The sequence below is a fragment of the Chionomys nivalis genome, chromosome 12, assembly GCF_950005125.1.
Source record: "Chionomys nivalis chromosome 12, mChiNiv1.1, whole genome shotgun sequence".
NCBI classification, from domain to species: Eukaryota; Metazoa; Chordata; class Mammalia; order Rodentia; family Cricetidae; genus Chionomys; species Chionomys nivalis.
The window spans coordinates 46200755-46328424 of record NC_080097.1 but is presented as its reverse complement, the minus strand read 5'-3'; the positions used below and the strand labels follow the sequence as shown (position 1 = coordinate 46328424).

The following is a 127670-nucleotide window of genomic DNA, read 5'->3' as shown; positions in this document are numbered from 1 at the left end:
TGTGGGGATGTACACTGGTGCAGGTACTGTGGAAGTCAGAGACATCAATGGGATTCACCTTGAACCGTAGTTAAAAGTGGCTTGTGATCATACCTCGTTATGTGTGCTGGGACCACAACTCATGTCCTCTGCAAGAAGGGCCGCTGCAAGAGTGGTATGCACTCCGCCATTGAGCCATCTCTCCGCCCCCTTTTAGATGCTTCCTTTAAAAAGTTTAAAGTGTTTTTAAAAGTTTTGTTTTTTACTATCCACTGAACTACCAAACCATGATTTTCAAGTGTTAAAAAAAATACTTTATTTTGATCAGAGGACATATACACAGATCAATTCTATTCTATTGGAGCTTTTCCTACCATTTTAGTGTTCTGTGTAAATGTTCTGTGTGAGGACTTGGCTTTTTGTAGAAAGAAAAGTGGGGATGGAACGAGAGTGAGCTTTCTCTTTCTTAGATACACAAGGCTGAATACGACACTCCAGCTTACCCTCACCACTTAGTTCTTCACTATTTGAGATAATTCCATTACTAAGTAAAGTAGTGTACAACAATTCAATTTAGATAAGAAAGCAAAGTATCACCAGGTATGGTGGCACACACCTTTAATTCCAGAAACTAAGAAGCACAGGCAGGTAGATCTCTGTGAGTTCGAGGCCATCCTGGTCAATATAGTGAGTTCCAGGAAAGCTAGAGTTACATAGTGAGACCCTGTCTCAAAGCAAATAAAACATTATTTGCATGAAGACAATCATAGATTTGTTCCTCAGCGTTGTGGGAAAAAAAAACCTCAAAATAATGCTAATATAATTTTTTTAAAGCTGTGTATAGAAATATTTAAAGAAACCTACACAGTTGGATACTTTTCTGAGTGCCTCTCTCTTTGGTGCCTATGCCTAAATCTACTGAAACCTCTGTTTTAAAAATGATGACTATATATGCATATCTGAATATGGGTTTGCGCATGTAAAAGCAGTACCTGTGAGAGCCAGAAGGCATCAGATGCCTTGGATCTGGAATTACAGGCAGCTTCAAGCCATCCCATCTGGGTGTTGATAACTGAACATGGTCCCCTACAAAAACAATCAGTGTGCTCAACTTCTGAACCCTTTCTCTAGCCTCCATGAAAAAAAAATTATGAACCACCTCCAAATCGGCAAAGAAAAATAAAGCATAAAATAGCAAAACAATTTTTAAAAAAAATATTCATAAATATTTTATTTCAAGATTTATTTACTACAGTAATCAAGACAATATAGTGTTGGGGAAAACATAGACCTATCTATATATTAATGGAATATTTCAAGCGGTCTCACAGGTGGATAGTTAATTGAATTTCAAAACATTGTGAAGAAAAATTATCCTCTACCACTTTTCTCAACTTTCATGTTTTCAACAACATATCAAAAAAAAAAAAAAAAAAGAATCTCAAATGAGTCATAGACCTAAATGTAAAACCTAGTCTTTCAAATTTTGAATTCGGCAAAAAATTTAAGACATTAAAAAATAGTCCATATGAGGAAAAAACAAATGAACCATGAGATTTAAGAACTCCTTTTCAGGACCTGGCGGGACGGTTCAGGAGTTAAGCAGGCTAGATGATCTTGTAGAGGACTCAGATAAACATCCACACAATGGCTCACAGAGGAGTCAATGCTGTCTTCTGGCCTTGGGGATGAGACACCCACACGGTACACAGACAAATATGCAGACAAACACTTATGTGCATTTAAAGACAAACATCTTCCTCTGGTGAGATGCCTGCACTTACTACCTGAGTCCAGGCCCCAGGGCCAACATGGTAAAAGGAGAGAACCCACTCCCACAGCATGTCCTCAGACCTACACACACACACACACACACACACACAATGCAATAAACATCAACTTCTAGGTCTTTTTTCTAGATAGTGTTATATTTATAAAGGAATACAAGCATAAGAACATTTCTCTAGTTTTTCTCATTGTTTTTCTCACTGTTTAAATTGTTTATGCATTTGAGACTTAGCATATATTTCAGGACACTTGCATCTTGTACAGGCATGCCTATTTTTTATAAATAAATATAAAATTAGCATAAAGGCCCATTTTTCTTCTTTTATTTTTATTTATTTATTTTGGTGTTTCGAGACAGGGTTTCTCTGTGTAGCTTTGAAATGAAGCCTATCCTGGCACTAGGCTGACCTCAAACTCACGGAGATCCGCCTGCCTCTTCCTTCCAAGTGCTGAGATTAAAGGTGTGCACCACCACCACCCGGCTAAGGTCCATTTTTAAAAATTTATCTATCTAAATGTCTATTTACTTATTTATTTATTTTGTATATGCTGTCTGCTTGTATGTCTGCAGGCCAGAAGAGGGCACCAGACTTCATTACAGATGGTTGTGAGCCACCATGTGGTTGCTGGGAACTGACCTCAGGACCTTTGGAAGAGCAGGCAATGCTCTTAACCTCTGAGCCATCTCTCCAGCCCACTAAGGTCCATTTTTTTCAAAAGACCCCATAGGAATGAAAAGAATCAAATCTCATACTTAGAGAATGTACTTTATGAAGCACATCTTATAAAGGTCTATCCAACACACAAGAGTTACATTGTTTTTTTTCTGCCTTCTTACGATTTTTTTTGTGAACAAGTGTTTTGTTTATATGTATGTGTACCATGTGCATGCTGTCTCAAAGGCAAGAGGACATTGGCTCCTCTACAACTGGGATCACAGATGGCTAGATCCACCATGTAGGAAGCTGCACCAGGTCCTCTGCAACAGCAACAAATACTCTACAGCTGAGCCATCATTCCAGCCTTCGCCCAACCTTTTTGATAGTGGCTCATGGAGTCCAGGCTGGTCTGAAACCTACATACCTGAGAATGACTGATCCTGATTCTTCCTCTTTCCAAGGCTACTGTGATTATAGGTGTGCACCACTATACTGAATTTGTCACTATTTTCTCAAATTGATAAAAATGAAAACACAGGTGTGTGCAGTTAATGGGTATGAAAACATGGGTGATATAATTATGGTCCAAATTTTGGTATCTTGAAAAGTATTTTTAACATGTTCCAGATCTTAAATGGCTGTTTCTTGTAAGGTACTAATTCCGTCTCTAGCACCGTAGACTAATTTAACATTTAATTTCAACACTGAGACTGGCATACATATTATTCTAGTGTTTTTTACTTGCAAAATAAAAACAAAAATCAATTAACAGGAACTGGCCATGGAGCATGCACACAAGTGAGGTTATGTAGACAAGAAAAATCTGTTTACAGAAAGTACTTGAAAGTCAGGCATGATGGCACACACCTGTAATTCGAGCACTTGGAAGACAAAGAAACAAGATCATGAGTTCAAAACAAAATTCTCAGCATGGGAATCTGCTCAAGAGGTCAGGTGGAGAAATAAGAAGACAATATGATTACATTGGAGGATTCCAGTTCCTATACAAGGACAAGTCTAAGAACATGTGAGTGAATGGCCTCTCTGCTAAGGGATCATAACTATCCAGGGAAATCATATTGACACATATTGCTACTAACACAGGGCAAGGACAAATGCTAAATTCTTTCCCCGTGAGGCTGGTACATTCCAGCTATCAGATGGCTTCAGGGTCTCCACTCACTACAGGGTGGCAGTGAAGAGGGCATTCATCTGGACACAAGCACCCTTTAGATTTGCCCTTCATTTCCTCTGACTTGTGATTTGTTTTAATGGGTCTCTCCTAGATCAGAAACCTAACTCTCCTATAGTTTCAAAAGCATACCACAAAGACAGGTCAAAATTTAACTATTGCCCCCTAGTGGGAAATTACCCAAATAACCTGTTGCTGGTCATATTTCTTAAGTCTTTTTATGCTTGGAGAATTCTTTGTAGAATTCGAAGTTTTGTGGTTTAATATTTGAGAAGTGAGGTGTTATGGAGGGACATTTTATGTTAACTTCAAGTCTATAAAGTGTCTAATTCAAACACAGACAGGGCTAGTGGGTCACACAGCCTAATACCACCATTAGAAACACTGAAACCCAAATTACTTGGTATCTTGAGAACACCGCCAGGCTCTATGGATTCACTAGACACCGCACCTAACTGCTCAGTGCAATGTTTCTTTTTTTTTTTTTTTTTTTTAGTTTTTCGAGACAGGGTTTCTCTGTAGCTTTGGAGCCTGTCCTGGAACTAGCTCTTGTAGACCAGGCTGGCCTCGAACTCCCAGAGATCCGCCTGCCTCTGCCTCCCGAGTGCTGGGATTAAAGGCATGCGCCACCACCGCCCGGCCTCAGTGCAATGTTTCTATTCACATGCACAGATATAAGATGAAGTAGGGCAGTTGCCAAGAGTTGACTCAGTGCTATATAAGAAACTCGGTTACATGGTTTCAACTCTCAATGTTGACAGATCATTAAGGCACCTGAAACAGATTCTCAAATAGTGAGGAAAACTTGTAAGATTCATTACTTAGAACACACTTCATTTAAAAAACTAAAAAAAGAGGGTCTCCATATGTAGCTCTGGAACCTGCTATGTAGACCAAGTAGACCTTGAATCGAGAGATTACCTAGTGTCTTTCACGTAGTGGAACTGAAGGTGTGCACCACATCAGACCCAATATATATGTTAATGTGTATGAAGGAGTGGACATGCAGGTGTGGAGGTCATAGGACAAGCGAGTCACTTGTCTGTTCCTAGCTGGAATGAATGCAAATCATCACGTTTGGTTCTGAATGCCTTTACCCACTGAGACAGCAGGGAATTTTCTTTATGGGGGCCAGGGTGACAGTGGATATTATTTTCATTTGAAATCATGTTGGGTAGAAAAGATGGATATTTCTAAATAACCAAATGGTTTAAATTGCTTTTGTCAGTAGTACTTAGCTCTACAGGCACACAATTTTCTAAAAAGAAAGTCATAAAAGTTACAAATGATCGTTCTGCCTTTCTCTAGGTTTGGTGGGATGGTCTGTGAAAGCCTGATGACCTGCAGTTTGGTCCCAAAATGCAGTGGAATGAGAGCTAATTCCAGCAAGCTGTCCTGTGACCTCCACACGTATTCTGTGCCAAATGTGCACCCACATTCATACATAAAATTAAAACAAAAAACTCTAGCCATGATTAAGTCTCATATATAAGAAAGATTTAGGGATTAAAAAAGCCTTAACAGAAATTTAATTTTAAGAAGGGTTATACCACTTAATACCTAGAAGTTAGTTATCTAAGTATACTGTAGGTTTATAAACTACCTCTTCTTACTGCCCAGCCACCACGTGAATTGTCATAACAGAACAAGCTCTCCCATTCTAGCATCAAAAACACTGAAAGAGGATAAAATATGTCTTGGTTTTAAAAGAGCAGGAAAATACAAACAAGTTGACAAGACTAGGTTTATTCTGTAATTTTTATTAATAAAAGTTGATGATATAAAATGAGTGGCTGGGCTTATAGTTTGCTACACCAAAGAAATTAAAAAGCCACTTAAGATGTTACAATAGTTTATGATAGCAATCCTGATAGAGGCATCTTAAGTTTGGCAAGTAGGTTTCCTTTGACTATATAAAACTAACCCTTATAGTTATGAATGAGAATCACAAAACTACCATTTGAATAATAAAAAAAAAGTTCCTAAGAACTGCTTGATGGTTTCAAGGCCAAACTGTAGGGAAACCGCCATCCCGAAAGATCCGGAAAGTTGCCCAACCAAAAATGAGTAAAGCTGATCCTTCTGGGTGGACAACTATCTACTTGAAAGCCAAAGGAATAAATAACAAGACTAGGAGTGCACCCAAGATCCCAAAATAAATTAGTAAAAGTGCCATTAAGAATCATCAGACATATCATCATTGTTTAAATACAAATTCAAATTTAAGTCCAAAAGATACAGTAACTTTATTACATAAAATTTCTCCTGTGTGCTAAAAATGTTAACGTACAAGACATATTTGTGTAAGTGTAGAGGGAACTGTGGTGAAGTTGTTTAATCATTTTTCATTACCGAAGAACAATAGGCAGTGGAAATATATAAGCACGCAGAGTCCTCTGAATTCAACATTGTTATATTACTGTTCAACCAAAATATACTACCATTCTCATATAAACGCCTGCTCATTCATCTTTTAAAAATAAAGTCCATTCTCTCTCCATAAAGCTTCCTGCAGGACTGACCAAGGGCAGTTCCACACTAACTGGGGCACTCTCCATTTTTGGCTAGGGCCTCAGCACTGGGACAATGTGGGTAGACACACATCTGGTACTATGCAGCTGTTGCAGTCCGTGCAGCACTGTACCTTTAAAAGCTTGTCCCGAGTATACCTTTGGAAAACCAAAAGAAAAGGTGTATCTATGGCAAAGTACAATTCCTTCTGATTCCATAGCAAGCAGTACAAAACAGCTCTTCAGTGCAGCATGGGGTTTCATCTACCAAGTTACTTTCAGATGGAATTCCACTCTGCTGTGCCACAACAGCGAGAAAAGTCAGCTTGTCTACTTGGTATTTCCTAAGGCAAAATGAAATTAAGCGCTGGAAGAAGACTTCAAAGTGAAGCTCTACAACCGTGGTTCTCATTTACAGCAACTTCATAAACAGAAGAATTAAGCAGACACAAAACACAGAATCCTCCAGCATCTCTAGACTGTGAACCCTTAACAATAATGTATGTTCAACATATGGGTGAACAGAACCACACCTCTCTCGGAGGCTCCATGGAAAAGAACACTTGTTAAAAATAGTTCATAAAAATACCAAGGAGACAATAGAAACCCATTTCATTTCACTGCACCCAAGGATATGACACAAAATATTGGTGGTTTAAAGAGGTAGAAGAAAAAGAAAAAGAAAACCAGATTCTCCATTCTTTGTCACTTTTATTCAGTAGTAGGTTTTTTTCCTTATTTTCAGTGCCAGACATGGCAAGGAGTGATTACAGCCAACTGTTATTAAAACATTTGTTCGCAACATATACCCCCATTACCACTGACCCCAGACTGACTCATTTTGTGTGCTTTCTTTAGTTCTTCCTTTTTTTGATATGCCACCACCGAGACCAGGTGGAAAGGGCAAGGGTAAAAGATGGAGGGGGAAGAGTCCAGGAGGCCAGAGAGGAGGAATGCTACAAGCCACAGTAAGAATGAGCTGTATTTAATTTAAAAAAGAGGGGTGTACCCCACAAATGATACAGTAATGAGGATACACAAATCCCATAGCATGACTGAAGGCGTTCACTGTGTTTGACGTCATCACAATGGAAGGCATAAAAAGTGGAGTACAACAATGCTGACACAGTCCAGTCCAGTCCACCAGGCAAGATGGTGCAAGAAGTCATTAAATTAAAAGTGCCCTTCCCTTCCCTAAATGGCTAGCAGACATGGAGAACAGCCCGGGACGCATCCACACAGCTTTCTCCATGAGGCTATCAAATGTGTTGTCGAATGGCACACTGTCAAACACTGGAAAGGGGCACCACAATGGACCGCTCTCTTATAGGTATGAATGCTAGATTCAACTATCTCACTAAGCAGGAAGTGGCTCCCTCTGCTAGGAATGCCAGCCTAATTCACTTTGTCTTGAAATATGTACAGATTGTTTGTAGTCGCTACGGCAATGATGTTCTCCTTGGGGTGCCAAGCTGTATGAAGGATTTTCTTGTTGAAATCTAGGCTGTCAACACTTATTTCATCTTTCTTTCGTTTGCCGCTTGCACAGACTTTGCGTGGCTTCAAAACTGTGCGAGGCTTATTGTTTTCTCGTGATGCTTCTAGAGTTATATCCCGCTTTGTGTTCCGGTCGAACATTCTGAAGAAATTATTGTAGGATCCAGTCATGACAACGCTGTAAAGGTAGAATACCCAACCAAACTGTTAACAAGAGATTGTTTACTTTAACAAATCAGTGAGCAGAGTGGACTAGCAACTTCTTTAAACTTATCTGAATTAAGACAATCAATCAAATTCAGGATGGTGCATGTCACTGACAACCCTAAAACTGTCTTTTTTTTTTTTAATTCTTTTTAAAAATATTTATTATGTATACAATATTCTGTCTGCGTGTATGCCTGTAGTCCAGAAGAGGGCACCAGACCTCATTACAGATGGCTGTGAGCCACGATGTGGTTGCTGGGAATTGAACTCAGGACCTTTGGAAGTGCAGGCAATGCTCCTAACCTCTGAGCCATCTCTCCAGTCCAACTGTTTTTCTTTAAAATTGATTCACACTAAGTTGGTGGTGGCCCATCGGTCCAGGTTTGTAAAGTTTTTTTTTTTTTTGTTTTTTCGAGACAGGGTTTCTCTGTGGCTTTGGAGCCTGTCCTGGAACTAGCTCTGTAGACCAGGCTGGTCTCGAACTCACAGAGATCCGCCTGCCTCTGCCTCCCAAGTGCTGGGATTAAAGGCGTGCGCCACCATCGCCCGGCCAGGTTTGTAAAGTTTGTATATAATCTTTATTTAATGAGCAAATGCAATGCTCACACTGAGAAAACAACCTATAAAATAACTGTTATTTTGTAACACAAAATGCCCAGATTATGAAAATCAAGAAACTGAAGAACTCTTTTAGAATAAAGAGAACAAGTTATGACGCCATGTCACTTTAAGACAAGAGCAGGTTTTACTCTGCCACAAAAGGACTGAGAGCACTTGCTGAGTCTCTGAGCTCTGGACAGCACTGACCAAAGCTGTCTGTGAAGCCATGGTTGTGGCGGATGGGGGTCTCTGTCCTTTAGGAAGTGGTGAGGGAGTTGGGAAGGGTTTAGTAATTAAGGACACTTTCTTCTTATATAGATGCCCAGGTATCTGTTCCCAGCAACCTTTGGTTGCTCACGACCATCGATTACTCCAGTTCCAGTAAAGTTCCTGCCCTGTTTTGGCCTCCATGGGCACCAAGCACAAACATGCTACAAAGACATGCAGGCAAACATTCATACACATAAAATTAAGATAAACATCAGAAGAAATAGTTTGAAAAATAATTTTTCAATACGTAATTTGATAGGAATTAATCCAAAAGCCTTTCGTGTGAGTGTGTGTGACACATGGAGTCAGAAGACAACCTGTACAAGCTGGTTCTTCCTTCTACTATGAGCACCAGGAATCCAACTCAGGTCGTTGTTTGGAAGCCTTTCTGCTACATCCATCACCCTATCTGCCCTCAGAAAGTATTCTTAATGTTGAGAATCACCATACAGCTACCAGACATGGGGAAAACTGGTTGTATAAAATGCCATACCTACACATCACTACGTTTTCTTGACATCTGTCCTTACTGGCCTCACATTTAGCAATGACATCACAGGTGCTTACCCTGCAGCAGGCATCTGAGTAGTGCAGCGTGACCAGCCTATTATTGGGACTCATGTAAAACTCGGGTACTTATAACTTAAAAACCAGATAAAAGACAAGCATCCCAAGTTCCAGGGCTCTCTGTAACATCTAACACCAAGAAATCTGAATCATATCAAGTGTTTTAATTTCAACTAGTGCCAAATAAAGCACCTGTAATTGCTTTAGATATGGCCTATAGTAATTTCAAAACTATGCTTTGCTTTAATCGGAATACAGGAAGGAGTAAGTGCTTACAATAACACTTGCAATAACTTCTGTGAAGTGAGCGGAGGGGTAAGAGACACTGAAGTACAACACTGCATGAAGTATCTGCTGCCCAAACAGTTCTCCGAACACTAGAGTAGTAATCAAAAACAAAATCCACCATTTAATTGACTGCTGGCATATCAGAGTTGTGATTTTTGATTTAAATGTTTCTTTTTTTTTTTTTTGGTTTGTTTTTTTGTTTTTCAAGACAGGGTTTCTCTGTGGCTTTGGAGCCTGTCCTGGAACTAGCTCTGTAGACCAGGCTGGTCTCGAACTCACAGAGATCCACCTGCCTCTGCCTCCCGAGTGCTGGGATTAAAGGCGTGCGCCACCACCGCCCGGCTTAAATGTTTCTTGAAACATGGTCTGAGTTACTCAGGCTGGCCTTGGACTCCTGAGTGCAAACATTCCTCCTGCCTCAGCCAGGACTACAGGCACACACTGTCCTAGCTAGCAATGTCGTTTATCTGGTTCATAAAAATTGGGGAAAGATTTTAAAATGATAACCCCGGTATTGACTTCTTATGATTTACATTTACTTTGAAAATCAATACTTTGTTTTTGTCATTTTAGCTCTATCCATGATTACTATGTTTATTTTACAAGTACCTGGGTGAGAATGACTTATAAATTCTGTTTTTTAAAAAAGGTCATATTTTTACCTAGTGTGACAAGAGGGTGAACACATAACGAAGTTTCTTTCCTTACCTGTCAGACCCATTCCAACAACATTCAAATTTGTCAAATATGCAGTCATTTTCATACAGTGAGCAAAGTTTACTTCTGAGGTATTCATGTACCTGGGGAGAAAACATACTTAGTTTATTTCAATCTCTTTTCAAATAAGGAAAATAACTAAAGCTCCATTTAGAGAGTGTGTATACAGAATCACACACCCTCTAATCTTACTTCTAGTCCTTACATACTCTTAGGCAGTCATATTTTCCATGGCACAACTAAGGAAAACCACCTTTCCAAGTACTGTAATATACCCTGACAATCTAAACTAAAGAATCTGTGATTATTCAAATAAGAACGTATACCCCACCACAGGCTCATATATCTGATGTTTGGTCCAGAATTGGTGCCTATTTGGGAAGGATTAGGTGGTATTGCCTTTATTTGTTTGTTTATTGTGGCTACTGTTCCAACACCATGCCTGACTGCTTGCTGCCCATATTCCCCACCATGAAATTGTAAGCAAGACCCCAATTAAATGCCCTCCTCCATTTTTCCCCCAGGGACAGGGTTTGCTCTGTGTAGCTCTGGCTGTCCTAGGACTCCCTCTGTAAACCGGTTTGCCCTCAAACTCAAGACATCTATCTGCCACTGCCTCCCAAATACTGGGATTAAAGGAGTGTGCAACCACGACCTGTTTTAAATGCTCTCTTTTGTAAATTGCCTTGGTCATGGTGTCTCTTCACATGAATCAAACAGTAACTGAGACATCTAAGTCAGAAGGTATTTGAAAATAGCAGATAAGACATTAACAAAAGAATGTTGCAGAGGAATTTTCACTTCTTGACACTCATTACATTACTGCTGACCTGCTTCCTTCCCTTTAAGTACTATTTTATTTTAAATTGAATATACAGCACAGCGAGGCTTTGGCTTAATGACACACTGATTTCTCTTGGCTGTCTGTCCCCATCTCCTCACTCTCACTTACCAATGTCATTTAAAAACTCAATAATGGGCTATGAGGGGTATGCTTGTCATCAAGCCCGAGTCTGAATCCCAGCATATGCACATTAAAGAGAACTGAATCCTCAAAGTTATTCTGACTCCCACATGTGCGCTCTGCATGCACACACCACTCATGCACACACATGATAAAACATTGAGAGTCACTTCCTATTTTTATTCAATAAAAATGTATCTCTTTTTTGAGTTATAGTATTTCACGAAAGGGCAATTTTGGAAACTCTGATGGCTAAACTACAAAGTAAATCTGCTAGTTAAAAGGCAATCAGAAAGCATAGTACATCTCCACAAGATGGTACCAACAACAAAGACATTTCCCAGTGTTTGCTGAGATCAGAGGAAAAACGTGTTCATCGGCCATTCCTTTTGCAGAATGAGAACCTTAAGAAGTGACAGTCACCAGGTTGGTATCAAACTTGGGGACTCTATAACAAACCTCTGCATCATGTTCCAGAGTTCTGGGATTTTATGTGTATATTAGCACACTCGGATCTAAGTTCATTGCAAATGTCCACTTTACTTGAGTATTGATAGATTTGAGTGATGTCTATGACATTAAGTATTTTAACACTCAGGAATTGAAACTGATGAAGGGCCAGGACAGGATTAGTAGACAGAAAGCAATCAGAAATAGCCTCCAGTCTCAGAGGCCAGCAAGATGCCCATACAAATTCAAATGATCTGTTATAGTGTGAATTCATCCTCAATAGTTAATCCAATTCTATAGGCAGAACAACAAGTCAAGTAATATGTAAGGTAGGAACCAAATCGAGCATTCACAATGGTGCAGGGTCTCTCCCCCAAACAAAGGGAGACTGTGAAACTAGCATCTCAGTGTCAGGCACGGGGCAAACAACCAGTAGTTCTCGTGGATATCGCCAACACTTTGAAAACAAAATAAATGTGAGTTGAAAAATCAGACTCGTGAGGTGTGTGTTTGCCCTACTTTTGTAAGCACCACACATTTCCTAAGGCTGCTCCAAAGCACTGCTTTCTATACCCTGGTCCACAGGCTCTGCTGGCCTGTGCTGAATTGTGTACCTCAGTCCCACCTATCTCTGACACTGGAGACATGGGTCACGGATAGTAGCTCTCTGACAAGGAGAGAATACTGAACTTACATTCTGCACTGAAGAAACAAATCCAAAAGCCATCGGTCAAGAATTCAGGCCTTTTTTTTTTGTTGTTGTTGTTGTTTTTGAATTTTTCGAGACAGGGTTTCTCCGTAGTTTTTGGTTCCTCTCCTGGAACTAGCTCTTCTAGACCAGGCTGGCCTCGAACTCACAGAGATCCGCCTGCCTCTGCCTAGTGCTGGGATTAAAGGTGTGCGCCACCACCGCCCGGCAAGAATTCAGGCCTTTTTAAACTTGAAAATGAGCCAGGAGGTAGATGAGTCATGTTTGGTGGGTCAAATTTAAGCTCTGGTTCACTGTCATTCTACACTACACACTATCTGGAGTACATTCTCTGCTGAGAGTGTTCGCTAGCTCTGTTCCAGCCCACACTTCTTCTGAATACAAAGCAGCATACCAAGTGGCCAGTATTAAAATTAAGTAACAAAATTAAGTTCCCCTGCAATCCTAAACGGACAACATACACTTTACACAGGCAGGAAGAGTAACACATCCATACACTTAACACAGGAAACAGTAACATGTTCATGGCTCTCTGAGAGAAATGTACCACTCCAAACAACCTGCAAGAAGCACCTCTATACACTGCCCACAGACACACCCTTCAAAAGAAACAAACTGAATACCTGGTATGTCTCCACAGGCCTGTCTTCCATATTCAAGTCCCAAATTTTGACTGACAAATAGTCTCTAGTCATCATATAGCGACCACTATGGCTGAATTTTACATCAGAAATAGAGGAGATGATTTCAGAAAAAAATGACCTGTTGCTGGGATCTTCAGGTTCTTCAAACACTGAAAACCAAAAAGGAAAAGGTTTAATATTTGAGATTGGATAAAATCATTTTCTAAAATAATCATTCAAGAGAGGGGAAAATAAAAATCACAGGCTAATTTAAAAAAATTCTGTCAGCTTTGCGGACACATTTCCTTGCAAGATTTCTTAAGAAAATGAATGATTACTACAAAGTGCAGAACCCTGATGATGTAGGGTCTGATTTTGCACAAGAAGACTCATGTGGGACATTTTACCTCAGTGCATAATCTGCCTCACTGTCTCTATTGTAGTCACTCTTGAAAACCACCTCCCACCTCACCCATCCAAACTTCCAGTTGCCTTATAAAAGGATTTTATTGACTGGTATATATATCTGAGCTTTTTTTTTTTTTTTAATGTAACCAAAGACAAAAAAATAATTCTATAACTCCATCCCTTTTTATTTTACGTGTATGGTGTTTGTATATATATGCCTGTATCTAAGTGTATCATGTGTGTGCAGTGTCAAAGAAAGCCAGAAAAGGATGTTGGAGCAGGGCGATGGTGGCGCACGCCTTTAATCCCAGCACTCGGGAGGCAGAGGCAGGCGGATCTCTCTGAGTTCGAGGCCAGACTGGTCTACAGAGCTAGTTCCAGGACAGGCTCCAAAGCCACAGAGAAACCCTGTCTTGAAAAAACAAAAAACCAAAAACAAAAAAAAAAAGAAAACAAAAAAAAAAGGATGTTGGATTCCCTAGAACTGGGGCAAACATTTAGACAGTTGTGAGCTGCCATGCTCTTAACTGCTTGAGCCATCTCTCCAGCTTTACCCATTTTAATGTCACTGTTTTCCTAACATTTTATAAAGAGAACCTTTCATGAGGGGAAGGGGCTTCCTAATAAGTTCCAAAGGTTGAGGAAAGAGGGATGAGAAAGGAGGGAAAAAAGAAAGCAAGCTCTGCTTGAATACACAGTTGGAGAACTTAGCCACACCTCCACCTCCAGATACTCCAACCCTGTGTGCTTCCTGTAGAATAAGTCTCATGGGTCGGGAAGCTACCCACAGACACACAAGCCTGGCAGAGTCTGAGCAGACCACTTTAAAGAAAGGGCAGACACAGACTTACATTTAGAATGCCTGTCACAGAGTGCAGAGGCCCTCATGTCACATAACCGAATAGTTCCTTTACTGCTGCTGTACACGAATGTATTACAGCTGTTGGGATGGAATTCTGCTGCTGTGATCACCTCTGTGAGCTCTTCCATATTGGCAGGCTTGATATCCACAATATCTACACAGCATTTCATTAAGGAATCTCCACTCAGAAAAGAGCAAATAACTAAGATCAAGTATTTCTTCTTAACGACACTCTACTCCTATAGAAGCAAACCCAAAAATGTTAAAAAGTGTTTTGTATTTTTATTTTTATTGAGAGGTCTCATCAATTATATAGCCTAGGGTTGGCCTGGAACTCCTGGTCTGCCAGCCTCAGTCTGCTTAATGTTGAGACTGTTAAATAGTACTATCGCACACAAGCAGTAACAAATCTTTAGATCAGTTTCAGGTTTCAACGTTAATATTTTTATAATTAAAGCCTTAAACAGAGCCGGGCGGTGGTGGCGCATGCCTTTAATCCCAGCACTCGGGAGGCAGAGGCAGGCGGATCTCTGTGAGCTCGAGGCCAGCCTGGTCTAGAAGAGCTAGTTCCAGGAGAGGAACCAAAAAAAAAAAGCTATGGAGAAACCCTGTCCCAGAATAAATAAATAAATAAATAGCCTTAAACATCTTACAAGTATAGCAAAACACCCAGATTCAATATTCAGGGCACAAAAGAAATTCCCTAGAATTCCATAAATCTATTTTGAGGTCAGCTCATATAATACTTATTTCTCTTTTCTCATGAAGATAACTTTTTCTCAGTTTTAATTACTTAAATTAAGAGGGACTGGGGAGATGCCACAAAGATGGAGAGATATTATAATAAAGCAAAGAACTCAAATACATTAAGGAGAGAGAAGATAAATCTAACAGGACATAATATGATTTCTTTACCGAACACCAAACTAAACAAGTCAAATGGATACTAAAACTCCTGTCTGTAATTTCCAGATGCCAGAGATTAATCCGCAAATCATCCGCTGACAAGTAGGTTTCATAATCACTATTGATAGAAATTGAGTTGATGTGGTAGGTATGGGCATTGGCAAATATTCTCCGTGGACTGGCCTCCACCATTAGATCCATGGGTCTAAACACTGGCACCTGTCAACAAAATATGAAAAACCAGATTCACAAGAAAACAAAACGTAGGGGAATAGATTAAGAATGAGTTTTTTAAAGCCACTGATGTTGGTTCTGTGTAAGCACCAATCTGAACTCCCCTATATCCAAAACCAAACAAACAGTACTAGGTTATAGGCAGTATTTCTGGTATAAACGAGTACATTTATGGTTTGAATTAACAAGGCTAAGAAGGAAATGAAAACCCAGTTTCTTATTCTTAGCATCTTTAGCATAAAACTGTAAGATTCTGTCCATTTCTACTCTCTGAGCTCCAAAGAAAATTACTTTGCAATGACTAAGGATTCCAATTCTGAAAGTCAAAACCAGTGATAGAATAGTGTTAAACAGTCTATGTGTGTCCTAGCTCTCTGCCTCTAGTAGTGGTAAGACCTCGGCAGAGCTATTTCAATGAGAAAAATGCAATGTCCCATAAGGAACTGTCCACCAGTGGGGCCGGGAACAGAGGCCATAATGGTATCTGTTTGGAAGCCAGGTTATACAAATACTGACAAAAATCCCATCAAAGGCATTTTCCTTTTTTCAAAGTCAGGCTGTCCTCAAACACACACCATGTAGATCAGGTTGGACTCAAACTCACAGAGATCCACCTTCCTCTGCCCTGCTGTGCAATAGGATTGAGAGTCGTTTTTATTAAGTGCTTACCCGTAATGTAGTGACTGTAGTAGGATCTCTATACCTTCCATCTTCCTCTTTCAAGTTATAGCCTTCTGGTCTTTTGTCTCTTTCACTGATTTTCCATAATTTTATTGTTTTATCTGGGAAAAGAATTAAGAAAGTCTTCAAAAATCCAGAAATTAATTCTGATAGAAAAGCTATTTTAAGTATGCTATTTAATAATTCACATAAAGGAATTTTTAACTTTCCTACCTATCCCCTTTCTTTGGTGAGACAAGGTTTCAGTAGGTACCCCTGACCATCCCAGAACTTGCTATACAGATCAAGCTGGCTTCAAACTCAAAATGCTTTTCCTATCTCTGTCTCCCAGCTGCTGGAATTAAAGGCATGGGTCATCGTGGCAGGCTCTTTTATTTTGTTTGTAAACAGGGTTTCACTCTGTACACCAGATTTCCAAGAACTCTTATGAGGTTCGGGTGCTCAGATTAAAAGAGCTACCCCCCCAACACACACCAACTACTCTCAACAACACCAAAAAGAATCCATGTGCCTTTTCATCTTCATCAAGTTGAAGTCAAGTCTCTCAAAATAGAACGGTTTCATTTGTAAAATAAAGCATGCATGTGCATACTTGCCCAATATTCAATGTTAAATCTAGAAAATACACAATGGACTCAGCACTGTCTATTCCTGAGCTCCCTGGATCTCAACCCAATATATCTTATGGAAGACCAGAATCCCTGATGGCATGGAATGATTTCTTTAAATTTGCCTTTTCTCCTCTTTAATCAGTGATTACCAAAATACAAATGGAGGCCTGGAAAACAGTGTTTAAATGCAAATCCTCACCAAGTAACAGTGCGATAATCCCAGCTCTTGGGAGGCAGAAACAAGCATATCTCTGTGTGTTTGAGGCCAGCCTGGTCTACAAAGCTAATTCCAGGACAGCCAGAGCTTCACAGAAAAACCCTGCCTTGGTATATGTGTGCGTGCAAATCCTCTACCCCTTCAAGACAAAAATTCCTATAATTCAAGGATGTATACAATAGCCCACTTAAAATTTTTTTTCATCTTGGAATTAAGTTTAGACATAAAGTTTCAAAGATAGGTGTATTCTCATATACACTTTACCCAGTCTCTCTAATGTCAACGTCTTAAGCAACAATGACATACTTAGATTTAACTAAGTTTCCTACTGACTCCCTTTTTCTGTTCTAGGATTCAAACACCACACAGCATTTAGTCATCAAGCCTCCTCAGTATTTAAATTTGCCCCTTAATTTTGATCATTTGTCTTTATCTAGATAGTTGTGAGCAGTGGTCCCTCAATGTTCCTCTTTGGGTGTTTGGAAGAACACAATGGTAAGCTCTTATACAAAGGTCTTAATAGACTCTGTCAGCATAACTTATGGTTGGTAGCTCATGTTGCCAAGCTTCTTCTCCATGGCACAGTGGCACACCTGCTCACTATATTCTTTGGAAATAAAATCTACCCATGTATTATTTGTAATTATTTACTATGGATTCAGTATGATTATACTTTGTTATAATTCTAAAATCATATTTTTATTCAAAAGCAAGACATCTCTAATGTTCTTACATAAGCAAAATTGAATATCCTAGCATTAAAATAGCTCAGAAGCCATTTAAAAGCAGTGCAAGTCAATTGCTAAAGGGAGATATCAGTGACAGTGTGGCCATTTCTACTGCCTGCTTATAACTCGATACGAAATGAAATGTAAATAGAAACTGCTAACTTCAGTAACCTACAATCCTAAGCTCTAGTGTAGATCTTGTTTGCAATTCTCTTGTATCTGTTATGTGTCCCAATGTACTATTTAGTTCATAAACTGACAGTTAAGAAATAGATGCTCAGATACAAGTCATATATATATATATATATATATATATATATATATATATATATATATACACACATACTTTCTTTTCTTTAGAAGATGTAGACATCTGCTTAGAAATCCCCTTCTGAAGATGAGGATGACAAATCTGCCCCACCCCCTCAGCTGTCTTCCGCCTATTGAAATCCATCAACTGTATAAAAGGTCCAGAAAGGAAACTTGCCAAACTTTCAGATGAGATGAATTAGTTAGTGTTCTTTTTTTACATTTACAAGGGAAAACAAAACAATATGAAAAAGCCCTCTAAAGCAAACAAACCACCCTGAAAAAGTTGGATATTCATTTTAGGCATATTTTTTCTTAACTGTGAAGCTTGTGACTCAGAATATAACTATTTTTATTGTCTCAGTAAAAAGACACACAAAACTGAAGTCCTATGGTATGGGACAATTGGGCAGGAAGTATAGGTGGGACAACCAAACAGGAAGTAGAGGTGGGTCAATGAGAATAGGAGAATTCTGGGAAGAGGGAAGCTCCCTCTGCAGTCCTGTCCAGACACAGAGGCAAGATTTGACTTCACCACTGAAAAAGGTACTGAGCCATGTGGCTAACACAGATAAGAATAATGAGCTAATGTAAGTTATAAGAGTTAATAAGAAGCCTGAGCTAATGGGCCAATCAGCTTATGATTAATGTAGACCTCTGTGATTTCTTTGGGACTCAACAACTACGGGAATCGGGCAGGACAGAACCTCAGGCAACAGTCCTAGGATAACTACATGGTCTCAGTGTAGTGCTCCGGGGAGCAGGCAGACAGAAAAGAAATCACCACAGAAAATCCACTTTTACCTAGCATTTCTGCCCCACAGCAGGTGTTGTGTGAGAAGGACCAAGTCCACAGAAGTACACAATGGAGCGTGATGTTATAGCTCTTAGCATATGACCATTCATCTCTCAAGCTCTTACCACTCATCTCTCAAGCTCTTTTCTTTCTAAAATGTCTCCTCTTGCTATTTCCCTAAACTGCCAACAAATAACTCAATGTCTCTATAACTTTCCTGCTACAAGCAGAGGGTCAGAATAAGGAAAACCATGTGGCAAAGTTCCTTTTGTGGAAATGTAGCTTTATCTGCAGTTTAAAACTTCATTCTTGCCAAAGGCTATGAGAGCAACCTATCTACTAGTGGCTCTTGTTCAACATGGTAATCAGGTACCCTGGGTATAGAAGAATTAGCAAGACTCAGTAGAGGCAAACAAAGTTTGCTTTTAAATTTATGCTTCATTTTATGTGTATGGGCTTTGTTTGCACACTTATTAGGTGCACTGTGTATAGGCCGGATGCCCATAAAATTCAGAAGAGGGTGTTGGATCCCCTGGGACTGGAGTTAGAGATGGTGAGACACCATGTGGGTGCTAGGAATCAAACAGTGGTGCTCTTTAATCACCGAGCCATCTTTCAGACTCAAGGATTTTTTTTTTTTTTAAGAACACTCGAAGAATATAAACAAAATGCAGTTATCCCAAGTAATGTCTTTTTATTGGTATAAAGACCCATGTTGGGCGAGGGTTAATGTTGTATGCCACAAGGACCATACAATGTATGGATACTGACATCTTCAAAGCATTGGATGTAACTCTTTCTATACCTCCCTATCCCTTCATACTCAAGCACAAACATTTATAAAATGCTAACCTTTTTAATACTGTCATATTGAACCCTATTTTTAAAAATAAACATTTAACTCCCTGAGGTTATCTTAGTTCTCTTAGAAATCAGCAGTAATGCCCCCCCCACCAACAAACACAAATAAACTGTTCTATATAGTGGTTCAGGCCTATAGTGGTCTGAACTGAATAATCATGGCCCCATAGGCTCGTATATTTGAATGCTTAATCACTAGGAAATGGCAGTGTTTGAAAGGATTAGAAAGTGTGGCCTTCTTGGGGGAAGTGTTTTGCTGGAGGTAAGCTCTAAAGTTTCAAAATCCCATGCTCAGTCAGTTTCTCTTCCATTCGCCCACAAACCCCAGCTTGCTGATCAGGGTGTAACTCTCAAATACTTCTCCAGCACCATACCTGCTGCCACGCTTCCCACCATGGTAACAGACTAAACCTCTGAAACTATAAACAAATTAAATGCTGTTTTGTAAGAATTACCTTGGTCTTGGCATCTCTTCACACAATAGAACAGTGACTAAAAAGGCCCTTAAATAATATGTAAAAGAAGTATTTTCAAATGTAGGCATCCAATATTTAGAGATATTCTCCACTGTCTACAGATACAGAATACAGACCCCTGGCCAAGCCACGGGAGTTCCTATTAGCCTCAACCTCAAATGGTCCCCTAAATTAAGGGTCATCACAGTTGAGCATAGTGACTACACCTATAACCCTCATCTCAAAGCCAAACAAAGGAAATGCTTATTCGGTGACACTTTTGCTAGAAGAGCAAAAAAGGCAGTCTATGGAAGCTGCGTGTGGACACAGTGAATGATAACTAATAATCTGCAATGAGGTAGGGAGGGAGTCCTGAGCACTCACTGCGCCCCATTACACTACCCTCTCTGCTTGAACTCTTGAAGGCCTGTACTTGATCCCTAACTTTAGAAAAAGTAAAAAATCCAAACTGTCATGAGATAGGCCTTGTGGCCCAAGCTTGCAACCCCAGCCTGGGGAAGCTAAGCCTAACCTAGGCTAAAATGCAAGACTGTCTCATTATCTCCCTTGTCTTGTACGTGCAAAGAACCATTCATATGAAAAGACAGGGAAACCGGTGTGTGTGTGTGTGTGTGTGTGTGTGTGTGTGTGTGTGTGTGTGTGTGTTGAACTGGGAGAAAAATAGGTTTCCAAGGACACAAATGGAATCAGGAGTGGTAGTATTTTATGTGCTTCATTCCACAAAATTAATATAGTAGACTACAGGGTATAATGTGGATAATTTAAATCATCACTAATGATCTAAATATTTCCCACTGTGTTATCCTAAGAAGTCATGAGTCTACACTCCACAAATAGAAAGGTATAAGTGCTAAGGTTTGCTTCTATTAATAGTTAGATGAGAAAACATGAGATTTCTGCTAACGTGTGTCAGTCTCAAAAAAAAGTTTTAATCTAAATTTTTATAGGCCATGCTACCCAGATCTCCAACCACGATCCTCATCTCTTTAATCCGAAGGTCTTAGTATAAACCAACTCACATTTTAAGTGGTGGAGGGGGGGAGAATTGCTCGACTTTAACTTGTCATACAGGACTTCAAATTTTTGCCTCCATTTCACTTAACTCTAACCCCCATTAACAACTTTCCTTGCAGTTAATATGAAAAGATACATCTTCCAGGCATGTGGTTTTGTGAGAAGTGATATGCTAATGTAAGCAAGGAAAGAAACTCTCCCAGAGATCATCCTGGCACAGAAACCGTCCTCTGCTCAGTTTAGCAATGAAGAGTAAGGAAATGAACATTTTCTGAACCCTGGTTCTGCGTGCCAAGGTACCACATTACTATGTATTCGTAACAGTACTGCAACAGACACTGCTGTCTCTACTCTACAGGTAAGGAATAGTCAATTCAGTATTCTGGATCAGTCCAAGGCCACAAGGCTGAAAGGAGGCAGAAAACAAAACAACAAAAAAACTAACAGGCTAAATAAAAATTGGTACTCTAGAATCTAAAACTTGCCAGTAAACAATAAAAGAACCTAACATAGACTTTACGTTCTGTACAGGGAAGGGTTCTGCTAGTGTTTCTTCACAAAGATCTCAAGCAGAAGTCTTCTTGGAAGGGCCTGTATCCTCTACAGGACATGGCCACATGAGTGCCTAAAAACAAAAGATGCACACTTACCATTGGTAGACAATAAAAACTGGGCAGCATTTTTCTGGGGTAACCACCTAATTTTGTTGATCTTCTCTTCTATTTCTAAGCTTTTCAAGTAGTCAAATTCTGGCTCATGGCTCTGGAAGGTGCTGTAAACATTGTATTCTCCTCTGCTATGAGACTGGATTTTGTTCTACAACAGAAAGAAAAATATTTGGACTATATTGAGAAATATATTTAACCATAATCAACTCCAACAGACTCTGAAATTGTTAATTAGTTTACTAGGCGGCTCTATCTTATACGTTATTACACCACTTTCTGCATTTAAAATCCTTTAAGAAATAAAAAGGCTTTACAAAGAAAAGAAACACTTCATAAGTTCATTCAATAGGCAAAGAGTGACCAAATAAATATAGACTGGTTTGATTAACTTGCCTACTAAATAGCACAGTTATACTATTAAGAAATATGAACCCCCACAATAATGGATCCCATGTAAAATGTAAAAATTAGGGAGACAATGCTCAAAAACAGTTGGCTGAAGCACATTTTGTCTGTTACCTAATGTGATAATTGGTCTTGTCTTTTCTGAAGCCTCCTTTCTGTATTTCAGTGCTGAAAAACCCTTTAAAAAAGATGCTCTCATAAATCCACAATGTGACCCTTACATAATGCCTAACCTAAGAACACTGTTAGGGACAAATCTGCTACCAATCGTGTCTGTCTGTATCAGTACCCTGGCAATGCCTGCCTGAACCTTTACTACACAGCCTACTCTCCTGATCTCATCACAGGAACCCTACACCCTGACACTTAAAGTTCACTTAGTGTCAATCTTTGCTGGCATATCAACCGAAGAGATTAATATGAATACTACTTGAGAAGGGCTTCAGTTAACACCAGCAATCCAGCAAAAGTGAAAATTATAACCACACAATTAGAAACACTTTCATGAAAACCTTTTTTTTTTTAAAAAAAAATCTTATTCAAAACAGAACTACTGGAAACATATAATTTTACAAACAGACAATCATTTTAATGAAAACCAAGTTATCAACTGAAATGTCTGCAGCTATAATCTGTTCCCCATACATATCAGAAGAAAACTGTTAGACTATCTTCAAAGTCTACTCTTTGGTTTGTTTTCTCTAGTAGAGTAACCAGGACTACTTAGTTATTTTTGCACACATCAATTATTAGTGAGTGGGCTGACCAATGTTAAGAATGCAGAGCATACCACTAACATACCCAGCTCTGGAAGTATGTTGATATAAAAGTCAATTTTAGTGTTTGCCCCACTGTCATACTCATATGCCAAATTCCATAAGGTAAATCATTTATTTTGTATACTCAAATACCATGTTAGAAAGAATGCTGTCACACTTCCACCTAAATTTATCCAACCAGCATCATACGAAATAAACGAGACTATAATTACAGTAGTGAATATTGTTTTAGTTTTTATATCATATTTAAAAAAGAAACAGTGGCATATAATACTATGACTATCAAAACTTAAAGGGAATAGTTAGCAGAATCCGGAGTGTTGGAAGTATACACTTCAAGTACACAATGTACAGAATAAGGAGAAACTACAAACTGCATTAAAAAAATGCAAACCTATGAAATCAAAATTATCAGAAACAGAACCAAAATACTATTCTACAGATTGTTCAAGAATCACACAAGGTCCACAGAGAAGACCCTGTCCTAACAAGACTCAGAGTGGAGTAAGGAAGGAGGTGGCACACTGAACAAGGACAAGAATAGATGCAAACAAGGCACATATGCCAGGAGGCAGGCTTGAACTCTGACCATAGCAGCCTTGCTGTGTAGCTCCAGGTCTACAGGCAATTCAGTCCCTATCACGAGTCATAAGACATATTGCAGAGACAAAAATAAGCAAGTATACCATAATTATAGGTTTTCTACCTGCCACACGTTAACCACTGGCCTCACACTGAGCACCTACAATACAGCTATTAAAATCAAAGGGAAATTCATTCACTCACTTCTTCATTCACTCCTGTTTTGCTAATATAAACCAGGAGAGCCTCAAACCTGTAATTCTCCCACACCAGCCTTCCATGTGGTGGATTACAGGTTTGCACTTCAACTCTTGGATGGGATTAATGTCTTGCTAGTTCATTCATTCATTCATTTTCTAGCTTTTTAAAATGGATTTATTGTTTACTTGCATGAACAACTACACCACTGAAAAATCCAAGCCCATCCACTTCTACATCTTACATACTCGAGCACTTCTAAGACCACATCCCCACTGGAGCAAAAGAACATAGTGCTGAGAATCTCAGGAAGAGGCCTTGGGAATATTAGCAGCCTCATTACCACAGCCCTAGCTATCATGTTATTTTCACTTTATTTCATTGCCATGACAACAGGGAACTTATCTATTCTTTAATAAACTTAACTGAAAATGGCCACATAACCAGTGACTATATACTGAATACAGCCATACTTAGAGAAGAATCTTGTTCTAAAGGCACAGAAAATATTCTCAAAAGATGAGAAAAATTTTCAGTTAGGAAGAGATGATACAGGAGACATTCACAACAGACAGAACCAGAAAAGAAAATCCCTCACCAAACCATAATTCAAATACCAAATAAAGAAAATAAAGAATCTCAGTAGCAAGATCAAAAACATAAAGTCACTTATGGAGGCAGGCCCATCAGAGTAACAGCAGAACAGCAACCGACACTTGCAAAGCCAGGTCTCAGTTCTGAAAGTGACAAATGCCAACCAGACTGCTACATCCAGCAAAACAATCTGTCATAACAGAAGGAAAAATAAAATTTTTCCCACAATTAAAATAAACTAAGCTGAGCTGGAGAGATGGGGTTATGAGCACTTCTAGAGGTCCTGAGTTCTAGTTTCAGTAACCACATGGTGGCTCACAACCATCTATGAGATCTGGGACCTTCTTCTGGTGTGCAGGCATACACACAGACAGAAGGAAAAAAGGGAAGGAGGAAAGGAAGGAGGAACAAGGGAAAGAGGGAGGGAGGCAAGCTAAAGCAATGTAGGACCACAAGGTCAGCTTTACAGAAGATATCTAAAGGGAGAGAAAAAGCACACCCATCTACAAGGCCACAGGAAGAATAAGCAACACTAGAGTAACAGTTAAAACAAGATGAAAAAAGCACCACACACACCAAAATACATGCATTTTCATAATGATTTTGAATATTAATGATCTCAATTCTCCCATCAAAAGCCACAGATTATGACTGAATCAAAAAAAAAAAATCAGGTGCCATCTATTTGTTGACCCCAAGAAATCAAACTCACTACAAAAAAAAAAAAAAAAAAAAAAATCACCTTAAGGTGAAACAATGGTAAAAGGTATTCCAAGCAAGTACAAGCAGGTGTCACTAAAGCTGATAAAAACGGGCTTCAAGCCAGGTGGTGGTGGTGGCATATGACTTTAATCCCAGCACTTTGGAGGCAGGGGAAGGCAGATATCTGAGTTCGAAGCCAGCCTGGTTTACAAGAGCTAGTTCTAGGAGAGGCTTCAAAGTTACAGAGAAACCATGTCTCGAAAAACAAACAAAAAAGCCAGGCTTCAAACCACACCTACTGAGAAAAAAGGCCACTTCACATTGACTGGGAGACAATCCATCAAGTAGACAGTATGATTCTAAAATCATATGCCCAAACACAATTGCACACCCAACTTCCTAAAACTACTGACGTGAAGTCACAGACTAACTCCAGCACAACAGTCACTACTTCAATGCCCCACTTTCCCCAACTGAAAACAGAAAAACAGCACAGATCAAATGAACTCAATAGACACCTATAGAACATTCAGTCCATACAAACACTGTAGGATATAGTTTCTTAAGAGCTGATCACCTCTCCGTTTCAGACAGGAAGCAAGTCTTAACAAACACAGGGAAACAAAAACAACTCATTGCTTTCTATTTAATCACAATGGAGTAAGGTACAAAGTTAACAGCAAAAGAAACTCATGAGCATAGACAATCTCATGAAAATTAAGTAGCACACAAAAATCAAGAAGAAAAGCATTTCTAGGGTCAAATAAAAATTGTGGCAGAGAGATGGCAAACAACCTCCACTAGCCATGAAACCCCACTAGGCCACATCTGGAGTTAGCCTTATATAAGCCTTAATCCATCATTTGTGTTACAGATACCTTTCGTTCCCTCTGTGAATCTTGTCTGGATACAAAGCCAATGCAAAACTTGGTTTAGAGGGAACCAGGAAAACCGTGTTACCTCATGAATCAAGTATTTGCACTTGGCATTGTATTTTTTGTAAGCTTCATTCAGTATGTTTGGAGATATGGAAATCTACTAGTTAAAGTGTAAACACAAAGAAAAATAGGAATTCCAAAGGGCTAGGGAAAGTGCTTCCGTTCGCCAAGACTAAGCCCCCTATAGCTGCAGAAGCTAATTCTCAAGAGTCTGAGTCTTCATTTCATGGACCCGCATGAACCCACACCCCCACACCACAATACCCATGGCAAAAAAAAATGAAAACATTAACACATCCAAACTTATGTGATATGACGAAGATGGTCTCAGGAAGTTAAGTTTAGAGATCTAGGCACCTGCATTAACAAGTGGAGAAATGGCTCAATAATGCTGGAAAAAGAACAAGTCAGCAGGTGGAAAGAAATGGTGACGATCAGAGCATAAATCAGCAAAATGAAAAGAACCAATCAACTAAAGAGCTAGTTCTTTAAAAGATAGACAGACATACCCCTAGCCAAACTAACCAAAAGAAGACCCAAATTAATAAAGTTAGAAATGAAAAAGGAATCCATTACAGTGATACCAATGAAATTCAGAAACCTTTTAAGTCTTACCTTATAGTAAAACATATAGTTAATAACTTAGAAAAGTCTCAAAGAAATTATTAGATGACTGACTGTTCTACCAAATAGATGAGATAAATTTAAACACATCTACGAGGAGCAGTGAGACTGAAGCAGTAATTGAAAATCCCAATGAGGGACTAGGAGAGAACTTTCAAGTTGTCCCTTGACCTCCACAAGTACATACGGCATATGTACACACACAACCAGAAACATATATAAACGAACGTAAAATATCTGTCAAGATTGTTGGCACATACCTTTCAGTAGGTAGAGATAGCCAGATTACATAGTGATACCCATTTTGTGTCAAGGTGCTTTAAAAAAAAAAAAGTCTCCCAACCAAAATATGCCCAGGGCCAGATGGACTCATTGGAGAATTTTGCTTCTCTAACTATTCCATAAAATAGAAAAAAGGAAGGCACAGTACCTAAATCTTTTTATTATATTAGTATCACCTTGACACCAAAACTGTAACTCAGACCAACTACCCTGATGATATAAATCAATAAATGTTATTAACTGGATTAAAGGACAGAAATCATAAGGCCATCAAAAGAGATACAGAAAGGGCGTTTGACAAATTCAACAACCCTTCATTCTAAAAGTCCTGAAGATAACTGGAATAGAAAAAATCTATCTCAACATAATACAGGCTATATAATACACACCTATAACCAACATTAAATGGGGGAAAACCTCAAAGTATTTACAATAAAATCAGGAATAAGACACTCCTATTCAATACAGAGATGGAATTCTTAGCTAGGGCAGTATGACAGGAGAACCTGGGGCTCAGTGGTTAAAAGCACTGGCTGCTCTTCTAAAGGATCCACATCCAGTGCCCAGCTCTGTAACTCCAGATCCAGAAGATCTAATGCCCTCTTCTAAGCTCCACAGGCAACACACACACACACACACACATATATATGATGCATAGATAGACAAACCACCCATAAACAGGGGCTGGTGAGATGACTCAGTGGTTAAGAGCACTGGCTGTTCTTCCAGAAGTCTCGAGTTCAATTCCCAGCAACCACATGGTGGTTCACAACCACCTGTAATGGGATCTGGTGCCGTGCAGGTATACTTGCAGACAGAGTACTCATAAATAAATAAATGAATGAAACTCCAAAGAAAAGTAGAAAAAAAGTATTAAAACAAAAAAGACAAGAGAACCAAATAAAAGGAATATAAAGGGACAGAAAAAGTCAAAGTATCTCCATTTGCCGAAGATTCTATATCTAAGAGACTCAAAAATCTCCCCTAGAATTCTCAGATCTGATAAACACTTTGTGCAAAGTGGCAGGATACTAAATTAACACATACAAAGCAAGGAGAAGCGTACTGAGAAAGAAAGCAACAACCCCCCTTAATTTCTAACACCAAAGATGTATGAAAAAGTTCCAGGACTACCTTGCAAGCTAATTTAAAAATGTAATTTTAATCAAGAATGAGTTTGAAGGATAGTGCCATGCATAAATGGACAATGTTGCTTCCAGAAAATATAAGTTATGAAATGAAAATCTCAATTCAAGGACTGGGTTATCTCCCTACAAGTCATTAGTTGGGGAATTCCCAGAAGCACCCAAAACAACACGGGCAATGGTCACTGCTCTTCATTATCCACCATAACTAGATGGAAAGATCTTATTGCCAAAACACCACTGACTAATTGCAGGACACATAAATGAACAGGAACTGATAGAGAAACTTTCCTGCTTCCATTACAGGAGAGGTACTACACAGGTTGCTGGGGAATAAAAGATATCAGTGTTTTTTTTTTTGGTTGCTGTTGTTGTTTTTGATTTTTGAGACAAGGTTTCTCTGTAGTGTTGGTGACTGTCCTGGAACTAGCTCTTGTAGACCAGGCCTGCCTCTGCCTCCTGAGTGCTGGGATTAAAGGCATGAGCCACCAGCACCCGGGGACATCAATGTTCTTAACCAGCACTGGGCCTTGCATGCTATATCACCAACCTTAACAAACAAGATATGCCTACTTACCACAATGTCATGGCTGTTACACAGGTATCTAACTACTTTGCAGTTGAATTTAAGGTCTGTGCCACAGGAGGTAATTCATGCCTGGTGCTGTAAACTTGGCCAGAGGCCCATAGTTTGGAAGGTTATAGGTTGAAGGTGGGAGGTCAGGAGGTAGTTCTACTATGCTAAATGCTCATGCTGACAAACAGCCTTCTAAATGTTTGTGCTTACACCCATAGATCTGTTACACTCTCAACTTTGGTCAGAGAAGCTTTTTGCAGTGGGCAGAATATAGACTAGCTGTTGTAAAATATTATTTTAAGATGTGTTACATTTGTTTATGCTGTGGAACATATTTAATAATGCAAAGATGTGTTGCATTCTTTTATACTGCATTTGTTTAACTCGATTAGTCCAATACAGAGCTAAATGGCCAATACCTTGGCAGGAAACGATAGGTGGGGCTGGCAGGCAGAGAGAAATCTGAAAGAGGAAGAAGGGAGGAGGATTCAAGAGTCCATCACCCAGCTACACAGCCAGCCATGGAGTAAGAAGTAAAGAAAGGTATACAGAAACAAAGTAAGATAAAAGCCCAGAGGCAAAAGGTACATGGGATAATTTAAGTTAAGAAAAGTTGGCAAGACACAAGCTAAGCTAAGGCCAGGCATTAATAAGTAAGAATTAGACTCCATGTGTGATTTATTTGGGAGCTGTATAGCGGGTCCCAAGAGAAAAGAGTAAAAGAACAACTTATTACAATAACTGATTAAAGGGACTGTGAGTTTCAGCCATAAATATATTAACTCCCCACACCTACCCTCGCCTTAATAAACATCCCAGAAAAGATGGAAAAAAATGTAAGAGCCAGAAATTGGGGAAGAATGCCATGAAATGTTTTCTGGACATGATCAGACCACTGTACCAAGTAAATTCACTGCAGAAGTGGTGGTTACCTGCACAAGATTTAAACAAAGCAATCAGCATTCCAGCACAGATGAGAGAGGACACCTCTCTCCACCTCTAGCTGAAGATCTACTGGCAGCTGGTGAATGCTGGGGGAGGGAGGAATCAGTTTTCTTTCTGGATATAGCTAGTGGTAGGTTGCACAGAATTCAGTGGATGGCCCCACGCACTAACAGGACTTTGGGCTTATAAAATAAGAAGGAAGAGAAAGAAGGAGACAGACAGGTCAGAAAGAGCTTGAGGGAAGGGTGCAAAGTAGAAATGCTCAAAAACGCAAGAATGAAATTCAAGAAATAAACAAAAAACATTGGTTAAAAAGAAAGAAAGAAACCAATAAGGTGTAGTGGTGCACACCTTTAATCCCAGCACTTGGGATGCAGAGGCAGGAGAATCTGTGACTTCAAGGCCAGCCTGGTCTACAGCTAGGTCAGCTAGAGTGTCAGTTAAGACGAGACCCTGTCTCAAAAGAAAACAAGGAACCCAGTTACTCCAACTGCTCACCACCTCACCTGAGCATCCATGGAAACAACAAACCCATTACAAACCAAAAGGCAGTTAGCTGTCCAATCTTCTAAACCTAGACTGTTAGCATCAGGAAAGGAAACTTTCAGATATCTTCTTTGATGGCAAAACCTATTTAAACTTGTAAAAACAGATTAGGAAGATGGGTCATCTATTTCAGGATACACTCAAGAATTTGTTGAACACACCATGGCTGTGATTGCTTCAAGGAAAGCTCTTTACTTTTGTGTCTCAATTTCCCTACTAAAATAAGCAATATGACCTTTTTACAGAACTTTTGAGGATTTAACTTAAAAATTAGGAAAAGATTATCTTACTTTATATGAATCCCTCAGATCTTGCACATACTCATAAACAGAGACCCAAATTTATCCTTTAAGACACAGCTTAAAGTATGCATAATTAATTAGCAGAAGTATCTCGATTAATACCAACAAGATAAAGTTTCAGATGGAAAATCACCAGTTACGTAACCTATAACTTAAAAACATGTTTCATACTAAGTAATTCTGAAAATGCATATTAACCAATAAATTATTTTCTTATCATGGGGTCATTACCAAAAGTTAGCAATTCTGCTTATTTATTTGTACAACAGTACTTAATTTCAAAAAGCACTTTAGAATCTTGACAGAATTTTTAGAAAATTTCTTTTCTTAAAAGAACATTATAGTCAGCTTGGCAGTGGCAGCACACATCTTTAATCCCAGCACTCAGATCTCCGTAAGTTCAAGGCCTGCCAGGTCTACAAGAGCTAACTAGGACAGGCTCCAAAAACTCCAGAGAAACCCTGTCTCAAAAATAAAAAAAAAAAAAAAAAAAGTCATTTCTTTCTATTGTGGGTGTGCCACATAAAAAACCTAGAGGAACCTGTCTGTGTCTGTCTTCTCCTCCTGTCGTGTGAGTCCTGAGGATCAAGCTCTCAGTCAACAAGCTTGGCTGAAGGATCTCTACTCACTAAGCTGTCTCACCAGGCTGAAACTACTCTCTAATATGGATTTCTGGGCCATTTCCTAACATACTTAGACTATTTAAACAATTTCCTGTTAAGTATGTCGTGTTTTCAACACCTATCACCATCACTGGGGCTGTTAGAAAGATTTTACAATACTTTGAAAACTAACGAACTCACATAAAAGCAATCATTTGCCCCACTTTGTCCTAAATTCTCACCATTTTATATCTGATTTGACTTCTATAACAATTTAACACTTACAGAAGGTGGAAATGACTTCATGCAAAATATTTCCCAGTTAGCTTTTAGCTGACAACTTCCACTTTAAAATAGCAGCGACACAGTGACCTCAGTGAGGAACCTAAACCCCAGAAAAGCCTATATACATTACCCTTTGCCATCTAGATCAAATATAGTAATCATAATTGATTTTGAAGTTTCTCTTTAGACTGGCTGTAGTGGCACACATCCATAATCCCAGGACTTAGAAACTTAGAAAAGTCAGAATTCTCTGCCAAATTAATCTTTGACCTCAGCTGTATGATATACCATCTCATTAATAATAATAATAATAATAATAATAATAACAATAATAGTTTCTTAAGGGCAAAGAATGCCTACTATAAAGTCTTAAAGTAATAAAAGTAACATTCACATTTTGGGGGATCTACCACAAAAGGCAAAGGAGGGGGGGATGAAAAGATATGCCAGAAGTACTGGACACTGGATATTCTATTTCTAACTTGACATTTTTATTTGTGAAAAAAAAAGAAGCAAGTTCCATTACACCTCAGTATTTAAGATAAGTATGGTCAAATCTCTAGCTGTTTGTAAGTATAACAATGGGCTGGGGGGGGGGGTGTGTGGCTCAGTTGGCACACTGCTTGCCTAACATAAAGTCCTGGGTTCAATCCCCACTACAAATAGAACTGGGCATGGTGGCATAGACCTATAATCCCAGCACCCCAGAAGTGCAGGCAAGGTCATCAGAAGTTCTTAGTCATCGTTGGATAACTTTAAGGCCAGTCAGAGCTATCTGACACACGGCCTCAAAACAAAACCAGAAACAGAAAATTGATTAAGCCTCCCTTCCCACCAAAATCACACTCTCTGTCAGGCAAAGGCTCGAGTCTCATTTTTCTTACTTTCTTCCAACCAAGAAAAAAAAGATTAAATTTAAAAATAAATAAAAGGAGACATTTAGTGTTTGTGCATCTTCTATTCAGACACTATTAATCATTTCTTTTAAAATTAAATTACCTACCTCACGGGGGTGGTTGTGAGGATTAATTCATTAGTGTTTCTAAAGCACTTTGAGATCCTCAGGTCAAAGGCGCTATAGAAGTGCAAAGTAGTAGTATTATTACTAGATTCTTTGCTTATTTAAGGAATTTCACAATCCTTTAAAACCTTACCCTGAGTTTTGATTTAGACATTTGTAAAATCCTGTAATTTATCAACATTAAATTCTTTGAGTATGTTATAGACAGACAGGGACGGATGTTTCAAAGCCAATTTTCTTAAATGTTACACCTTGACCTAAAATGGCTGGAGCAAGCTTGGAAATACCCAGTATGACAAACTATGAGAAACCCTGTCAGGAAGATTTACAAGTGTGCATAAGTTGTGAGAAAAACAAAACTGAAATGTACTTAACTACAGAGTCTGTTTTAAATTTTCATTTATAAAAGAGAAAAGGAAACAGTATCCAACTTTTAAAAGCTAGCACTGTGATGATACATTAATTACATTCACATATGTGGAAGTGCAATGCAGACATTTAAGAACCAGTAACAGTTTTTCTATGAACTGAGTAAAATAATTTGGCTCAATTTCTTCCAGTCAACCTCACTCTCAATTACACAGAACAGCTAATCCTTGAGAGAAGGTCGATTTATCACTGAGGGTAAAGCCTTCAAATCTAGTTCAATCTTGGAATAATGAACCACTTCCTACCTTTCTGTTCTCTAACCAAAGGTTTTTTACAATTAAAGTGGGTTTTCAAATAAAAGCAACAAAGACATACATACACACACACACACACACACACAAAAAAAAAAAAGCTAAGAGACACCATGAGCTATGTGCACACAGAATATTTACTCAGGGTTTTAAAGTGTCACTACCCTGAGGGATTTATTTCTACAACACAAACTCCAGTCTCAAGATCCAACTGAAAAGGGGACAGTGAACTTTCACCACTTACCTCCTGCTCTTGTTGAAAGATGACAACTCTCCCACCTTTATCTCCTGTCGCTAGCAATTCTCCAGAATGATTAAACTCTACTGTAGAAATTATATCTGCTGTATAATTGAAACAAAACAAAAAGACATCAGTTTTTGTCCCCCAACTCGCTGAGGGTGTTCCTAACAACACTCTAGATCTATGCATCAGCCTGGTATCACCAAAAATGAGATCCGAGGTCCTTTTGTAACCACTTTCATTTTGGGGGAAAAAATCCCCAAAATAAACCAACACAAAACCATTCCACCAATCAAGAACACATTAATAAATGCCAGATTTATAACTATTTCTCTTAATTTGTGAATACAAAGAATCAACCACATATTTGTGGGATTGTGTTTTGTTGGTCGGGTTTATTATCACCATGTGTTTGGTGACTTGTAGAGGAATGAACATGCCAAATTGTGCATGTGGAAGTCAGAGGATAACTTTGTGGAACAGGTTCTCGCCTTCCATCTTCACACGGGTTCCAGAGACTGGATTTAGGTTTCCAGGCTTGCACTACAAGTGCTCTTCCCACCGAGCCATCTTGAAAGTCCAGTTAGAGAGGTTTTTTTTTAGTGGTGGTGGTTTTTTTCTTGTTCTTCTTCTCCTTCTTTTTCTTCTTCTTCTTTTTTTTTTTTTTTGGTTAACACCATTTGAACAATGATTATTTTGTGACAAAATATTATATTATTGTTGGTTTTGTCAAGACTAGACAAGCAGCTCAAGCTGGCCTCAAACTTGCTATCCTACTCCCTGAGCCTCTTGAATGCTGAAGTTACAGATATGTGTCCTCACATATGGCTTATTTAAATGTTTTTGATGAGCACGAGAACTTTTTTTTTGTTTGTTTGAGACAGGGTTTCTCAGTATAGCCTTGACTGTTCTGGAACTTGTTCTGTAGACCAGACTGGCCTTGAACTCACAGAGATCCACCTGACTCTGCCTCCCAAAAGAGTACTGGAATTAAAGGTGAGCGTCACCATCTTTTTTTTTTCTTTTTTATTTATTATATATAGTGTTCTGCCTGCAGGCCAGAAGAGGGCACCAGATCTCATTACAGAGGGTTGTAAACCACGATGTGGTTGCTGGGAATTGAGCTCAGGATCTCTAGAAGAGCAGTCAATGCTCTTAACCCCTGAGCCATCTCTCCAGCACCCCATTTTTGCTGTTATGTTGGAGGGGTTACTATGGATCAAACTTTCAAGACTCAAGTATGCTAGGCAAGTGCCTATCTCTGCTGCTAGGCTTGTTTATACAAATCCAAAGCCTCCAAAATTAAGGCAGAAAGAGGTCAATGTGGCCTACATGTCTCAAAAACAAAGAACCAACAAAAATCTAAGATACACATGGGGGAGGGAACATTTTCAATGCAAAATTAATTTCAGATGGAATTCTAAAAGACATAAATGCAAATAGTATTCTCAAATATCAGCAATACACTCTTGGATACAAAGAAAATAAACATGTTTATTAAAATACACAACATTATGACAAAAAATTAGATCATAAAAGCTACCAACATGAGGAAAACCTTCAAAATTTTTAAACTATTTCATGTTTTATAAAAACAAAAACAATGACAGCATTGTCAGAATCATTACATTAAATGTGATATATGGTCCAGCACAGAACATTGAGTTATGTTCTCATAAATAAGAAATGGCAACGACCATAATACTCTTTTTAAAGGGAAGGAATCTAAGGACAATAAAAATGTCACTTTACAACAAAGACTGTCTTACTAATCTTAGAACATTCTAATATGGTTAAAGGTGAGTCCCCAAAACATTCATTAACACACAGAAAATTTTAGACAGTGATTTTCAAATTATGCAACCGAAGAAGTCTTTAAAAGAAATCATTGGGTGAGAGGAGGTGAAAGGAATCGAGGGGGGGAAGAAGTGGGAACTGAGATTTGATATCTTTTTTTTTTAAAAAAAAAAAAAGGAAGGAAGGAAGGAAAGAAAGAAAGAAAGAAAGAAAGAAAGAAAGAAAGAAAGAAAGAAAGAAAGAAAGAAAAAAGGCATCATCAGTTTGTACACCAACTCAAACTGAGGAGTTTATATTCTATGAACACAACAACTCCTTTCTAAACTCATCATCCAGGTTTGCCCTTTGCAAACGGAATAGTCACTTTTTTGAGGGTGGCATGCAGATGGTGAGACTGACAGCAGCCGTAGTTGCTATATTAGTGGCCTGTTTTGACCTTCCTGTTCTTGCTTTGTCATCTACTTCTCTGAAGGTCTTATGTGGCATAATAAACAAAATACAATGATCAGATAGCCAAGAATTCAAAATTTTAACGCTTGGTTTAAAACCCAAGGGGAAACACCCACTTGTAGCATATGTAAACTATAATAGTGACAACTGCTGCACAGTAATGGACCAAATTATCAGCCTTATCATTTTTTTAGTATTTCAGTTCTGAGTTGTGAGGCAATACAGGTTTTATAATTTTAAATGAGGATGACTTTCCAAAGAAGTAATTTGAAAGAAACCAACAAGTACAGACATGTAAGATTTCTGAAATGGAAGAAAGCTGAACATATTTTAAATACCCAATACCTAAGAGATGAAGAAGACACTTCTATAGTCACAGATTGGAAAGCATGGCCTACCAATGTCTTTATAAACATATATAAAAACTGGAGTCCAGCAGCAAATTAAAACCAAAAGCTATTTACTAGTTAGCCATTTTCAGAGAATGTCTGACAACTCTAGTTCTTGTATAAAAATAACTGGATACGTATTAACTCAATAAAATAAACAGCTTGTTGATACAAAATGATATTAAGCACATTAATAGACAATGATGTGGAACTACCATGTGCCAAGTGAGCATGAAATATGTCCATTTCCTATTCATAGCACCACTGTATTTTTTATTTTCCATGTACAGATAACAATGGGAAACTCTAGAGATAATTAAGTTAGGGAGTGGTGCTATATACAAGCATCAAGTGTCAAAGCCAGGATTCAAATTTAGCAGCCATATGGTTACAGTAGCAGCATAGGATTCTGTAAATCATGGAATGAAGGTAAAAGAATACTGGGTATTTATTCAATTGTTGCCTCCCCTCACACTAGAGTGCCTGTATTCAAAGCACCTAGAACCAAACAAATCAACTTTGTACCTTCGTAATGACTAAGTAATAACTAAGCACTCAATGTAGCACTGCTACAGAGTCAAGGTACTGAGGGCACTGAGTACTTAAACATCCTAAATTCTACTTCTGCAAGAAAGTAGAACACAAGAATGTATCCACAAAGAAGAAAACAAAGAGAGGCAGGCAGGTGCGCGTGCACACACAAACACACCAACCAAAGAGTTAGATAGACAGCTCAGTGGGTCAAGTGCCAGTATAAATGAGGTCAAGGTTCAGTGAGAAGTCCCATCTCAAAAAAGATAGAGTGACAAGACTAACAGCATTGACTTTTGGCTTACACATGCACATGCCACATATATACACACACACCACATACATGAGTACACACAAATAAATATAGCACACACAAAATAGGAGCCACGCATGGTAGAACAAGTCTATGATTCCAGCCCTCAGAAAGTAAAGGCAGGAGGACTGTCCTGTTTGAGGTCAGCTTGGTCTACCACAGGAAGCTCTAGGCTAGCAAGTTAAACGGCTACCCTGCTAAAAATACATAAATGAAGTCAAAGGAGAAATATAAAAGGCAAAATGAATCCTATCACATGAAGACCAACAGGGGCAGAGCACATTCATAACACACAGGAGCCTGTGACCCCCAAAAGCAACAGGTAAAAAGTACAAATGGCCAGGCAATAGTGGCACACACCTTTAGTCCCAGCACTCAGGAGGCAGAAGCAGGTGGATCTCTTCTGAGTTCGAGTACAGCCTGGTCTACAGAGTTCCAGAACAGATAGGGCTGCATAAGAGAAAACCTGTCTTGAACACCTAAATATTAAAAAGTACAAATAAAAGGAAGAAAACTCAACTTGGATAAATTGCTGAAGTGTCTAACCATCTGGGTTGTAGGGTCCCACAAACTGCACTTCAAAGTAGAAAATAAGGCCAAGCTCATGTTGAGCTATGTTTCCAGCTATTTTTGCTTCTTTAATTGTACTTTTAAATCTCATAAACTTCAGGGAAGATAATTTTTAATCCTACTTCTGAGAACTATTATTATTTTAGTATCTCAGCAAAGGACACTGTGTGATGGTGTACACTCAATACCAAAAGGCAGATATATACCCTAACCCTGCCTATAATACCAGTTGGTCTAAAAAGCTACAAAGCAGGTTTGATGCTTTTTCGACAAAATAAAGACAATCAGGAAACTGGAAACAAATGACCAGAGCTTAGACAAGGAGTTAGGTAATAGATATGAAAGCCATTACTATACCATTTCCATGGAAACACCAGAATACCTCTACATACTACTCAAATGACCAAAATGAGAAAGAAATCAAAAAGTTCTCTGTTGACAAAGCAATCAGAACTTATAGATACTGCACTGATGCACAACACTGCAAACCCAGAGGGGTACAGCATTTTTGGCACAGTGATTGTGAACCTTCAGTGTTAACCTGACCAAATTTGGAAACATTTAGGAAACATTACCTCCCAATGTCTGTGTTTTCAGATTAGTTTAACTGAAGAGGTAAAACCCACAAGTGACAACCATCTCAGGGGCTGTGGTCCCAAGCTAAATAAAACCAAGGGAGAGGAAATGTGGACTTTGATTCCTGCCTGTGGACACAGGATTAACTGTCACCATTGCCTTCCCCAGCCGGAGACTATACACCATAAACCAAAGCAAGCAAGTCAATAACCAATAGGAATGACACGACACTGAGGATATGGTCACTCTTCTGCTCTACCAATAGGCAATGTTTCAGTGTTCAGGACTGAATCTTTCACAGAGCATGCGCTTTGATAAGCACAAAGAGGTAATTTGATCCATCTAGGAGAAACAAGAATATAATGACTAGAGAAAAACATCATTTCATTAAGAAACTTCTAATATAGAAAATTAAAGTCTTAAAAGACCACACATCTGCAAAACTGCCCAATTTTTCCTAGGACCACGGCCTTCAGCTAGAGAGGCTGGAGTTTAACTACACTGATCTAGGGTCTCACATGACCTTGGTTAGCCTCTTCCAAGAGTGTGACAATAATGACCCATACACCAAGGTCCTCTTTTCACACAGTCATACTTGAGCACCATGTAGCCAGAGCATGAACCCCTGGAAGACAAACTATATTCAAACTACCACAGGCTTTCTCCCACGTTGCTACAGAGCAGCCTGCTGTTGTTGCTCCACTGTAAGTAATAATATAAAGACTTCTAATAGCAGCGATTCACTCTTCAAACATTTAACAATAACTAATCACATAAAGCCTCTTCAGAAACTGCTTCCAGTTTTGAATGTACAGAAGGTCACAGATGCTATGTGGAGAGATCCTGGAAACACCTTACCAAGCTCCCACCACTGCACTGCTAGGGTGGAGTTGTCATCAATAAGGAAGCAGCTTGGCACATTTCAAATGAACTTGATAGTGCTGTTATTCAGAATTTCCCTCTTGTGCCTTTTCAGTTCAATACATCCTTCGGGTTACCCTATTACAGTGTCATGTCTCCCTAGCTTCCTCGACCTACGAGTTTCTCAAACTACACACTGTCTTTGATGAACTTGACAATTCCTTGGCAGTATACAACAGGTACCCCTCAATCTAAAATTGAAATGTATTTTTTTTTTCATGGCAAGGCTACAATTGTGGGTTTCTGGCATGAAGATCAGAGATGTTAGTATACCATTCATGCCACAGTGTTACTATGGTACATCCTCTTTGTGGTCAGAAAATGTCCCTAACAAGTATTTGAACATATAGTCCCCAATTGGTAGCACTGTTTAGTAAGGGGGTATATTTTGTTGGACAAAGTATGCCACTGTGGGTGGGATTTGACAGCTTACAGTCTCGTATCACTTCATTCTCTCTACTGGAGGTAGTATTGGAAGCATATGAGGACATGCATTTGATACCATGCCTCCCACACCATTACAACTCTCCCTTTGGAAATGAGATCAAAAATAAACTTTTCTTCCTCTAAGTTAAATTGTATGGTGTTTATCACAACAACAGAAAAGGTACCAACCCAATCCTATTAGCATGAATTACTGATGATAGTTCATGTGAACTATTATCAAGTGAACATGAATAATAGACACCTTCTGGGGACTCACTGGACAGCCAGTCCAGCCAAATTGGGAAACTCTACATCAAAAACTAAGGCGGGGAGCAACAGATGAGGATACTTGACCTCAATCACTGGCCTTCCTAAGCATAAGCATGCACATACAAACACAAGCATGTACACATGGCATATACACACAGTTTTGTAAGAGACTGTTCTTTCCTGTTACCCAGACTCGAAATAACCACACAGAAGCTGTATTAATTAAATCACTGCTTGGCCTATTAGCTCTAACTTCTTATTGACTAGCTCTTACATCTTAATTTCACCCATTTCTATTAATCTGTGTATCACCACATGGCTGTGGCTTACTGATGTCTGTCCCCAAGGGGCTACATGGCTTCTCCCTGACTCCACCTTCTTTCTCCCAGCATTCAGTTTAGTTTTCCCTGCCTAGCTCTGTTCTGCCCTGCTATAGCAGTTTCCTTACTCATTAACCATTAAAAGCAACACATATATAGAACTTCCCACACCAACAGTAAATTTTTTATTCAACCATCAGTACAAAATTAACTTCATTTTATAGCTGCATTTTTAAAGAACTGAATCCATAAAAGTTCAGCAAAGAAGAATAGAAAACGAATAAAAAGGTAGACTACAATAAAAACTATAAAGCTATGCACCTCAGAACATCTGACCATTGCTAACACTTCTGTACTGGAACAACAGCTCAGTAGTCAGCTAGGCTCTAAAGCTTAGGCAGGTAAGTGTCAGCTCATTCACATGTTAGACATAAGCCTATACCTTGCTCATCGTCTTTTAATCTTCCAGTACTTGTTCTTTCCAGATGTTGGAAAGATGGAATGAAAACATCGGGTGAACAAATGATCTGTTTCTCTGTTCATTTTTACTAGGTCCACTTAAAACACAAATCTGATTCTTGATCTCCTGTTACATACTTATATTCACCAGCTTTTCATTGGCCCCACATAACTATTTAGACAGGATTAACCCAAAATTTTTCAGAACAACTCCTTTCTCCCTAATGTAAGCAAACACTCAGGGGGTGAAGTTATCATTTGTGATGCTTTTTGTCCTGTTTGCTTCCTAACACCAGAAGGGGAGGATAATATAATTATAAAACAGTAGCTTCTTACCTAAAGGGAAGGCTAATCAGGTTCTTTCCCTAAAGAACTTTAGGAGGCTCTATTTTGACTGTTGTCCTCTAGAGGGAGCTCAAAGTCCTCAATAATTTTTACAAGGTAGGCAATGTCTCCTCGGAGAGCAAATTAAATACTGTCCTTTGGAAAACTCCTTCAAAAATGAAAAGGCTAGACCTACTCAGAGATCTTCACCCCCACCCCCCACCCCGAGAAACAGGCCACAGCATTTCTTTTTTCCTCTTTCTTTTCCCTGCTTGGCACTGACTAGAACATTCCTCTTATACTTGAGAGGCTGAGGGAAGACTGTGGTAGTAATCAAATAGGAGATAACTGACTCCCCCACAGATGACCCCCTGTTGTATCCAGGGAAGCATAAGCCACTGTGTTCCCATTGTCTTCATGTCAAGGCATGGACAGGATGAGATGGTTGGCATACTTTTCCAAGACAAAGTTGTTCCTGTCTTCCTAGGAAACCACTCAAGGGATGAGATATCCTCATCTGTAACATCTTCTCAGGTTCACTCATAGGGAGCATATGCCTTGGGGCATAGGAAATACTGCCAAAGTAAGACTAATTCCTACTTTGCCATTATCTGAATGACCTAGAGGACCTGGTAGCTTAACCTCTTAGAGACTCTTTAACCTCAGCACTCACGAGATAAGGCAGGCAGGCAGACAAGAGTTCCAGTCCAGCTTGCTCTACCCAGAGAATTCCAGGCCAGTCAAGGTTACACAGTGAGACCTTTTATAAAATAGTAAAATAAAGCAAAATATAACTGTTCCTAGGGTGTTAAGGTCTACTTTAGCTCACTAAAATAAAGTCTGAGAGAGCCTAAAGCCCAAGCAAGTAACATTATTAAAACTGCCTTTAAAAACAAAAACAAAAACAAAACACAACTGCCTTGTCTGCTGCCTCTTGGTATACATGCACAAGATTGGGGCTATACCAAGACGGTCATGGTTGGGATTCCAACTATCTTTTGGCTAAAATATCACCCCCTGTGATTTCCAACTAGATTATACAGAACAACATGTCCAGAGCTTTCCTCAACTCAACTTAGTGAAAAGGACTGTTTTATTATAAGCGCAACAAAAACCACTGGCTGTCTACGCTCAGAGAAAACCTACATTGTAATGTTCCCATGAAAATTAGGGTCCAGACTGTCTCTTCCAGAGATGTAAACTGGAACCAGTCTCCCTTTATAACTTGTTCCTGCATAATCAGGTATCATGTTTGGATAAACAAAATGCAACTACATATCCTCCTGCAACAGAGAGACATAAACAATAGTTAGTCTCTGGGTATGATTTTTAACAGGCACCCTTCAGTGTGAAATTGTTGTATAAGTTACAAATTGACCATTCTAAACCTAAAATTAGATACTATCTTCACTAGATGCCTAGTAACTTTTAACTGGTCCATAATTAGTTCCACACATTAAATTAGTCCAGTTGTCTAACGCAAAACTGTAAGTGATGGTTCATACCTTAATCTCAGCACCAAAAATGAGAGCTGCAAGTTGGCATCCAGCCTGGTCTACAAAACAAATCCCAGGTCAGCAAGGGCTACTAAGTAAGACCCAGTCCCAAATCACCAGTAATATCGATGATGGTTGTGCAAACAGTTCTGGTATCTATGCAAACAAACCACACTCCACATTTATGGCTATCTTAGCCACCAGTCAAGAACTTTTCCACTTTCACTTTTGATAGGGTCTCGGTGTGCAGTCCTGGTTGGCCTGGAACTCACTAAACAGACCAGACTGGTATTGAGCACAAGAAATCTGCTTGCCTCTGCCAGGATTAAAGCCACATGCCACCACATCTCGCAGGTTTTACATTTTTAAATGCTTTAAAACTCAAATAACATTTCATGACACTAAAACACATCTATACAAGTTTAAAATTTGAAATTAAAAATAGGAAGCTCTTTTAAGGCTGGAGAGATGACTCTGAGGACCTATAACCATGCATAACTCGTCGATTCCAAGGGATACAACACTCAATTTAGACTTCCACAAGCATTTGAAAGCTTGTGGTGCACACATATACACTCAAGCACACACATAAAATAGTTTTTTCTTTTGGGGGGGGGGGGGATTCGAGACAGGATTTCTCTGTTGCTTTGGAGCCTCTCCTGGAACCAGGTTGGCCTCGAACTCACAAAGATACAACGGCCTCTGCCTCCCGAGTGCTGGGATTAAAGGCGTGCTATGGGCAATGGTGTTACATGCCTTTAATCCTAGCAGATCTCCGAGTTTGCAGCCAAACTGATATATAGAGTGAGTTCCACAACAATGAAGGCTACACAGAGAAAACTGGGTGTGTGTGTGTGTGTGACATTATTTTCAAAGTCTTTTTTATTCAGAATTGATTTTTACTGATGTCTATATAGAAGCTTTACGAACTACAGATCGTCATATCCATGCCATAGGAATCAGAACACAATACACTACCCAGTTGTCTTGATGGTTATTTATAATTCAAATTTTATTTTTCATAGGTTACAGACAAGATATTTAGATGAAAACACTAAAGAGATTTTTAGACATGCTATAAAAATTTTACAGGTCTTATTCTAATGCCCAAAGACAGCTCATTGAGTTTTAACTAAAAAACAACCCAGTCAGTTGTGAGCCTGGGATTACTCAAGCTGCAGCACAAAAGATTGGGAATAAGGAAGAAGGTGAACAGATAGGAAAATTGGAGACCAAAGCAGAGATGCTTAAGAAATCCTGGTAAGCAACCCTGGAGTCGGAACCAGAGCAGTGCAGTGCAGTACTGGTGCTGCTGTAAACCACATGCAATGTACTAGCATTTAGTTCTCACCACAAACACGTAAACTTGTTTACATTAACACACAGGCTCAACAGATGAGAAAACTAAAGCCAAGAGGGCAGAACAAATCTTCAATCAAACATAAAAATAAAGATAAATGTCAAGAAAAATGTCCAGGTCTACCTGTAGGTTCAGTGGACCTCATCACTAATAGGCAGGTATGTTAATCTCCACTTAACAGCATCTAAAGGGAAAACTTGAAAGGGAAAAAAAAATCTATTGGATAGCTAATCCAAAAGATTACACCACTCATTTCCTCAAAACCCCTTAACTAAAAAGAACACCACACATACTTTTATAGAAAGAACAATTTAAGAATAACAAAGTGGTAGTCTACAATCCCAACACTTAGAGAGGTGGAGGCAGGGGATCAGATCAACATGAACTTTAAAGGAGTGTAAGGGATGTTCTAGGCTAGTCTGAGACATTCAAGAGCCAAATGTTAAGGGGAAAATAGCAAATCACATTCATTCTGTGAATTCTTTCTGCTTATATCTTTTATAAAATCCCCCTTCTTCCCAATTTTGGTAGACAAAACATCAGGTAGTCATTTCCTGGTCTGTTCTACAGCCATATTTAAATTCAATTCCTCATCTCCATAACACTTCTTTCAAGGGATGATAAACTGTAAATGTGTTCTTACTAAACAAGTGATGAGAAGGGTCAGAGCTGGCTGGCAGTAAAGGCAGCACTACCAGAAACAGAATGAATGGATGGACCAAAGTCAGTACGAAGACAGTAAAAACATACCCAGCAGGAGAAAAACAAAAAACCAAAACAACTGTAATCCATTGTACATCTTTGATTGGACATTCGAGTAGAATGTCATGTAAGCAGTTAGACTGATTTGGCAGCAAGAATTTTCAGAAGAAGACATTTAAAGTCATGTAATATTTCAAGGTGATGTCCTTGTGGGTAAGCACAAAGAAAATCAGGGTTGTGGACTGAAAGCCTATCCTTGGATCTCCTATCCTTGGCAGCTAAGCAGAAACCATGTAAAAAATAAGATGAAGGGCTGCTGATGAAGTGGGATGTTTTTCCAGGAGCCAGACAGCGTTTGAAAAAGCAGTAGTGATAGATTGCATTTAAAAGAACGTAAAAAGGTATGAGTGAGGGGTGTAAATAACTGTAGGCTTAGTGGTATCTTCAAAATAAAAAGTGTTGTTTTCTGCAGCTCTATTTATTTATTTATTTATTTATTTACTTATTTACTTATTTATTTATTTGTTTGTTTGTTTATTTGGTTATCAGGTGAGAGGATGCTCCAGAGGTAAAACTATGCAGATGTCAGCACAGACTCACTCCCATGGCTACTATCAGACTTCAGTTTTCCTGGAAGCTGGCCTGAGATACCAGTTTTTTGCCACATCAATTCCAGAAAAGTTCACAATAGTGGTAGCTGGTTTCCCTCAAAGAAAACGAAAGAGAGCAGCCCAAACCTTTTTGGTAGTCTCATTTCCAAGTGTGTATCGTCACTTCTGCCATGCCTGTAAGAGCCAGTTGCTAGGTCTGTCATATTCAAGGGGAGGAGCTTACACAAGGACAAGAACACCAGCGAACAGTATTCATTGAAGCCATTTTAGGGGCTGCCCAGTACAGTTCCTTTGTCAGTACAGAAAAATTGAAAAAACTGCCTGGCCAGGTGGTAATGTTATGAGCAAAAGAGAGAAGCCTAGAACAGTTTCAGCTGAGCTTCAAGGTTAAGATTCTCTCCTAGCTGTCTCTGCAGTCCTCACCCCTGACCCCCAGGCAGTGTGTGCACACACACATGTATGTGCAAGTGTGCGGAGGGGCAGACTTGCGTATGTATTGCTGCTGTCTGTAGTACTGAAGAGCTAACACAGGACCTGTAAGGCAGGCATGCTATCATCCTTTAGTTAAAGCTTCACATCTCAAGCTATTTAGTTTTTTCTCCCTGCTTCATAATATGAAATACCTCATTAACCTAACTACCTGCCACTAGTCATTTCTACTCAAGCCACTCAATACAGGTTCCTTCTCTTACTCTCCAGGGGGCTCTCAATCCTGTAAACAAACACTAAGGCAGTCAGCAATGTCATCTCTAGCAACTGCTGGTTTGTACCTGCTTGTTTCCTGCCAAGTGCTTCTCACAGCTTAGTTAGGGCACTCTTCCAGGGTTTCCATGGATACTGAACTCCCCCCATTATGCTTGCTGGACATTTCAGAGTGTTTGTCTGTTTGTTTTAACACCTGAGTTTAGATCACCATTCACCATGGCAAGTCAACACAGCTATTTGCTCAAGTAAGGTACTTTGCACATTCTTTCAAAGCCTCTTTTGATAAAAAGTGATAGAAATGTGTATTGGCTTCCTACCTGGATCATCTAATCCTACTGTCAACAAAACACCAATATTCTCACCTACACCAATAATTCTCAGGAAACTTACCTTCTATGGTACTACTGCTACTGAATTCTAAAAAAAACCTTCAACGTCAAACTCAATTTAAAACATTAGTTTAGGCCAGATGTGGCAGCACACAGGTATAACCTTAGTACCCAACAGTCTAAGGCAGAATTACAAAACACAGGCAGCCTAGGTAGCTACATAGTTACTTCTATCTAGCCTACAAAACTACCAGAAAAAAAACTACAAAACAATTTCAACTTGGTTTGTTTTTTATTTTAGGGTTTTTTGTATATTTTTTTTTCTGAGACAGAGTTTTACATTGTAGCCCAGGCTGGACTGTACTAACTCCCCATATAACCTTGAACTTCGCAGCAATCCTACTGTCCAGGACTCTTGAGTACTGAATTTTATTGTTGTTTTTTAATTTAAAAAAAAAAATTGTAGCCGGGCGGTGGTGGCGCACACCTTTAATCCCAGTACTCCCAGCACTCAGAGTGCAGAGGCAAGTGGATCTTTGTGAGTTCAAGGCCAGCCTGGTCTACAAGAGCTAGTTCTAGGACAGGCTCCAAAGCTACAGAAAAACCCGGTCTTGAAAAAAAATAAAAATAAAAAAATTTTTAAAAAATTGTGAGCCAGGCCTACACTGTGAAACTTTGTCTCGGGGAAAAATAATGATGATGGTGATGATAATAGTGTGTATGAGTATGTTGCCTGCATGTACGTACGTCTGTGCTCCTCACGTATGCAGTTCCTTCCCTCGGAAGTCAGAAAAGGACATCAAATCCCTGGGACTGGAGTTTCAGATTGTTGCATGCTACACTGCTGATACTGGGTAGGGATCCAATGCTCCTAACCACTGAGCCATCACTCTAGCCATCATAAACTGAATTGTAAAACTGCAAACTACAAAACTCAGTAAGCTCAGTCACACTCACAATATAGCCTCAGTCATAGAGACAAAAGTGCTCAGCAAGGGCATAAATCACCTATTGCTGTACACAAGTCCTAGCAATGATATGCTCAGTAATGAGCACACCTAGTGCTATACAGTGGACAAATACTTACCAGAGACAAATCTTTACCAACAGTATTCTAGTTTACAAAACATTTAGGGTTTAATAAATGAAAAGCTTCCCTATAGTATATATAATTCCTCTACCTCAGGCCTCACTATCCTAAAGATAATTTAGATACACATTCCACCTTCTGAGAAAAGAGATTAAGAAGTGAAGGTGAGGCATGGTATGGTGGTACACACCTGTGAGTTCAAGGCCAGCCTGGTCTAAAAAGTGAGTTCTAGGAAAGCCGCCACTGAGATCCTGCTTCAAATAAAAGGAAGGTCCTGCAGTGGTGTGGGGATGTGGGGGTGTTCCACTGAAAGTCAGAGTCAATCAAGTGATAGGTACAAATGTACCACCTATTGGGTAACAAGTTTTAGATTCTTTGTCTTCTGAAGGTGAATATTTAGGAAACAGAATTAAGAAGGATGTTAATACAGAGACACTAAGCTCGAACAGAGCTAACAACCTAACTCCACAAGCACCTACCCTGTACAGTACAGTACCAAAGAGATCAGTTTCATCACTTGAGCCCTGGGTTCTTAAAGGAATTTTCAAATATCCTAACATAACACTTAAGCAGCAATAGTGCTGCTCCATGAAGTTACAGAATACAAAATTAACACACAAAAAAATTTGGCATGTTCCTACAAGGTAACAATGAACAACCAGAAAAGGACATTAGAACAATTCCATTCACAACAGCACAAAAAGAAAATAAGAACTTAGGAAAGAGCTTGTGCAAGGAAGTAGACAATTTCAACACCAACAGCTATAAAATGTATAAAGGGAAGACAGTCAGACATAGGAGCACATGTCTTTAATCCCAGCACTCAGAAAGCAGAGGCAGGGGGATATCTACAGCCTGGTCCACACATTAAGTTCCAGGAAAGTCAAAGTTACATAGTAAAAAAAAAAAGTCAAAAACAAACAAACAAACCTCATACACATTTTTACCTCACATTAAAAAAAAAAAAACCCAAAGTAAATGCAGGCTACTTCACTAGCTTCACATTAACAAATATCCAGATTCTGTTTACATTCTAACAAAGACAGCACAGAGCTGATAGGCATTTCTAGAAGAGAAAGCTATAAACACAGACTAGGAAGGGAAAGGTAGGACCATGTGAATCTGAATCTAACTGAATCAGCATAAACTTCTATTTTAAATTTTGTATTAAAGAGCACTTCAACTACTTGAAAAAGCAGGAAGAGGAGCAGAGAACAAGGAATCCCTATGTAGTTGTGTCAGTTGAGTTTTGTCAGCTTGACACAAATCTAGAGATCTACAAAGTGCACTCAACAACCACACACAACAAAAATCTCTGTGGTGGGGTCCCATTCACAGCTGAAGACCCTGAGAACTACAGACTGGACATGACTGGCTAGCTTCCAGTTTAGTGTGGTACACAGCCAGGCTTGGCTTGTTACCTTTCCCTGGCTTCTTGAAGACACTGCTTTTGACCGCATACTGCTGCAATGCATTTGAGGATCTGGGGATCTTGGTGGTATTCTGCTGCTGGTTTCTTCCTTTCTGAGGGGTATGCCTTAGTTATTCTGTGTAATTTATTGAGATGGTGGTCCATGTTGGACCGTCTCAACTTGTAAGGTGAATCAATCGTCTGTTTTCTCCTTTTGTTCACACTTCTTTCTGGAGCCCCTCTGACATGGCTGTTATATCTGATCCCCCTCCCACTTCCCCTTTTCCTGTTCTACGTTTTGGAAGCTTTTTTTTTTAAAAAATTTATTTATTATGTATACAATATTCTGTCTGTGTGCATGTCTGCAGGCCGGAAGAGGGCACCAGATCTCTTTACAGATGGTTGTGAGCCACCATGTGGTTGCCGGGAATTGAACTCAGGACCTTTGGAAGAGCAGGCAATGCTCTTAACCACTTAGCCATCTCTCCAGCCCTGGAAGAATTCTTAAAACTTAGTCAGAACTATTAATTCATCTGGTGTTTGCTTCCTGCTTCTGCAAATAGAGTGGATTAATAATATAAATAATACAATTAATGTATTTATTATTCATACTATGTTTAATATAATTACTTATATTAATTCACACTATTCAAACAAAAATATTATTATGTGAAACAATCAGGAATTTGACTTTCAACTTGAATATGTTCATGAAGAGTCCTTTAGTAGTAGTCCCCATGAAGAATTACAGTCTTATAAATGAAAGACTTTAAAATGAAAGAGTTTAAAATGTTAAAAGATCCTTTCTTTGCAATGGCACAGGAGACCACTTCCTAAACATAATTCCAGTAGCAGACACTAAGAGCAACAGTTAATAAATGGGACCTCCTGAAACTGAAAAGCTTCAGTAAAGCAAAGGACACAGTCAACAAAACAAACCGGCAGCCTATATAGAATGAAAAAAGAGCTTCACCAATCCCACATCTGACAGAGGACTGATCTCCAAAATATACAAAAAAACTCAAGAAACTAGACATCAAAAGAATAAATAATCCAATTTTTTTTAAAAAAAAAAAAAAGGGGGTACAGACCTAAAAAGAGAATTCTTAAAAGAGAAATCTCAAAATGGCCGAAAGACTCTTAAGGAAATGCTCCAACATTCTTAGCCATCAGAGAAATGCCAATCAAAACAACTCTGAGATTCCATCTTACACCTGTAAAAATGGCCAAGATCAAAAACACCAATGATAACTTATGCTGGAGAGGATGTGGAGTAAGAGGAACACTACCCCATTGCTGGTGGGAGTGCAAACTTGTACAGCTGCTTTGGAAATCAATATGGCAATTTCTCAGAAAATTAGGAATCAATCTACCTCAAGACCCAGCAATACCATTGTTGGGCATATACCCAAAGGATGCTCAATCATACCACAAAGACATTTGTTCAACTATGCTCAGAGCAGCATTATTCATAACAGCCAGAACCTGGAAACAACTAAGATGACTCTCAACCAAAGAATGGATAAGGAAAATGTGGTACGTTTACACAAGGGAGTACTACTCAGTGGTAAAAAATGACATCTTGAAATTCGCAAGCAAAAGGATGGAACTAGAAAAAAAAAAAAACATATTGAGTGAAATAACACAGATCCAGAAAGTCAACTACAATATGTACTCACTCATAAAAATAGCTTTTAGACATAAAGCAAAGGATAACCACCCTATATAGTCCATAAACCCAGAGAACATAGACAACAAAGAAAACCCTAAGAAACACAGAAATGAATCCGCGTAGGAAGGAGAAAAAGACAAGATCTCCTAAGGAAATTAGAAGTATGGGGGACAGGGAGAGAGAATGAAAGGGGAGAGTGGAGAAAGGAAGACAAGTGGGGGAAAATGTATAGCTGAATTAAAAAGTACAAAGTATAAAAAAGACTGAAAAAAGTTCCTATTTTACTTTATTCAATAACATACCATCACTGATTGTGAAAGAGTTGTTATGGCACATACTTCACAAATATGAAAACAAAGAAGCAAACACTTTAAAAATATGAGGACATTCAAAATAAGGAGAAGTCAAAACCAGAAAATTTCTTTTTTTTTTTTTTTTTTGGTTTCTCTGTGGTTTTGGAGCCTGTCCTGGAACTAGCTCTTGTAGACCAGGCTGGTCTCGAACTCACAGAGATTCACCTGCCTCTGCCTCCCAAGTGCTGGGATTAAAGGCGTGAGCCACCACCGCCAGGCTAAAACCAGAAAATTTCATTTCAAACTATGTACAACAACAACAACAACAACAACAAAACCAACCAAAACTAAATCCAAAATTAAAAGCTCTGAGAGAGAAACCCTGATCAAAGAAAGAGAGAGTTCCTAATTAACAAAGCAACTGAAAATCATCAAGATGCAAATAAACCAGGCATTGTGGCTTATATCTGTAATTCCAGGACTTAAGATGCGGAGGAAGGAAGACTGCCAAAAGAGCCAGAACAACCTGAGTAAGTTCCAGGCTACACTGGGCTACAAGGAAATTCAGTCTTTTCTTTTGTTTTGGTTTTCAAGACTGGGTTTGTGTGATAGTCCTAGCTGTCCTGGAACTCGCTCTATAGACCAGACTGGTGTCGAACTCACAGGTATCCTCATGACTCTGCCTCCCAAGTGCTGGGATTAAAGGCGTATGTACCACCCAGCAAATAAAAATTCTTACTCTAAATGTCTAAATTACATATACTAGCTAGACATACAAGTATAGCTACTTTATCACTTCAGACATAACTAGAAAAAGCATAGTACAAAGCATACGTTTTATGAAATAAGTCTCCATAGCAGAAAGACCCAGACCCATACATTAATGGATGTGTCTAAAAATAGTGAGATTCCATTTCTGGTTTTCCTCAACTATAAAATGAAGGTATCAAGTTATCCTCAGAGGTTGGCTGAGTGGATTATAGAAGCTCATACATAAAAGTGCTATTGGAAGACAGGCTAAAGTTAGCAGTTTCCTCGACACAGCATGCATTTTATGCTTATTAAATTTTATTTATTTAGTGTGCATATATGTGACACTTGTGTGCCACAGATTGAGTGGAGGCCAAAGGACAACCTTCCAGAGTCTGTTCTCTCTCCCTACCAGGTCCCAGGATTGAAGTATGGTCTTCATGCATGGTGATAAGAGCCTTTACTAACCAACCCATTCAGTAGTCCTATTTTATTCTTACAGGAGAGCATGGCCCACAGACATTAACTAAGCAGGGCTCACATAGACTGAAGCAACAATCACAGACCCTAAATGGGTCTGAGTTAGGTCCTCTATATGTTATGGTTGAGTAACTTAGTGGGGATCCTAACAGTGGGAATGGAGTGTGTGGGGGTGTGTCTGATTCTTTTGCCTGCTCTTGGAACCCCTTTTCTCCTACTGGGTTGCCCTACCCAGCCTTGATATGCAGGTATGTGCCTAGTATTATTTTAACTTGTTGTGCTGATTGGGGGTGATGAGTGAGGACTAAGAGAAGTGGAGGAAGGGGAAGTTCAATCGGGGTATAATATATGAAAGAAGACTAATAAATCAGAAAATTATTTTTCTTTTTAGGTAAAGTGGCACACGCCTTTATTTCCAGTACTCTCCAAGATAAGGAAAGAGGATCCTGAGTCCACGAACCTGTGCTCAAAATAATATAAGGAAGAAAGGAGATTGTTTTCCTTCTGTTTCATGTTTTGGGGTCAGGGTCTCATTATGAAAGTTGACCTCAAACCTGAAGAGATTTTCCTGCCTCTGCCTCTACTTCAAGACACTGCCTCAAAAAATAAATCACAAAGAAAAAGTGTTTTTTAAAAGATTTATTTTCTTTTACATTTGAGTGTTTTGTACATGTGTACCACATGTGTGCTACTGCACAAGGAGGTCAAACAAAAGTGTTGGATCTCCTGAAATTTGAGTTACAGATGGTCATGAACCACCTTGTGGGTACTGAGAACTGAACTCTAGTTCAAGAACTACTGCTCTTAATTCCGGAGCCATCTATCTCTCTAGCCTCACTCACGAGGAAAAAAAATTATTAGTATTAACGAATTACTATGTGGTGAGAATTTAATGTAGATTTATGCTCAGCTACCCAAGAAGTATATACATTTCAGCATTTTTAACAATGCTTTAGAAACTGACCAAAGCCAGGCCGTGGCGCACACCTTTAACCCCAGCACTTGTGAGGCAGAGGCAGGTGGATCTCTGTGAGTTCGAGGCCAACCTGGTCTACAAGAGCTAGTTCCAGAACAAGCTCCAAAGCTACAGAGAAACCCTGTCTTGAAAAATGAAAAATGCTGGAATGATGGCTCAACCATTAACAGAATATAACTCTTCCTGCAGAGGTTGCAAGCACCCACAAGGCAGCTCACAACTATCCGGACTCCAATTTCAGGGCATCTGACAACCTCTTCTGACCTCCACAGGCACCAACGCATATGCTTGCTGTGCAGGCAAAACATTTATAAATATTTAGGATAAGTTTAATGATATAGAAATGAAGAAGATATCATGATGATTTGGACATGTTAGTCCATGTCTATAATCCCAGAATTTAGAGGTACAAAAACAGGAGGACCATGAATTGAAGGCCAACCTGATCTAAGTTTAGTACTGGAGAGTGAAGCTGGAGTCTTAATGCTTGCTAGGCACTTGTACTGAGTTTAAGCATAGCACCATGACAGTTTTAAATGTGTAACGTCCAAATTCCATGCGAGACCCTAAGAGTAAAGTAGATTGATTCTGAATACCTTTAAGCCCATCTCTTGGATGGCAATGAGAAGCAGGAAGGTCTCTTGCTTTGCAGGCCAACCTGATCAGAATAAAGCATTGTGAGACCTGTATCTAAGTAAGTAACTAAATAAATGATAAAAATAAGGTGGAGGGTGACTGAGCCAAACAAACAAAGAAGCAAACATACACAACAACAACAAAAAACATCACCAAGCTATGAAGCTCAGGTCTCTATGCATACAGGCACAGGTTCCTGCGTACACTCATTATACATACTCCACCTTAAGAGACTAAGCAAATGCTGGGCAAATTTTATGGGCAGCAGTTTCCTTTATAGTATCTGCGACCAAAAAAGCTTCACATTTTAAAGTATTTTTTTCATGGTAATAAGCTCTACATAGTAACAAAAATGTTATGGAGACTCTACAGGGCTGAGGACGTAGCTCAGTTGGCAGAGTGCCTGCCTAGCAAACATGAAACCCTGGGTTCAATACCCAGCATGTCATAAACAAGGTATGGTGGAACACACCTGTAATACTAATATTTGGTAGTTTGAAGCAAGAGGATCAAGAGTTCATGACCAGTCTCAAAAAGAAAAAAAGGAGGGAGGGAGACTAATTTTAGGGGTGATATATACTGCTGCAAAACTCTCTGATGCCTGCCCTAACAAGATTCTCTTAACAAGACATGACAAATCAGCATTGAGGCTAAAGGGGAGGAGAATATTTAATAGTTTTGAAGCAGTAAAACTTGACAGCCCGTAGTTTCTTAAAGCTCTGCAACCCGTACAGAGAGCAGTGGTTTGAACCTTCAGTTCCAAAGTTCTTGCTTACACTTGCTCCAACAGTTTCTATAACATCTCATGCACTGGTCATCTGTACAGCACAGCACCACTTCAGGGACTGATTTCCCAAAATGTCGACACAGTTATTACACAGCACAAAATCTACATTCATTAGTGCTACTGATTTCATCTAAAAGACCTTTGAAAACCCGGAACTGTTGAGTCCACTAATAGCATACAAGTCTAGAATTACAGACCTGCACCATTAATCAGCTCTTTACCTATTTACGAAACCAGATCTTACTATGTAGCCCTGACCGGTATAAAACTCACTATGTAGACCAGGCAAGATTCAAACTCAGAGATCCAAATGTCTGCCTCCTGAGTTTTGGAAATAAAGTATGTACTAACACACCTGGCCTCATCTGTCAGTTCTTGAAATGAAATGAAGAGAGTAGCTAGCTCAGTAAACAGCCTTACAAAAGTTCTTCCTTAAAAAACAAAAAACAAGCCAGGCGGCTATGGTACACACCTTTAATCCCAGCACTTGGGAGACAGAGGCAGGTGGATCTCTGTGAGTTTGAGGCCGACCTGTTCTACAAGAGCTAGTTCCAGGACAGGTTCCAAAGTTACAGAGAAACCCTGTCTCGAAAAACACACAATACAAATTTACAGACATTAAAACCTTTATAAAGCATTCTAACCCATCTATAGTTCATATCTCAGCTTCAAAATGGCATTTTCTGAAAATCCAGTAAAATCTCCAAACTGAAATAATATCAAAACAAAAATTAGGGCTAGTGGGTCAGCAGTAGAATGCTTGCCTAGTACATGCAAGGTCCTTGATTCTAGGTTCCCTTACTGGCACCATCTTCTCCTAAATTAAACCATATTGTAAACATAAGCAAAAAGACCAGTTGTGGTCATGGTGGCCTATAAATCCCAGTATTTGATGGACTTCAAAGTCTACCTCTTCCTTGACAAAAAAAAAAAAAAAAAATGCGAAATACTTTCTGAATTAAAACAAGATCAACTTATCTTTTTTTGAAATAGGATCTTACTCTGTATCCCACACTGGCATCAAACTCATGGTCCTCTTGTCTCAGCCTCTAGGATGCTATGATTACAGGTAGAGCCAGAGCTCAGGTTGGAGATCAACATTTGAAATAAAATTACATTAGGAAAATGAAGGCAAGATAAGCATCTTAGTAGTTCTACTTGCACAAGATTACAGCTAATACATTAACCTTTTCAACAAGGTCTGCTTACTTCACAGGGGTTTGAGAAGATTAATGAACAAACACACACAAAGTAATGAACCAGGAGTAGTGGCTCTTTGGGAGGCTGAGGCAGGAGGCAGACTTTTCTGAGTTCTAGGCCAGCCTGGGAAGCACAGTAAGACAGTATCCCTACATACAAGAAAAGTAAGACAGACTAGTGAGATGGCTTAGCGGTTAAGATTTCTGACTGATAATGTGTGTTCAATCCCCAGGGACCCACAAAGAAGGACACTGACTCAAAGTTCTCTGATCTCCACCATGTGGGTCATCACACAATATACACATAAATGTAATTTCTTAAAATTTATTTATTTTTACTTTATGTTAATTGGTGTTTTGACATGGATGTCAGTTCCCCTGGAACTGGAGTTACAGAGTTGTGGGCTGCTATGTGGGTGCAGGGAATTCAACCCGGGTCCTCTGGAAGAACAGTCAGTGTGCTCTTAACTGCTGAGCCTTTTCTCCAGCCCACATAAATGTAATTTTAAAAATAAAAAGTAAAATGAAACAAAGTACATACATGAAAGAGTATGTATTATATAAATGCTCAATAATGCTAGCAGCTGTTATTACTTAACAGCCAGGCCAACTCTTCTACACACTTGGCATAGAAAACTCTAATCTATGTCCAGATTTTTATTTCTTTCCTTCTATTAAGGAAGCAACTTGGGACTCCTTAATGACTCAATTATAATCTCTGTCTTCACCTCAGGTAAGACATAGGAAACAACAAAACTGAGGATATTAGCCAAATATCTTCAATATTTTAATTTCCCATTAAAGAGCTAACTTTCAACAGTTATCTTCTTGTAACTCAACCTGAAAATGAACCAGACAAGCACACACTGGAAAATAAGGAAATTTGTCTACTCATTCAAGCAATTTTTCATCTCTCACCATTCTAATTACTCCACTATTTTCAAGGACTTGACTGATTTTAAATTGATTATAAAATTACTATTAGAGTATTAAATAATGTTTAATTTCCAATTTATTTTCAAAGCTTGAGACAAATGCCAGTTAACTCACTTAATAGTCATTACTTCTTATAGGTTTTTATCACTAAATGTATAAAAGAAAACAACATATCATCTTAAAACACAACAAAGAAATTGTCTGATACCAGACACCACCGAGACTATTTACTGGGCAAATCTACACTGTGACAGTGACAGCACTTCCCATGAATCCAGTCAGTAGCAAAGTTAGTGCCGAAAGGTATCTCATGTCAAATGAAAAACGCCAAATAAGACCATTTTGTTATTGGTTATCTGGTTTTAGAATATGGCCCATTTGTCAATCGATGCTTTGAAACCTGCAAAACAGGCTTCTACCATTTTTTATCTAACTTACCTTCAAGCCTAAACCTAAACACATACACTACTCTAAGGAACAGAGACTATATTAAATTTGGTTTATATTCTACCATTAACCATATAGAATAGATTTTTAAAATACGTTTTGGTATACTCTAAAGATTTTGGTTATTTCTCAAAAGATTTTTTTATGTCCTTATTTGCAATATATTTAGACTACCATTTAAGAAATATTTCCCAAGAACCAGCCCACAAGTCTAAACCCTACCAAAACAGGAAGCAAAGAACTGAAAAGATGCAATGCTTTTGATTCAGGTTTCATAAAATTAAATGTTAGTAACAAAATCCTATCCTAAAATAATTTCCTATGAAACAAAACTTAAGACTGTCAAATATGCAAATCAGAAAAATACACTTAAGGAAAGTGAAAACTTACATTTAAAAAATAAATAAGTATGGTGTAGTAGTGCACTCCTGAGGTCCTACCACTTGTGAGGCTGAAACCATCGGATCACAAGTTCCTAGGGAGTCTCTGATGCACAGGGAGTTTGGGATTTTGAGTTTAGGAGTGCTACAAGGCATTTGAGGCCAGCCTGAGCTACATGAGATCTTGTCTCATAGAATGACTGGAAGGAGGGGAATCCCTGTTGCCTCATTTTTTTTCTGTTTTGTAGAATTCATACTTTAAAAGCAATAGATGGGAAAAGATATTGTGGTGGGAGTATAAAAATGGACAGCTTGTGGCCCTCTGTTGATGCCATGGGTGGTACAAGCTCATCATACTACTCCATACACTTTCTATAGAGCTCAGAAGCTCTGTAATCACATTTTAAGATGCAAAAAGATGCAGACAGAGACACAAAAATGGGTAGTCAATAATTAGGGAAAATAAAGCCAGTGATAGCATAGAGCCCCCCCCCCACACACACACACTGGTTCAACAGTAAACATGAACAAGCTGCTAACAATCCAAGCAGATGTCCCAACGAACCAGATGTGCTATAACATCATGGCACTATCATGGCACTAAGGGCAAAGAGATGAGGCTGATGATAATGTAAACAGCTTAGTCTTCATCTGCTGCAGAGAACTGAGTTGGAAGCATGCAAAATTAATATAGATCTATCATTTTACTATACATACCTATTATTTTACTCCTCCCCAAATAAGAACAAGGAACATAGAAGTACTAGCAAGAAGAGTTAACACTTGACTTCAGGATCACAGACCAGGAAGAGGCCGGTATTACATTTCATCCTAAAGCCATTAGCAGGACACTGGTTTCAAAAATAAACAAAGAAACCTGTATGTACATGCCACCTTCCCCAAAACACTATGTTTTAAGTTTTAAAAATCAAAACAAAAATGTCCAAGTTAATAAAAAATGACAAACATCTATCTATATACCTACCATCCAGGTCAAGATGCTTGAGGCACCCTGACCTCTTAAGAACTCCCTCCCACCTGCTTAGAGGGCTGCTTTTATGCCAATTAGTACCTTCCTTTTGCGATCTTACCAACTTCATATTTTTCTCTAAGCTACAGTTCACTTTTCTGTTTGTTTAGACTTTGCTAGTGCACTCAAAGAATGTGTATAGTGAGAGGAGCAAATAAAAACAAAGTACAATGTTACATACATTGAAGATGTCATAAACTCATTATACTAAAGACTTTTTAAAAAGCCCAAGCATGGTGGCATTGGCCTATAATCCCAGCATTCAGGAGGTGGAAGCAAAAGGATCAGAAGTTTAAGACCATCCACAGCTGTATAGAGTTTGAGGTTCCACACATAATATTCACCATGCCTTCATTTTGGCCAGCAAAGCTTTAGTAGCTATTTTAAAGACTATACATTCTCTATGAGCTATAGAGATAGCTCAGGAGATACGAACACTAGCTACTCTTCCAGAGAACCCCAGTCCAATTACCAGCACCCACATAGCAACTCACAACTGTCTACGACTACAAGTCTAGATTGTCTGGCCTTCATTGACTAAAAGCACACACATAGTACAAAGACATATGTGCAGGCAAAACAGTCACACACATAATCAAATAGTAAGACAATCCCCCAGTTTCCTTACACTCTAATTATGCCTTACTCGTACAAGCACTGAAGTAACAATAAATCTTTACAAGGCTCTCAAGAAGGGCACGTTCATGGACACCTGTAATACCAGCAATACTAGCACTGAGGTAGGAAGATCTTGAGTCCCACTCCTGCATAGACTATACCACAGAAGAATTTAAAGTCACAAGAGACCCCAGTCTCAAAACAAACAGGCCAGTAGGTAGAGGTGGATGTCTGTAAATTCAAGGCCAGCAAGCAAGTTCCAGGTCAGCCAGATCTGCATGTGAGATCACATCTCAAAAACAAAACAAGTTTGCCTATTCTTATAGGCCAAGATAGTGTTCTGTTTTATAGGTATAAGCTCATTTACATATCAAAATAGCCCCAAGGCAGGGTTTACAGTAAGTCTTTTTATAATGGAGGAAGAAGCACAGGTGAACTGATGTGCCCAACACCACAGTGGTGTTACAGGTCAAGGAAAATCAAAGACTTAATAAAGTGCAGTAGTGTTATAGTGACCTTAAAGACTACCAAAAATCCACAGCACGAGAAAACCAGAACAGAGTTTAGTGCCTCAACTGCCTCTCAAACAAGGAGCTATTCCAAATGTAAAACACGTACACTGCATGCCTGCACATCGATGTAGACAGAACAGTATTGTAGCATGGGTGTCCTGCCTTGAAGACCTAAGTGGGCCAAAGATAGCAAGAGCCTGTGGATGAGTGTCAAGCTCTGTTCTGTACTAAAATTCCTGGGCCTCGAGAAGTCAGTCCAGTTAGAACTTATTAATTAAGGTCCCTATCGAGTCAGCATCTTAAGACTTATCAGTAGTAATAATATGGGGCTACCTCTTTTCAGACATTGTTGGAAACTAACAAGAGCAGAAAGAAAACAGCAGGAATCACTTCATCCAGTCCTTGTCTTTTTAATGTCTAAGTACAGGCCCTGATCCAGAGCAACAGACTCCTGACTTCTCTGTATTACAAAGCTGTAAACCAGAAACAGAAAGGCTGCCAAGTAAATAAAATGTTCACTCCCAACTATCCTATATTCTACACCTCTTCTTTTCCTCTCAAAAACCTAGCAAAAGTAGCTGGGCAGTGGTGGTGCACACCTTTAATCCCAGCACTTGAAGGCAGAGACAGGCAGGTCTGTGAGTTTGAGGCCAGCCTGGGTTACAGAGCAAGTTCCAGGACAGGCACCAAATCTACACAGAGAAACCCTGTTTCGAAAAACAAACAAACAGGGCTGGAGAGATGGCTCAGAGGTTAAGAGAACTGACTGCTGTTCCAGAGGTCCTCGGTTCAATTCCTAGCAACCACATGATGGCTCACACCCATCTATAATGAGATCTGGTGCCCACAACACTATATACATAATAAATAAATTTTAAAAAAGAAAAAAAAAACTAGCAAAAGTGACACTGACTTTTACTCAAGATAGTCAATCCCTACTGTGTGCCAGGCAATGTTCTAAGCAGAGCAGTTTAAATAGGACATTTGCAGAGAAGCAAAGATCAGTCTAGATCTAGGCTTACAGTGTAACAGTAGAGGTTCAAGGCACTAAATATAGTATTTACTTAACAAAGTGCTGTAAAAGAGATCTTAAAAAATGATTTCCGCAAGAGGTAATTAAAAGGTTATAGGTGTGACTGAGGATGAGTAGGATTCTGATAAGAGAACAACTGTAGGAGGATGTCAGACACATCAGTATGGGATCAGCCCAGCAAGCTGGGGATGTACCTGGGTGGTACAGCAACTGCCTAACATGCACAAGGCTCTGGTTCAATCCCCAGAACAGCAAAAACAATCACAAGTACAGTGCATAGGGTTTGCTTATACAGTATCAGTTCAGTGGAGTCTTTAGCTTAAGAGAAACCATACTGAAGAAATGTCACATTTTACCAGCCGAAATTTAGTTTCTAATCCAATGGATTCAATGATCCACTAAAGATTTCTGAGAAAAATGACAAAAAGGATTGTGTTTCAAATTAACTTAGAAGTAAAACACATGAAGAAAATGAGACTTATTTAAGAGTATGACCGTGGGCATGGTAGCCACACCTTTAATCCCAGCTCTAGGGAGGAAAAAGCAAGTAGATCTGTGTACAAAGACAGCCTGGTCTATGGAGATAGTTCAAGGACAACCAGGACAACGGCAAAACCTAGTCTCAAAAAACAAACTAGCTGGGCGGTGGTGGCGCACGCCTTTAATCCCAGCACTCGGGAGGCAGAGGCAGGCGGATCTCTGTGAGACCAGCCTGGTCTACAAGAGCTAGTTCCAGGACAGGCTCCAAAACCACAGAGAAACCCTGTTTCAAAAAACCAAAACTACAATCCACCCAGAGTGGATCAAAACTGGACAAAGGTGAAGGCAGGTATATAAGATGAAACATTACAGGTAAATCAGCATGCCCTGGCAGATGCCTGGCTGCAAGGGGACAGTCACTCATCATAAGCCACTGACAGCTAAGACATTAGAAGGTATTGTTAGTAGAAAGAGGCTATCTAAAGGTGGAGCTAGAGGCAGTCATTTAAAGATTATAATCTAGATCTATGGGCCCTGTATAATGATCATATTCTATGTTAGAAAAGCAAAACTTCTTTTTGATAAACATAGTAGACAAAGACATACAAACTACAGTTTCCAAGAATCTGCAAATCAAAGCAGAATAACTTGAAACAATGCTTGTTAAGTACTTGTTAAGACATGGTACTAAAACAAGTCCTGTTCTTCCCGAAGCACACACTCCAAGTCTTGACATTTTAAGATATTAAGAATGTGTTGTCATTACTGCTGTTCTTTTGGAGACAAGGCCACGCATGCGCAGAAAATACAGTCTCCAAGTGGACTACAAACCCCAATGGTACAGTGGAAAACCACGCACGCGAAGGACATTTCCTCCCAGAATGCCCAGAGCCCTTTAAAAATGGGCGGTCCAACCCGCCCGCTCTCTCCCCTTTTCCCTTCCGTCTCTTCACTCCCGCTCCTTGTATGTTACCCTCCCCCATTAAAGTTTACCCACGTGGGACCCCGCGTGTCTCGTCTCTCCCTCCCGAACAACAACCCCGCATAAAAAATAATAACAATTACAGTATGTAACTTAGAAAGCTACTTAATGAATCAAGATAAGTACTAACAAACAAGAATTAAAACTGATCTGTCATATATATTGTGTGTACGATCACAAACTATCACTTGTTTCAGTTAGGCGACTGATGTTCAGCTTAGAAAATCAATTTGTGCTGATTAAGTGAGGTCTTCCGCCCCATGATTAACAAGCAAACCGAGTTTCTTAAGGGTAGACAGCACACACCCCAGCTCTCAGTATTCAAGAGACCTTTGATAAGGGGAATAAACAATGCAACCAAGGACTGTTTTCCAAGTACGAAGCACTTTCATAATGTGGTGAGTATTACACAACACAGAATTGAAGATCCAATATCTGAGTGCCTACTCCTCAATAGGTAATGGAGTTACAAAATCAGTAATACTCGACTCCTCCCTTCAACATGGGATTTATTTCTTTAAATGAGTTCAAAAGAAAACCAGCACACAGATTGTTGTGACCATCACTGAGTCACTCTATCAAATTCCTTAATTTTTCCAAGTTTCTGGTTTCTCATGTGATAAAGGAATGAGGAACCACCAAAAAAACAAAGGTGGAGACTCCGTAAAATATGATAAGTACGCCAGTGACTTTCTATAGGACTCACAGCAGTGAGCACACACCAGTGACAAATGTCACCACACAAACATCTGGTTAGTCAACAGTCTTCGCCCTACCACCACCTAAAAAAAAAAATCTTCATACAATCTAGAGAAACAGTCATACATTTTCATAGACAACCTTCTAAAACCAGAAGTCCAGCTTTAACTTTTCTGACTTCTGTTTAGAAAAATTCCACAACTGGCAGCATCTTCAAGGCCAATCAGGGACACTGTCACTCTGTCTCTCACACACACACTCCAATCCTATAAACTTCATAAATATTTCTGAAGAAATAATGTAACCATTGTTTTGCAGATTATCTGTCTCTACCACAAAAGATCATCTCAAAACGAGAGCAAGACCTTCACACTCCAAAACTTCAGAGAAGTTCTGAAATAAATTAGTAAGCTTCTATCTCAAAAAGTCTCCTAGAAAAGTGATTTTCTATTCTATCTTATCGATCTTAACCACACATACAATCCCTGCAAGATAATAAAGTGAATAATTTGAGCCAGCATTTTCTCAGCAAACATGTAACCAACATTACAATCCCAAAGTATTTAAGTTCAAAAGAACCTCAGTCTCCCCACAGAATAAAGGATGCTGTCGGAATATTTCTGAGCTAAGTGTTGTTGGCATCTATTTCTACTTAATTATCTAGAGACACAACACAAACATGAAAGTCAGTTATCTGCACGTACAATTTATGTAGCAGGGAAACCTTAATTACACGAACCTCGGAGCACTTAATGCACACCATTTACTTCATTAACTCAATGAAAAAAATAAATAAAACGAAATAAAAAGATAAAGACTTTTCCAAAAAGGTGATTTTTTTAAAAGTGTTGTCCCACCTCTTGGACAACAAACAGAAAACATTCTTCCAGTGTAACAAGCTCAGTTTAGTTCGTGTTCCTTCAGTACCCAGAATGCCCAAGTGAGTACTTAGCTGTCATTGTTAAACTTTCTTACCTTCTGCTACATCATCATCTACGGCTCCTTTCACCTGAGAAAAACACCACTGAATGTCGTTCCCTCCTCCAGCTCCTGAAGAAGAAAACACAGCAATTAAAGCCGAGTTCTGTTCTGTTTACTCTCGTTAAGCACAGAGATGGCACCTGAAGCTAGCACGACACTCCCCACATACACAGCCACCAAGGAACCCACGGAGTTGGAACCAAATTAGGCTCCGATAGTCGGCAGAGCATTAAAAACAGCACGGCAGGTATGAAATATTCAAAGACGGTCTATCAAACATCATCGGACAGATATTCAAAACCTCACTTTCTCTGCCCCTTTAAGACAGTCAGAGCCTTTTAAGTAAGACCCACCAGAAAAAACTAAACACCAAAAGTTAGATTTCCTTCTAAATGTACAAAAGGCCTACAGAAGAGTTATAAGGCTAAGCTACCATGAAAAATAGAACGAAGAGAAAACTTCAGGAACATTACTGCCTGAGAGGAAGAATGATTCATGTGAACCCTACCACCGCAGCACACACACAGCAAACACAACACCCATTTCTTTACATTCATTAGGAGCAAATCACTGGCTGCACACACAGGAAAAGGGGTGGCAATGAAGGCTTAGGAAGAGCTGGTCAGAGGAGCTGCTTCAGCCTCCCTTCACCTAGCAGACAACCCAAAGGGCCCGGAAAAACCAACTTTGGCCATTTGTCATCTCCTACAAAACAGTTCCAATTTTCATTTCATTGTTCAGCAAGGTCAAAGGGCAACTTGTTTGTTTGGCAAACTGTAAATCAGCCCAACATAACTTCTTTAAAAATCCTAATATCTAAGTAAGTATTGAAAAGACGGGGAAGATTGGTTTAATCTCAGAGACTGTCCATGACTGAAGAGGAAATGAAATGGGGGGGGGAATACTTCTGGATGTCTAGAAAAAAAAACCTGAATCTCAATCTAGAATTACTCTACTAGGTGAAGGACTTCAAGACAAAAACGCACAAAGATAACTGCCTCTCAAAGGCCATTAACCCTCACTTTTCCTTTACCTAGTCCTTGCAAAATTATTCCTAACCGGGTAGTCTCCATGCTTTTTCTCCCCTGCAAGCTTTTATGAAATCCCTCTCTCTTTGGCTATTTATATCACTGAACTCCACAACTATTTTAACTCCGAGCAACCCTTCTGGGAAAAGGACGTCTGTACAAACGATCCCGTGCAAAATGCAAAGTTTAAATTACCTGTTTGCCCCCACCCCACCCCAATCCTTACAACTTCTATTAAAGGCCTAGCACACGGGAGTGGCAGCGAGGAAGTCATGGAAGGGAACACAATCGTCACGAAATTCAGGCTTACACCCTCAAAACCTCACCTACCCAGAATGGGGAGGGGGGGTGAGTAGGGGAAGGAAGCCGTATGCCTCCATTGTATTTTAACTTGCAAAGCGCTCTTACCAGCGCCGAATGTGCTTCTACGGGAAGGCACGCAGCAGACGGGGGACGAGGGGAACGGGTGTGTGCGGAGGAGCGGAGGGAGCAGGGTGCAGAGGGGATCCATCTGCACGCCGGCACCCGCCCCACCCACGCAGGCCCCCACCCCCACCACACCCGTGCCCGGCTTCGTGCGGTGCCAGGCCCCGGGCCCAGCCCCCAGGCCCCACCGTCCCAGCCCAGTGCCAGGCCCGCCCGCCCGCCCCGCACTCGGCCAGCGCCCCAGGCCAAGGCCCCAGCCGCCACGGTCGCTAGGGGGTGACGGAGAGCGCGCAGAGGAAGCGGCACCCTGTCAGCCGGCCGAGGGCCGTTTCTTCTTTACCTGCCATGTCGCGCTGCAAATGATGACCCTGCCGGGCTCCTCGGGGTCTCCGCGACCGGGGCTCAGCCCCCTCACCTGGGGATGGGGGGATCGAGGGCGCGGATGGAGGCGGATGGCACCTGAGGGGGGAGGGGACGGGGACCGGGACCGGGACGAAAGGGAAGCGGCCCGGGTGGAGAGGCCGGCAGGATGGTGGCTTTCACTCGGGGGCGTCCCCTCTCGTGCTCCTTCTCCCGCGGTGTTGGCGGCAGCAGTAGCGGCGGTGGCGGCGGCTACGGCAGCGACGGCGGCCGCGGCGGCAGGGGCAGGCGACTCCACTTTCAAAATGGCGCCCGCTGGCAGGCCGGTGACGTCACTCCAGGGGGCGGAGCGCCTTTGGGACGGGCCGCGTTGTATTGGCCACACCTCCTTCCTGCCGCGCTCCCGCCCCGCCCTGCCTGCTGAGACCCTGCGGAGAGCCCTGCGCTAAGCCTGGGCGGTGGTTAGTTGCTCTGGCGGTGGGCTGTGCCAGCTTGGCCCACGGTGCCCACGTGGGCCACGGCCTGGCCTGTCTGCTCCTCACTTTGTCCCAAGCCCTTGCACCAGGGCCGGGACTCGGGGATGGTCTCATCTCTCCACTTATTCTCACCCACGGGGTGAGCTCTCTCTGGAGAATACCCCTTTTGATGGCTCCAGTGATACTGTCGGTGAGCCCCAGGGACTCACCCACAAAATAAAGGGACAGCGATGCATACTCGCTGCCTGGCCAAGGTGAGAGTTCACAGAGCCCAGAAGGACCCAACTGGGCTGGTTCCATCTGGGTGAATTAGGTTACCTTCCCATGGATGAGAGTTCTTGGCTGCTGCAAGCAGTTAAGAATGGCTCCAGACAGGAAGCTGAATGTGTTGTGAATGGCGCAAAAAAGGCAGCCCGGGTTTGTTTAGATAAAAGTGGTAAAATCAATGATTAAGAAGCTATGTTCTGCTGACTGTGGTGATACATGACTACAATCTCAGCTGCGCTTGAGAGGTGAATGTAAGAGGCTCCAAATGTCAAGGATGGCTGACCTGTGTAATGAGTTTGAGGCTAGCCTAGGCTATCTATATGAGACCCTGCCTCACATACAATCATCAAACAAAAAACATTAAACTAAATCTATTTAAATGTAGCCTCTTCCAATCGGATTTCTCTGACAGTTTCTCCCATTTCCTACTCATCGTTAACTAGGTTGGATGCCCTCGTTTGATGCTGTCAGGGTGGTGGTGGTGCGCTCCTTTCACAGAGCTCAGGAGGCAGAAGCAGGCGGATCTCTGTGAGTTTGAGGCCAGCCTGGTCTATGGAACGAGTTCCAGGACAGTCAAAAGTACACAGACACCCTGTCTTATCTGGAGGTGATGAGTTGGGGGGGGGGGACAGAGGGAGGGGAGAGACTGTCAGGTCCAAAGGAAACTCCAATTCCCCAAAGTTCAAAAGACAGTCCAGCCGGGCGATGGTGGCGCACGCCTTTAATCCCAGCACTCGGGAGGCAGAGGCAGGCGGATCTCTGTGAGTTCGAGACCAGCCTGGTCTACAGAGCTAGTTCCAGGACAGGCTCCAAAGCCACAGAGAAACCCTGTCTCGAAAAACCAAAAAAAAAAAAAAAAAAAAAAAAAAAGACAGTCCAAATATCCAGAAATGAGCTTAACCTGTACTATAGGAGGATTTCTGACAGTTTAATAAAAAAAAAAAATCAAACAGACAGCATTCCTAAGGAACTTATAAAGTCAGTTCCCCTCTACCAAAAAAAGTCATTTTCCTCACCTCTGGCAGAAAAGACATATGGCTACCTGTGGTGCATATCAGCATAGCAGGGCGCATGCTGGTATCACGGGTACATCTTACCCAATTTCAGAGTCCATGCTAGCAACCTAGCCCTTCTCACCTCTCCCCTACCCTCAATCCCTCCGGCGCCCAGGGCCTCCTGCCTGACTACTCCCTCTCCTCATAACCCTGCTATTCTTACCAGGCTTTCTCTAATCTCTATCCCTGTTCTCCCCTCTCTGACCTTGTTCAGTCTACTTCTTTCTCCTTCCGCTCCGGGGTTCTTCCAGATGCTCTGGCTTCGCGCTCTCTCTCTCTCTCTCATCTACAATAAAACCCTCCCCTTAACCATACTGTGAGGTGGTCATGTTGTCAGTTTATACAGATAGTCTCATAAAGTATACTGCGCTTTTCTGTTTTTGTAAACCACATTAAAATGATCTCAGTCTGTGTCTGTTATTGCACTGAATACTTTGAGGCTAGGAAGTATGTTCTTCGCCTCCCTATCACCAGCCACATAATTCGTGGGATTAATGGATGAATAAATAAAGTCTTTATGACTTGGGAAGAAAAACCACTTAAATGTCAGCTCCTTGAGGTTTACTATATTGTGAAAGTTTTCACTCACTCATCTTTTTTTAATTTGTTTAAGATTTTATATGTCTGAGTGTTTTTCCCTCATGTATGCATGCACACCTTGTACATGCCTGGTGCCCTCAGAAGTCAGAAGGGAGGGTCAGATTCCCTGGAACTGGAGTTACCGACAGTTGTGAACTGCCATGGGGATGCTGGAAACCGAGTCCTGTTCCTCTGCAAGAGCAGTAATTGCTCTTTTCTGCTGAGCCAATTCTCACTCCTAACTCTGGAAGGAAGAGCTATATTTTAAATCATCTTGGTGATCTCACCTACATTTATATGTTTTGAGGGGGTTGTTGGTGGTGATGGTTTGTTTTGTTGGTTTTTCGAGACAGGGTTTCTCTGTATAGCTTTGGAGCCTGTCTTGGAACTCGCTCTGTAGATCAGGCTGGCCTTGTACTCACCTGCCTCTGCCTCCGGAGTACTGAAATTAAGGGCTTGTGCCATCATGCAGACCTTTTAAGAGACTCCAGTCTCTTAATCGTGACTAATTTCTCAGCTAGAGCTGACAAACCCCTGTAGGGCCAGGGTCTACCCCTGCTCCGGGGGTTACTTGAGGACAGTTTCTGGTCAGCCAGCTAAAACATTCTGTTTGTTCTTGTGCTCCCTCTGCCCCGCCTGGTGATTAGCTGTAGGGCATTGTTTACTCCATCTTGGGTGGGGCAATTTCCCACCTGCCTGGGGGTAATTCCTTGTGCAGCAGCTAGGTATATAAGGATTTCCCTAAGGTTGAATAAAGGGCCTTTGGCTGCTCTCCTTTAGAATGACCCAGGTCTCTTGTGTGTTCTTTCTCCAGGCCCTTGCCCGACGCGCATACGGTCCAGTGGCATGTGAACTGTACCAAGAGGGTAACACAGACTCGGGTGTTACAGGCCCCAAGTACTCCAACAAAACAAAGGTTTCACTTTAGCGGTTCTTGCTAAGCACAGCTGATTCTTCAGCCCCAGAAGAATTCGGTTCCCAAAGAAACCAGAACCACAGATTCTTCACAAAATGGCAGTAGAGCCTTTGCTTCCCTCTGAAATGTCACAAGCCAGCTCTCCATCATCTGCACCGCTCTCAACGCTTGTATCTTCCAGGCTCCTACACAACAGCTCCCTGAGCTCTCAACACACAATGGCTTTTTCCAAAACTCAAAGTCCTTCTACAATTCTCCCCGCACGATCAGGTCTGCCCCAGCAATACCCCCACTATGCTGCCACCAGTTTGTTTAGTTGGGGTTTTAATTGCTGTAACAAAAAAAACATGATAACTAAAAAGCAAGTTGGAGAGACAAAGGTTTATTTGGCTTACACTTCCCACATCACAGTTCATGACCAAGGGAAGTCGGGACAGGAACTCAAGCAGGGCAAGATAAATAAAAGAGGCAGGAACTAATAAAGAGGCCACGGAGGGGTGCTGCTTACTGACTTGCTCCATATGGCTGGCTCAGCCTGCTTTCTTATAGAACCCAGAACTGCCAGTTCAAGGGTGGCACTGCCCACAATGGGCTGGACCCTCCCCCATCAATCACTAATTAAGAAAATGCCCTACAAGCTTGCCTACACCCTAATTCTTTTTTTAAAAAATATTTATTTATTATGTATACAATATTCTGTCTGTATGTATGCCTGCAGGCCAGAAGAGGGCACCAGACCCCATTACAGATGGTTGTGAGCCACCATGTGGTTGCTGGGAATTGAACTCAGGACCTTTGGAAAAGCAGGCAGTGCTCTTAACCTCAGCCATCTCTCCAGCTCCTACAACCTAATTTTTATGAAGGCCTTTTCTCAATTGAGGGTCCCTCCTCGGTGATGACTCTAGCTTGTGTCAAGTTCACATAAAACTATCCAGCATATATGACCAGAGGAGAATCACTTAAGAGTTATTACTTTACCTGATGAAACAGATTTGGATTGGAATTAATGCAAACTGTTCTTCATTTAAAAAAAAAAAGTCAGGGTGGGACTGAAGAGATGGCTTGATTTAGAACACTGACTGCTCTTCCAGAAGACCTGGGTTCAATTCCCAGCACCCACATGGCAACTCACAACTGTCTGTAACTCCCACACCCAGCAGATCGGACACCATCACACTGGCATACATGAAGGCAAAACACCAATACACATAAATAAAATATCAAAAAAAGAGAGAGAGAGAGAGAGAAAGAGAGAAGTGGTATCCTCTGAAGGCTTCTGTTCTCCTGGTGGTTACATAAAGGGTGTTCAAGTAAGACCGTGAATGTAAGGCTAACAGCTGACATCCCAGACAGCTACTAGGACAATCTTGAGCTCCAGACCAGCCTAAGCAACGTGTAAAAGCCTCCATCTCAAAAATAAAAATAAAAATAAACCAATAGAAAATAAAGACATTAATCTGTTTTAAAGCCAAACACAGCAGGGCATACTTGTAATCCTAATACTTGGTAGGTGGAAGCGGGAGGATCAGAAGTTCAGAATCATCTTTGACTACACAGTGAGTTAGAAGCCAACATAGACTCCATGAGATCCTGTCTATTAGAAAAATAAATTTAAAGAGAGGGTGAGGGGGAAAAGGAAAAAAAAAGAAGAGGAAAGAGGGAGGGAGGGAGGGAGGGAGGGAGGGAGGGAGGGAGGGAGGGAGGGAGGGAGGAAAGGATGAGAAGAAAGACAAGGGGAAGGGTGGGGAGTGAAGAAATTACCAGAACCAGGGAGACGGCTCAGTGAATAAAGTGTTTGTCAAGCAGGTATGACAACCTGAGCCTACATCCCCAGCATCTACCTTTACAAAAGCCAGGCCTGGCAGCAGCTTGCATGTATCTATAACTGAGCACTGGAGGAGAGAAACAGAAGCTTACTGGCCAGCCTGTCTAGCTGTATTGGTGAGCCTAGGTTCAGTGAGGAAAGCCGGTCCCAAAAAAGAGAGGGAAAGCCGGTCCCAAAAAAGAGAGGACAATTGAGAAAGATACCCAGTGTCTACTAGGGGTCATTGTCCCTCCCTCCCTCCATTCCTCCCTTCCTCCTTTTTTCCCCTCTCTCCTCCACAGGCACACAAATTAACAAAGCTCAGAATGCTGGCCAAGCCAAACTTAATGCTTTGAAGGCCTGAAACAGTTGCTAGGTCTTTACAGCAAACAGTATCAACTTTTCACATCTTTGTTACAAACTTGGCCTGGAAGCTGCTCTCCTAAAGCTAGGAGGAGTCTGCACTGTAACAGTAATCCATAAAGAGGTATTCAAAACATAGGATTTGCTTTTTCAAAATCACTGGTATTCTACCCAGAAAAGTGTTTCACAAAAACAACAGTGAATCTACCAGGTTATAGTCAAATGCTTGTTTAAAAAAACAAATAAGGAAGTTGCTGAGACTCAGAAACAGGATACAGAACTCGTATACAATATGACTTCCCCAGTATGCACAACTAACTCAAAATCTGTAGATTCCTTACAGGAAGGAAATCCACGACTGTGCTCCCAACAACATCTCTAGGCGCAGACACGATGCGTGGTCATTTCCTCCTTAGCCAGTCGGGTTTCTCGAAATAGTGCATATTTAATATGTATCAATGAGAAAGAAGGATCTTAATTTTAAAGCTCATTCTAGGAAAGTCAGATGGCTCCTGCAGTATAGGTCCTTGTCACTTAGGCTGAGGACCCCACTTCTATCCCTCAGACACACATGGTGGAAAGAAGACAGGTCCTGTGAGTTAACTGTTGACCTCCATACATGTATCATACCATGAGCAAGAACACACACACGCACACACAGATTTTAATAAGCGTTTAAAACATAAAAGTTCATTCTACCCAGACATGGTGGCATGTCTCTGAAATCTCAGCATTTGGGAGGTGGAGACAAGAAGATAAGTAAGGATATATGTGCGAAAGTGTATTTGGGTTTTTGTATGTGTGTGTCTATGGCATGTAGGTGGTATGTGCACCCACACTCCGTTGCTCAAGTGTGTAGGCACTTGAGTGTGATGGTCCGAGAACTCTTTTTAGGAGTTAGTTTTCGCCTACCATTGTGATCAAACTCAGGGCATCAGGCTTGGAATCAAGCGCCTTTACCTGCTAAGCTATGTCGCTGCTTTTTCTTTATTGTTTTTATTATTACTACTTTATGTGTATGAGGGTTTCGCCTGTGTGTATGTATGTGTACCACATGCATGCCAAGGTCAGAAGAAAGTTTTGGATTCTCCAGGACTGTAGTTAATGGATGGTTGTGAGCCTCCACATGGGTGCTGGGAATCAAACCTGGGTCCTCTGCAAGAGCAACAAGTGTTCTTAACCGCTAGACCCCCAAGATATTTTTTTTGTTTTTGGTTTTATCGAGACAGGGTTTCTCTGTGGTTTTGGAGCCTGTCCTGGAACTAGCTCTTGTAGACCAGGCTGGTCTCGAACTCACAGAGATCCGCCTGCCTCTGCCTCCCGAGTGCTGGAATTAAAGGCATGCGCCACCACCACCCGGCTGCCCAAGATATTTTTTGAAAAGAGGGTTTCAGAAGCTGGAGAGACAGCTCTGTGGCTTAGAATGTACACAGCCTTACAAAGGACTTGAATTCTGTTGCCAGCACTCACATCAGGTAACTTACAATCACCTGTAATTCCCGTGCCAGGGGAGCCAACGACCACTTCTGGCTTCCGAGGGCACCACACTCACATGGTACACACACACACACTTTAAAATAAAAAATAAATTTGTTTTTAGTTTTTCGAGTCCGGTTTCTCTGTAGCTTTGGAACCTGTCCTCAAACTAGCTCTTGTAGACCAGGCTGGCCCCGAACTCTCAGAGATCCACCTGCCTCTGCTTCCTGAGGGCTGGAATTAAAGATGTGCGCCCACCACTGCCTGGCTGAGGCAGCCTATTCTTGTAGTCATAATATTTCTAATAACTTGACAATATGGTGTCCGCTTTCAGCATAATGAGTTCAAAAGTCCTATTTTAGACTATTTTACCAAAATAGACTGATACATTGATTGGGAGCCTTTTTCTTATTGGGATGACAGACTAGCCTTAGATTTAGTTGGGTTGCATGTGGATAGGAGAGATCAACAAGCATGGAAACAAAGCTGTGCTCCCTAACAAAGGTTATCTCTGAGCTGTGGTCAAGAGCGATTTAAACATGCTGAAGGCCACTACCTATTATTTCCATCTAACTGCTAGACAGCCCTTGCTGTCACGTCTTCCCCAGAAGGCAGTCTACAGTTCAGCACCAGTGGCTAACGCCTCATAGGACTGACTTTAACTGTTGTTTGTGTTTGACCTCTTTTCAGACATTCACTGCATTAGGCATATTTTCACTCATATCTAGCTTGGGGTATTCTGTAGCTTCTATACATCCAAACAGCTCTTCCTAAGCCCCGTGGCGGGAGAGTCTGCTTTATTCTTCACAGTCCTGTTAGGTTGATTGAGAAGCACTGATAAAGCAAAATATTTCTGTGAGTCCTAAGATATTATCTCTTCACATTCATAGCCATGGGGCACTTGACCTAAATACTGGATCCTTTGATATGATTTTTCCAGACTTTCTTTACAGTGGTTCTTGTGTCTTGTGGTCCCAAGAATTCAGGAATATGACTGAGGATGTGGCTCAGCTGGTAGAGTGCTTGCCTAGCATATACAAAGCCCTGGGTTCTATCCCCAGCACCTTACAAACCATGTGCAATGGTGCCTACCAGAATCCCAGGCAGGACTTGGAGGTGGAGGCAGGAGAATCAGTTCAAAGTCATCCTTGGCTTCCTAGCAAGTTTGAGACCAACCAAAGCTATATGAGACTCATTCTCTAAACAAAACAAGCCGGGCGGTGGTGGCGCACGCCTTTAATCCTAGCACTTGGGAGGCAGAGGCAGGCGGATCTCTGTGAGTTCGAGACCAGCCTGGTCTACAGAGCTAGTTCCAGGACAGGCTCCAAAGCCACAGAGAAACCCTGTCTCGAAAAACCAACCAACCAACCAACCAACCAAACAAACAAACAAACAAGGGGCTGAAGAACTGGTTTAGTGGTTAAGAGCACTAACTGCTTTTGCAGAGGACCCAAGTTTGGTTCCCAGCACCTATATCAGGCAGCTCGTGACAACCTGTAACTTCAGTTCCAGGGATGGAAAAATCTTTGACCTCTGAGTCCGCCTATACTCATGTGGTACACAGGCACTCATACACACATGTAGGCACACACGAATACACATAAATAAAAAACAAAACCTTCTAAATATTAAAAATAACAAGCAAACAGAAGCCCTCGAACATTGATGACTACATTCTGGTCTACTTTATCCTTGAGACTTCCAGCCCCTTTTTTACACTCAAAAGTTTGTGACAAGCTGTTTGCTTCTCATTTGTCCAAACAGAAAGGAGCCTCTAGTATTGGCTCACATTTTTGTGGGAGATAGGAGGAGACTGGGGAGACTTTAAACTCTGTTTTACAAAAACACAATTGCACTTCATATTATTTAGTGGAATCTGCATGTGGATCTTAGTACTAGCTTACTACACGTGTGTTATTTATGGTTTGTTTGTTCTGAGTTAACCCCTTCCCAGCCAGTGTGGCCTGGAGTATTACAAGGTTGATAGTCAGGTGCAAAGGAAACTCCATTTCCACAAATTCCAAACAGCAGAAGGGACAATGGCTGTCTGTGGTGTCCTTTAGTGTACCAAAAGCTGGCCTCCAGGCTCCCTCAAGGTCACAAGTGCCTGTTTTAGACACTTCAGCGTCTTAGCTCTTCTCACCTCCTTCCCTCCCCTAAAACTCCCTCCCCACTCCCCCCCAGTTCTCCTTACAACACCGCTACTTTGGATATGTTTGATCTCTCTCTCTCTCTCTCTCTCTCTCTCTCTCTCTCTCTCTCTCTCTCTCTCTTCTCTCTCTCCTCCCCCACTCATGTCTCTCTGCTCTGCCCCTGCTTCTCTCATGGTCCGGTCCAGTCTGCTGGCCATGGTCAGTCTACCACTTTCTCTATCTGCTCCGGACTCTTCCAGACTCCCCTGGCTGTTCTTTCTCTCCTATCTACAATAAAAACCTTCCCATCATGCTGGGTGGTAGGGGCACACACACTTGCCTTTAATCCCAGTACTCCGGAGGCAGAGGCAGGTAGATCTCTGTGAGTTCAAGGCCAGCCTTGTCTACAGAGTAAGTTCTAGGACAGGCTCCAAAAAGCTACAGAGAAACCCCTTAACCATACCATGGAGTGGTCATCAGTTTATACAGATCCCAGCACCTGAGCTCAGATATCCGCAGAATAAGAGTAGAGCTCAGGGGATGAGAACCACAGAAACACAAGACACCACAGAGTCTCAGAAAGTGGCTAACCACCACTTGACCAGAGAGGCAAGAATGGTTGACTCCCTTTGTCCTCACCCCACCCTCACTCCCTACAAAGCCTGCTGGGTAGAGAAGGGATGAAAGGTTGGGGTTTAGGGGATTTTGTAGGACACATATTGGCTGCCTTCTGAGATCACTGGCTCTCGGAGATCACACGGCTTTAAAGATTCGGTTCGTGTCTCTCAGCTCCTTGACCTTTGTGGTGACAGGAAGTCCTGGACTCTGGCTGCAACTTCACAAAGTATCTCTCAGCAATAGAACTTCTGAAGGCAAACCCTGGTCTGCTACTGAGCACTGAGCGCTAAGCACTGGTTCAGAGAGCACAGGGTATGTGGGGGTGGGGGGATGTGGGGAGGGCACACGGAAGAGGGGCAGTCTTTCTCTACTTCTGAGATTTCAAAGAAGCCAAAGCCTGCTCATTTTTTTTGTTGTTTTTGTTTGTTTGTTTGTTTTGGTTTTTTTAAGACAGGGTTTCTCTGTATATCTTTGGCTGTCCTAGAACTCACTCTGTAGCCCAGGCTGGCCTCAAACTCATGGAGATCCACCTGCCTCTGCCTCCCAGTGATGGGATTAAAGGCTGGCCTCAATGATTTCCATTACCACAGTTTGAGATTCAAGGATCATCGGATTATTTCAGACAACAAAGCCAGCTAGCATATTCTGCATTTGGATATAACTTTGTCAGGATGCTTGTTATCTTTTTTTGTTTGTTTGTTTTTTGTTTTTTGCTTTTCGAGACAGGGTTTCTCTGTAGCTTTGGTGCCTGTCCCGGAACTAGCTCTTGTAGACCAGGCTGGCCTCGAACTCCCAGAGATCTGCCTGCCTCTGCTTCCCGAGTGCTGGGATTAAAGGCGTGCGCCACCACTGCCCGGCCTAGGATGCTTGTTATCTTAAAGATCTTCCCAAAGTAAAGGAGCAAACTAGGGTTTGAAGAGGTAAGTAAGGCATTTCTTGCTTAGTGGGGATAGATAGTTGGAGGGTATCCAGCAAGTTAGAAGCTTGAGAGCAAGGGCCTGTTTGGGACTCCCCATCTGCTCCCTTTATTGTCCACCATTGTGCTTCTGTTGCCGTTGTCATTGCATTCCATAATGAGCCAGAGCACTTAAAGGGGATGCATGCTTAAAACATATTTCAAAATAATAATGGGGGCAAGCAAAATGGCTCAGTGGGTCGAGGTGTTTACTACCAAGGTCAGTAACTTGAGTTCAATTCCCCCAGAAGCCAGGGGTTCTGAGCCCCCATATAGGTGCACCTGCATTTGTGTGTACATACATACATACATACACACACACACACACACATATATACATACACCAAATAAACATTTTATTTTTTTAAAAAAAAAACTACTGAGCAACTTAGCAGGACCCTGCCTCACGACAGGAAACTAGGCCTGGTGATGTAGAGTGCTTGCCCAGCCTTCCTGATACCCTGTGTCTCACTTTCAGCACCTGATAAACTGAATGGTGACACTCTCCTGGATTCCAGTACTCCAGAGGTGGAGGCAGGAGGATAAGGCGTTCAAAGTCATCCTCAGCTTTGACTACACAGGGTTCCTGGAAACCCCACCTCAAAACAAACAATAAATAGATACGTGAGTAAATAAATAAAGGAGCCGTGGCTCGAGAGAGCTCTGTGGTACCACCCTTGGCTAGTAATGCACAGGACTCTAAATTCAGTCCCCAGCACTACCAAGAAGAAAACAATCCATCAACAATTGTCAGGATAAAAAAATCTTTGAGAATAAGCAAGAAAACTCATTTATAAGCCACAACTATGTAACGGTATGCCTCGTCTTTGGAGCAGAATCCCCAGTCACAGAGGTGGAAAGGTGGATGTACAGAATGACTTTATGGAACGTCGAAAGTTTAATGAATCAAGTCGGCTTACGTTTAAGAGACCAACAGAAAAAAAAAAAAAAGAGACCAGCAAAAAATAAAAACCTCTGCTGTGGTCGCTTATGCTGGTAGCGTTGCAATAAGAAAGATGGAATTTAATAGCTTCTAATTTGGAAGCCAATAAAGCCGTAACAAAAATGAAACTTCAAATTGCTTTTGGTAAGGAGAATGAGGCGAGGCAAAACCCGCAAATGCTATTTGCAGCGCCGCCTCCACCATCTAACCTCCTCCACCGAGTCAAAGTTCGAAGCCCCTAGTAAGTAACGCGTGACTTCTTTGGAAGGTCACATGAGGACACTAAGAAGTCCCTGGCTGAGCTCTTTCCAAACCTAAAGTTTCCCTCAGGCACAGGTGCCCACCCCCACGGTGCATTTTTTTTTTTTTTTTTTTTTTTTTTTTTTGTCACTGAAAGCTTTGTGCTCTCAAGCAAGTTGCTGAGGGGAAGCTGTGCTTTGCCCCTGGGAGACTCAAAAAACTCAAGATACCACAGTTGAGAGAGAAGGAGTGTGTCCAAGGTCCTGACTCACAAAAGACTAAAAGGATATAAGCAAGAACCTTAAAGTAACGGCCAACCAACCAAGACCAAGCTGGTGAGCATCTGGGAATTCAGATAATTGGATTAACCAATTGGCCTGTAAGGAAACCCAAAACAAGGCAGAAGCCCCTGAGAGGACAGTGGGGGCACTAATAACACACACACAAACACACACACACAGATATTCACTTATTTATTTAGTGTTTCTTTTGATGCAGGGTCTCTCTGTGTAATGCTGGGTGTCTTCTTTAGAGTTCTCTAAGTAGACCAGGTTAATCTTGAATTTCCACCTGCCTCTGCCTCCTGCCTCCTGAGTGCTGGAATTAAAGGTGCTGGAATTAAAGGCCCTGTATATGCATTTAGTAGTGCTTGGGTAACTCTAACTGTATCCTGTTCTCTCGCTGTCTCTGTCTACATATGTCTATGTCTGTAACCTAAGTTGGTCTTCAATTTACAGTCCTCCTGCCTCCGCTTCTCAGTTCCCCAACATTGTATTGTGTTGAAATGGAGTTTGGGCTAGGAGTATAGCTTAGTTGGTGATATTTGCATGAGGCCTTGGGTTCGATTCCCAGGACCATGTAAACTCAGGGCATGAAGGCACAGGATTCTAATCCTTGTACTTGGGAGTTGGGGTTGGGGTGGCCAGAAGTTTAAGGCCATTCTAGGCTACTTAGTGAGTCCAAGGTCAGCCTGGACTTCATGAGACCCTGTTTCAAGCAAAAAAGAAAAAAGTGCCAAGAGCTTATAGTAAGAATTCAAAGTGGAGAGACTGAGACGGGATTTCTCCTACTCACAGCCTGGAAAGCAACATTCTGTTCTTGGACATTGCTTGTTCAACCTGCTTTCTAAAAGAACCCAGGCCTACTAACCCAGGGTTGATAGCCTTCCCCACAATGAACTAGGCCCAACTACATCAATCACTAATTAAGAAAATGCTACAGGCTTGCCTACAGTCCAATCTTGTGGAGGCATTTTCTCAATTGGGGTTCCCTCCTCTCTGATTATCCTAATCTGGGTCAATTTGATATAAAATTAGTCAGCAATAGAGGCATCAGTTCCCCCCACCCCCGGAGCTAGAGTTATAGGCAGTTGTGAACTGAGACGTGGGTGCTAAGAACAAAATTCAAGTCCTCTGCAAGAGTATATATGCTTTTAACTGCTGACCCATCTCTCTAGCCTGACTTCATTGTTATTGTATGATGGAGAGGGTTATTTAACTGTACAATGTCCCCCATGGGCTCATGTGTTTAAACACTTGGTCCTTTGTTGATGGGGTTGTCTCTGAAAACTTTTGGAGATATGGATTTGGTTTGGTTAATCTTAGTTAGCAATTTAATCGAATTTAGAATCACCATGGAAACAAGTCTGGGGATGTTTATGAAGACATATTAAAATTGAAGTAGGGAGACCAACTCTAAATGTAGGCTTTACCCTTCTGTGAGCTGGGGTCCCCAGTTATAGATAGAAGGGAAAAGGTGAGCTGAGCACCAGCATTTGTCTCTCTCACCTTCTTGACTTGGGAGGCAGTGTGACCAGAGACATCAAGTCCCTGCACTCATGACTTCTTTGTTATGATGAACTGTAGTGAGGAAAAAAAATAAAACCTTTCTTCTTTTTAAAAATAGTATTTATTTTATGTGTATGCGTGTGTACCTGAGTGTATGTTTGCCACATACATGCAGGAATCTGTGGAGGCCAGACGAAGCATCAGGTTTCCTAGAACTAATGTTACAGGTAGCTGTAGGCCACAGTGGGGATGTTGGGTACCAAATCTAGGTCCTTTGCAATTGCACTCAGTGCTCTTAACCATCGAGCCATGTCTCCAGTTCCAGACCTCTCCTTTCTTAAATTGCTTTTCCCAAGTAATTTGTCCCAGCAACGAAACAAGCAACAAATACAGAGGCTTGGCTGTCAGGTAACGGGTCATAAAGATGTGGTTAGAGGTTATTAACCCAGGCTGGTTTCTGCCAGGGTTCTCTGTTTCCTGGTCATCCAAGATATGAGTAATCTCAAGCCACAATCTCACATGAACTCTTACAATTTTTCCTCACTGACTCTACTCTTTTAAACCTTGAGCCAAAATAAACCCTCCTCCCTGAAGTTGTTTCCGGTCAGTGCTTGGTCTCAGCAATGAGAAGATAATAACCGCAGAAGAGGTCCTAGTCATTTGGGGAGCTCCAAATGCTAAGGATAGTTTGAAATGCTAAAGATGGCTTTCTCCCACCCTCTAGAAATTGTGATAGAGTCGACCAGGGTGTGGTTTGGGCCTGACGAGTTTTGAAAACCTTCATGTGATTCTAGTATATGAGCCAAGACAGGGAAATACTGCAAGAGGAAAAGTTAAAAATAATAATGAGAATAATTGGATCCCGAAGTTCATCAAACCAAGACGTGGCCCTGGAACTTGGCATTTGAAACCATCACCATGGAGACAAGCCTCAAAGAATTTTGGAAAGAAGCTTCTGTTCCAGAACTTTCTTTTTTTAATTTTCTCATGTCTACAAGCAGGGGAAATCTTAAATTGAGGTCAGTGAAATATATTACATACAGTGTGCGTGTGTGTGTGTGTGTGTGTGTGTGTGTGTGTGTAAATGCAGTCTGTGGTCTGTTCCACCAGGTAGCTGGTATGCATCTGACTTTTGAAGGACTCCATGTCCATAATCCAAAATTTTAGGACTCACTGACTGATTGGTAAGGAAGGTACAACGTGAGATGATTTATCTGACACACAGTACTGACCTTGTAAGGTCCTTTGAAATCACTTCTCACAGCTACAAGTACTCTTGTCCTTTGAACCGGAAATATACCCTGTAGACTCATGTTTTGAATGCTTGCTCTCCAGTTCATGGTGCTTTCTGAGTTTTGCTGTTCTGTTTTGTTTCTGAGATAACGTTTACTGTTGTAGCCTTGGCTGGCCTGGAACTCATGGAGATTTTCCTTACAGGGATTAGAGGCATGTGACACCTCACCCGTCTGTGGTGCTATTTCAGAGCTTTTGGAACCTTTAGGAGTTTAGGTCTTGCTGGAGGAAGTAGCCACTTCTTCTAGTTCGACAGGAACATCTGTTGCTGCTGTGAGCATCGCCGTGTCGCATCTATCCTACCGTGATGGACTGCAATCCCTTTGAAACTGTGAGCCCAAGCAGGCCTTTGCTGCCGTAGAGTGTTCCTGCCCAGAGGTTGTGTCACACATGTGGAAACAGAATCCTCACAAGTGCCATCTGCCACAGGCTGTCTCGGTTTTACGAGATGTGGGGCCAGTCTGCCCCTCAATGTGTCACATCTGTCAGCATCACCGGTTTCTATTCGGAGGCCAAATGAGTCAGTGTTTTCAGAGGGAATAGTGATGACCGCGGCACTAAGAGCACTTGCTAACTGTGCCAGACACCGAACTGAACCCTGGACAGCGACAGTTGAGTGTGGCTTGATAACGGGAAGCTTTCTGAGAAGCGCTGTGTTAGGTGCTTCTGTGCTCATAGTAACATCAGAGAGTGCACTTATGCAAGCCTCGATGCTACCGATCAACCAACTGATTGGATGCACTCAAGAGATTCAGCCTCCAGGTACAGTGATGCAGGCCTGTAATCTCAGCCACTTGGGGTGTTGATATATGGAGGATCTTTTTCTTCCTTCCTTCCTTCCTTCCTTTTTTTTTTTTTTTTTTTTTTTTGAGACAGGGTTTCTCTGAAGCCCTGGAACTAGCTCCTGTAGACCAGGTTGGCCTCAAACTCACAGAGATCCACCTGCCTCTGCCTTCCAAGTGCTGGGATTAAAGGCGTGCACTACCACCGCCTGGCTGATATGGAGGATCTTATGTTCAAAGGCTGCCTAGGCTATAGAGTAGGTCCAAGGCTGATTTTAGCATATTAGTGAGGCCTGATCTTAAAGTGAAAAATATGAAAAGGCATTGCTGATATATATAGCTCAGTGGTAGAGATTAGCACATGTGAAGACTGAGTTTCCATCCCCAGCAACACACACACACACACACATACACACACACACGATATAGTAAACATGAAAGGTGGATAAGGCCACTGGGGGGTAGGTCATGTCATGCAGCTTTATTGTCATTTCAATTTTTGTGTGTGTATATTTTTGTTTGTTTTGTTTTTGTTTTTCAAGACCAGGTTTCTTTGTAACTTTGGAGCCTGTCTTGGAACTAGCTCTTGTAGACCAAACTGGCCCCAAAACTCACAGAGATCTGCTTGCCTCTGCCTCCCAAGTACTGGGATTAAAGGTGTGCACCACCACCACCTGGCTGTCATTAAAAATTTTTAAAAATAATTGATTCCAAAAATACTTATTGCCAGGCAGTGGTGGCACACGCCTTTAATCCCAGCACTCGGGAGGCAGAGGCAGGCAGATCTCTGTGAGTTCGAGGCCAGCCTGGTCTACAAGAGCTAGTTCCAGGACAGGAACCAAAAGAGCTACGGAGAAACCCTGTCTCGAAAAATCAAAAAAAAAAAACTTATTTTACTTTATGGGCATGGCTGTTTTGCCTGCATATATGTACATGCACCATGCGTGTGCCTGTTTGACCCTGAAACTGTGGTTACAGCTGGTTGTGAGCACCATGTAGATGTTGGGAATTGAACTCAGGTCCTCTTCCAGAGCAACAAGTGCTCTTAACCTCGGAGTCATCTCTCCAGCCCTGTTTTTTATTTATTTATTCTTTTAACAAATAGGAGTACAGTCTAAAAGAGAGATAAAAATATAACAAATGAGTAGACCAGTTTACATAGTCCTTTATAAACATTATCGACTACTATATACTATGCATAACTGCGTGCGCTATGCTTCATAAAGCTTAATTTTATTTGTTGTGGTGTGTATGTGTGTGTGAATATAGGCACATACATGTCACAACACATGTGTGGAGGAGGTTCCAGGGATTAAACTCAGGTCATAAGACATGTACAGCAAGTACTTATTTTTTACCTCTGAGCCATGTTGCTGGCCCTGAGTTATACAACTAGGCATAAGGAAATAGTCTTGCACCAACATTGCTACAAACAAGAGAGGAATGTATTGTATTCATTTGTTTGGGACAGGGTCTCACTCTATAGTGCAGGTTGACATAGAACCCACTATGTAGCCCATTCTGGTCTCATATTCTGAGATCCTCCTCCCTCAGCCTCCTGAGTGCTGGGATTATAAGAGTCACAACTCCTGGCTGAATAAGGAGTTGTGCCTGGAAGTTACCAAGGCCCCACTGTTGTTAGGTGATAGAAATGTCAGCTGTTTTAACCACCACGTGGTCTATGTCTGAATTAACTCATTCATACCTCTCAATATCGCTAGGGTAGATAGATACACTGTTGCCCTCTATGCATGTCTGAATTCATTCATGCCTCTCAATATCCCTAAGGTAGATAGATACACTGTTACCCTCTATGCACGTCTGAATTCATTCATACCTCTCAATATCCCTAGGGTAGATAGATACACTGTTACCCTCTATGCATGTCTGAATTCATTCATGCCCCTCAATATCCCTAAGGTAGATAGATACACTGTTGCCCTCTATGCACTGCTGAATCCATTCATACCTCTCAATATCCCTAGGGTAGATAGATACACTGTTACCCTCTATGCATGTCTGAATTCATTCATACCCCTCAATATCCCTAAGGTAGATAGATACATTGTTACCCTCTATGTCACAAGCAAGTTTTCTCGGCTAATGAGTATCAGAGTTAAGACTCAAACCCAGACATTGCGATGCCAGGGTTCATCTTCAACTGAGCACTCTGAAAAGAGAAGGAAGGCTGACCAAGGACTAGTGAGTGTCTCGAAGGCAATGTCTTTGAGTATCGTTTTTTCATCCTCATTCCAGTCATCAGTGGTGGGAAATTCAGGACAACAAAAATAACTGAATGTGTTAGAACAATAGCGGGAATGGGGATCAGGCGCAATGCCACATGCTTTTGCTCTTTCCCTCGCAGACGGTTTCAGCGCACTAAAAATTGCTGCTGAGAACACACATTCTCTCTTGAAACACCCCTGGAAGAAACTTTTAAATATAATATTTTATTTTTCTTTATCTTCTGAGATACATATATGCAATGTATTTTGTTAAATCCACTCCCACTCCCCACCAAAAAATCTCCTTCTGGACCGCCTCACTCCCACATCATAAGAAATGGGTTTTTTTTTAAAATTACATTTATTTATTTATCTATTTAATGTGTATGTGTGTGTGTACACACATGTCCCTGTGAGTCTGTGGACATCAAAGGACAACAACTTATTCTTGTTCCATTATGTGTGTCCTGGGGATTGAACTCTGGTGGGTCATGAGGCTTGACAGCAAGCGCCTTTGCCCGTGGAGTCATCTTCTTATCTCCCTAGACATGGTTTTGAAGAAAAGCCGTACTGAGACAGGAGTTTTCTCCTCAGAGGAAGTAAGAGCAAGGCCCATGGTGGAACATGAACCAGTCACAAACACTTGGCATGTTACCACTCTTTGACTGGATGAGCAGTGACCAAACATCACCTCTCTTGGTGGCCATTACTCACCCAGCGTCCCAGCTCACTGGTTATATTCACCAAGAGCAAAGAACAACTCACTTACTATCAAATAATTCATCTCAGTAATGCTGCCTCAAACCCTGAAGATGACAGGCAGGCTTTTCTGGCTTACCTAGAAGATCTGTCCTTGCCTTTGTGACTCCACTGAGTCTCCCTGTAGAAGTCGGAAAGAGGCTTGGGGCAGTGTGTTTATCTTGCCCTCATCAGTGCATCAGTAAACTCCATGCTAAGCATACGTCTTCCTCCTTTGGTTGATCTTTGTTTCGGGGGTTTTGAAACAGGGTCTCCATATGTGCATCACTGGCTAGACTGGAACTCTCTATGTGGACCAGTCAGGGTCTCAAGCTTGTAGCACTCTTCCTGCCTCTGCCCTGGGAATATTGGGTCTGTGAGAGAGCTTGTGTTACCATGCCCACCTTGTTGTGAAGCTCTGCCTCTCTCAGGACTTTGTCCTTTGGGGTAAATATCAGAAATATATTCTGTGACCAAATTCACAAGAACTCCTACTGCTATCATGTTACTCAGGTTCCTAAAAACAGATAGATGGGTCCACTGTAGCTTTGTGTTTCGGCACTTGGCGGTTTAAATCCAGAACCTTCTTCAGCTGAAGGTCACCATTTGTTTTGCCAGTGACTCAGTAGAGTCCTCTCTCCAGGACCCTGTTGGGGTGGTGTGAAAGGATGCACTCTTCCCAGTTACCCAGCACAGTCTCCTGGGAGACCTTTCAGTTACATCATCATCATCATCATCATCATCATCATCATCATCATCAACATCATCATCATCATCAACATCATCATCATCATCATCATCATCATCAACATCATCATCATCATCATCATCATCATCATCATCATCATCATCATTATTTTGGTTTTTCGAGACAGTGTTTCTCTGTGTATTAATCCTAGCTGTCCTGTTATTGATTTTGTATGGCTACCTTGGCACCAGAAGCCACATGGTAACATGGATAAAGCATAGGGGATGGAAAGACAGACATGCAGCACCTCGCTGTCTCAGAGGGCTTAGGCGTGTGTCTGAAAGGAACAGACACATGCCGAAGCTGTCAGTTTATTTAACTTGCTGTGTTGTGAAACACGACAGATTTGTCGGTGTTCAGTGACAATGTTCAAACTACAACATTTTTCATCAAAAATTGAGGGGAAAAATGCAAACAAGAAGTCTAGATATAGCTCAGTTGGTAGAGCACTTGCTTAGCACACACGAGGCCTTGAGTTCGATCCCCAGCACAGCCCACACTGTGGTGGCTCAGGTCTGTCATCCCAGTACCCCAGGACCGGGAGGTGGAGGCAAAGGAATCAGAAATTCAAGGGCATCCTTAGACTTGCAGCAAGTTTAAGGCCAGACTGGGCTACATGAGATCCTGTCAGAGAGAGAGAGAGAGAAAGAGAGAGAGAGGAGAGAGAGAGAGAGAGAGAGAGAGAGAGAGAGAGAGAGAGAGAGACCAGCAAGATGACTTCAAGGGTTGAGGCGCTTGCTGCCAGGCCCCAGCATCTGAATTCAATCCTTGGAAACCACATCATGGAAACAGAACTGATTGTTTTTTTTTTTTGGTTTTTCGAGACAGGGTTTCTCTGTGGTTTTGGAGCCTGTCCTGGAACTAGCTCTTGTAGACCAGGCTGGTCTCGAACTCACAGAGATCTGCCTGCCTCTGCCTCCCGAGTGCTGGGATTAAAGGCGTGCGCCACCACCGCCCGGCTTACAGAGAACTGATTGTTAAAGTTGTCTCTACTGTCTGACTTTCATACGCATGCAAATAGGTAAAGGTAAGGACCAAAAGAAGAGAGAAAGAGAGAACAAAGGATAACCGAATACACTGGCAGAAAGCCCCGATGGTTGTGCCATCCTCACCACCTCCACTTGGACGGTATTGGACTTAGCCTTCTGGTATCCATGTGTTTGGTGACATATATGCACACAGGCTTTGTATTTGTGTGCTTGTTTTTGATCCTCCTTCTTGTCTCCTTTGTGAAAAATGGTAGAAAATCTATAAGTTCTCCACTGAGCACTTCCCAGTTTATTTTTTGGGGGGTGGGGGAGAAGCACTTCTTACTGGAGGCTCTGATTAGTGATTCAGTGGGTAGGGGCCAGATTGATACCGTGCAGAACAGATCTGCTTCTCTCTTCTCCTCTACACTTTTGGATTACACAATAGGTGAAGTTCCAAACAGTGTCCTAGGAGAGATAGAAAAGAATATAATGATGGAGGAAACGTGACTGCTTGTCATCTAACTAGCTTGTTCCAAGATCAAAGAGAACTGACGGAGTGCACTTGCACACACCTGTGACAGCATGAGTACACACACACACACACACATATGCAGGAAGTTAAAATTAAATATGAGGAGGCTGGAGAGATGGCTCAGAGGGTAAGAGCACTGGCTTTTGCAGAGGACCTGGGTTCAATTCCTGGTACCCACATCTTTATTTCACAGCCATCTCTAGCCCCGGTTCCCATGGGTCCGACACTGTGATCACAAGACAGGCTCATGTGCACATATGTTATATGCAAACAAACACTCATACACGTAAAAGAAATAAGTGTTTTATAAACTTGAAAAGTTGGTATATGAGTGAAACAGGTGGCAAAGAGAAAGATCACAAACTCAGCCCTGAGTCTGACTAAATCTGGCCCCAGACACGGACACAGAGGCACTCCAGTGTCTGGAGGCTTGTGACTTGCTGTGATTCTAAAAGGATCACCCCTGGGTGGAGATTTAAGATGCCGATGAGGCATTATGTGTATGAAATTTTATGTAGAACTAAACATAATAAAGCGTGCCCAGAGAAGCCAGCACTATGCAAGTAAGCCAAAGGCGTGTACTATGCAAATGACCACCAGAGACCCTGCCACAGGACATGAAAGTCCAGTGTGTGTTATAGCGTGAGTACTGGAGTGCTTTAACCTGCTTTCTGCTCTGGCCCACTTCCTGCCTTGGAAATGTGTCTTTTCCAAGCAGCATTCCCCCTTCTGCCAGATTCTCAAGCCTTAGTTTCTCAATACAAGAACCTGGAACTCCTCCATATGTGCCCAGGGAACCGATAGCCACCTATCTGTATACATGCATATGCACTTTTGTTTTGCATGCACATGTGTGTGTGTGCACATGTGTGTGTATTCATGTTCTCACAGGTAGGTGCAAGTGCATCAGAATGTTTGAAGGTGGTTGGAATATCTTCCTCAGTCGCTCTCTCCATCTTTTTAAATTAAGATAGGGTCTCAGGCTGACTGTAGCTCATGTCAGTCTGTAAAAAGGATCAGTTTTGCCTGGTCATGGTGGTGCACATCTTTAATCCCAACACTTGGGAGGCAGAGGCAGGCAGACCTCTGTGAATTCAAGGCCAGCATGGTCTACAAGAGCTAGTTCCAGGACAGACTCCAAAGCTACAGAGAAACCCTGTCTAAAAAAAAAAAAAAAAATCTGTTTTGTCAATAATGATAATAGTGTATTGCATATTTAAAAATAGCTAAAAGACTTGGCCTGTTCTCATTATCAAACACTAATAAATGGGAAAGTAGAAGCAGACAAGCTCTCCTGAGTAAACTGGGAGCATGGGGACCCTGGGAAAGGGTTGAAGGGGAGGGGAGAGGCAGAGAGGGGAGCAGAGATTATTATGTGTGGATCAGACATTAAAGAAGGGGCCAGTGAGATGATTCAGTAGGAAAAGGCACCTGCTGTCAAGTCTGAAGGCCTGAGTTTGTTCCCTGAAACCAACAGGGTGGAAAGAGACAATTAATTTTCACAACTTGTACTCTGGCCTCTCTAGAATGCCATGGCAGTCACACATCCATGTTCATATACAAAATAACTAACTAACTAAATAAATGAAAAAATCCAATTTAATAACTGATTTTTTTCAAAGATTTATTTATTATGTATACAATGGTCTGCCTGCATGTGTACCTGCAGACAGAAGTTGGCACCAGATCTTATTACCAGTGGTTGTGAGCCACCATATGGTTGCTGGGAATTGAACTCAGGACCTCTGAAAGAGCAGTCAATGCTCTTAACCACTGAGCCATCTCTCCAGCTCCAATAACTGATTTTTTTTTTAAAAAAATTGGAAACTGAAAGCAAAGTGTGGTGTCCTTGCCTTTAATCCCAATACTCAGTTATCTCTGAGTTTGAGGCCACCCTGGTCTACAGAGTGAGCACCAAGGCTCCAGAGAAACTCTGTCTTGAAAGAAGAACAATGAGGAGAAGAAGGGTGGAAGGCTGAGGAAGGATAGTTGTCTGGGCAACATATAGTGAGATTTTTATGATAAAAAAAATGCAAGTGTGGTTGCTTACACCTCTAATCCTCACACTTGGGAGATTAGTGTGACAGAGAGATCAAGAGTTCAAGGCTAGCTTTGGATCTACAACAAATTTGAGGCTACCTTAGACCCCAGGACACCTTGTCTCAAACAAACAAACAAAACAAAACAAAAACAAAAAAAAAAAAAGAAGAAGAAGAAGAAGAAGGAAGGAAAGAAAGAAAGAAAGAGCGAGCCAGGTGGTGGTGGTGAATGCCTTTAATCATTAATCCCAGCACTCGGGAGGCAGAAGCAGGTGCATCTCTGAATTTGAGGCCAGCCTGGTCTACAGAGCTAGTTCCAGAATAGCTGGGGCTATTTTGTGAAATGCTGTCTCAAAACAAAACAAAACAAAACAACAACAACCCCCGCCTAAACAAACAAACAAACAAACAAAAAAACCAAAAAGATAGTTCCAGGACAGGCTCCAAAGCTACAGAGAAACCCTGTCTCGAAAAAACCAAAAAAGGAAAGAAAAAAAAAAAAAAGAAATTTAAACCACCAACCAGGTCTCCACTAACACTACTAAGTACATAATTGGACTTGTTGTTTCTCATATTTTAATTCTTTAAAATTACATTTATTTGTGTGTGTGTGCATGCATGTGAGTGTGTATGTGCAATGCAAACATGTGTATGTTGTGTCACACACGTGGAGGTCAGAGGACATCTTTCAGGAACTGGTTCTCTCCTTCCACCCTACAGGTTCTGGGAAGGTAACACTGGTTATCAGACTAGCAAGCACTTTTACAAGCGGAGACGTTTCCTTAACCCTATTGTTTCTTACTGTTTTGTTTCTATTTTTTTTTTTTTTAAGACAGGATATGGAGCTCCGTCTGGAATCCGATACATTTAGTGATACTCTCGTGTAACCTGGAGCTCACTGATTGGTTAGATTGATTGGCCAATGAACCGTGGGCATTCTGTGTCTCAGATACCCAGCACCAGCCTGGAACTCACAGAGATCTGCCTACCTCTGCCTCCTGAATGCCAGGACTAAAAGAGCATGCTACTATATTTGGATCATACACAGCTTTCACACGGGTCCTGGGATCCAAACTCAGGTGTTCATGTTTGCAGGGTAAGAATTTCACCCACTGAGCTTTCTCCCTGGCCCCCCTATTTTGTCTGTGGGCACTAAGAACACCATTGGTCAAAAGAGAGCAACGTTTGCTAGTTCAGTGACTGGTCCAAGTAATTCAATAGGCATCATAAAGCTGTATTCTGGAGATACACATATAAAGGAAGCATTGGATCTAACTTCAAGAAGCATCTAGTTCTAGGTATGATGGCACAACTCTTTAATCCCAGCATTCAGGAGGCTAAGGCAGGAGAATCTCTGTGAGTTCAAGGCCACCCTGATCTATATAGTGAGTTCCAGGACAACTAGGGCTACGAAGTAAAAGCCTGTCTCAGAAAAGGAAGAAGATGAAACAGCATCCAGCAGCATTTCTAGTAAAGACACATGGCTCGCAGCTGTAACCCCACTCTAGAGGCTAAGGCTAAGGCAGGAGAACTGCCCTAACATCAGAGGCCAGCTTGGACCACAAAGTGAGCTCCAGGCAAGTGTGGGTTACAGAGTGAGACATTGTCTCGAAAATCAAACTAAAACAATCAAAACAAACCTTAAAAAAAAAGGTTTCTATTCTAGTAGAAACATAATTACAATCCAAATGGGACGGGGGCAGGCTAGAGAGATAGCAGGGAGAGGACTGAGGCCTGCTCTGGGCTGATCATATGCTTTGAACCACCTTCTTTTTGTTTGTTTGATTTTGCTTTGTTTTTCATGACAGGGCTTCTCTTGGCTGTCCTGGAACTCACTCTGTAGACTACACTGGCCTCCAATTCATAGAGATCCGCCTGCCTGTCTCCTGAGTGCTGGGATTAAAGGCATGCGCCACCACCACCCGGCATGAATCTTATTCTTTATTTTAATAAGTTTTATTATCTTGTTAGTATTGCATCTAGTGATTCTGAGAGCTACCAAAAGACTGAAACAATTTCAGCATTTGATGCCAATGAAAGGCATACAACAAACAGCATAAAAATTAGGAAAGGGGGGACTGGGGAGAGAGAACTTATTCTTCCCACATAGTACCCACATGACAGCCAAAATCACCTATGACTCCATTTCCAAGGGATCCAATGTCCTTTTCTGACCTCCACAGGCACTGGGTATGCATGTGCAACACAAACATACATGCAGGCAAACCATACATGTAGAATAAAAATAATAAATCTGAAAAGCAAATAAAACAAGCTGGGCAGTGGTGGCACACAACTTTAATTTCAACACTTGGGAGGCAGAGGCAGGAGGATCTCTGTGAGTTCAAAGCCAACCTGGTCTACAGAGTGAGTTTCAGGGCTGTCAGAGATGTTACACAGAGAAACCCCATCTCAAAAAACAAAAACAAAACATTAATTAATTAAGGTGTTCCTGTTGTTCTCTAGCTGGTGCTGGCATTTCCAGGTTCTTGTCATCTTTATTTAAAAAAACAAAACAAAACAAAAAAAAACCCCAAAGGGGCAGGAGCAGTGAGTGTCTCAGCAGTCATGAGTGTGTGTGTGTGCTACTTTGCAGAGGACCAGGGTTCAGCTCCCAGAACCCATGGCAGGTGGCTCACAACTGAGATCTTGACACCCTCTTTTGGTCTCTGAGACCCCCCACTCCCAGATACACTTAAATTAAAAAAAAAAAAAACCAAAAACAAAACCAAGAAGTGCACACACATGGAACAAAGAACCCAGGCTAACACACTAACTCCAGCTCCATGGTATATACTCTGAACACGATGACTGAATGGAACGTGCACTTGAGGGCAACTTGAACCATGCATCACCCCCTAAGCCTCACGCCCTGGCCAAGCCGGACAGCAGAGTTCAGACAGAGACTCTTCCACAAGGATTCTAGCTCCTGCAGCAAGATTGCCCAGGAAGGACAAGTAGCTGCTGCAGAGGCTTGCTCCATTCAAGCAGGAACCATGTGTCACTTCCTCCCTGGCTCCTATATAATTTCTCTCCAGAGGAAGAGGGGGTGGAAGGGATGGGAGCCTTGAAAGAATTTAGAATGGGTCTGGGTGGGGGGGGAGGGGAAGGGCAGGCCAATGTGAAAAGCCAGTCTGAGTGGAAGAAGAGGATTTACCCAGCTGCGGCTACACCCAGTTTAAAATCCCCAGCATATTTTTATTTCTTGGCTCCTTCTCAGCCTCCCTTTTAACTGCACCCTCATCCTTTTTTAATTCAGCGCCGAGAACTTGGCTCACTCACTCCTCCCCCACTGCCTTCTCCTCCAAAATCTCACCCCTCTCTTGGTTGCATGGGTTTTTGGTGTTTTTTTTTTTTTTTTTTTTTTTCTGCAAAGCTGAGAAACATCAAGAGCAGGCTGAATACTTTCCCCCTCTCTACCCACCAAAGACAGAGTCCTTGCCTCATCTCATAGCAGGGCGCACACATACATAGACCCCCCCCCACACACACACACTGCATAATTCCCAGGGGTTGGCTATTTTAGAGCACTGATTTATCCAGCAGCTTTTCCCCTTGTAATCTCAGGAGAGCAACGGAGAGCAAGGGGAAAGTGGGGTCTGCGGTTCATCTGCCGGTCTTAGAAGGGGAAAAGGCCATTGCGTCCAGTGCTTCCTTGTTATAGATAAGAGACAGAGGGTCTGCAGAGATTAGAGTCCTGCCACTTAGGAGCAGCACCCAGGCTAGAGACGTCAGTGGGCTTGGCTGGCTGTCAAGGATCTGCCATGATTGGCTCTCTGGGTCCCCCCATGTTCATCTCGGTACTGCCAGGGCTTCTGTGACATTCAAAGGTCTTCCTTGAAAGCCACTTCAGGTGAGAACTGTGTTCCAGCTTTTCCAGGAGCTGGTGTGTGACTCAAGTGCATTCTGAGTGTTACACTTAGACACCCCTTTGACCTTGTGCCTTTTGACGCTGCCTAGGCATGGGCAGTTTCCTTATTTGCCCTGTTCCTTATCTGGAAGCAGCCGAGCTTTCCCAAGTCGTGACAACTCTAATTGGCAAGGTGTGTGTCAACAATTCTAACCTCACAGGCCAGGCAGCGTGAGCAGCATTGTTCACCTCTCACAGTGGTGCCAGAAAAGAGAGCAACTCCCTTCCCAGGGCTCACTCGATACCACACACACCCAGCCCAGGGGAGCAGAAGAACTTGAGCAAGGACAATTTCCTTTTGTGCTGATTCATCTCCGGCCGCGAGATGGGAGGCGGCAAGCTTATATTTTCTTTTCCAGCTTTCGGGAGACTTTTAAATTCAGGTCTCTCTGAGGAGAGGCCAAGCGTGGGCAGCTGACTGGCACTTAGTAGGGCCACATGAAATAATAGTAAAGGCATTGAGGATGCCCCAGCTAGTAGTGAATGTGTGGGTGGAAGTCACGGGGCTGCCTGGGAGTGGAATAGAGCTGGCCCGGAGGGTGGCATCCAAGGATATACTTTTGGGGCCAGCTGTGACACAGCAATCCGGCCCTGATCTCACATCTGCTCTCCTGGCCAGCCCTGAGTCTAGGGAAGCCTGATTCAGATGAGGAAAGAGAAAATGCATCAGTTAGTAGTTTTGTATTTTGGGGCTTATGGAGCCAGACTTCTGTTACAAAGATGGAAATTTAGAAAGATTAAAAAACAAAACTACAGCTGGGCGGTGGTGGCACACGCCTTTATCCCAGCACTCGGGAGGCAGAGATGGGAGGATTTTTGCGGGTTCAAGGCCAGCCTGGTCTACACAGTGTTTGAGAACAGCAGGGCTACAAATCCTGCCTCAAAAAAAAAAAAAAAAAAAAAAAAAAAAAAAAAAGCCAAACTGTATATTAAACAAGATTTCAACCAATTTAGTTTTTTTTTGTTGTTGTTTGGTTTTTCAAGACAGGGTTTCTCTGTAGCTTTGGAGCCCATCCTGGAACTAGCTCTTATAGACCGGCTGGCCTCGAACTCACAGAGATCTGCCTGCCTCTGCCTCCCAAGCGCTGGGATTAAAGGCATGCGCCACCACCGCCCAGCTGTTATTTTAATCTTTTGTGACATTTTATTTATTTGTGTGTGTGTTTGTGCGCGCGCATCTGTGAAAGTGCTATGGAGGTCAGAAGACAGCTTGCAAGAGTCGATGCTCTCCTTCCACCATGGGGGTCCCAGGTCTTAGACTCAGGCTGTCAGATTTGACAACGGATGTCTTGACTCACTGAACCACCTTTCTGAACGTCTTGTCTTATTTTTAGTTTTTATTTACTTGGATGTTGGTATGTAACCCAGGTTTCCTTTGAACTCGCTATCACTATGTAGCCCAGGCTGGCCTCATTTCCCAGCCTTCTGCCTCATCTACTCAGTGCTGAGGTTGCAAGTGTGGATGACCACCCTTGGGTTTGAGACAGCCAGTTCTCTGAGCTTCTTGTCTCGCTACCGTAAGACTGGAATGGAGGGCTACCAAAGGGTAAATGAGCCGGGAGGATTTTATTTACAGGGACACCAAGATCTGGACGTGACAGAGGATACTCTGAAACCCTCAGTGGCAGCCAGTTTGCCAGCCGAGGGGTTGGGGAGATGGCTCATGCATTGCCACCATGCCTCACCACCTGAGTTCAATCCCAAGAAACCACAGAGCAGGAGGAAAGAACAGGTTTTCTCCGGTTGACCTTTGACCCAAACGTACCACTGGGAGGTCCTGTTTTTGCAGCAAGGTGCGATCCTTTGCCATTCTGCTTTATTGTTCCACTCTGAGACAATCTGATTCCATGAGATCTTTGGAACTTTTCATTTCAGCCTTTGTAGGCAAAGTTCTACATACTGTATCCCTTCGTGGGGATCATAGAGGCTCATCACACACACACACACATACACACATTAACTGGAAAATTTGGAAAATAGTTGCCTTTTTTTTTTTTCTTTTTAGTTCCCTTTTAAGACGGGGGTTTACATAGCTCAGGCTGGCCTTAGACTCACTATTTAGTAGAAGCTGGACTTGAACTTTTGACCCTCCTGCCTCAACATCCTGAGTGCTGGGGTTCCAGCCTGTGTAGTGCTCCCAGCTGGCATAGCCGCATGTTTTTGAGGTTTCTGTCTCCCCTGTCAGTGCTGGTATTCTGGTATTTCTCCTTCAGTAAGGCTTTTGTGACTCATGTCATTTTACTTCACACTCTTCCTGTGAAGTCATGAAGCTAAAATAAATACAGAAGCTGGGAATGGTGGTGCATGCTGAGAACCACAGCAGTCAGGAGGCAGAAGCAGGAGGATCAGGAGTTCAAGGTCGTTTTTAGCTACCTAGTGAGTTTGAGGCCAGCCTGGGCTACACGAGACCCTATTAAGAACAAACCCCAAATAGAGGCTAGAGAGGTTGCTCAGGAGGTAAAGGCATTTGGCACCAATCCTGACTGCATGCATGCAATGCTTCTTTCCTTCAGCTTACTGCTGCAGCAACAGTAAGATCTTAGTACGATCGTTGAGTGGGCTGGCCAAGACTTTCTGGGCTTTTGTGATATTGTTCTGTGGCCACAGTGTCCAGGTCCCTGATGTCCTCTCGATTCTCAGGTTGGTACATGACCATGGAGGAGACTGTCTGCATAGCTGAAGATCCACGTTCCACAGGCTCAGGGCAATGGCATCATCTCTGTGAGTAAGGACACAGTCATGTCCTTGGCTTTCCCCCAAATGTCCTTCCACTCCCTCCAGAAGGAACCAAGAATAAACGAGGCTTTTTCCAGAGAATTCTCTCATTTGTCAGTCTGAATGTTGATTCTCTGAGGGGACTAGGCCAGAGGTCCAGAGAGAGAGAGAGAGAGAGAGAGAGAGAGAGAGAGAGAGAGAGAGAGAGAGCGAGAGAGCCCTTACACACTTGCATGGAGGCAGAGGAACAGTCCAGAGCTTGATCAAGCCTGGCTCACGTTCTGGCTGGAACCCTTTTTTTGCTGACACCCTGGGGGAGGACGTGCCGGACACGTCGTAGACACTCACTAGCCAGTTGTGAAGAAAGCAGCGTGTTTTCCCATGTGGCCTTGGACAGCCCAGTTGACCTTGCCAGGCTTTCTATTTCCTTTGCTGTGAGATGCCGGAGCAGGCCAGCATGGGCTCTGGTTTTCCTCTCAGCTCGAGTATTTTTCGGGTCGAGAAGGAACTTTCTAAATTTAACTGTTGCCACTTCCATGTCAGCATGTTCTGGATAGGGATAAGTTCCAAGAGAACAGCCTTAAGAATTTTTCCTTTCCCAGAGAAATAGGACTTTGTTTTCTCAGGGTAGCATTTAAGAGCCAAGGACTGGGGAGGGAAACGACAAGAGTCATAGAGATTGCTCACCACCTCAAATTAGTCTACGGATGACTGCCTGTCACAGCGTCAGGTAACTGTGACATTAGGAATATCTTGGGGAGGAAGACAGAAATATGCACTGGAAAAAAAAAAAAAAAAAAAAAAAACAAGCCAAAATAAAACCTGGGGCTGGCGAGGTGGATCCTCAGGTAAAGGCACTTTCTGCAGAGCCTGAGGACCAGAGGTCAATCCCCAAGACATCTGTGGTAAAGCGAGGACTGAACGTGCCAAGCTGTCCCCTGACTTCTACGTGCACACTGTGGCAAGCACGCGCCCATACAGAATTTTGATCCCTTTGTGCCTAAAAGGCAAAACTTAAATCCCAAAGTGGCTCTGTGACAGGGAGTTTTTCTTCTCAGATAAGTGAGACTGTCCTGTGGAGTGCCTGGGTCCCTTAATAACTCCTTGCTTACCGCTGCCTTCCAGGAGACAACCTGTTGTGGTCAAGTTTGATGGGAGGGGGGCCTTCCTGGGAGGGGTGGGTTTGGTGGAAAAATTAAAGCATCAGAGTAGCGCTGTTGTTTTCATCCTCAGAAAGGGCCCGTGCTTCTTATGAAAGATCCAAGGAGCCAGGAGGACTGATTTGAGCGGATTTTCTTTTCTGCTTGACAGAGGTGGGACAAATGTTAAGATAGTTGGTACTTAAAAATACACAGATGTTGTACTGGGAACAAAGTCTGGTGAAAGGGAGATAATTATATATTTATTATATGTTTCTGAATACATATGTAATATGTTTTTAGTGATTTATTTTTATTCTGTGTACACTGGTGTTTTGCCTGCATACATGTCTGTATGATGGTGCCCAATCCCCTGCAACCGGAGTTACAGAATTGATCCCACATCCTTTGGCGGTTCCGTCAGTGTTCTTAACCACTGAGCTATCTCTCCAGCTCCCTGAATATATATTTTTGTGGTGGTGGTGTATGATTTTAATTCCAATTTGGGAGGGAGAAGCAGTTAGAAACTTTGTGAGTTCAAGGTTTGACTGGTCTGCATAGAGACTTCCAGGCCAGCTTGTTTATGTATTTGACTTCTAATCTTACTTTGGGATTAGCTATTTCTGTAATTTATATGATATTTTTAAAGGTTATTTTTGTCCTTAGTATTTATATAATAGTAATGTTACTGATTAAAAATTATAGCTGAGCATGGTGAGCTAGCCTATAATTCCCAGGACTTGAGAGACAGAGGCAGGAAAGTTGCCTATGAGTTCAAGGGTAGTCTTGTTTGCCTGGAGAATCCCAGGCCACCACTCTGCCTGTCTGGCACTCACTCTCTAGACAAAGTTGGGTTTCACTATGTAGCTCTGGCTAAGCTTGGAACTCAGATATGTAGACCAGGCTGGTCTCGAACTCACAGAGATCCGCCTGCCTCTGCCTCTCAAGTGCTGGGATTAAAGGCGTGCACCACCACTGCCCAGCCACACACTAAGTTAAAAAGGAAACAACAATAATAGGAACAAACCTGAACACTCAGTTTTGGGGGTGGGCAAAGGTCTTGTAAGAGAGTGAACTAATCACATTGATTTGATGAGCAGTTAACTAATAATAGATCATTAGGAGGTAGAAGCAATAAAGAAAGTAGAGGTGGGGCTCCCTGCAATTCGGTATCAGAGCAGAACATTCAAAAGGTGTGGAAAGAGAGCTGGGGGTAGAAATAACTGCATAGAAGAAACGTCAGCCAGGACCTGCAAGTGAACCTACAAGAGAGGAGTTTCTCCTATCGATGTTTTTTGTTTTGTTTTGTTTTTTTCAAGATGGGGTTTCTCTGTGTAACAGCCCTAGCTGTTCTGGAACTAGCTCTTGTAGACCAGGCTGACCTCGAATTTACAGAGATCCGCCTGCCTCTGCCTCCCGAGTGCTGGGATTAAAGGTGTGCGCCACCACTGCTTGGCCCTCTCCTATCGATTTTCGTCCTCTAAGAGCCCTCTCTGGAGTTGGTTCTGCCTCACAGCAGGAGTTTAAAAGGGCTGCTACCAAGTGATAGTCCACAGAGACTTCACGGCAGGCATCCAGGAAATGGAGCTATTCTCGGGGCCAAATGTGACATCTGTTGGCAGTGATATCAGCACCTTCCTGGGTGTGGTGATACACACTTGTAATCCCAGCACTTGGGAGTAGAGGTAGGATGACAGGGGTTAAAGGTCATTTTTGACTATCTAGGGAAGTCAAGGTCATACCGGGGTACTTGAGAGCTTGACTTAAGAAAAAAAGTATGGTCCTTAAGGTGGAACACCAGGTGTTAACTCTGAGATGGTTCGAGTGGGGCAAAAGGTCTTTCTAGACAGACCAACTAAGGCAAGAGGGGTTGTATTATCATATACTGGGCAGAGGGAATTTATGAGAACTCAAACACTTTTCTTTGAAGATAGTCTAATCTCACGCATCTCATGCTGACCTCAAGCTTCTATGAAGTTGAGAATGACTTTAAACTTCTGATCAGGATCCTCCCTCCATCTGCTAGTTCCCCACGATGACCACAGGCTCTCTCTCTCTCTCTCTCTCTCTCTCTCTCTCTCTCTCTCTCTCTCTCTCTCTCTCTCTCTCTCTCTATGTATACAGATGCTTTGTCTGTATGCCCACAGACCAGAAGATGCCATCAGATTCTGAGCTGCCATGTGGGTACTGGGAATTGAACCCAGGACCTCTGGAAGAGCAGCCAGTGCTCCTAACCTCTGAGCCATCTCTCCAGCCCCGACCAGAGGCTCTTGAGTACTTCATTTGGCTGTCATTGCCTTGCGCTGATGAACTGGTTATTTGCCTTGAAGTCCTTCTTACGGGCCTTGAACATAATAACAATAAAACCAACAGCCTTTGGCATTTGTATATCAGTTTGTAGTTTCTTATGGGCCTTCATAGCCCTTAACTGTTTGACTTTCCCAGGGCAACCCTGTGATAAAATTCTGATTATTATATCATTTTGAGGCACGACATCTCTGCTCAAGGCTCTTGTCCCTAAGAGACTCCCATGCAGAAGGCCAGCACTCTGACTCTGCCTGAGAGCTCCACACTTCTTTGTTGAATTAGAGAGATGCTATTAGCCTTGGCCAGCTCCATCAATGTTTATGGGCACAAGGAGGGAGGAGCCAGCCTGGTCGGTTGATACATCTTGTAGCTTTTATTTTTTGCTCATTAAGTATTAATCAGTTCATTCTTAAAACAGACAACCACTACGGGCTGGCTCTGTTCCAGGACTAGGCTCTAGGAATGCACGGGAAAGGGAAGAATGTCACCCCCCAGTTAGTTACAAAGTGAAAAATATAAAGGCTACATTTTCTTTTTTTCTGTTTAAAGAGATTTATTCATTTCATGTATGAGGGTGGACTGGCATGTGTATACAACCACTATATGCATGTGTGCTGCCCTCGGAAGTCAGAAGAGGCCACTGGATCCCTTGGATCTAAAGTTATGGACGGTTGTGAACCACCCTGTGTGTGCTGGGCATTGAACCTGGGTCCTCTACAAGAGCAACAAGTGCTCTTTCCCACTGACCCATCTCTTTGACCCCAAAGACTACACTTTCAAGAGTCATTCCTACAGTCTGCAGGAAAGAATTTGTTATGAAGAGCAAACGGGCTGTGACATCTGTCTGGGATGTCACCTAAGCCTTCCTTTCTATTACATGCATTATTCATTTGCTTATTTTGTGTGTGTATGTGTGTGTGTGTGTGTGTGTGTGTGTGTATAAGTCAGGACAACTTGAGAGAGAAGACGATGTGGGTCCCCAGTTGTCAGAGTTGGAAGCAAACACCTTTACCTGCTGAGCCTCCAATCTGGCCACATCAGTTAAGTTTTCTGAGTGCACACACATTCTGAGCAGTCTTGAAATGCAGCGGGAGGTAGCTAGGGGTTCTCCTTTTCTCTTCCTTATGTAGGCCATGCTGGAGAACTTGGCGCATAGCCAAGGATGACCTTGAAGTCCTCTCCTCCTGTGTCTACCTTGAGTGCTGGAATTGTAGGTATGGACCACTACACCTGTAATTATGGAGAGCCGGGGATGGAATCCGGGGCTTTGTGCATACTAGGCAAACACTTTGTCAATTGAACTACATTCCTAGATTCCAGTCAGGGTTTCTTGAGGGAGGGCTGATGGTCTCACGAAGCTTGTGGGACAATGGGACTGAGAGTGGGGTAGACAGTGAAGGGTCATATTTGCTCAACTATATTTTAGGAGAATGGCTGACAGTGTCCACTAGCTCAGGGCCCCTAAATCTGAATCGCTAGTCTGTCCTTAATGAGTGTGTGGCCTTGAGCAAGTAACTTACATTCTTTTTGTGTGTGTGTGTGTGTGTGGTTTTTCGACTTAGGGTTTCTCTGTAGCTTTGGGGCCTGTTCTGAAACTAGCTCTTGTAGATCAGGCTGGCCTCGAACTCACAGAGATCTGCCTGACTCTGCCTCCCAAGTGCTAGGATTAAAGGCATGCGCCACCATTGCCTAGCCAACTTAAATTCTTAGACTCTCAGTTTAACTGTAAGATCAAGACTGTCTTCACTCACAGTGAGTCGTGAAGATTCTTAACTGTTAGTGTGGTGTGAGTGCTGTGTGATAATGCTTTTGTAAAGATTTGTCACTTGTATTGGTTTAATAAAACTCCGATTGGCCAGTAGCCAGGCATGAAGTATAGGCGGGGCAACCAGGACTAAGAGAATTCTGGGAAGAGGAAAGGCCAGACGCAGTCAGCAGTCAGATGTAGAAGAAGCAAGATAGGATGTTGCACTGAGAAAAGGTACCAAGGCATGTGGCTAAACATAGACAAGAATTATGGGTTAATTTAAGTTGCAAGAGCTGTTTAGTAAAAGCCTGAGCTAAGAGGCCAAGCAGTTTGTAATTAATATAAGCCTTTGTTTGTTTCTTTGGGACTGAAGGACTATGGGACTGGGTGGGACAGAAACTCCATTTATAACCAGAGCACTGGACTGATAATGAAGGCAGTGTTCACACAGAACCCTACTGCAGTTTGTGGTGCTGGAGACGTAGCTTAGCACGTCTGCCTGGTTCATCCCCAGCACTGTAGAATTGTGTGTGATGATGCATGACTGTAATCCCAGAACTCCAGAGGTGGAGGCAGAAGGGCCAGGTCATCCTTGCTACATAGTGAGTTCAAACCCTGCCAGAGCCAGAACAAGTCAGTCCAATGAGACTCTGTTTGTGATTTCAATTTCTCTGGTACATTCACCCCACGCCCGGATGGTTGCCCGGCCTTACTTTACAAAGCCTGGCCCATGTGTCTTCTCCAAACCTTAAGCCAGTCTTGGCATGATGCCACCAGACGAGGAAGGCTGCTGCCCATGTCACAGGTGCAGAAGCAAACTCAGCCAAAATCCCAAACAAAGCTGTGCTTGTGACCAGTTGTCTGTGATCCCAATATTCAGGAGGCTGACAAGCATGCTGGATAGTATGAGGTCTGTCTGGTTAGATGTGAGTACCAGACCAACCAGAACTACCCAAAGCAAGACCTTGTCTTCCAAAAGCCAACCACAGAGTGACTGTGGTAGCTCATTCCTTCAATCCCAGCACTCCAGAGGCAAAAGCAGGTGGATCGCTGTGAGTGTGAAACTAGGTTCATCTGCACAGTGACCACCATGAGTCCCAGGCTTGCTAGAGCTGCTCAGTGAAGCCCGTCTCAAAAACAAAACAAAAACCCTAGAAGCAACAACAAAAAGACAACGAAACGAAGCACCCCACAATAAATGGACTCAGGAAGGTAAAGAGGGGCATTGCCAGCTGTTTGTACTCACAACAGTTGAGTCATTTCCACGCAGAGCTTCCCACTCTAATATCTGAGGTGGGTACACCAGACAGCATGTTGGCAGATCCTATCAGGGGAGGTTCCTCTCGTCAGGAGGAGGAAAGCAAATGTGCTCTCCATCTGTCATCGCTGCATTTATGGCTCTCTAAACACAACTGCTGCTAAAGGCGGCTGCAGAGGAAACAGTGTGGGAACGAAAGGGGAGAACCCCGAGCCAATGCTGACCACAAGTATGTGGGCTCGAAAAGCCTGTCTTGGTGGAAATGCTCTAGGGTGCACCCCTTCAGCTGGTCCGAAGGTGCTTCTAGACTACGATGAAAGACAGTTCCAGAGCATCATGTCAGCAGATCTCCACGGGGTCAAAACCAACCGACAGGGTCCTTTCAGGTGCACATGGTGACTGCCTCTTTCTGGGGCCCTCGTTTATGTTCAGTGCTAGCCACAGTGCCAAAAATGTGTGTCTCACCGGATCCTCACGGCAAATCTGGGTGATCAAGAGTTCTTCTTTTGAGACAAGATCTTTGTTTGTTTGATTTGGTTTGGTTTGGTTTTTTTGTTTGTTTTTTCAAGACAGGGTTTCTCTGTGTAACAGTTCTAGTTGTCCTAGAACTAGCTCTGTAGACCAGGATGCTCTCAAACTCACAGAGATCCACCTGCCTCTTCAACACAAGGTCTTATGTAGCCCTGGCTGGCCTGGAACTCACTAAGATCTCTCTAGCTCGGCTTCTGCATTCTGACTCTGGGGATTAAAGATTTGTGCCACCATGCCTGGCATAGGCTTCTTTTCCCCCTTTTAATTACTGCTGTTTATTTCAAGATTGTTTCTCTGTGTAACAATCTTGGCTGTCTTGGAACTCACTTTGTAGACCAGGCTGGCCTCAAACTCACAGAAATCCTCCTGCTTCTGCCTCCAAGTGCTGGGATTAAATGTGTGTGCCACCACTGCCCAGCTCTGGTTTAGGTTTCTTAAAATTATTATTATCTCAATTTACAGGTGAGGAAGCTAAGCCTTGGAGAGAGAGATTGACTTCTTTAAGGACGGAATGTTAGGCGTTAACATCAGGTCTGTGCATGGCTATCTCTATTCTACTTATTCAGAGCTATTTTTTTTTTTTGAGACATTTTTATTTATGTGGACCAGGTTGGCCTCAAACACACAGAGATCCACTGGCCTCTGCCTCCTGAGTGCTGGGACTAATAGTGTGTACTGTGACTCTCAGCCAGGAATTTGTTTTACCCTTCAGTAGGTAAAGGTGGTTTTTTGTTTGTTTGTTCATTTGTTTTTAAACAGGGAGTCTCTAATTTAGGTTGGCTTCCAACTTCCTATGCAACCAAGGATGCACTTGAATCCTGCTGACTCTACCTCCTGAGTGCTAGACTTAAAGAGTCCTGCCTCCAAGCCTGATGACCCCAGTCACCAGGGACTCATGTGGCGGAAGAACTGACTCCTGCAGGTTGTTGTCTGACCTTCATAGCATGTTTGGCACGCACACCCCTACACTCCTTGAAGGGACACTAGGGAAAGCCTTGCTCTTCCCCCATCCCCTCTGCCTTGCTAAAGATCACACGATTACAGTCCTAAAGCTAATCAACAAGATCTACTCCCGTGTTTGGCCACTTCCTCCTCCTGAGGTTGACTACCAAGGTCCACTTATCAAAAGCCCCCTTTGGTTTACCTAATTAACAGATCCAATTAAAATTAAGCACCTCATCCTAACATGGGGTTTTTCCTTTTACCTTTATAAATTGCAATTTGCCTATGAGTCATGTCTGTCTCCCCTCTATCCAGAGGGAGTCCTTTGTCGTGTCCCCCCCCCCCCACAAATACCCATTCCTCCTTTCCATTGGCCCCGCCCCTTTCCCTTCTCTCCAGTTCCTTGTCTCTTTTACCATTACTTCCTAGCCTGTTCTCACACAGACCTCCCCTTCTTCTCCTCTTAAAAATGACCCCTGTAAGGTCATTTGCTACTGTTTTCTGAGTCAGAAAGCAGGCACTTTAACTTCTCTCCCCTGCTTAATAAAGGATCTCTCTGGGAAAACAGGTGTTTGGGTGTGGTTTGTTCCTAATCTGGGGTCCGGGAGGTCTCCTCCGTTCTCACACACATAATAAAAAATACACACTTTTAAAACTCTGCACCCTGTTTCAGCCCCTCCACCCAGCCTTCTCTGCTAACCTCAGAGCCACTTGGAACATGACTTTTGGGTCCTTTACGTGCCGCTCACAGATGACGATCTATTTGAAAGGAAACTAGCTGCCTGGGAGAGAGACCCTATGGATTTTTGTGAATTGGAATGTGGGGTTCAGCGAATGAAATAATGGTGGCTGGAAGCAGGCAGCAGAGATCACGCACGGGTGGCAAAGTGCTGTCCCTTCCCCTGCTCTCCTGTCTGTGGAGCAGGCAGCAAAGGGCACGGTGGGCGGGTGCTGTTCCTTACCCTGGTTCACTCACGAGGCCTTTCTTGGAAAGGAACAGGCACAGTTCTAGTGTTTCTCTCCAGCTGGCTAGTCCCGTGACCTTCAGAAGGTTCTCTCTCTGCTCCTTTGTTTCTCTGGAGCAGGGAGACACGGGACTCCAGACACCACCTACATTGTTCCTCAAAGGGAGACAAGCCTCCCGGGTGGGGGGCGGGGGGCAATGACTCAGCCCTTAGGAGCCCTTACAGAGGAGTGGATATGAGTAGGGTTCTCAGCACCAATGTCTAGTCTTTGACAGCTGCCTGCAGCAGCCAAGGGGACCTGAACATGGTGCAGGGACACATGAGTAAAGCCGAGCAAACCCATAGCAGCCCTGTAGCAGTGCTGATAAAGCAGTGCAGGAGGGCTGGGGACAGGTAAGGCACCCTCTCCAGAGGGTCAGACAGAGGCAAGAAAATGGCAGCTGACCCTGCTGAAGGGGGTGCATTTTAGCAGAGATGGGTTCCTCAGAGGAAACACACTCTTTGCAGAGACAGGCTGTGGCCAGAATGGAATGCACTAGTAAACCAGGGTGGCCTTGACCACAAGCCACTATCTTCCAATTCTGGGATTAAAGGCACTCCCTACCACTTCAGGGCTTACCTGTGTATTTTTATTTGTTTGTTTGCTTGTTTGTTTGTTTATTTATTTATTTATTATTTTGGTTTTTTTGAGACAGGGTTTCTCTGTGAATCCTGGCTGTCCTGGAACTCGCTCTGTAGATCAGGCTGGCCTTGAACTCACAGAGATGTACCCGACTCTGCCTCCCAAGTGCAGGGATTAAAGGAGTATGCCCTCACCACCAGGCATATTTTTTTTTTATATTTATCTTTGCCCTTTCTTTCTCTGCTCCCCCCCTTCTGAAACAGTGTTTCATGAAGCTTGAGCTAACCTCTAACTTGTTAAACAGCTGAGGAGGGCCTTAAACTCCTATTTCTCCTTCTACAGACTCCTGAGTACTGACACAACAGACATGTGCCATCATCTGGCTTTCCAGATGTATATATAGCTTTTAATGACATATTCTTACTAACTCTTTAAGAATTTCAAGCCGGGGGGGTGGTGGCGCACGCCTTTAATCCCAGCACTTGGGAGGCAGAGGCAGGCGGACCTCTGTGAGTTCGAGACCAGCCTGGTCTACAAGAGCTAGTTCCAGGACAGGCTCCAAAACCACAGAGAAACCCTGTCTCGAAAAAACAAAAAACAAAAAACAAACAAAAAAAGAATTTCATACAATATTTTGATGATATCCATTACTGACTCCCACAATCCACCCCACCTCCTCCCATGTTTTCTTTCCTTTCCCCCCTCCTTTTTAAAATTTCTCTTACAATCTGCCAATTATCAACCTACCAGGACTACATCCTTAAACTGACTCTCTGGACAAGGCCAGCCTAGTCTACACAGTGAGTTCCAGGACAGCCAGGCCTACAGAGAAAAACCCTGTCTCAAAAACAAAACAAAACAAAAAACCCAAACTCTGAGTTACAGAGTTTAAAAACACAGGCATGGTGGCAGAGCCTTTAATTCCAGCAATCAGGAGGCAAAGGGAGGTGGATCTCTGTGAATTGCAGGCCAGCCTGATGTTCAGATCGAGTTCCAGAACAGCCAGGGGCTACACAGAGAAACCCTGTCTCAAAAAACAAACGAGCAAGAATAAGAGAAAGAAGATGGAGAATTAAAGAAAAAAAAACTGGTTCTTCCTTGCCTCTCTCTCTCTGTCTCTGTCTCTGTCTCTGTCTCTCTCTCTCTGTGTGCGTGTTAATGTGTTTATATATGTGGAGGTCTGAGGGAGTCACTTCTCTCTTCACTGTGTAGGTCCTGGGACTTGAACTTGGGTAATCAGTCTTGGCCCCAAGATTTTACTGAGTTATTTTGCCAATCCCTACATATGTATTTTTTAAATTAAGGGAAGCACTGTATCATAACATCTAACAAAATAGAAATTTAGTCCTTCAGGAACCACAGAAGCTTAGCATGCTCAGTTTATGATACACGCTTAGGGAACAATATAGAATAATTATTTGTTACAGAGTCTTAAAACAATAGTGATAGGTTTCTGTAGCTTGATAATAGGTTTCTCTGCCAAACCAGTAAGCCAGATCAAGCCAAATTAAAAAGTAAGAGACCAGGTTTATTTGGGCAAAACACTCCCCAGGTGATGCTCTAGCCCACAGAGAGTGAGGTGGGGGAAAGGGGCAAGAGAAAAATCACAGCCCGTCTAAAGAAAAGGACTTAAATACCCTGTAGCTGAGGGATGTTGAGTAACATGCTTGTCATAGGCTGAGTTTGTACTCAAGTATGGTACACTTTTAGGCAGGATCTTGAGCAGCTGATTGCCAGCTAGTTTTTGATGATTTTTTTGTTGTTGTTGGAGATTCTCTGAGGGCAGGGTTTGGAGAGAGAAAGAGAAATAGAGGCTTTCGCAGGAGCGAGCTGTAAGTCCTAGCTGAACAAAAAGTTAAAACACATTTGCGAGAAACATCTTAAGCATTACTATAGATACCAACTACTAAAATGACCTTATGACTTGGCCTTTTCTGGTTTTAAGAATCGTGTAGGAGCTTGTTGAGATGACTCAGTCAATAATGTTTTTATCTTATAGTGTGGGGATTTGAATTCACTTTTCAGAACCCAAGTGAAAACTCTGGGCATGGTGGCATGCATTTGCAATGCCAGGGCTGGAGAAGTGGAAACAGGAGGATCTCTGGGGCTCACTGGACACTTAGTCCAGCATAATTGGTGAGCTCCAGGCCACTGAGAGATGCTGTCGCAAAGGATGGTGCTCGCCAGGCGGTGACACCTGGCCTTGTCCTCTGGCCTCCACTTACAGCAAATACATGTGCATGTATACATGCAAACATGCATACACAAATGGAAAGGGAAAAACCAAATTTGTACGGCAATATACTCTATATAAAATATGCATGCTATAATTGTGTTACAGGTTTATTTCTAGAATTGTTTCAAATATGTCTTCCCATATTTAGACTCTCTTGTTTTGTTCTGTTCTTATGTCTTAATAATGTTTATTTTAAGAAAAACAAAAAAACAAAATACCTTCCCAAAGTTGGTTTATTATGTGTAAGAGCGTTTCGCCTGTATGTTTGTATATGTACCAGATGTGTGCCTGGTGCCTACAGAAGTAAGAGAATGGTGTCAGATCCATTGGAACTAGAGTTACAAGCGGTTGTGAGATACCATGTGGGTGCTGGAAATTGAATCCAGGTCCTCTGCACTCACAACAAGTGCTCTTCAGCATTGAGCCACCTCTCCAGCCCCCTTGCTTTGTTTTTTGTTTTTGTTTTGTTTGAAGCACAATTTCTCTGTGTAGCCCTGGCTGACCTGTTTCTGTAGACCAGGCTACCCTTGAATTAGGAGATCTGCCTGCCTGCGACTCCCAAGTTCTGGGATCAAAGGTGTGTGCCACCACTGCCCAGCTCAGCCCCCGTTTTTAAAAGAAAGTATTCAAATTATTCATTAAAAACATTTTCTTCATATGTATACACATGCGTCTGTGCATGTATATTACCCGTGTGCTAATACCTGCAGTGGGTAGAAAAGGGTACCAGATCCCTTAGGGAGTCACAGCTTGTTGCCAACTATGCAACACAGGTGCTGGGAACTCTGGTCCTCTGTAAAGCGAGCAAGCTTAATAACTGAGCCATCTCCCTAGCTCACTAGTTCTGCTGATTGTTTAAAGCAAGGTTTCATTTGGAGCAGGCAGGCCTCGAAGTTACTATGTAGCAGAGAATGACTGAACCCTTGGTCCTCCCGCTCCCCCCCCCTTCCCCACTGGCTCGCACTGACATATTTGAATTTGATGAGTGTTTGGGAATTTAATGTTGATGTTACTTACCTGTCCCACCTGCACAGTTTATTCAGCTGGTTTCCAATGGTTGGGGCGTTTCAGTAAAATTCAACTCTTCATTACTACACAGGGCCTATTTTTAATCGCATGCAGATTCCTACCCGCCACAGAACCCGCTCTTGGCTTGGCTCCCTCTGCTGTCAGTTGATATATACCCAAGGAATGCCAACCCATTTTATTATTAGCTTGTGCGAGACCAAATTAAGAAGGGACCACAAACGTTTTATTTTTAAAACCAGGATGTGCATTTATTTCAAAAGGCGTTTGGGAGTGATTTCTGTAGAGAGTGACTGGAGTTGGGACCCTTGCACCGTGCCTTTCACAGAGGAGGCAATGCCAATGCCAGGGCATTGCCCATCTCTCTTAGTTTTCTATGCTGTAAAGAGACACCATGACCAAAGCAATCTATAATGATTCTTGTGCGGCTGGAATGGTAGAATCTTGATGTGATCTCCCTGATCGGGGTGGAGGACTTCACTAACCAGCTCAGGGGTCAGCCTGGGGACGCTGGCTCTCAGATGCTCAAAGAACACGCCCTCTACAGGACGGAAAGGCTACTACACTCTGAAGGACCCTGCAGTGTCTTAACCTAAGTGGGTGGCTTCCAGGGAACTTGGGCAATCCTTTCCCACTCTTAAAAGCAGTATCAAGCTTTGGAAACAAGGCAGAATTGGTGAAGCACCTTCTCACCAAATGGAAGAACGTGTTTATTTGATGCTACCCGAATATGTTACAACAATAAATTTCCATAAACTAAGAGGCACACAGGAGCCACTCTGTCTTATGGGGGACCTTTCGAAGATGTACTAGGGTAACAGTCCCGGGACCTGTGGGGTGTAGCCTGGAGATTATGGCGGAGGAAGATCCAGCCTGGAGAAGGATGCGCCATATGGAAAAGCCAAATAGAAATTCCTTGGAGAGAGGTTGGGCCAAACTCCAGTACCTAGTCTGAGCTGGAGTAAAATTTAAGACAAAGATGGAAGTGCCAGCTGCACTCACCACTCGGAGGGGCCTGGCGACACCAGCTTTCCAGCTGGTGTTGGTGTGTTTGGAGACAGCCGCTAACATTGAGCTTTAAGGACTGTTGCCAGACCCTGTTCTCCGATTCCTGGTTAGTGGCTCTGATTAGCCTTGCCTTTTTTTTTTTAAATCTATTTAATTTTATTTTACCTGCATGAATATCTGTGCACCACGAGTATACCTGGTACCTATGGAAGCTAGAAGAGGGTAGAGGATCCCCTGGAACTGGTAAGCTCCTATGTGAGTGTTGGGAATCAAACCCAGGTCTTCTGGAAAAACAGACAGCGTTCTCAATCACTGAGCCATCTCTCCTGTTTTGCTTTTCTGTCAGCACAAGCTGAAGTCATCTGGAGGAACCTAAGTTGAGAAAATGCCTCTGTCAGATTGCTTATGGGCAAGGCTGTGGGATATTCTCTTGATTAGTGATGGAGACCCTAGATCACTGTAGTTTGTGCCAACCCCCGGTAGGTGGTCCTGGGTGCTATAAGAAAGTAGGCTGAACAAGCCATGGAGAGAAAGGCAGAAAGCAGTATTCCACCACAGCCCCTGCATCAGTTCTTGGCTTGAGTTTCTTTTGTTTTTGTTTTGTTTGAGACAGGGTTTCTCTGTGTACCTCTGGCTGTCGTGGAACTTACTGTGTAGACCAGAATGGCTTCAAATTCACAGAGATTCAAATTCAGAGCCTGCCTCTGCCTCCCAAGTGCTGGAATTAAAGACAGGTGCCATCACCACCTGGCCTTACCTTGATTTCTTTTGATGATGGACGGTGACATGGAAGTGTAAGCCAAACAAACCCTTTCCCCCCAAAGTTGCTTCAAGTCCTGATGTTTTATTATAACAGTGGGGACGGAAGACAGACCAGCTGCCTCACACTCAGGTTGCCATGCTTTCTCACAAAATACTGAAATCCCTTGAAACCATGAACCAAAATACACCTTTCCTTCCCTACACTGCTCCTGTCGGGCACTGTGCCAGCATAATCAGAAAAGTAATATAGAAGTCGAGGGAATCTGGCTCAGCAAGTAAAACTCTTACTGCACCATCTTGAAGATGTGCATTCAGATCTCCAGCCCCCATATAACACCACAAGAGTATGGCCTATCTGTAAACCCAGTGCCTGGGGGACAAAGACAGGAGGTCATCCCAAGTGCCATCTGGATAATATGGCTAGTCAAACTGATGAGCTCTGGATTCAAGTGGTAGACTGTGTATCAATGTAAAAGGTGGAGAATGATCGAGGAAGCCATCCCAATATTCAATATTCAGCATCAACCCGTGGGCTCCACATGCATGCCCGTTCATATGTATGTGCGTTTACACATATTTTGAACGTATATACTCATGTGCATATCACACACACACACACACACACACACACACACACACGTGCGCGCGCTCGCGCGCACACGCGCGCACAGTGATGGAAAGTTTAGGACTCGCAGTAGTTAGAAAAAGCTAAAACAAAAGCCGGGCAGTGGTGGAACACGCCTTTAATCCCAGCATTCTGGGAGGCAGAGGCTGGAGCCAAATGGGATGTTTTTAAGCCACTGGGTGTGTGACCTTGAGAGAGATTGTTAAACAATTTCTGCTTCTTTCCTCTTTTCTTTGTGTTCTTCTCCTTTTTCCTAACCCTGAGGTAAGTGGTTTACTAGATCACACACTCTCCACCAGCACCCTCTCATGACATCTAAAGCAATGGGTGTATCTGATATTAGACTCAAATGCCCCCAAAGAACCTTTGCTCTTTCTAAGTTAGCTAGCTCCGGTTTTTGTTAAAATCATGAGAACGGAATACTATTTCTTGACCAGGACAAGGTAAACTTCTGCAAAATATTTTACTATAGACAATATTTGTGTAGCTATAACAATCATTACTGCTTTAGAGCTTAAATTAGGACTTGGGTTGAGGAGTAGCTCAGTTGGTAGAATGCTTACCTGGGTTCAATCCTTGGCACCCCATAAACCGGATGTGTTGGCATGTACTTGTAATCCCTGCCCTTGGGAGGCAGAGGCAGGAGGGTCAGAAATTAAAGATCATCTTGTTTACCTAGTGAGTTTGAGCTAGCCTGACCTACATGAAACCCTACCTTAAAAGAGAAAAGGGGGAGAAAAAGGGTTGGAGAGATGCCTCAGAGGTTAAGAGGTCTTGCTGCTCTTCCAGAGGACCCAAGTTCAGTTCCCAGCACCCATATCAGGCAGCTCACAACTGTCTATAACTCTAGCTTTGAGAGACTCCACAGACACCTCTGTGAGACCTATTCACACTTTCTCTCCTATTCTCCTTGCCTCCTCTCTCTCACCCAGGCTGGCTTCAAACTCACTAGGTACCAAGGATGACCTTGAACTCCTTATCTTCCTGCCTCCACCTTCTCAAAACTGGGACTACAGAGGTGCCCCAGCATATCTGGCCATGCGTCTCTCCTGGTAGTGTATACTGCAAAGCCATCTTTGCATCAATATGGTCTGTACATCTAGTCTTGCAGCCAGTTAGACAGGCAGATTGACAGCATTTGCTGCTTACTTACACTGTGCCCTCAGGAAGTTACTGGCTCTCAGCTTTCCTACCTGGAAAATGACAGTAACTATATTTACCAAGTGGTAAGATTACAGATAAGAATTCTATAAAGTGCCTGGCTGGGCACAGGGGAGCACTCCATAAAGAATAGCTGTTATTATGAATATAATTGTCTTAATTTTTACAGAGAGGTTTCTATAATGTCATAATATCTCTCTAGAGCGTTTGGATCCTGTCTTTTGTATTGCCTTGTAGTTCTGAGAGCTGAACTAGCGGTGCAAGTCAACCCTGCCTCTTAGAGACTGTTATTTCTGACTAACTGTATTTCAAAGTTTGTTCCTTTAATGAATTGCATGATTTTAAGAACTGACAGCTCTTTGATGTAATTTGCTGGCAGATTATGCAAGAAATAAATATTGTATTGAAATCCCAAAGCTAGTCAGTTCTTGCCTTTCTGCTTCCTCTCTCTCCCTCCTTCTCCTTACCTTCTCACTGCACCTCAGCTCTGCCTGCTCAGAGGTAGAAGGCACCCACCAGGGAACCATGGTTTGTTTCGGATTCGGACCCAGAAGCCAGGATCCCCAAGACGTCTGTGTACTTGTTGATCTTGGCCCTGGCTTCTCTACCTGTTTCTGTAGTGTCCTCTCTAGGTGTCTGGCACTATGTGGAATTCCCAGTACACTCTGTGAGTCAGATGACCCAGCAGGGAAAACTGGGGTCAAACTGGACACTACTCAGGGCAGAGGGAAGTGACCAGAGCTTCCTCCAGCTAGAGGCAGTGAGGCAGATGGGGGAGGGCTCTGGGATCCAATGGGCTTTGGCTAGCTTGGCAGTACTCTTTTTGTCCTCTCTCCAAAAGATGCTCCTGGGAGCCAACCAGCAAGCTCTCTGTGTTCACTTTGTATCCTGGGAGTAAGCACGGAGCCTTGGCAAGGGAACCCGGGTCCCGTAATAACAATGCAGTTCTCTGACATTAAAGTGCAAAACTATTTTCCGTGACAGCTTAAAATTAATCAGCCCTGCTTGCTGCCATAGATACCTCTCCTTTATGCGGTGCCAGCATTAGGACAACTGTGGAGGCTGCCACATGGCTCTCAGGGAAAGACAGGAATTCCGCAGAGAGGTTCCACACAGCTGATCTTCTCCACATCCGCTTTTGTCCTGGCGAGGGGTGCTTTATGCAAACCCAGTGTGCTGAGACACTGGTAATTGATCACGCGAACAAGCCACCATTGACAGTCGCGTTGAGATTACAGATGCATCTGGAGTTCTTAGTGACATTGATGAACCACCAGAGACTCCTGCTGTGCTCCGGAATGCTCCGGAAGTTATTGCTCATGGTCTTTGAACTCACAGCGAGGGAGAAGAAAGGAGCCTCTGCATCCATCACCTTGTCTTGCTGACGGAAATGAATAATCAAACAAGCAAAGGCAACCCAGATAAGCTCAGTGCAATTATTCAGAGTAGAATTAGATTTAAACTTCTGTTAATATTGTTTTCAGTGCTGTGGATTGAAACAGGGCCTGCACACACCAGGCAAACCCTTCACCACTGAGTTACAGCCCCAGCCCCTGCTTATTTCCTTATTTCTCTTCCAAAATTAATTCATCTTTATGCTAATGGGTTCAAATTATCTTGGAGGGTAAGTGGTAGCTGTGGAAATTGTCACTCATCTTTCTGATTTCTTAGTCCCTGTCTGGGGAAGGTAACTACTTTCCTGCATTCTGTAACCTTAGAGGAGTTATCCCTTTTTTTTTTTTTTAATTTTTGAGGCAGGGTCTCTTTATGTGGCACTGGTTGTCCTGGAACTCACAATGTAGACCAGGCTTGCCTTGAACTCTCAGTGACCCACCCTCTTGTCTCTGTCTCCCAAGTGCTGGGATTCAAGGCATATGCCACCACGTCTGGCAGGAATTGTTCTTAAAATGGGCATGATTGCTCAGACCTATAATCCCCAAACTTGAGAGGTAGAGGCAGAAGGACAGGTATTCAAGGTTATCCCTGGGTACATAGTAAGTTCGAGGCCAGCTGGGCTTCACGAGACCCTGTGTTACAAACAAAATAAGGGGCCTGCATGGTTCAGCAAGTAAAAGCACTTGTCTCATGAGCCTGCCAACTTGAGGTCGACGCTTGGAACCCAGGAAAGATGGAAGAGGAGGATCAGCTCTGCAAAGCGGTCGGCTGAACTCCTCTTGCGTGTGGTGGAGATACACACAGATACACACGCTCACACAAGAAAGAGTAAAAGTTAGAACCAAGGACACGACTTGTGTGCATGCAGCTCATGTGTGTTTTGTGTTTCGCCATCCCTCTGTGTTACAGCTGGCTCTTCCAACTTCTCTACAGGATGTTACGGGCCCATCTCCCCACAGCAGGACCCAGAGATCTGCAGTACATTTAGAATGGTACATGACATTTCCTGATGTTCACTTGTGTGTCTATGCTGCTGACTCTGGCAATTTAGGGATTTCAGCTTGTTTGCTTTGCTATTCCAAGCCACACCAGCATCTGCGTGTTTGATACTTCCCTTTTTGTACACTTGTGCAATCTTATCTGTAAGATAAGTTCTTAGAAGAGTAATGTTCAGGTCAAAGGTTATGTGACATTTAATTTTGGATGATCATTATGAAATTGCTTTCTCCATAATAAATGTACCAAATGCTTTGCTCTGTATAAACAATAAATGTAACAAAGCCATGTCACATACTGTGTAAGTATGAAGGCTAGAAGCTTCTGTGTGATCCTTGGGGCCTAGAGATATGGCTCAGTGGTTAAGAGCACTTGCTTTTTTGCCTGAAGACCTGGGTTCAATTCTCAGAACTCACGTATCAATGTAAAAACGTCTATAACTCCAATTCCAGGGGATCTGGTGCCTTTTCTGACCTCTGAGGGCATCAGTTACATACATAGTGCACATACATACATACATACATACATGCAGTTATCTAAACACATAAAATGAAAGGGGGGGGCGACCCTGAAACAAGAAATATCATTGGTTGAGGAAAAACTTCTGTGTGTCTAAATTAGGAAGACATTGAGAACCTGGCTATGTGGGCTCTGTTCTACTGTGGCTGCTCTACTTGGCACTGGAGTGAGGAGCAGCAAGTCAGTGACTCACGCTGCGTGGTAACAAGGCTGCGCGGAGACTGAGTTCTAAGTGCTTTAATAGACAAAATCTTTGGAGCAAAAGTTAATGTGCGCAAGAGCACAAGAAATGCTTGCTGACTTAGGGGAAGGGGGCTCGTGGGACTGTAGCTCCTGCTGGGAATGATAAGGCTTCGCACTGATGGAAGCTGGTCAGCAGGGGCTAGAACTGCTGGTTCCCAGTTCCTTTCTCCTCCCAGCTCCCTACCTAGCTCCTCTGATTAACTGGGGTCCCCTAGGATAGAAGGCTTATCTAGGCTATGGGTCAGAAGAACTAACAACATGTCTAGATGGGCCAAACTGCGCTGCGTGGCTGTCAAAGCTTGTGTGACCTGTGACAACATCTTGGACATGTAACTGTGACCTATCAATGCTGGGTTTTCAAAGCATCGGTCGGGATCTGGTACACCTGAGTTAGGCGGTACATGCTTTCCCTCTGGAGGTTATCTTTGTTTGTCTCAGGGTACCAAACACCTGCTCAGTCTAAAATGTCCATTGAGTGCTGGTTACTGGGGGCAGGGAGAATGGTCGCTGACTTCATCCGCTGCCTCACTGCTGCTGGTAAAATCGGGCTCCCCTCATCCCTGCAGATGCCCGTCATCTCAGCTGGTGGTGCTCGGACAGGGCTCTCTTAGGGGAGGGGTTGCCTCAGCTTTGGACTCTACCTTTGCTGCTCTCCCCTGTCTTCTCTGAAATTTATTTAGTGTTAAATGCAGACATTACATTTTAAAAGTTTGTGTATCCATCTATTTGTCTATGTATATGGGCATACATATGTCACATGTGTGTATATGTCAGAGAAGAACTTGCAGGAGTCAGCTCTCTCCTTTCTTCATGTGAGCGCTAAAGATCAAACTCAGGTTGTGAACTTTGGCAGCAGGCGCCTATACTTGCTGGGCCATCTCTTCTCTCCTTCCCTCCCCTCCCCCTCGTGTGTGTGTGTGTGTGTGTGTGTGTGTGTATACATTTATGGAGGCCAGAGGAGGTATTGGGTGCCCTGATCTATCACTTACCACCTTATTCCCTTGAGACCGTTTCTCACTGCACCTAGAGGTAAGATGGCAGCTAGCGAGTCCCAGCAATTTTCCTCCCTCTACCCTGATATAGTGCTGGGGTTACAGGTGTGTGTACTGCCGCGCTCCGCTTTTTGATGGGCTGGGGATTTGAACTCAGGTCTTCATCCTCTACCGAAAGCACTGTTATTCCCTGAGCAGTATCTCAGCTGCCAGAGCGCTCTTCACTCACACTTAAGTGCCATTCTGAAGCGTGACCGCCACGCCGAGGAAGCTGGATCCGCAGGTGTTGCACAGTGTTAGCCACGTGCTTAGTGGGGCACACGTGCAGCCTCACGTGCTTCGCTCCGCCTGGATCTGCTCCCACCTTTCTTCCCGGCATATTTAGTCACATCTGAGTCATTGATTGAGCATAGCCTTGAAGGATGTTCTGTGGAGCCATGTATGGCTGGCTCCTCAGTATGGGAAGTGCTAAAACTGAAAAGAACAAGGCAGCAGGGGAGAAAATAGCACTAGGTAACTACTCTAGATTTAGCAGTTAGGGTAAACCTCTCTAAGGAAGTGACATTTGAAAAATCCCAAACTTAATGGAAAGTTACAGGGATGCCACAAAACTCCAGGGTAGTCTTTTCCCTATTCAAGGGCTCTTTCTTTCTTGCTCCTCTGTTTTCCTTTTTTTTTTTATTTGTTTGTTTGTGGTTTTTTGGTTTTTGTTTGTTTGTTTTAGGGGATAAAGTATCTTATAGTCGAGACTGGTCTTGAACTCATTATGTAGCTAGGCTGGCTTAGAACTCTTGATCCTCCTTCCTCTTCCTCCAAATACAGACCTAAGGCCTTTCTTTCTTCTCTCTCTCTCTCTTTCTTGCCTTTCCTTCCTTCCTCCCTCCCTCCCTCCCTCCCTCCCTCCTTCCCTCCCTCCCTCCTTCCCTCCCTCCCTCCATCTCTTTCTCTCTTTCTTCTTCCTTCCCTCCTTTATTCCTTTTCTTCCCTCCCCCCACTTCCTTTTTTGTGTGGGAATTGAATTCAGAGCCTTACACAAGCTAGACTATTGTTCTGACAGTAAGCGACAGCCTCAGCTCCCGGATAGTGACTTTCAATGTTTTATATCATCTGCTTCCCTCTCCACCCCCTTCTTTCCTCCATAGCACACACAAATGATGCTTGGTTATTATATGTGTGTGTGTGTGTGTGTGTGTGTGTATGTGTAGGGATAGAATGCACAAGCCATGAGGTGTGTTTGGAAGTCAGAGGACAGCTTGCTGTAGTTGGTTCTCTCCTTCTGCTTTTACAAAGTCTAGCCTTGAACTAGTCAAGTAGCCGAGGCTGGCCAAGAACTCCTTATCCTCCTGCCTCTCCCTCCCCAGTGGATTACGGGAGTGCATCCTCGTGCCTGCCTTCCACAGTTACTTTAGATATTAATGCGAATCAGGTGTGAAAGACAGAAGTCACTGGCACACTAGAGTCTTTGCCGGGGAGTGGGGCCGAGAGAAGAGAGGAAAGAAGGAACCGTGACAAACAGTCTGAAGGAACTTGAAGGAATGATGGATTGAAGACTAGGGCGTGAAGGGACTCTGTCTTCCTTACAGACACGGGTATTGCAGAAGACGGATGTAAGGGTTTGATAGTGGGAAAAGTGTGGTCTGGGGCTCCTGTGTTATGTATTAGGAGAAAGGAAGCTGACCAGGTGAGAATGGAGGGCGATGTGGAGAAGCTTGCATAAAGCTCCCGGTGGTGACAAAGAAGCTAAAAGTCACATCAGAGTTGGGTGTGTGTGTGTCGGGGGGGCTCACACCTGCCATCCCAGCACTTGGGAGACAGAGGATGGACTGCCACAAGTTAAATGGCATCCTGCTCTACAAAGTTAACTTCTAGGCCAGGGTTGTATGAACAGACCCTCTCTTATAACCAACTGGTTAACCAAGCAACAAATAAACAAAAGCATACCCTTGTTGGTTTTTATTTTATTTTATTTTTTTAAAGATTTATTTATTTATTATGTATACAACATTCCTTCCATGTATGCTTGCATGCCAGAAGAGGGCACCAGATCTCATTACAGATGGCTATGAGCCACCATGTGGTTGCTGGGAATTGAACTCAGGACCTCTGGAAGAGTAGTCAGTGCTCTTAACCTCTGAGCCATCTCTCCAGCCCGTTGGTTTTTATTTTCACACATCTATAAGACATTGTTTATTTTATTTGTGTGCATATACAGGCTGTGTGCGGGCACATATAACAATTCAAGTATGGACAGCAGAGGAGGACTTGTGGGGATCCGTTCTCTCTTCCCACTGTCATATAGGTCTGGGGTATTGAACTCAGGTTACCAGGTTTGGCAGGAAGTGCCATTACCAAAATAACTTTCTGGCCACATTTTTCTTTTTTATTTTATTATTATTATATTTTACATGTATGGGTGTTTTCCTGCATATGTTGGTGCGTCACGGGCATGCCTGGCACCTGTGGAAGTCGGAAAAGGACACTGGATGCCCTGGACTGGCGTTACAAATAGCTCTGAGTTGCCACGTGGGTGCTGGGAATTGAACCCGAGTCCTCTGCAAGAGCATCCAGTGCTTTTAATCACTGAGCCACCCATTTGCCCAGCACCCCACATTTTTCTTAAAAGAGCTTAGAGTCTTCCCCAACGGTGGTATTGTTCATATTTGTCTATCAGTAAGTAAAGAAGGAGGATTAGTTACAATGGCAAAATTCACCCTTGCTCAGTGATCCAAGGAAAGCCATGGAAGAGATGAGGGAAAGGCCTGGACACTGGGTATTTCTGTTTCTATTTACCAGTTCATGTCTCCATGGAGAGAAGCTCAGAAAACTCCCATCAAACAGATGCCAAACCCATGTTCTATTCCTAAAGATTCACATGGGCCGCGTTCATTAAGGCTGGCAGTGCTTTCAGAGAGCCTGGCATGTTGTGGGTGGGGGCGTGAAAGACAAGATAATTTTAAAGTTGGAAAGCCTCTTATCCCACCTTGTGAGAGGCTGAATCCAGTGTAAGTTTGGAGCTTTCTTGATGGGAATTTGTCTGCAAAATCTCTGGGCCTGGCTGGGTGCAATCCTTTTCTATTCCTCTGTTTTCTTTCTTGTGCTACAAACCAGAAAAGATAACCTGAGCAGATCCTGGTGGTGCACACCTGTAATCTTAGCACTCAAGAGGTGGAAGTGGGACTTCAAAGCCAGCCTGAACTACATAACAAGTTCAAAGCCAGTCTAGGCTACAGGAGATCCTGTCTCAAATAAAAACCAGAATTTGCTCTTTGCTGACTTGCCCTCACTCTCACGGGCAACATCACCTCTCCTGTTGCTGTGGCATTCATTCTTCGGTCAATATTAGAACCAACTTCTTTGGGATTTCAATGTGCCCTAAAGAACATCAGCTCTCCAGGAATCCTCCTGGACTCTACACCAGGTTGGGACTGCGGAGACACCCAGTCCTGTGGACTGAGCGACTACCAGATGTTCAACCTCTCTAGTGTGAGACAGACATTGTTGGACTATCCGGATTGCATCCTGTGAACCCTTCAATCCACGCACACGCGTGTGGACATTTTATCAGTTCTGTTACTTTAGAGAGTTCCGATAATACAACGTGCATGGGTGTTTTGCCTTCAGGTATGTCTGTGTACCAAGGTGAGTGCCTGATGCCCTCTGAGCCCTGGAGAAGGTGTTGATGCCTTGGAATTGGAGTTCCAGATGGCCAGAAGCCATTGTGTGAGTGCTAGGAACCCAAAGAGAGCTCTCTGTTGTCTCAAGGTTTTCATTGCTCTGAAGAGACTACATAACCATGGCAATTCGTATAAAGGAAACCATTTCATTGGGTGACTTACAATTCAGAGATGTAGTTCATTATCATCATGGTGGGACATGGCAGCATGCAGGCAGACGTGGTGCTGGAGAGGTGGCTGAGAGCTTGACATCTTGCTCATGTGACAGGAAGTGAACTGAGACAGACACTTGGCATGGTTTGAGCATATACGATGTTCAAAGTCCACCCCTACAGGGACATACTTTCTCAACACGGCCATACCTACTCCAACAAAGCCCCACCCCCTAATAGTGTCACTCCCTATGACTATTATGGGGGTCAGTTACATTCAAACTACCACATCTGTAAATGCACCAAGTGTTCTTAACAGTTAAGCCGTATCTCCAGCTCTAGTTCTGGGACATTTTTCTCACTGTCCTGTTTAATGCTGTATCCCCAAATACATCAATCAGTGATGTAAACATAATAGGTGTTCAATAAATATTTTGAACAAATGAATAAGTGTGTACAGTTTACTTACTCCACAGTGTGCACCCAGGGTAGCGCTGATGTCTCAAACTTACTAACTTATTTATTATTTTTATATGTGAATATATACCATGTGCATGCAGGTGCCCATGGAGGCCAGAGGAAGATGTCAGATTCCCTGGAACTGGAGTTACAGGCAGTTGTGAGCCGCCCACCATGGGTACTGGGAACAGGGCTCAGGTCCTCTGCAAGAGCAGAGTGTGTTCTTGCCATTAAGCCATTTGTCAGTCCCTGACTAAGTCAGTTTTGACTAATGAACTTCTAAGAGGCTGAATAGGAAGTCATTGACAGCTAAAGTGGAAACAGACACTTTCCATTAGCCCCTGAAAACACTCTTAGCAAGCAAGCAGCCAGGGGAAAACCAGAACCCTCTCAGTGTCTGAAAGCTCGACAAACATTTTCGCCTCCCTGTGTGATTAAAGTGTCATCTGGCCCCGCCCCCCGGAATGGGAGAACGAATTCATTAAGGTCTCATCAATTTGAATTTATTTTCAGAGTGCAAAAGTCAATCCGTCATCTTTAGAGCTCGAGGAGCTCACAGGCCCGAGCTGTTTGATTATGCAGCCTCTCCTGGCCTCTGATTCCTTCTAGTAATTGGGGTGTTAAATCGGCCTCCTACACAGCCCCAGCAGGAGAGCTGAAGCCATGCCTAGCTTGAGAGCAGGAGGACTGTGTGGTCTTTATGTGAGGGGCCGAGAGGATGAAAGACGCCTGGAGAAATGAAAAAAATCTCATTTTTAGGCTTAAATTTTTAAACATCACATTTATTTGTTATTTTGTGTGTGTGTATGTGTGTGTGTGTGTTTTGGGGGGGGGACCATGCATGTGGAGTTCAGGGGACAACTCACAGGAGTTGGTTATCCCTTCCATGACATAGCTCCCGGGATTCGAACTCAAGTTGTCGGTCTTGGTGATGAGCACTTCTACTTGCTGAGCTACCTCACTGGCCCCGTTTCTTTTTAGGCTTTTATATTTATGTTGCCGCAATGCTAATGGGAGTTCAACTGTTTTCTTCACGGCCCCATTCGTCTATGTAAGAAAAACTGCGATTAGGCTTCAGTGGTGAGGAACCCAGAATTCAGTCACACTGAAGCCCTGAGCACAAATACCCCTCAGCTATTGCCGCTTCCAAAAGTTCTATGTCTCCAGCAACAGCCATTACCAGCTTCATAATTAGCTCATTAGTGATGCTTGCTGTGTTTAATTGGAGTCTCTCTCTCACTCTCTCCCCCTTCCCATCATGCTGGGGCTTGAACCCAAAGGTCTCGCACACACTAAGCTCTGCCAATGAGCTGTTTTCTAAGTCCCGTAAGTGGACTCCCTCTGCATTTTCCGTCAGCTGCGGTGTGCTCTGACTGACTGGCTGAACGGAGGCAGTACGGCTTTGTGAGTTTTATCAGCCAGCAGTCCAGCCCAAACTCGCTTCCACAGTGGCGACAGAATTCCAAGAGGATGGATCTCTTATTATTTTATTGTGTGTGGGGTGATGGTGAATGTGATACACCTCTACACATTGTGTAGAGGTCAAAGGGCAACTTTTGGGGATCAGTTCTCTTCTTTAACCTGTAGGATCCCGGAATAAAATTCAGGCCTGGCTAGGGCCTTTACCCTCTGAGGCACCCGGCTGGCCCAGGACAATGAACCTGTGGAAGCTCAGGCTTAGCGTCTGATTATGCCCACTGTGTTCTTTCAGACAAGGAGGCCATGAGCAGCCAGGTATTGCGGTGCAGGCCTGTGGTCTCTGTACTTGTTGGACGGAAGCAGGAGGATTTTGAGTCTGGGCTGGGCTACACAGTGAGGCTTTGTTTTAAAAACAAACAAAAAAGGAAAGAGTTTGGGTGATAGACACATTCAAAAGGGGGATTCCATCTCTGAGAGGTATGCCGAGAAACACCTCTTCAAGAAACGGCTGAAAAATCCAAAAATTTACTATAGTGCTTGATCAGCTGAAGGATTTCTTCTTTAGATGTTTTAGATTGTGTGTGTGTGTGTGTGAGAGAGAGAGAGAGAGAGAGAGAGAGAAAGAGAGAGAGAGAGAGAGAGAGAGAGAGAGAGAGAGAGAGAGAGAGAGAGAAGAAGGTATCTTCTCTGTAGCTGGAGTTACAGGCACTTGCATATACCTGTGTTCTGGGAACTGAACTTAGATCCTCCAGACTGGGACAAGAGCTCTTGCCTGCTGAGCCGTCTCTCCCAGCAGAGATTTCTCTGTTTCACTGCAACTATCCTTCTCTGAACATCTGATGTATTTATGATCCTTGGCATTCCAGGTAACCAGCTCGGGTACACCTGAGCTATGCAGCAATTCGGTCTCCGACCACCTCTCAGTCTCGAGTCACACCACCTAATTTACTTTTCTTCCTTCTCTGCCCACATGGTCTGTCTTAGTTGACATGCCGTTTGCAGTGACAAAACACTCTGACTAAAGTAAATTAAGGAAGAAAGAGCACATTTTGGCTCACAGTCCCAGGGTTCAGTCCTTCATGTTCAAAGGTCCCAGCAGCTGGAGCTTGAGGGATATGGTCACATGGTGTCCACAGACAAGAAGCAGAAAATGATGAAGGCTGCTTGTGGTGGTTTGAAAGAAAATGGCCGGTTACCAGATAGCTTCTTAGTTGCTACACTGTTACTTCTAAAAATGGTGGATGGGGTTGGAGATATGACTCAGCAGTTAGGAACACTTGAGATCTCTGGGTTCAACTCCCAGAATCCACATGATAGTTTACAGCTTCCTGAAACTCCAATTCCAGGTGACTCAGTGCCCTGTTCTGACTTCCATGGGCACAATACATTCACACTATACACATACATATATGAAGAAATTGGGGTTTAACCTGAAGACCAGAAAAGCAAAGCAGCCAGCCATTGGCTCTTACCTCAACCTCAGTCCGAAATGGCAATCTTGCCTCCAGGAATCGCAGAATGAGACTGGGAGCTGTCTCCTCCCATTTTATATTCCTCTCTAGGGCCAGAATTAAAGGCATGCGTCACTACCGTCTGGTTTCTATGTCAAACTAGCATGGCTACTGGGATTAAAGGTGTGTGTTACTACTGGCTGGTCTGTAAGGCTGACCAGTGGGGCTGTTTTACTCTCTGATCTTCAGGCAAGTTCCAATTATTAAAACACTGATGAAATGCCACTACAATTGAGAGCTATGTTGTGAGCAGTATCCATTGATTATTTTGTTGTTGTTGTTGGTAGTGGTTGTGTGTGTGTGTGAGTGCGTGTGTGTGTGTGTGTGTGCATGCATATTTCCCCTTTTGGTTTGCTCATCTGGGATTATTTATTTCCCGTGTTTTCCTGGGTGTAGCTAACCTCTTTAGGTTGCAATTTTCCTTCTAGTGCCTTCTGTAGGGCTGGTTTGTAGATTGATATTGCTTAAATTTGGTTTTTTATCATGGAATGTCTTATTTTTTTCCATCTATATGACAGAAAGTTTTGCTAGGTATAGTAGTTTGGGCTGGCAACTGTGGTATCTGTCCAGGCCCTTCTGGTTTTTAGAGTCTCCATCGAAAAGTCAGGTACTATTTTATTTTTTATTTATTTTTATTTATTTATTTTTTTTTGGTTTTTCGAGACAGGGTTTCTCTGTGGTTTTGGAGCCTGTCCTGGAACTAGCTCTTGTAGACCAGGCTGGTCTCGAACTCACAGAGATCCACATGCCTCTGCCTCCCAAGTGCTGGGATTAAAGGCGTGCGCCACCACCGCCGGGCTTCAGGTACTATTTTAATAGGTCTGCCTTTATATGTTACTTGGTCTTTTTTCCCTTGCAGCTTTTAATACTTTTCTTTGTTCTATACATTTAATGCTTCGATTATTATGCTCCAAGGGGACTTTCTTTTATGGTCCAGTCTATTTGGTGTATGCACCTTGTACCTTGATAAACATTTTCTATAACCTAGGTATCCATTTCTTCTATCTTGTCTTCAATGCTTGAAATTCTCTCTTGTAATCTGTTGTTCAGGCTTGCCTCTGTGGTTATTGTTTGAGTTCCTAAATTTTTCATTTCCAGATTTCCCTCAGTTTGGATTTTTTCTTTTTCTGTTTTTTGTTTGTTTGTTTGTTTGCTTGCTTGTTTGTTTTTTGTTTGTTTGTTTTCTTTTTGCTTTTTCTTTTATTTTTTTGAGACAGGGTTTCTCTGTAGCTTTGGAGCCTGTTCTGGAACTAGCTCTTGTAGACCAGGTTGGCCCGGAACTCACAGAGATCCACCCGCCTCTGCCTCCCAGGTGCTGGGATGAAAGGTGTGCACCACCAGTGCCCAGCTCAGTTTGAATTTTTTTTATTGATTCTATTCCCATTTTCAGGTCTTGAATTCTTTAATTCATTTTCTTCCACGGCTTGTTTGTGCTTTCATAGATTTCTTTAAGGGATTTATTAATTTCCTCTTTAAGGACATCTATCATATTTATAAAGGCTGTTTTAAGGTTTTTTTTCTTGTGCTTCAGTTATGTTGAAACACTCAGGGTGTGCTGTGGTAGAGTTGCTGGACTCTAGTGGAGGCACACTGTCCCGGCTGTAGTTTGTGCTGGTGTCTAGCTATCTGGGATTAGGAATATTGTAGTCTAGGTACTGATATCTGGTTTTGTCTTTGTTGGGTGGGTGTTTTATTCCTGGATTTTTGTTTTCTCTCTGTTCTGGAAGAGTGTGATAGCTCCACGTTGCCCTGTAGGAAATTCATTTGGGCTCCTGATACGTGTGGCCACTGGTGGTTTCAGGTAAACCATGTATCTGGGTATTGGGAGACACTTAGGAATGGGAATAGGCTGGGGGTCATGCTGGGGGAGGGTTGCAGAAAGTGGGAAAGTAGGGTGTTCCATCGGGATCTGCATAGTCCTTGGGAATGGGGGCAGAGAGTGAGGGGAGGCTGCAGCAGAATGTCTGCATAGAACTGGGCATGACACTGGGGGATTGGACTTGGAGGAACGGAGGGAGAGGTGAAGATCTGCAGTCAGCCTACTTGCTTCCCTAGCAGGAGTCTGACTCACAATTCTAATGGCTGAGAAGCTCAGGCATCTTGAGAACTTGAGACAGGAATGAGAATACACTAAGAGCTAAAGAAAGGAAAGGGTTGAAGTTGATACTATTAGTTAAATGGAGATTAGCCCAAGTTGGCTGCTGTACACCTGTGTATTGACATGAAGATTTCTCCAGACAGAATGAAGTGCATCCAGACTTGATGTCTGTGTGGACTGTAACCTTCTAGAGGAAACAGCTAAGTCCCAGCCATTTACAAATAGCCAACTATTCAAACCCTGTTTAAGTAAAACAGACAACCAACATGACTGCCTCTTTGCACCTTTCTGTTTCTTGGGTGTCACTTCCTTTTCTCTGGCTAAAAATGTAGCCCACTCTTTTGGTATATTCTGAGCCACTTTGAGTCTACACTGCTATTTCATTCTAGAATTCTAAATAAAGGCAATTGAAAAGTGGAACATTGGGGAAGGAGAGTAGACTCAGTAGTTAAAAGTGCTTACCGCTCTTGCGGAGGATCTGGATCTGGTTCCCAGCACCCACAGCAGGCATTTCACAGCCACCTGTAACTCCTGTTCCAGGTGTCTGGCGCCCTCTTCAGACTTCCACATAAACACACACACACACACACACACACACACACACACACACAGATGATAGATAGATAGATAGATAGATAGATAGATAGATAGATAGATAGATAGACAGATTGATAGATCTTTTAGAAAAGTGTAGAACTAGAGGTGGGAGTTTAGCTCAGTGGTAGAGCACTTGGTTAGCAATTTTGGGGCCCTGGGTTCTGTCTGCAGCACTGGAAAAACAATTTTAAAAAGGCACAGAACTTGCTTTGTTGATACTTTGTCTTCTAACAGCACAAGTAGTAATTATAGCATACAAATTACACTTTAATAAGCATTAAAGGAATTAATTTAATTCACATATTTATCTTGTGTGTCCCAGTTTCCCATCTGCACTCCCAATGCATTACACAGACGTTGTTAGGAGGATCTTGGAGAGGGTCACACACACTGCTATGAGGAGTCACCGATGGCGTCACAGGCCACTCAGAATGACAGGCAGTTGTTCACTTGATGCTCAAATATGTATTTAGCCACTGTTTGGTCTTCACGGTCTAAGGGAGGAATACAAACAGGCAATTAGGAAGCGAACGGCAGTTGTGACTCCGTCTTGCACAAGGTTCTAAGAGACTGAGATGGGGCGGATAACGAATACCATTTTGGGAGGCAGCCAGATGAATTCAAGGGAGGCTTTTCATCCTAGCAGAGAGCTCAAGAACGAGCAGGAGATGGTGGGCCAAGTGTAGAGGCTTAGAGGAATGTACTAGACACCGGAAGTCTCAGATGGAGCAGGGTCTAGAAACCAAAAGTAGTGGAAGGCTGGGAATGGACTGGAGGGAAAAACAAAGTTTAGAGACTAAATAGCTTCGCGAACCAATTAGGTCCTGGACTTTAGCCGGAGGGCAAGGCCAAGCCCTCAGGGGAAATCACAGGATTAGATTTGCCTTCCAACTCTGCACTCTTTGCTGCACCGGGAAGAATGGATTGGGCCAGGGCAGGGCCAGAGCAGAGAGAGCGGGTAGCAGGCCTGAAGTTAATCCTGGGAAGGGTTGACTTTTACGAGTTTGGAAGTGTTGACAGGGCCGCGGACGGGACTGTCTTATAAACAACAGAAATTTAGTTCGCACAGTTTGAGAGGCTGGAAGTTCAAAGTCAAGGCAACATTGGAGTGGATACCTAGTGAGGGGCCACTTGGTGAAATACCTACGTCTGAATGCAGCTGATGGACTCGGGCGAGGAAAGAGAGTATCAGGCTTATGAGTTTTATAGTTCCAATTCTGTCAGTTTTTTGTTTGTTTGTTTGCTTTTGATGGTGGGTAAGTGCATAAAAACATTCTATAGGCTGGGCAGTGGTGGCGCACACCTTTAATCCCAACACTCGGGAAGCAGAGGCAGGCGGATCTCTGTTAGTTCGAGGCCAGCCTGGTCTACAAGAGCTAGTTCCAGGACAGATTCCAAAGCTACAGAAAAACCCTATCTCAACCCCCCCAACTCAAAACAAACTGATAAACAAACATTCCATAGTGAAAGTGTGATGGAGCAACCCCCGTCTACCAGGTGCTGCACCAGAAACGTGGAGGGAACTGACATGTCTCTATCCCCTACATTACATATAGTTGAGGTGTCTGAAGCTCACAGAGATTGTCATCCAGCAAAGGCTCACAGCCAGTGAGTAGTACAGTTAGTACTGGACTCAAACACCCCCATCCCCCATTATTGTCCTCACGGTCACTACGAACATTATTTTTGAGACATTGTCTCTATATCCCAGGCTTGCTTGAAACTCCTAATATAGCCAAGGAAGACCTTAAACTTCTGATTGTCCTACCTGTACCTCCTAGTGCTGGGTTTCCAGGACTGTCTTGCTAAGCAGGTACTCTACCAGCTGAGTCACATCTTAAGCCCTTGTTAATATTTTGCTTTTTGAGACCCAGTGGAACAGTCTCACAAAGCCCAGGATGACCTAGAACTCACTATGCAGCCACAGAGATCAGAACTTGACCTTCCTGCGTCTCCCGCCCAAGTGCTGGGATCACAGACACGCGCGCGCGCCATCGCTGGGAGGACCAAACTCTTTCATTCTGCTGCTTCGTGCCTAGAGTCCAGAGCCCGTGGGATTTCCAAGGCTGTAGCTCTCTGGGGTGAGTGGGGGTTTTAAGACGGAAGCTTGGGAAATACATGTGGGCTGGGAATGTAGGCTTGTAATTGTTCAGCTTCCCTGCGCTATTTAAAGCTGCCCGAGTGAATGAGCTCTGCCGAGGAGGAAGAAAAGAGGGCCTTCGTGGAAACTATGAGAATCCCTAACGCTCACAGAGGAGCCCGAGACAGCGGGGGCCACAAAAGAGATCTAAGGAGGGGAGCCTTTTAGGGAGCATGCTGCTTGTGGGTCTGTGTTGCACAGGTCTCAAAGACGAGGAAGGCGGATGGATGGACGTTGGCTTGGGCATTATGGCTAGTGGAGTGCTGAGAGGGTCCCAGAAATGAAAGGAAGTCGGGGATGGGAGGGTGAACGCAGGCCTCCCTGTCACTCTTCAAACCCTTTAAGACACAAAGGCATGCTAACCGGAGGAGGGTTAGCGTGGGTAGAGCACCGGCTTTTTCTTTAAGATGGATTAGCATCTGGAGACATTTTGGGAAGAAATCAGTATCTGAGGCTGAAGACACAAAAAAGAGATTGGAGCTAGAGGGCCTCTGAGGTGATAGCTAGGAGAGGGGAGAGGGGGGAGAATTCAGTCATTATGCTGGCCCGTCACCTGGCTGGATGGACCCAGGCAGTCTCCTGGCCAGC

General features: G+C 42.5%; 1 protein-coding gene and 1 long non-coding RNA gene across 3 annotated transcripts; one reads left to right on the top strand and one right to left on the bottom strand.

Moving 5' to 3' along the window:
* Nucleotides 1-7092: 7092 nt before the first annotated feature.
* On the bottom strand, nucleotides 7093-65301 carry Ppp2r2a (protein phosphatase 2 regulatory subunit Balpha). Of its 2 annotated transcripts, none has more exons than XM_057786208.1 (10): nucleotides 64975-65301; nucleotides 63175-63249; nucleotides 33243-33340; nucleotides 21774-21939; nucleotides 16100-16212; nucleotides 15238-15415; nucleotides 14280-14444; nucleotides 13021-13190; nucleotides 10266-10357; nucleotides 7093-7803 (listed from the first exon to the last, which is right to left on the bottom strand). In XM_057786208.1, the coding sequence occupies exons 1-10, from the start codon at nucleotides 64979-64981 to the stop codon at nucleotides 7524-7526; spliced, it is 1344 nt and encodes a 447-aa protein (XP_057642191.1). In that variant the 5' UTR covers nucleotides 64982-65301; the 3' UTR covers nucleotides 7093-7523. The 2 variants fall into 2 exon arrangements, with proteins under 2 accessions (XP_057642191.1, XP_057642192.1); XM_057786209.1 differs by having other exon boundaries at nucleotides 33243-33337.
* Nucleotides 65302-65419: 118 nt separating this feature from the next.
* LOC130885143 (uncharacterized) lies at nucleotides 65420-69685 on the top strand. Its single transcript, XR_009058136.1, has 3 exons — nucleotides 65420-65724; nucleotides 66181-66344; nucleotides 68186-69685. It is a non-coding gene; the product is annotated as an uncharacterized LOC130885143 (long non-coding RNA).
* Nucleotides 69686-127670: the final 57985 nt, after the last annotated feature.

Excerpts from the sequence above, each read along its gene's own strand:
- Ppp2r2a (XM_057786208.1), bottom strand. Across the intron at positions 21,940-33,242 it reads TCTTTCAACAAGAGCAGGAG|AACAAAATCCAGTCTCATAG; the intron begins GTAAGTGGTGAA and ends TTTCTGTTGTAG. Across the intron at positions 7,804-10,265 it reads TGTTGGAATGGGTCTGACAG|CGTTGTCATGACTGGATCCT; the intron begins GTAAGGAAAGAA and ends CTACCTTTACAG.